Raw genomic sequence first — 139837 nt, 5'->3', positions numbered from 1 at the left:
ACATTCTGTTTTGGGCTTTGTTTAATGAAGCATTAGAGTAAACGGTGAGGCCTTTCCAACCAACCTGTGGTTTATAAATTTGCACATTTTGATTTGTTGGTTGGAACATTTGACATGCACGCTTTAGCCATTTTATGCCTTTTACATCAGCAAATATCAGATTATACAAAATTCTATGAACAAAAAAAGACTCAGACACATTTGATCTGCATATATGACATGTATGGAATGTATATAGATATATATGGAATGTACTTTAAAAGATACACATACTGAAAAAAATTATGATACAATAGATAATAACTCTGTATTGTTTACTGTATTGTGTGTTGCATTTGGAAGTTTGATTCTGTATGGCCCTTTATGTTTGGATCTTATGTTCGTGAGGCAAAGGTAAAACCATAGGTCGCCCTGTGGAACAGTTGAAGCGGGTGTTGTGTACAGTATGTGTTGGCTCTTACAACTGGACCCTGTCTTCCCTCAACAGGAAATGGGGAAGGCTTTAGTGGGCCGGACAGGAAACACTCGCAAAACTGACATCCTGTTGATCCACTGATGGTCAGTCTGATAGGAATACAGGACATAGCTGTATACAGTGTGAGAGTGTGTGTTGTGCACATACTCACATTTTGAAGGGGAATTTTAACCGATAGAACTTCCCGTTTTTCAAGACAGGAAAGGTAGAGGAAGTAGCACAAAAAGTGTGAAGACAAAAAATATTTCACTCATCATTTCAGTTTCTTTCTCTACTTCTCTTACTCGCTCTATCTCTCTGTTTGTCTTTATCTCTCACTCTTGCTCTCTCTTTCTTTCCAGGAAGATGGTGTATATGGAAAGCTGATCTGTGGATCTGGTAAGAGATCTGATTATGACAGCATCCCATTGACTTACACTCCAGGAATTCATTTTTTGTATCTACATTCAAATTTTTCGCCAACCTGCAACAAACATAGTGTAAAACATAACATTAACACTCATGACAACGGAAACATCCTTAAAAAAGTGCTTGAACACCAAATGTATAAATGCCATTACATAAATCAAGTAAAAAACAACACGTGCACCTTCAAACTGTTCTTCACAAACATGTCGCTGCGTGTCTCTGTATTTCGTGATTTTTATTTTTTCGACATAAATCTTTATTATTAGTAACCCGTTGTGTTTGTCACTGGGTTTTGCAAATATCTAACCAATAAAAAGTATTAAAAAGTGCTTGTCAACTTTGATTTTGGATATCCGAGGTTTTGGAAGGACACCACCGATATGTATATGTTTTAAATTACGACAATCGATAAACTGCACAATTTTGAAGAAGCAGATTTAGAAACATTCTGGTTGTCAAATTTTGTAAAAAAAAAAAAGTGCATTGTGTAACAAAAGCACCAATACCCTCCTGTTATGACATATTGACCACTCAAGCTATAAAAAAAATACATTATCACATGTTTGTCTGTCAGGGCATGTGAACAACAGCTTATTCATCAACTAACAGAAAGTCAAATGCACGGCTTCAATACATTTGTGTGTACATTAATTTACAGTGTGTTCATGTCCAATCCATATTATTATATCTAATTACACTCTTCTTCTCTTATTTTTTGGGGAAGAAACTCTGTTTCCAGGGTGATGAGCTGTGCTCTTTGAAAATACTGAATATTATGGGCTGTGCTTGCTGTAAGCAGAAGAAGGCTGGAAAATCATCCTCATTGTCTAATACCAACTCGTGTGACATAGGCAATGGCACCCAGTCGTCAGACCCAGTCCGTTACATTGCGGACCCCACTAACCCCATTAACTCAGGCCCAGGGCTTATCCCAAACTTTAATGATTTTCAAAACCCAATGTCCTCTGGCTTCTCATCCAACCTCATCCCTTCCCGCCCAACTGCCATCACAGGTGCGCATCAAAATTTGTGTTTTCTGTATACTGTTTCTGTAGCTGTTTCTTAATAACACATATACAGTATGTGACATAGTGTTACTTGCCTTACTGAAACAAACATGTGTGTGTGTGTGTGTGTGCGTGCGTGCGTGTGCAGGAGGAGGTGTAACACTCTTTATAGCTCTCTATGACTATGATGCCCGTACAGAGGATGACCTGAGTTTCCAGAAAGGAGAGAAGTTCCATATTATCAACAATACGTGAGTTTGAAGCCGAGAGATTTAGCCTGGTTATAACACATGTGGGAGCAATGTATTTATTTTAGTGGTAGATTTATAAAATACACAATAATTTGAAATAAAGGGTTTTGTAAAAGAACGTAGAATAATGGAGTGAACTACTCAACGTCATTTTTTCAGCATAATGCAATTTTACACCCGCAGTGACATGCAAACAATCAGCACTTCCTATTTAGTAAATGTAACAGAATAAGATGATTTAACCAGTTTATAATTCAAATTTTGTGGTTTGGCTTTCTATTCTGTGTGGAATACCTATTACCATTTAAATGTTATTTTGATTTAAAAATGAAATATGCAAAGATCAAGTTTATAATTGTTCTCAATGACCCGATTCTATTTTTTACTGTTTTTATTTTATATTTTATTTTAATAATTGCAACCATTATTAAATACAATTTTCAGTGTAACCTTTATTTTCTGAAGCTGTAGCTGCTGTCAGTTTAAAACCACAATGCGAGTCACTCCACAGGGCAGATGTACGTCTTTTTAAACGTTTGGTCATAAAGACTCAACTACCGTACCTTATTTGCCTCAACGTTCTTTGTTTCGTGTCTTTGTTCATTGTCCCCCACCGTCTGATAGTGTATACTTTTTGATCTGTCTTTCTCCATCCACAGTGAGGGTGACTGGTGGGAGGCTCGGTCATTAGACACAGGGAATTCTGGGTACATTCCCAGTAACTATGTGGCCCCTGTGGACTCCATACAAGCTGAAGAGTGAGTTACACATGAACATACCATTTCACATAATTACATTAATATTATACACAGTTTAAAATACCTTGTGTGGATGTGTGTGTATGTAGATGGTATTTTGGGAAGTTGGGTCGGAAGGATGCAGAACGGCAACTGTTAGCCCACAACAATCCTCGAGGGACGTTCTTGATACGAGAGAGTGAGACAACAAAAGGTAAACAGTTTAATTTTAAAAGGTTTGAATTTAAAAAAGCATGTACTGTATGTTCGTTGTTCTTTATCGTTGTGTGTTTCAGTCATGGGTAATATTTTATTGTTAAGGTTCTATGCAACATTAAAACTTGCTATAAAGTTGCTATAATTTATAATAAAACATAATAATTTATTAAAGTAATACAGAAAAATTATTCAAGAGCCCTAAATTACAAAAATGTAATGTATACTTGAAAGAGGTATGAAAACTGAAAAAGGCCTTATTGGTTTGCGTGTTTTGACTTACACCGTGTCAACACTGGACGCGGCGTGATGCGACAAGAGACAATAGAACGCATTAGAACCCATCATAATTTAAAATTTTGTCCATACTGGATGCGGCGCGATGCATGCACTGGATGCGGTCGCTTTGCGCCCAGTAGCGGTGTTAACCACGATGCAAACCACGCAAATGCATAGGGCCCCGCAAGCTTGGGGGCCCCCTAGTGGCCACAAGCGGTTAAATCATTTCATGATTGCTTTTGACACTTTTTTATAAGTGGAATGTGAGTTCACAATAGTCTAGAAAGCAAGCACTGAAATCTTGAGGGTTCTGTAATAAAATTTAATAAAAATTTAATAAAATGTAATTGCTATAAAATTTACTTGATTTGTGTTCATGCTCTTTAGTTTAAATTATTATTATTGATAACTCAAATCATATTTCATTTTAAATGATCAAAATTTGCCCCGCATTTTTTCAGGTAGTGGTGCCCCCCCTGGCACAGATACACAGTCATACGAATATCAAATTTTTGATTCCAAAACAAAGAATGTTTATTCTTATACCAAACTGTTACGCGGTTCAAAGTAAAATAAATCCAGATTATATATGTCTCACTAATTACATGTACTCAATTACTGTTGTGCAATTCAAAGAAAAAAATGTTAGTATGCATGTGTGGGGGGCCCCGGGTCTTGACTTTGCTGAGGGCCCCCAAAATGGTAAACAAGCCCCTGATCACGCCGCGTCCGGTGTAGATACGGTGTTATGAAATTTTATTGTATTATATATTGTTATATACTTTTTACCCTCATCAAGTAGTGAATCTTCATTCTGTCATCATTTACTCACCCTCTTGACATTTTAAACCTCCATGACTGTCTTTCTTCTGCAAAACACAGAAGATATTTTGAAGCATGTTGGTAACCAAAAACCGTTGGTCCCCATTGACTTCTATTGTATGAATACAAAACCAATGCAAGTCAGTGGGTACCAACGGTTTAGTTCAAAATATTTTTTGTGTGTTTTGCAGAAGAAAGAAAGTCAAGAGAGAGTAAATGATGACAGATTTTTCATTTTTGGGTGAACTACTACTTTAATGATTAAGTGTTTAAATATGTACACCATTAGTTTGACGGTGTCTCTCTGTCCCATCTGTAGGAGCCTACTCTTTGTCTATCAGAGACTGGGATGAAACAAAGGGCGATCATGTCAAGCATTATAAAATTAGGAAGCTGGATAATGGAGGATATTACATCACAACTAGGACACAGTTTGACACCGTTCAGCAGCTGGTGCAGCATTACACAGGTCAGTCGAACACTGTACACTTTACACACACCATGAGCATACCGCAATTCCAACACGTATGAAGGCATTAGATTAGAAGGCAAGATTACTGTGTATAGATTTTTATCTATGATTATATTAGAACACAGCGTTATTTATCGACACTGTATGTGATATGTTTTTATTTGCCAGGTAACCAAAAGGTTAGTTTGTCCATCTTTGATCATTTTGATCTTTTATTTCCTCTTTTGTCGCTAAATTGACTTCTGCTTTGACGAAGCGCATCACTTGTATCAGTTTCTCTTAGAGAGCCTCCTACTCAACCTGTTGGTCTGGTGTTACAGTATGAGTCTTCCTGTTTCATTATGTTAGAAGTCAGCAGTCACTCACACTCACACACACACACACACACACACGCACGGCTTTGGTTGACTATCCCCGTGGGGACAGTCCATAGGCGTAATGTTTTTATACTGTACAAACTGTATATTCTATCCCTAACCCTATCCCTAAACCTAAAGATCATAGAACACTTTTTGCATTTTTAGATTTGTAAAAAATATTGTTCTGTACAATTTATTAGCTTTTTTGCCCCTGGGGACCTCAATTTTGGTCCCCATGGTGACACGAGTCCCCATGTGTTGGTGTGTATTCAGGTTTAGGTCCCCACCGGGATATACAAACATGAACGCACACACACACACCACACGCACACACGCACACACACACACACACACACACACACACACACTCTACATTCTCTATTTATATGCATGCATAGGGCTGGGCGATATGGCAAAAAAGTAAACTCGATAGTTTTTTTCTATATTGATCGATAACGATATTTATTTCGATATATATATTCAATTAAAAAACTGTATTTAAAATAATCTATTTTAAATACAGTTTATTAACAAAAGTTAACCTTTAACCAGTTAAAATTCAATTAAATGAAATGCACTGTTGCAACACAGAGGATATAAGGCCATAAACAACATGTACCAGTTCATTCAGTCTCATTTTGACTCAGTTGACTCGTTAAGTAAAGGGAGTGTTCGTTCAGTACATTCAACCAATGAAAGGGCTCCGTTACTGCGTACATTCGAACGCTATTGGCTCAGCACCTGCGCACATACATAACGCTGCAATAATGTCTTGATGGAATAGTGGGATTCATTCAATGCATTCAGTGAACCTTTCAAAAAGACATCTCACATAAACTGTAGTACATTTCTTTAATCATGCAAGCATCTTACATACAAGGTTCAATATTTTAATGTGCACACAAACTCACTTCATTACATCTCTGATCTGTACAGGGCAGCGCTGGTTTGTTTCATAAGCACCAGCTCATGTTAGCACATATGTTAACGATGGATATAAAAACGTTTGTGCTTGAGTTTCGAAGTAACTCGCTTGCAATTGCGCCTCAAGTTTGTTAACCGGCGATTGTGAAAAAAAGTAAGACCCTTGATAAACCGCGTGATGACAACTCGAGGTTAGTTTCACTTTTGTTTCCGCTTCCAGTAATGTTTTCCTCCTCATGTCGAGTTTTCTTTGCCAAGTGCAGTATGAAATGGACTTTGTACTTTGACGCGCATGATAAAAGTTGCACGCTGACTGACTGTTGTTGCGTTTATTTCTGCGTTCTGTTAGACTGTAAGATTAATCCATATCGAGTCAAAATGGCAATAGCTTATCATCGTTTTTGAAATACATTCTTCTATCGCGATTCGATATGATATCGTTTATCGGCACAGCCCTATGCATGCATGAGATAAAACAAGTGGGAAGTTATTAAAAGTTATTAAACGGAATAAAAGAAGATAAACATGTGAGTACACTTGCACTTTATAAACAGACCGTCTCACTGATAAATCATAGAGATGAAGAAAACATGATCACCGCTGTCAGAAAACAGCTCTGTCGCCCTCTGCTGAGACTCAGTTTTCATGCATATGTGTGTATGCGAATGTTTGTGTGTGTTATGTGCATGTGGTTGTGGTCGTGTGCTGGTGAGTGCTTTCATGTCATAAATGTTTGTTTTATATTGCCATCTGTGTCTTTGCATCTCTCCTTGTTTCTATCGATTTCTTTTATTTCGTGCTCTTCAGAGCGTGCAGCAGGACTTTGCTGCCGTTTGATTGGCAGCTGTAGGCGGGGCATGCCTAAGCTGGCTGACCTGTCTGTGAAGACTAAAGATGTTTGGGAGATTCCCAGGGAGTCGCTACAGCTTATTAAGAAACTGGGCAACGGGCAGTTTGGTGAAGTGTGGATGGGTACGACGCACAAAAAGCATGGGAATGTGTTTGAGGAAGGGAACAGACCTTGCACGCCTTATTCACCTTCACTATGTTACAGTGCCTTGTGATAAACAGTCATCACATAAACTAGTTTTTAATCTGTCTGGACGTCAGGGAAACAATGAGTAAGGATGCAATGGTTTTGTTCTCTTTTTCTAATCCATCTAACATTGCATGCCATCCTTTTTTCTCTACCCCCTCCCTTTTTTCTTTTACCATTCTCACAGGTTGTAATGATGGTTTATGTTACTACTTGACTAAAGCCTGTCCAAATGCCACGCCCCAAACGATGGGGTTAGGGCGGGATGCCTGGGAAATCACCCGGGAAACGCTGCAGCTCAACAGGAAGTTGGGTCAGGGTTGTTTTGGCGATGTCTGGATGGGTGAGACGGACACGACATCCGCTGTAAACGTCAGAATTTGCTAATGCCAATTCCACAGCTAGGGGACGGCAACCTCCCCGGGGTCTTAGTGAATCTTTCCATGCACCTTGTCTGTAACATGAGAGGGTACCTCCATCTTCATAACATTAGGATTTTATATCGCGTCATGATGACAGGGTGACATGGAAAGAGGTCCATTTGTGGGCCATTCACAGCGCTGATCATTAAAAATGTATAAAGCACAAATGCTGTGTTTGACCCTGCTTTGCCTAGCATCAGTCTGTGTTCAATCTGTGATTCTGAACTGTCAGCTAAACCTGGCCTGTGTCAATGTTCACTGTAATGTCAAAAATGTAATGGCACATTTGCTAATTGCTGCGAAAAAAAAGAACTTAGAAGAAGGTGCTTTGTTATATTTCCTGTTGTCTGCAGTAATCCCAGCTTCCTATGGCAAATTCCCAGATTTCTCATTTCTGTTTAGGGATGGGCATAAGCACCTTAACAAATTCATGAACGAATCATTTTTGTGAGTCACTAGAGTTTGATTCTTTAGTCTAGTGAACGACAACATACAGCATTTGCGTCTAGCAGCAACCGCTCACTTCAACACTCAAGAAACGATTAGTTGTAAACATTTTCCTTTCTGTCGATGCACAATGAATGTAACTGACAGGATTTTGAGTTAAGCTTTCTAAAACAACTACTGTAAACTCAATCTTTACATTTATGCATTTGGCAGACGCTTTTATCCAAAGCGACTTACATTGCACTGTACTATACATGTGTCCCCCTGGGATCGAACCCATGGCCTTGGCGTTGCTAGCGCCATGCGTTAACCACTGAGCCACAGGAAAGTAACTCAACGATTCTCACACTTAAGGCGAGAGGTGCTAAAAACAACCGCGAGACAAAATGCGACAGCCAAAGCTGCTCGTCTGATGCACATGTGCAAAAAAATAGCGCAGCTGGAAACTCCACCACCACACGCACTAAGTATTTTAAGTATTTAAATAATCGAGTTTATAAAAGGACTACTATGCCCATCTTTACTTTCCAAACCTCTTCTATCATCTCTGACTGTGTTATAGCAATCTGTCCGAATGGTTCTTGCAACTGTCTCTGACATGATATCTCTGTAGGCATGTGGAATGGCACAACTAAAGTTGCAGTAAAGACACTGAAGCCAGGCACCATGTCTCCAGAGGCCTTCCTGGATGAAGCCCAGATTATGAAGAGGCTCCGTCATGATAAACTGGTACAGCTGTATGCTGTGGTGTCTGAGGAGCCCATTTACATTATCACTGAGTTTATGACTCAAGGTACAGACAATTATACAGTACCTCTCAGAAACACATTAAACTGAGTCCCTGAGAGAACACAGCTAAAAATAAAGTTTGTCTTGTTTCTGTGATTTAGGAAGCTTGTTGGACTTTTTAAAAGATGGAGACGGCAGAGCTTTGAAATTGCCTCAACTTGTGGACATGGCAGCTCAGGTAAAGTTTCTTTACTAAACAGACTATTGTTAAAATCTACGGCTAGGATGATCTTCTGGAATTAACTTGGTGATATGCGTTAAAAAGTAAGATTGGGATCACAGTGGATCTTCAGATTCTGGTATTAGCATTCAATAGTCAATACTTTGAACTCTTTAATCAAACTAATATCGATCTCCTAACTATTGTGATGAAAAGCACTTTCTTTCTTGTAGATTGCTGCAGGCATGGCCTATATTGAACGGATGAACTACATCCACAGAGATTTGCGAGCTGCCAATATCCTAGTTGGAGAAGGTCTGGTCTGTAAGATTGCAGACTTTGGGTTGGCTAGACTCATTGAGGACAATGAATACACAGCTAGACAAGGTCATTTCAATTCTGTCCTGAACTTGATTCTAATCTATTGTACATTCTACTGTTTTTTCTCAGCGCTTCCAAAGTTTCCATTTTTATTTCAATACAATGAAATTAAATGTATCACTTCTTGTGTAAGTTTAGTTTAATTCCAGCTCCTGTTATTGTAATATTCATTTTACTGCACTGCAGTTTTCCTCATTCATTAATCTATTTTAGGCTGCTGTATCTCTGAAGACTTTGTTCAATTTTTCATCTGTTATATTCGTAAATTGTTAATAATTGTTCTGAATTCATTGGTCCTTGTATTATAGGAGCAAAGTTTCCGATTAAATGGACCGCCCCAGAGGCTGCTCTTTATGGCAAATTTACCATCAAATCGGATGTGTGGTCTTTTGGTATCTTATTGACTGAACTCATCACCAAGGGCAGAGTGCCTTATCCAGGTGCGTCCTGAACCTGTGTTTGTTGAGACACTACGGCCATTCATTCACACTCTCTTTTGTTGCTTTATTACTTCCTTTTGATTTACAAAACAATGTTATTCAACATAAAATTAAGGTATAATATAATATAATTGCAAGACAATAATATTTTATTTTTTAACATTACTAAATGCATTAGCAAACATAAACTAACAAGGAACAAAATCGTTTTTTAAAGATTTATTAATCTTTCATTCTAGTTAATAGCAGTACAATTGTTTGTGTTAGTTCACTGTGCATTAAATGTTAACAGTTACAGCTTTTGATTTTAAAATGTAATATATTAAATGCTATAGATTTTATTTCTATATAAAATATAGTACATGCTGAAATGAACATAGACTAAGATTAATAAATGCTGAATAAATATTGTTTATTGTTAGTTCATGGTAACTAATGCAGTTTTGTTAATAACCTTTTTGAAGTGTTACCAATATAATAAAATATTATAATATAAAAATAATTTTAAGGTTAGGCACGCTCCTATTTAAAGGAGTTTTCAGTAAGTAATATATATTGGATATACAGTATACTTTTTTAGAATTTATTATGTTTTACACTTAACACTTTTTTATGTTTCATTGGTTTATCCATGTATTTAAAGTGCCACTTGTGGATCACTTATTTTGTTTATGTGTCCATCTGTAGGAATGAACAACAGAGAGGTTCTGGAGCAGGTGGAGCGTGGTTACCGGATGCCGTGTCCGCAGGGCTGCCCAGGGTCTCTGCATGAGTTGATGCTGCAGTGCTGGAGGAAGGACCCTGACGAAAGACACACCTTTGAGTACCTGCAGAGCTTCCTGGAGGATTACTTTACTGCTACTGAACCCCAGTACCAGCCTGGAGAGAACCTGTGATATACTCATATTATATCATGTCTGAATTGCCTTTACGTATTATTGCAACACCTCTATAAACTGATCTTATTTCAAGGCTCCATTTATAGGCCCCCACTGAACACATTAGAGTGCAGTTTCTTCGTGGGGTTTAGTTTGAGAGCTTTAATTTGAAATCCTTTTCTTTATACAGCTTGATTGGGCCACACCTCTCACGTATGAGGTAATAAAATGGAAAATGTTATTGGTGCGGTTCTTCAGCATCAATGACAGCACATGTCGATGACATCACTCGATCTTTTTAATTAAGCAACAGCAATTAGTTAGGGATTCAATCAACATATTTGTTTTGTTGTTTATCTGTACTTTGTTTATTTTGCCAGCCTTATATTCCTTTATTTTGGTTTATTTTTTAAGCTTCGAGTGCTTTACAGGGATTTCCTGTAAAGCACTGATGTACCATAATAGACTTTATTGTGGCATGAGGCTGATTTTAAGACAGTATTGATACTAGCTTAAAAAAAACAGGACCAGCATTTTTCACTTTAGAGCTTTCCTTTGAAATGAGAAGGTAAAAACTACTGTTTTTAATTGTTTTCTTGAATTTTTTCTGTATTTTACGTATAATCATATCTCACGATTTGGTTATAATTTAAATAGATGTCAAACCTGTGCCTTTATTCTGGGTGGGTGGATATTCTGCAGGGATGGACTGGAAACCCTGAATGGAAGTGCGTGTATTACAGTTAGATAATGTTTATGTGCCATTTAATTATACCGAGCTTACTGAACTGAACCCATGTGTCTAACATATATTTTCTGTACTCAGTGTACACATAAACACATACATAAATACACAAATATGTATCAAAGATTGTTCACATCTGCGTTTAAATGGTCCACAACGCAGTTCATTGCGTGCTTTACTAAAGATGTCCACAAGATGGCAGAAGAGGCACGAGACTGGCAGTAATGCAGGCTCTTTGGTATGCTGTCTTGGTTTATTAATTATCCTGGCGGGGTTTGTAGTCATGGTGGTACATTCCGTACCTGCACTGATCTGGCACTTTGTTCTTGCTGCAGATTTGAGTTTAATGTTTATAAATGAATCAAGCAGACTGTTGCACCTACATTGTGCTGCAGGAGGGATAGTGTGTTTCTCTGCAGCCTTTGTGGATGTGTGTGCTCAGGATTCATTTTTAGAATATCTGACCACTCGTCTCTGTTTATTAAGATCAGATCTTGCAAGATGCAACCAAACACCGTGAGGGATGCAGGTAGTGGAGAAGGTGTCTAGCAGCTGTCTAGCTCCAGATACGCGTTATTGTGGCTTCTTTTTGCAGTTTATTCACACAACCCTATCTAAGATTTTAGACCTTAAGTGTCTTCGCCTTAATATATATATATATATATTTAAAACAGAGTTATCTTGATTAAAAATATAAGAATAAACATTTAACAAAATTGCTTATAATTAAATACAGTATGTGAGATTTTTCTCTTTGTGTTAATTCTAGACCATTTATCCAAAGGTGCCTTAGACTTTCACCCCATGTTGCGGCAAAGTACTAAAATGAGTATTTAGCCAACAAAATTCTAACATTCTGGCAAGCGCTCATTCCACTAACCTGTGTAGCCTACCAAAATAACAGCATACAAGCAAACATAATACCATCAGAACAACAAAGGAGCTCTTCCCCGGCCTCCAGGGTGCTGTGGGAAAATTACAAATGAATACGTCAATGCAATCAAATAAAACTGCAATTAGTCATAGTGCAGTGTTAGCAACATTGCTTTAAGAAAGCCAGAGAATATGGATATTTGTCTACGTTTTTTAAATAGCACAGGTAATGTTGAATTGAATGTCATTAAGAGAACACAGGTCTGAACACATTTACAGTTCCCTTCTAGGACATTAATACCACCACATTGGGTCATTTTAAAGCATTATTCAATTCGAACACTCACATATCTCTTAAATATTTATAAAAAAAAGCATCTATGATGTTAACATCATAGAAGAGCATTTCCTATGCATTCTTTTATGTCAAAACTTCTTGTCAGATGGACTTTGCGTTATGAGAACTCACTTTGATGCACATTTATTGGCTTGTTATGCATATATAAAATATTTTTTAGGGATCACTGCACCTCTATTTTGTGCATCCCAGATGTTATATGAAGCCGTTACGTATGGGTCGAACGTCTGAGACAGGTTTTATGCAACCCATATGCACGGAGAGAGGGAGGGTAAATTAAGTCATACTTGTAAGCAAAACTTCAGTACCCAGAGTCCTTCAGAGGAGTGAAAAAATCCAGACATAAGAATCTACGGAGGCCCGGATGCCCCTGTCGACAAGGCACGTCTCAGCCTTCTCTGACTAGATAACTACGAGTTGGTTTGCAGAGGGCGAGAAACGGCGCAGAACGGCGCTCATTCCAATTACTCGCGCTCGCTCCACTCCCGGGGCGCTCCGGTGTTCAAACTGCGGTATCCTTGCTGCAGTTTGAGTTTTTATCAGAGGCGGTGACAACAACTCGCAATTTTTCCTTTTTTCTATCTGCATAGCTTTTTCTTTTTTTCTTTTCTTTTTTTTAAAGCCAGATGCTGAACAGCCTGTTTGGCGTCGCGAGACAGAAGAGGATCGGGATGACTAAAACCTCCAACCAACATACATAAATAGTATTTTAGAGACTTTCTGCGTATAGGATGCTGCATGTCAAGAGTGGTATTATTACCGAATGTTCTGCGATCCAGCCGCGACAAGCCTGATGAGCGCGTGAGAAGCGCAGCACCACAGCTGCAGCAGCGCGGAGCTCGGCGCCTCCCGGTGAGTGCGCGGCGTCTGGCTTCGCAGCCAACATTTGCATAGTCTTTCCTTGCGCCGCGCCGCATTTCACGAGGGTTTGTGTTTTCTATTGAAGGAATTTTTATTAACCTCATCGCTGCCATTCATTGAGCTCGCGATAGGTCACTCATTCACACACGCGGGCGCGCGCGCACACATCATACATAGATTAGCCTACACTCACCTACATTCCAAACGTTTTTGTATGAGTCATGTTATACATTGTAAATATATAATGTTTTCTGCGCGTAAATTATTCATTGTCATTTAAACAACAATATACATGTTTTGTTATATGAAAGCTTTGTAATAATTGAGATTACTTAACTCGTTTTTTTAATGAAAATATGCACCGTTTCAATTGACTCATACATATAGTGTGAAATACGTATGCGTCGGTAAAACACAGCAAGCATAAATGTGCCCATCAATTATGAAATATTGATGGGTGATCATAAGTGGCTGCTGACTGACGGCATGTATGAGCGTCTGATACGTTTGCTGATAATTATGGGGAGACGACAACAGCCTCGCGCTTCTGCCTGGAGCTCGCCAATGACTCCACTTTTGATTAGTCTGGCTAATTATTCAGCTCTCTCTCTCCCTCTCTCTCTTTTATGCAGCATTGTCATCACAAGGCAATTAAAGTTAGTTTTTTTTACTGATGTCCTCTGCTGCTTGACAGTGGGCAATGATGAGCAATGCAGTGGCGCGTTGGCGCAAGTCTTTCGACTCTAGCTGTGCGCGCGACGGCGGTGCGTAATGTGGAGATGTTTATGTTGTGACAGTCGCGATTATTCACAGCACACGCCAAGAACGTAAAAAAACATGCGCGCTGCTCTGCCCCAAACACGCACATAGTGGCATTACGCAAACGCGGATGTTTCTGGGGATAAGTAAATGTTCTGTTCTTCTGTATCCATATGCCGTGTTGTCATGGAGACTGACAGATAACCATATAGTGACCCGCGAGGAGGCTATCATTTGATATAATGCGCATTTAAATGTTATTTAGTCTATATAATATTTAGGATGAACTGTATGGGTTTGTGACTTTATACGTCTATATGGAATCATCAGGTTATGTTGAAAGGGTTGGGGAAAAGGGGGTAGGCTAGTCTGTGTATGTGTTACCGTGTCCACCTGTCACAAAGTGTTGGCCAACCTTATAGCTCTGGTCTCCATGGCAACCTTTATTCTGTGAAGTAAGCTTGGTTTCCCACAACAGCTGGAAACCTCTGATTGGCAGAGCGGAGACATAGCATAAAGTAAAACTGACCTTGGCCACTGCTTTCAGATCTATATCCTATAGCCGTTCTAAAGAAAACACTAAAGAAACATACAAAAAATATCCCTGCAGATATATTCATGTTGATATTTAGATTTATCCCTTTGCAGATTTTTTTATAGGATTTATCCAATTTTCTGGAGCTTGGCACCCAAAAAAACACTGAGTGAATCTAATGTCTCACACAACACATACTTATCGAACAAGCCTTATACGCAGAACTTCTCTCTTTCCTGCACTTTTTTATTCCCTCTGTGACTGGCTGTAGCTTGTTTTTGGAGAAATTTGCACCTCTGACCCTAAGATCCTCGGGCAGGGAGAAAGGGAGAGGCATTATGTTGCAGGCTGCTAAGTTTATCCACATCAGTGTGTGTGTGTGTGTGTGTGTGTGTGTGTGTGTGTGTGTGTGTGTGTGTGTGTGTGTGTGTGTGCGTGGCGTGTGTGTGTGTGTGAACACAAGACACAGAGAACTTGTGCATAAGGAACATGGAGTTGGAGAGAGAGAAGGCGAGAGAGAGTATCCAGGGGTTCTGTATACCTGGCTGGATTCTGTGTCTCTCAGTAACGAGCCAACTCTAACAAGAGACAGAAGCAGCTCAATTATTAAAGAGTGAGAGAAAAAGAGAGGAGAAAAAAACAAGCTAGAGACGAGAAGCAGCAGTGAAGCGATATATCACATAAACAATATCTCAAGCATGCTGTGAGATACACACCACAACATACAGTATATGTAACAAATGCTCACACCATCCGTCTTTATACTTCATCTTACACTAGCAATTTATGAAGTTCTGTGTTCATGCTGTTGATAGAGTAGACTTTAATTGTAGAGATCAGTTGCATGGTAATGATATGTACCTGGCAGTCAATCGGAGCACCGTATTAGGAGTTCAAAGGTTGTGTGTTTTATTTCCAGGGAACATACATACGGATAACAAACATTTAATTTGAATCCACTGTAAGTTAGGATAAAAGTGTCTGTCAAATGCTTAAATGTAAATGTTACATATTTGTCAATGCTAACTTGATTTCTCTCTCTCTCTCTCTCTCTCTCTCTCTCTCTCTCTCTCTCTCTCTCTCTCGTCTCTCTTTTTCAGGTAACAAACTGCCTGGCTGAAGATTGCCATGGAAACATGCAGTTTGAGAGTGAGATGAGAAATGATTGAGAGAATCAATGTCTAAGGTAAGCGTGAGTTTTTGTTCCATACATCCGTTTAGGTATTCGGGACAGCCTGTTCCAATTTACTCATTGTTGTCAATGATCTACTTTAAGTGTTTTCCTACTAAATGAAAGATTTTAATATTACCAGGGTTTAAGTTTAAATGTTTATACATTTAAAAAATACAGGATGAAGTATATTTGAGACATTTACGTTATTTTGTTTGTTTGACATATTAAAAGACTAGACAATTTTCTCAATAACGAATTTAAACACCAGAAACGTTTAGATTCACTGTGGTTTTGATTCATGAATTTAATACAAAGGTCATTAATTTATTTTAAACCAATAAATAGTTCAAATAATAACAATAATAATAGAACAGAACAGAATGAGGAGCAGGAAAGGAAAGTTGCATTTTCTACAGAAATTGTATTATTTGGTTTTTTTAAAGGGCCATCATTTTATTTTATTTATTATTATTATTATTATTGTTATTATTATTATTAACTACAGAATACAGTAATAGCAGAGAGCAACCATTTAACTGAAACGTAATCTCAGTTATTTTGTAAATATTGCTGAAGTATAGTCCTTCAAATTTATAACTTAATTCAATATTTTCTTGATTCACAAATGTTTATGACTTTTATGAAGTCATTATGTTTGTAAAGAAGCTACAGTCGAACAAAATATTATTTAGACACCTTCAACATTTCTTACATTATCACAGTTTATTCGCTATAGAAAATGGTAATAAAATATGACAAGAACTCTGAGTTAAACTGTGTCAGAACAAATTCATCTTTTTTATGTCAGATAACTTTGATAGAAAGGTACATGTAATGGATTAGGTTGAATAGCTGTCAGCTGTTACATTTAAAGGGATAGTTCATCCAAAAATTACAAATCTGTCATCAGATATTTGGAAGAATGTTAGTAATTTTCAGTTCCGGGACATTATTGACTACCATAGTAGGAAGAATTAAATGGTAGTCAAAGGTGCCTGAGAACTCTTTGTTTTCCTAAATTCTTCAAAATATCTCATTATGTGTTCAACAGAACAAAAAATACAATATTTTTCCTACTATGATAATGGATGATGTCCCAGAACTGAAAATTGCTAACATTCTTCCAAATATCTTTCTCTGTGTTCATTGGAACAAAGAAATTTATGCAGGTTTGAAACAATTTGAGGGTGAGTAAATGATGACATTTTTGGATGAACTATCCCTTTAAGTACACAATTACATAATACTAATTTAGGGCAGCCAAATACCAAGCAATGCTTAGTTTTGTTCAGTCTGTGGTGTAAAAAGGTCGCATCAGTAATTATAGAAAAAACACTTAAGAAAAACTTGGTCAGGTCTGAATAATTTGGCCCCAAATCTTTATCAATTTTACTGGCACTCAACCTTATGAAGAATATTTGGGCATAATTTGTCTCAATTTACTCTATTTTCCTATCCTCACTTAAATAAATGAACTACAATGTGCTGCACCCACTAGTAAAAAGTATATATCTGGTGTCTGAATAATTCTTGGTTTATCACTGATGATAGGTTGCAAATAAAATTGTTGTAGTTTTGTCATTAATGTACTCTTGTTCATAGTATAAACTGTCTGAAACATAATGGAACAATGTAAACAATGCTTTAAAGTTACAGCACATATGTTCTGTTCCTGTAGCTCAAATCATGGGTTTGATTCTTAGGATACATAGCAGTAGGCAATGGGTTCTCATCTAACATTCTCCACGAGGTCGTAATCGATTTGGCGGTCAATTTGGTTCCTTCCTAACAGTACTGTATTCTTTCAGAATAATATGGTGTTAAGGCATGCTGCTCTGTTAATGAAACCAAGATCAAATTGGTCCCAGAGCTGAATTCACATGTGACCTCAGCTTTCCCACACATGACTGTGGGTGTTGGTGTGTCAGGCAGCAAGCTCAAAACACCTGTTTACCCTCCAGGCTACTCTTGTACAACTCGTGACTTGTGTGGTGCTGTTGATTCTAATTGAATTATACATAGGAAAATAATAATAATTCACTAAATTGAAGTACAAATTGTAGTATTAATTAGGAATGACGTTTTTATTAATTGTGATAATTGAACCTCAAAAAGGTGCAATAAAAGTAGTAGCTGCGTAGAGAGGAAAAAACAGCGAGCAGTCTCAAGCTTAATTTTTTAAAAGTTGTATTACTTTCAATATAACACTATCTTATCTATCTATCTATCTATCTATCTATCTATCTATCTATCTATCTATCTATCTATCTATCTATCTATCTATCTATCTATCTATCTATCTATCTATCTATCTATCTATCTATCTTCCATCCATCCATCCATCCATCCATCCATCCATCCATCCATCCATCCATCCATCCATCCATCCATCCATCCATCCATCCATCTCCTTTCTTTTCCTCACCTTCAGACTCTGTTGCAGACTGTCTCACCCTCCCCGTTTCTCTCTTTCCTGTTCTCCCTCTCTCTTGCACTCTCTCTCCCTCTCATACTCTCTCTCTCTGTCTGCTGGAAGTTAATGAGCCCAGCTCCCCCTGGGGAACACACACTTCCTCTGCCAGAGACAGGGAGAGAGAGACAGAGAAGAGAGCGAGTGAGATTACACAGTGCTGAGAGAGTGAGCGAGCGAGAGACATAGCAGAAAGTGAGAGATTGTGGGTAAGAGGAGGGGTTCTGTGGGGAGATAAGGGAGGAAGAGCGAGCGAGCAAGAGAGAGAGAGAAACACAGAAGAAAGTGAGAGAGTGGGGGAAGAGCTGAGGTACTGAGGGCCGATAAGGGAGGAGAGAGAGAGAGAGAGAGAGAGAGAGTAGGAGGGAGTGGAATTTTCTGGTCATGATGATAGAGGGATTGTACAACAGAAAGATGGATGAGTGCACTATACACTCCCATCCTGAACGAGAAGGCGAGAGAGTTAGTCCATGGAAACAGAGAACGTGAGAGAGGGATTCAGAACAAGAGAATTAAGGCTGTGCGGTTTAAAGAGAAACAGATGCGTTTGAATAAAGCCCAGCACATTTGCCGTGTGAGAGAGAACAGGAGAAAAAGTCTTGGGAACATCTGCAGTATGTGCATACTTGTGCCGACAAACAGAAAGAAGGAGCGTATGTGTGTATTCTGAAGCAGGTCTTAACATGCTGTCAGTGTCTAGAGTTGGAATGTGCACAAGGCAGCCATTGTTGTTTAAACAGCCAGCCAGCAGCTCTTCTCCTTGGCAACCGGCTCTGCAGCAGCGTCTCCCACGGCAACAGTGGAACAGGGGTGCTGGGGGGGAGTCAGGAAGTCAGGGCCGCAGTGGAGAGGCCCCTCTACAAAACACTGGCCTCAAGGTCTAACACAATATGTGCGAGAGTGTGCGTCTGCCATAGCTTTGGTACTGTTGTGTGTAGGATGTGCGCTGAACATCCATATGTCTGCATGTATAGGGTGTGTGAAAGAGCTGGCGGGTGAGAGAACGCCTATGCTTTAGACGCAATCCAGTGATGGATAGGAGTGGAGGAGAGGTGTGTGAAAGATGCCAGCTTGATGTGCGGAGAGAGAAATCAAAGTTTAGGCTGATTGGTTGATGAGCAAAAGGAGGGGAATAGGGTTTGAATAAACAAAAACGTAAGAGGCAGATAAATATTATAGGTTGCAGAGAAAGAGGGGAAGGTGTGGATGGAATGAGTGAGTTTCACTCACCTCTCTCACACACTTTTGTTGGATGGCTGTTTCCAGCTGGTGCTGCGGTCATATGACCCAAGAGAGGGGTGGGAGGTCAGATCGGTGTAGTCTTTGCTCCTCTCAAAATAACCTTACCCTAGTGCAAAAACAGGGAACTAAATAGGGTTTGAAGCTATTAAAATATTAATTGTTTTCCATTTTTAACAAATAGTGTGTGAAAGGAAGTGCTTAACCTTCACAAAATCCTGATAGTCAATCTCGGGGTCAAATGAAATATTCTATTATTTGTTTCATTTTTTATGAATTTTCACAAGGTTTTCTATTCTTGAAACCCAGCAACCAAACTATTGTCCACTGTAAAAAGACATGGTTGGTTCAACTTAAAAAAATAAGTCACCTGGTTGCCTTCAAATGTTGGGTTACAAATATTAGTCAACACAACGAGTTTGCATCAAATTCATTGCGTTAACTAATATGTTTAAGTTGAATTAACTCAAAACTTTAGGGCAATCAGGTATCCTGTTTTTGTTTGTTGGAACAACAAAAACAACAATTTGTACAGTGTTGTCTATAAAAATACAGTCTAACTATGAACATCAACACAAAAAAGGTGAAATAATGCTGACATGGCGAAATAAAATCAGAAATTATTCGGTAGAATATATTATGCTTTTGGTCATAAGCTTTACTGTAAAAAAATCCATAAATAATTGTAATATTCTGGCAGCTGGGGCGTCAGAAAAAAATAGTAAAATGACATGTTTTTCATGTTGTTTTACACCCCACCTATCTACCTAACTTTTGCAGTCAATATTCTGTAATTTGCCTTTTTTTAACTGTAACATAAAACCATATATTCAGTGTTCAGTTGAGCAGATTTTGTCAAAATTGTGATATTAATATATATTTTAATATTTATACGATATTATGACATATAATATGATATGTTCAAATGTGGCTATCGTTCATAAAAAGTACATTTTATGTTTTAAAATAGTTTATAACTATGAGTAACATAGCATAATTAGAACTTATCAAAAACTCACGTGATTTGTGCTTTTAAATATTTATAAATGCAGTGCAACAGTGTCCCATGCAATTTGTCAGTAACGGGAAAAGACAAGCAATAGAGGTAATATACGTAGGTGTCTGTGTGTCTTTATGGCTTGGCCAAGTGCAAAAGTCTCTTGTGATGAAGATTATTAGGAAATTCCTCCAGCTGGGGACAAGAGTGTTCAAGTAATAGAAAGTGAAAGAGAAAAAAGTAGTAGGACAGAGAAAGTGGCAGGACAGAGAGAGAGAGAATTTTAAGAGTCCTTTATTACAATAAAACACACCTTATCCACACCGTAGACTTCTACACACTACAGCTGTTCACAAACCAACAAAAATACAACAAAAGTGTGAAAAAGTAATTTTCTTTAACAACTCTACACAAGACTCCGTTTCTGCACCAAGTAGAGAGACAGCAAGAGAGAGGCTGAGGAGAAGTGACTGAGAGGTTACAGAGAGGAAAAGGAAGAGATTGCATGAGATATTGAGAATGCAGATGAGGAGGAGGAACAGAGTTTGAGGAAAGGAGAGCTTAAGAATGATTGAGGCAGAGTGAAAAGCAGAGAAGGGAAACCAGAGAAAAGACAAAGTGTGTGTGTGTGTGTGTGTGTGTGTGTGTGTGTGTGTGTGTGTGTGTGTGTGTGTGTGTGTGTGTGTGTGTGTGTGTGTGTGTGTGTGTGTGCGTGTGTGATGACAGCTGTGTTTCTGCAGAGTGTCACTGTGTGTCTCAGTGGATCTTATGACCCACTTCTACCTCTCTCTCGCTCTACTTCCCCAACACTCTCTCCCCATTTTCTCTCTCACCCTGTCTTGCTCTTACTCTGTTCTCTCTCTCTCTCTTTCTTTCTCTCTCTCTGTCACTCGCCCTCACACTGTCAGGGCTGCTGCCTGTATCTTAGCAACAACTGCACTCTCATTTGAACTGAGTGAGTGCTTTTCCCTAACACACCCACTGACACACAAACACACACTTGTGTAAACACACACAAGCACTTCTTTGCACTTGTGTAAACAGGCAAACATCCCTTCACAAACACTTGTGCAAACATACTTACATATATATGCACTCAAAAAAAGTTGGAAAAGAGATACAGACCGGACCATGCATTTCTGTTTGTGTATGTTGCTCTGCGTCTGAAAATGTGTTAGTCCTTAAAGTTTTGTTCTATCTGGCATAAATTAAGTTTTAAACAGTTGTGGGAGGAGTCTAATGTCCTGTCAATCATTTTCCAAGCATATTTAAGCAACCGCCTTCCAGCTGCCCACCTGTCTTCTGACAGCTCTTCCGGCATCCTCCCTTGAGCAAAACTGATTTAATTTGATTAAATTCAGTAATTTGAGTCTCTGGGCCGAGCTCCTCCTAAAACAGCAAGCCAGATTAGTTTAACAATGTCATTTATGTGTGCTTACTGTAAGCACCTCTCTACACCTGACGTGATTGGCTACGATTTTTGTGAGATTAAAACAAAATTCCATTCTGAGCATGCTCAGATTTCTTATTGCTTGTTTTGTGCTGTGATGATTGTTTACAGCATGGTTTATTATGGCGATGGACGGGTGGCCATCAGTGTAGCCTGTGATTGGACTGTGAATCTAGATGCAGCTATCTGATTGGTTAGCCGTTACCAGCTGTTTGGATCCTCTGGGGAGCATTGCCGCAGTTAAAAGAGAGAATGACAGAACGTGTAAAGGGCTGAATAAGAAGAAAAGAGGCAAAGAGGGGAATCTGCAGTAAGAAGTCTAATACAGACATTAAGGGATCGATTAGGGGCAGAGTCTGAGGAAGAGAGGGAGCTAGTGCCTAAATTAATGATAATGAGAGTATAACAGGGAGAATATAAATATAATATGTAAAATATCACAAAATAAATGAAATTGTACTTAACACTCACCATTTACATCAAGCTTTAGGGTTTGCTCAAACAGGTGGAATTTCCCAACTTGGGTATTATTTAACTAGTCTACCATATGCCGTTGAAATGAAATACACAATTATTTATCACACAAAGCAGACCACTATTAGCTTTACTCATTTCTACTTCACACACACTTTGACTTAATCCAGCTCACTAGTCTGTCCTGGCAGGCAGATATGTGATGGTGCCAGAACTGTGAGAGAAGAGTAGGAGAAGCTCCAGACATCGAATCTCTCTCAAACGCTGAGGAGGAGGAATGTTTGTGAATATCTGTTTGAACGATTCTGTCTGTGTGTGAGAGAGAGCGTTTGTGCGTGTGTGACTGTAATTAAAGTACTGTACTGCAGTTGCGCTCATTCCTGTCTTGTGAGACTGATGCTTAATTAATGAGTGGTATTAATTAGAGTAAGAGAAAGAGACAGAGAAAGGAGACAGAATACAACTTTATAAAAATTACAGAGACAGAATATGAAAGATCTAAATAGTAGATTTGTTTATGTGCATCTGTCTTATGACAGCGTTGATATGAATCTAATACAAAACTGGCTTAGAACAAAAAATGATGCAAGTATACTAGAACCACTAAGATTCACAGCTGTTCCGATATAGGCCTAATCACAGGATTTAGCTGTCAAATATCTTTAAATAATCTGTGACAGTTGTCAATGGCAACGCTTTAAAATTGACCTGTCATCTGGGCAATTTATTTCATTCATGCAGAGGTACTTTTTTTGTATAACAATTGCGCGTTCTCGCTTCAAGTAAACGTCACTTTAAGAATGACTTTAGAAGTCAGGTTTAGAATGATTGGAATTATTGATTTAATATAGATGTGTAATAACTGGGATGATGCATCATTAGGTCATATTCAACAAGTAAAGCCTTTCAGAACAAAGACAAGATCCATATTTTTTGTGTCCCCTTCGGGCCCATCAAGGTTTATTTTGCAAAATTAACCTGGTGATTGTACACTGATGAACTATCTTATATAGAGCATTTGAAAGATTATGGCATATTTATGTCATATTTCACTTCCACTATCCTGTATGGAATAGAGCTTGTTTGGTTGTGACGTTTCCATGATAAAGATTTGTAGAATTTAATGTTGTATGCTCTGTCAGTTCATGATGTCACGTCATCAATAAATGGCAGTTTGTTGATATAAATACTTTCCCACATTTCCCAGAACTATGGTAGACGTAGAAAAACCTAGCAATATATAAAAAATAGAACCTACTTTTTTTTAGAAATGTAAAAAAGAAAAACTTAAAACATAGTTTAAGCTTAGTAAACAAAATGTCTTAGTTTGAAGTAATTCAAATGATTTCAAGCAATCAATGCTAACTTCTTTACCTGAATTAATCTAATATCTGTTGCAGATACGCGATATAAAATACAATGCAATTCAGTCAGACTGACTTGCGGAAAGGATTATGTCTCCTGTTATGTATTTCTGTGCAACCCAGTCTTAAGGCAGTTCGTGGCGTAGGCACAAAATTTGAGACGTTAAACCGAGGTTCTGACACCCTGTGGTCATTAAAGATCCCATAGGGGTGTAACCCCGGTGTCCTGGCCAGATTCCCTCCACTGGCCCTTGTCAAACATGGCCAATGAATTGGCTCTATCTCTCTCTCCACATATAGCTGGTGTGTGGTGAGCGCACTTGCGCCATTGTACTGTGGCTGTCGTTGTATCATCCAGGTGGATGCTGCACACTGGTGGTGGTTGAGGAGAGACCCCCTCATATGATTGTAAAGGTTGTACAGCAATACACATTAAAGCGCTATATAAATGCCTCATTCATTCATTCAAATCAAAACAAAACAAAACAAAACACACGAATGAGATCGTATGGAAATAGGAATTCACACAAATGAACCACCTTGTAAAATAGGTATGAATACCCATCAGATTGCGTTGATATATATTTATACTTATGAAAGATATCCCGTATTAAAATGCTTTAGATTGAAAGTCGTGCTGGGTGACACGAATTAATAGATTACAGTTTGTGACAATATCACAAATTCCCTTGAGACTGTGTTGTTCTGTGAGGTGTATAATCAGCATGTACAAAGACAAGAAAACCCGAGAACTGACTCAGGAGGTCAGATAAACAATAAATGCCAGGCTTGTTTTTACCACTTATAGTGGTGTCAGGAAGACTATGACTAGTGCTGTAGTCAGCATCACAGGATGTGGCCATAGAAGAGGATTTGAGAAACACTTTAAACAGAAGAGAAGAACACCTTCAACTTACACATAGTTTCCAGACCTTTAAATTCAAACAGGAACTCGCAGCTTTCACCAAAATCCTTACGTTCTTTTGCCAACCCATTGAAAGACCTATGCAAGGACCCCCCTGCTTAGTCAGACATAAGAAAGTTGCAGTTTAACACACATTAACAACAAAATCTAATGACAAAGAAAACCTTTCTTGTAAAGCACATAGATTCTATGTGTATCATATAATGTAGAGAAGTTCATTGATGAGACACAAGAAGTTCATTGATTTTTAGTGTTGTTTTGTTGCTATTGGCACTGGTGCTTTAAACATGTGGATGGTTTTAAGCGAAGACAGAAGCATTTGGTGTGCAGTTTCTGGGGAAGTATCAGAAACCTGGCTGTTGAGTGAAGGTCACGAGCCTTCCAGAACACAACAAATGAATTGTTCTGAAGAATAAACAGACAGCAGTGCATTTAGACCTACAAAAAAATCTCTGAGAACCTGTGAGGAGAGATCAAAACAGGGAGCAGGCACTGTTAAAATCTGAGAGAATTAAAGTATTTTGTGTGAGAAAGTGTGGGCCCAACTGGCAATATAGGCTCCAGAAGGCACTTGATTGTAACTATTTTGTATAGGGCATTATTTTGTTTTATATATTGACGAAATGATCAAATTGAGTGGAAAAGTGAAGTTTCAGCATTACTAACAGTGAAATGAAGGATTGTGGAGACCACCCATACAGAAATCTGATATATATGACCATCTAGAATTTACAATATAATGTAAAATACATAATGTGTGATATGATGTAACATGACACGTATGTGACCTTTTTATATCTGTGAAATGTGTGCGTTCAGGAGTATGTTTTACACATTTCCCTATATACATTTAGGTTCACTGTTTTTTAGCAAAAAATCAGTTTTTACATCTGTAGATGTTGAATGTCTGTTTGTCTCTCTAAAAGTGTCTTCAAAAAAGCAAGTGTGGCAGCTTGTTTGGCAATATGTACTGTAGCACATGTTTCTGGTTCGCTCACTCGCTTTCTCTCTTTCTGCACTTTTCTTATCGTTGCCAGTTAGTAATACAAACCATGTGGGACAGACTCAGAAATGGATAGAACTGTATTGTGCATGTGTGTGTCCAGTCCCTGGACTTACTTAAATCACTACAATGTTTATCTCAAGTAAAGCGGAATTCTTAAGTGAATAGTTCACCCAAAAATTAAAATGCTGTCACCTATTAACCCTTATACTCTTTTAGTCCTGTAGTCCCAATTTTCCTTTATCTGTGAAACAAAACATATAAAGTTAGGCAGAATGTCCGAGCTGTTATCTTCTATGCAAAAAGCGGATTTTGTCTTGCTCCAAAAAGGTACTTAAAAAGTATCATAGTCCATATGTTATTCATATGCTACAGTTCAAGCCTTTCTTTGTTCTTCACTTAAAGCTTTTTTAGGACTTCATAACAATTGCAATGTAGAATATGTATAGTTGTCCTGTTTTGATCTTTTTGTAATTCTTGTTCATCTACCTGTAAGGAAAACAAAAAAGTCATTTTTCAGCAAGATCTTGATCATTATATTTTAATACATTGTTCCATTTTACCCATAATTGTCCTATTTTAGCTGTTCTTCAGACCACTTAAAGATCTATTATCCATCTATCATATTCTGCAGGAACTTTCCAGCCTTTAATACCCCTCCTTTTGTCCCTCTGCTGCCCCCTGCTGCCATATCCTAACTCTAAATTGTTTAGGGATTCTTTCTTCTGCAGTGTCTTAATTTGTGTTTAGCTGATGGTGTGTTTGGAGTTGTTATGTGTAAACATAATTTGTAAGCTTGAATGATAAACTCTTCAAACCTCTCTTTAAACCTTTTTACCTTTGTTATTGGATATTTTATAATTTTATTTTATTTTTCAAATGTAATCAAAGGTTTATCTGCCAACCAAATTAGTTACAATGTAGACATTTTTTGGAACCTTCAAAGCCGTTTCCTCCATATTAAATGTTTAAATTTCTGTCATTTCATGTTTTGCACATTTAATAATTAAATAATGTATCACATAATGTGCACATCAACATGGCCTAATGACACATGCCACATGTAATGGAACAGAAAAAATTATGTTTCTGATTTTCATTCCTAAATCAATAGAGATTGAGATACTTGAGTATTGAGGGGGATCACAGACAACAAACAAACTGTGCTAGAGTTTGGTAAATACATTTCTAGGATTGCACTGCAGTGCTTTTTAAAATGCTTTTAATTGCTAAATCAGTTGCATATCCACTGAGACATATGTTGTATTGCCATAGTGAGGCCTGCAATCCATTGGATTGGAAAGGAAAACTACGTAACCATGGTTACCGTTCCACTCATATTCTATTGCCATGGTTACAACTTTTCTCTAACTGTATCGCCATAGTGACAAATGTCCTTTCGCCCACAGGGATAACACAAAGCATGGCCACAGCAGCAGACATGGTAAGAACAACTGCAGTTATTTCAACAGCATTTCAGCTGTGTTGTTGTACAGTATGTTTGCATTCCTCATCTCTTTTGTTTTTTTCCCTTTATCTTCAAAATACTACTGGACAATATTTGCCTCTGGACTGCATTCCTGAAAACTGGGGACCCCAAGACTGTGTGAAGCCTGGAGGTCCAATTTATTCTGGCCAAGAACAACATAATGAGAGGGAAGAGTGTACTCAAACAGCCTTCCTGCTAAACAAGACCCTGTCCACATTTAGAATTCACAAGAAACCTTCATATAAACATAAACACAAAGATCCTGATCTGCAACTTCGGGGGTAATGAGCCGACTTTCAGGTCGCCTGCGCTCTGGAGGTGTTCGTTTGGCTTGTGAGGCACTGGCTGACAAAGAATGCAGTGATGCTGAGGGTCCCTCTCCATGGGACGGCAATGAAGAGCTTGAGGGCATATCTGTAGGACCCTCTGGCTCTGATCCAGCTAGCTCACTACATTACAGTTTTTTTTCAACACCCTCTTTGGCTAATGGCCTGCAGAACCACGAAGACCAGTTTCGACGTAGGGCAAGGAGACGCAGGCATACAGAATGTGAGGGGCAAATACACACACATGAACAAATGCACATGCAGCAAAACACACAACCACAAATTCACACACCCCAACAATCACATTCACTCACACAAACAAGCACACACCTGCAGCCTCACACACACATTCCAATGGATAACCACATGTGGATGGACACAAACACACTAAAACACAGGCCTACACAAAAGGGCATGTGCTCTCTTACAGACACTGGCTCCTCACTTGTGGAGCAGGACCCCTCTCTTATCCCAGAAGACTTGTCTTTACCTCCCAAGACTGAAACACACAAACTTCATGTTCAGTCAGCCCCTCTGTTGAACACCACCCTTTCCCCAAACAATCAGACACCTTCTCAATACAACCCTTCCTCTTTAGCAAAGGATGAGACAGAGCACAACTCAAAATGTCAGAAGCCAGAAATGGATCATACAACCAACCTTGATCACATTCGTATAACAGACCAAAGCACTGTTATGACCTCCATGGAGGCTGAGAGGAAGTACACCCTACGGAGCTCTGGTCGACCGCGTTTCCCCTGCCATCTTCGGAAATCATCCCGTTTACGTAGAGCTGCTGAGGATACTATGTTTAAAAGGGAACATGACCAAAAGGATGAAGAAGAGGAGGAGAATAGGATCTGGAAAACAGAGAATATTATGCCATTAGAGGAGCATCCTCCAGAGGTGGGTGTGGTTGCCTCAGCCTTTGAGGATTTATCACTGCCTGCCATTTCAACAGAAGTTACACAAAATCATAGCATGACAACAGAAGGACAGGGTATTGTTACTCAGCACATAGTTAGAGGAAAGCGACAGGGACGTTTTTTGGGTATGAGAAGGATTGTGGTGAAAGTAGCCAGAATACCTGTTCACATGAGCCGACGACAAAAAAGCTACAAGATATCATCTCTGGAGCCAGTGTGTTCGGGACCCCGTGGCGAAGGGGTCATAACAGGAGAGGGGGCCGAAGGGGGTGTAGGAGGTGATCCAGGAGCTAATATTCCCAGAGAGCCCACTGCTCTTCTCCGCATGAAAAACAATGGAAAAAGTGTGATGGTTATGTTTCCACCTGGAGAGCTGCCTGTTATTTTAAAGCGGCGCAGGGGGCGTCCCCCTAAACAGGCATTACCAGGGCAACCTGACATGCGTGAGACCAGAGTGGGAGCAGCCTGTGCTGCAGAGCCCAAAAAAATACGGAGGAAACGGACAGTAAAGCTACCATCCCCACAGCCATCCTATGTTAATGATACTAATGATGTTAAGGTAGAATATGCAGATGTTCTCTCCAAACTGGCCTTTTTGAACAGGCAACCTCCCAGCACAGGCCGCTGCTCACCTCCACGATGCTGGACCCCAACAGAACCTGAGACTTTCCACATACCACCAGAAAACCCATCTCTTTCCACTCTTTTGCACCGCCTCACGCGGTTCCGCAGGAGAGGAGGCCGTGCAGGCTGTATGGGTGGTAGGGGAGGGGGGGCTGCTGGAAATTCTGAATCCTTTAAGAGATCATTTAGTGACTTTTTTGAAACAATAGGCAAAAAGCGGAAAATTCCCACATCTGAATCAGGAACTCCCCGAAAAAGAGGTAAGGGGGTTGCTGGAGGAATCACTAGGGCAGCCTTAGCTGAGTCTTCACAAGGGGACAAGGTTAAAAAACGTCGGGCACGAAAGAATGGGGCATTAAAAAATGGTGCAACAGATCAAGACCAAGACTGGCAAAATGGTAACAGTGACTGGATAGGGAAAGATGACAGGGATATTTCTGAGAAAGCAAGTAGTTACCAGAGTTCTTGTTCCCCCCGCGGAGCTTTTCAAACCAGTGGGACTGGTAAGGGGGGAATGTATCACAGCCCTGGCATGAGAGGAGTGGGGAGAGGAGAGGAGTCTCAGGGAATGTTTGCAGGATACTTTCGTTCTCTACTTGATTCTGATGACTCCTCTGACTTGCTAGACATTTCTATGTCTAGTCCTGCTGGGCGCCAAGAAGGCAGTAAATTCACTCCAGGTTATGAGGGTGGAAGCCCGGGTACAGCCCATCGTTGGTCTCCTGCCTTTCCTAAAAAAAGTCCAAAAGGAAAGGCCTGTCTTGGGGAAGGGGCACCTTTACCATCACCTCAAACTCTGAGGAGCTCAACAACTAAGCCTTCATATTCATACAGTGTCTCACAAACTTCTCCCACCCCATCCTTCCCCAAATCCCCTGCACTCTTACTTTCCCGTTCGCCAAGTTCTCCTCATTTATCTGGAGGTTTTCCTCAATATCCACCTACTTATAGTGCTGGGGTCCCTCAAGGGGGAAGCATTTACCCCCTCCCTCAACAGCAGCAACAACAGCAAAGACCAAGTGACTGTACCTATGGCACAAAAAACACCACTCTTCCCTCTGCACAGTGTCAGATGGGTTATTCTAACTACCAGGGTTTGGTCAAGCGGAACTATAGTGGATATTCAGGCCAAACTCATTCAACCATACAGCGAGGAGACTCTGGCCCATCATCACCAGGAGGAAGTTATATGTCAATGTCAAAATCTAGCCCCTACTCCTTATCATCTTCTCCCCCTGAGGGTTGCAGACAATACACCTCCACAGGTCAGTGGGGATACAGACATGGAGGAAATAACTGGGGTGGTGATGCATATGGTACTAATCGGTTTCATGGTTACTCTGACTATGTGGTAGCTGGAGCAGGATCAGAATCCAAAGACATTCTTGACATCTCAAACTATACCCCCCAAAAAGCTAAACAGCGTCCATGCCCTGATACACTCTCTGAATCCTCCTCAGACTCATCTCATACTGGTGGGGGGGGTATGGGTGTTATGGGGGGAGCATTTCGCTCAAGGGATGTTCCTATGCCTGAGGGGCAGTCTAGCCTTTCAAGCCTGGAAAAGCTTATGCTTGACTGGAATGAGAATTCAGCAGGCCCTTCTTACAACTGGAGTCAGAATGTACTATTCCAAGGAGGGACAAAACCAGGTCGTGGTCGAAGAAAAAAGTCTGACACACACAATGAGAGGGAAGCATGTTCTTTAACCCCAGGATCACCTGCCAGCCCACCTATGCAAGGAGGGGGGCCAAAACGTAGTACTACAGGCAGTAGACAGCCTAGGGGAAGTAGAGGCAGGGGTGGATTTTCTCCTTGCCAAAGAGAGCGTCCCCCACCACCAAAAACAAAATCTCAAAAGCCTTCAGCACCATCAGGGACAGGGCAAATAGGTTCAGGGGGTGTATACCAGGAAGCATTGGATTACTACAGTGGAGATAGTAGCAGCATGTCACCCCTCAGCCATGCCCCGGAGTCCTGTGAATACCCCTCCCCATATTCTGCCCACACTTCTACTCCCTCCTCAGATGAGCGGTTTGCTCACGTCTATCCTCCTGATTCTGCCTGTGTTTCTCCCAGTTTATCAAATCAGTCAGATGTCTTAAAACAGTACCCTAAAGTTGGTCCCTCCTCACAGACTTATGGGCATGCTGCCAGAACTTTTAGCCCAACTGTCTCCCCAACCCCTCGCCTCTTACCACAGTGTGGTTCTGCCATGAGTCCACACCGTGTCTCAAAAGACCAGTTCTCCCAATATGATTCCCCCAGTTACAGTGGCTCTCCATGCTGGTATGGGCAAGGAGGAAGTGTTACTGACAGCCCTCAAAGCTATGAAGAACAGCGGCCACCAGCAGTCTCTTTGCCGTCTCACAAACGAGACATGTCATTGATGGCGTCTGGGATGAGAGTTCCATCCCATTCATCATATCCCTCCCCTTTACACAGAGGACCTACCATGTCAACTTCATGTATGAGTGGAACTATGGACTCTTCCCCTCAGCATGAAGAGATGGGTTACCATGGTAACTTGGACAGCTATGCACCCATTGGACAACGTTATGCACCGCAAACAGCTCGGGGAGGAGTTCTCTGCCAGCTTCTTGACCAGCCCAGTGATGAAGGTTTTACCGTCACTAGCCTGTAGTTGGAATTATCATGTCCCTAAACATTATCGTGTCCCTAAACAGGTGAGAGAAGATTTTATGGGGCAGATATTTAAATGTTTCACAATCATTTTTAAATAATAAATATGATATTAAATTAATTTAATATCTTAAAATATTATTGTTTTTGCATTAATAAACTGCTGGAGTTGCTGTAATTATTTTATAATGAGAAATGTTTTCAGAAAATATTTAGGTTAGCATTATCACATTCTATGTTGTGCTAACTTTTAAAATACACTTTTATGTATTAAGATTAACCCACATTTGACCATTGTTTTTATCTTTTTCCCTGACAGATGAATGGACGATACCCTTTTCATATTTTTAATCTTTTTTAAAGGATAACCTTTGGAAGGTACTTCCTGAGCTAGACTGAAGAGTTTCAGAGCTAAGGACTAAATAAAGACTTCTTCAGCAGTGACAATCAAGATCCAAATTTACACAGACAGACACAAAACATGCACTCACACACAAATAAACATACTTTTTTCCACAATGCATTCACATGTACTTTTGTGTAAACTTTCACATGCTGAATTCATCTGCAACTGCAAATGCACGTGCAAATAGACATCATTTCACAAACTAACATTGCTGCAGTTTGGGCTAGAGACTTTTCTACGGAAAGAATGGACACTGCTAGTACAATGAAGAAACCAATTTGCTGAAAAGCAGGGAACAGCATCCCTACAGAATGCTGCACATCTAAACCAATGTGAGAGAACACACAAAAGGTTTTGACAACATCCTGATCCCTTTTTCTCTGTATGTTTAGTTTCCAGGCCTCCTCTGATTGTCACTGAGGAGATAAATTACTTAATCCCTAAAAAGATTTGCTTCTTTCAACATATATAAATGGTGACTTCGCAAACTCTGCCCTTTTCTCAGTTTTGTTTTGTTTTTTTAGTTTTGTTTTTTAAAACAGCATTTGTACATAAGCTTCTCGAACCGTTCCACCACTTGAGGAGGTCCTGCTGAAGGAGACATGTTAAAGCAGCAATTTCACAAGTGTTTTAAAAAATGCTGCTAAACCACATAAGGGGGATATCAGTTTTTTGTGGCTTTAAATAATTCAGCTTGGGTTTGTGCAAGTACAGTTTAAGTAATCTTTTTTATCAGTGACTTGGTCTGGTTCCACAGGAATACAGGTGCTGGTCATATAATTAGAATATCATCAAAAAGTTGATTTATTTCACTAATTCCATTCAAAAAGTGAAACTTGTATATTATATTCATTCATTACACAGACTGATATATTTCAAATGTTTATTTCTTTTAATTTGATGATTATAACTGACAACTAATGAAAATCCCAAATTCAGTATTTCAGAAAATTAGAATATTTCTTAAGACCAATACAAAGAAAGGATTTTTAGAAATCTTGGCCAACTGAAAAGTATGAACATGAAAAGTATGAGCATGTACAGCACTCAATACTTAGTTGGGGCTCCTTTTGCCTGAATTACTGCAGCAATGCGGCGTGGCATGGAGTCGATCAGTCTGTGGCACTGCTCAGGTGTTATGAGAGGCCAGGTTGCTCTGATAGTGGCCTTCAGCTCTTCTGCATTGTTGGGTCTGGCATATCGCATCTTCCTCTTCACAATACCCCATAGATTTTCTATGGGGTTAAGGTCAGGCGAGTTTGCTGGCCAATTAAGAACAGGGATACCATGGTCCTTAAACCAGGTACTGGTAGCTTTGGCACTGTGTGCAGGTGCCAAGTCCTGTTGGAAAATGAAATCTGCATCTCCATAAAGTTGGTCAGCAGCAGGAAGCATCAGAAGCGTCTCGCCTGGGCTAAAGACAAAAAGGACTGGACTGCTGCTGAGTGGTCCAAAGTTATGTTCTCTGATGAAAGTAAATTTTGCATTTCCTTTGGAAATCAGGGTCCCAGAGTCTGGAGGAAGAGAGGAGAGGCACAGAATCCACGTTGCTTGAGGTCCAGTGTAAAGTTTCCACAGTCAGTGATGGTTTGGGGTGCCATGTCATCTGCTGGTGTTGGTCCACTGTGTTTTCTGAGGTCCAAGGTCAACGCAGCCGTATACCAGGAAGTTTTAGAGCACTTCATGCTTCCTGCTGCTGACCAACTTTATGGAGATGCAGATTTCATTTTCCAACAGGACTTGGCACCTGCACACAGTGCCAAAGCTACCAGTACCTGGTTTAAGGACCATGGTATCCCTGTTCTTAATTGGCCAGCAAACTCGCCTGACCTTAACCCCATAGAAAATCTATGGGGTATTGTGAAGAGGAAGATGCGATATGCCAGACCCAACAATGCAGAAGAGCTGAAGGCCACTATCAGAGCAACCTGGCCTCTCATAACACCTGAGCAGTGCCACAGACTGATCGACTCCATGCCACGCCGCATTGCTGCAGTAATTCAGGCAAAAGGAGCCCCAACTAAGTATTGAGTGCTGTACATGCTCATACTTTTCATGTTCATACTTTTCAGTTGGCCAAGATTTCTAAAAATCCTTTCTTTGTATTGGTCTTAAGTAATATTCTAATTTTATGAGATACTGAATTTGGGATTTTCATTAGTTGTCAGTTATAATCATCAAATTAAAAGAAATAAACATTTGAAATATATCAGTCTGTGTGTAATGAATGAATATAATATACAAGTTTCACTTTTTGAATGGAATTAGTGAAATAAATCAACTTTTTGATGATATTCTAATTATATGACCAGCACCTGTATGTCTAAATTTGATCCCCCTCAACCGTCGCTCTGGACCTGCAGCATGGTCACCTTGTGCCCAACATCCCACTCATTTGTGTGTTTTTATTATCACGGGAGGACAGAAACCCATGCACTGCCCAAGATGCTTGTTAGGATGTTGAGAGGCCAGGGCACTTTTCACCATTGATATGATGGCCTGGAACTCAGGGTGTGGACAATGCATATTCTCCTCCTGCTTTTCTTTTAACCCTCTGTTTGTATTTCTTGTGGTCCGCTGTGTCGTACAGTGATTTTTGTGATGAAATATTGTATCTGTCTGTTCCATATTCTGTATCTGAGGTGAAAATATTTAAATACACATTCTGTTCTGATTATTGTTTAATTTTGTCCTGCATCTGCTCTGTAGCCAAATTTGGAAAAATATCGGAAATGTTAAAAACCAAGAAAATTTAAACCCAGTGGATATTGACCTAAAATAGACATTTAACATCAAAGAACTCAGGTTTTAGTTTATAGATTATATATTTTAAATGATACTTTTCGGATGGTCTGAAGAGTTATGGACTAAATAATATGTAAACAAAACTGCATGGTTTTAGAAGTGAAAATGTTCGTTTAACGTTTTATTTAGTTCTAAATGTTCTTATGTTTGTGAAGTGTAAAAAACAGGAAGTTTTTCTGGACAGGTGTTGTTTACGTCTTGCAAAATAGCTACAGATTATATTAGCATGATACTGCATAAAATTGTGTTCTCTGGTTTGACACATAAGGCCTTCTGAACGAAAAATATACAAACAGAGAAATGAAAGCTGTGTCCCAAATCGATTTACATAATGTGCACTACGCACTTAAATTATGCACTATGCACTCAACCATGTAGTTTATGAATTTTAGAAGGGTAGTATCGTCCCAAATGGAATACTAAACGGTTTTATACTAACCGGAAGTACATCGGTTTCCCAGACGAGCGCAAATGACGTCAATCGCACGGCACAATGCGTGTGAACAAAAATCAACTTGTACATTGTCCAATTAATGTAGTTTTCATAATTATTTGCCCGGCATTACTTGCGTTATCATCAGATTGAAGCGTTATAACTCTGCAGGAGAGTTTTGCTCGAGCAGTGTCTGATAGCCCCGCCTCCCTTCCGCTACGTAGGCGAAATTGCGACCGTTGAGTGCGTGAAGTGTCCACACACAGTTCCACATTTCATATTTTCGGCTGGAAAAGTGCATAATCAGGGTAATTAAAGTGCACTTCTTTTTTGAGGATTTTCAATGTTAACTCACTACCCACACTATTTAGGCCTATACTACAAAAAAAGCATAGAATAGTGCGCTATATTTGGGACGCACCTATAGCTTTAAACCACAACAATACTTACAGCAACAGTTTTTTGAGTGCGGGTACGGTGTTTTGATTGGTATTCCGTTCTGTGCAGCATTTGGATCAAGGCGATTGAGCTTTTGGCGTCAAACATTCAGCAGCTCGAGGTTCACACGAGGACACGATTGCAATTGTGAAAGACTGAGGGAAAAGGGAATTATGGAAAACGGAGTTATTTGATTGAAGATTGAACGAACAGTTACATTCAAATCGGATATGTTTATGTTTGTTTCGTTATCACGTTTTAGTTACTTTGTATTGGCTGATTCATTTGCACGTATGGCCTTCGAGATTGTGGGGGGGGGCGTATAAACTTGAATTTCTCATCCTCGTGCTGCCCCGCTGCGTTGAGAAAGTGAACATATTGGACAATTGGCCTACGTCACATATGTCTGCGCCATATCTTTAGGGGAGATTTTAATCTTGATTAGATTTACACGCTTGACAGAGCATCTAGTAAATCGGACATAAAGGAAAGAGACCCAAGCTGCTACTCCTCTCCGTTCACGCCGTTGTTACGGCTGCGAATGTGTTCGTGTATTATTTGTTTATTGCGTTAGAAAATGCATAAAATTAATTTAATTCCACAGGTACGTATAACAAATGTGTACCTTACTATTTGTCTATTTGAAATAGATACCAATTTACAGTTAAAAAAATACAAGATACAAAACCATTTCATGTGGGCTGGCATTACAGCTTTCTAAAATCGTGTCATCTTGCACAGAAACGCATTGCCATTACTGTTAGATATGCATTTACTTTTAAATAGCCTATGTAACTATTATGTTCATTTCATGCATCATATCTTTAATTCTTTTCTAATCTTACTTACATGATCCATTACAACACTTAAATGTTGAAATGGGTGCGCGCATGAGTGTCCAGATGTGATCTGGTAATCCCAATGCCCTCAAGCCAGAGAGTCACGGGTGGCGCCGACTTTTCCTCTTTGGTCTCTGCGCTTCTATGGGTCAGTCCGTGCATGCAAGAGGGCAGGTATGGCTGCCAGTAATTTTAGCGGGCTGAGAGGCATCTTCCAACATATATTTATTATAGTTTTGCCGTTTCTGCTGCTTGTCCAATTCTTGGTAAGTTTAACGGTACCACGCGCATATAACAGCAAAACAGGGGACGAGCCTGCTTTTCTCGTCATAAACATAGAGAAGAGCGGCGGATCGCTGTCTTCGGAGGACAGCGTCGGTAAAAACGAGAGGGATTTCGAAAGCCGAAGACTGGGTCGCACGCCTGAAGAAGATTCACGACTAGCGGGATACGACGACGATAACGAGTTTGACGGACCTCAGGTGAGCAGTGGCGGTTTTAGGCACGGGCGAACCGGGCAGGTGCACGGGGCGGCATTTTTTCATGACACGTGGGGGGAGGCACAAGCACTTGAAAAAGAAAAAATAATCTGCGCTGCTAAGCGGTTTTCTATTAACTATCATATAACTGTCTGTGTGGGGAATTGGCAAATTGGCGCCCCTGCTTGCTGAGAAGCGCAGAAGCTGTGTGGAAAGGGGAGGGGCCGCGCCCGCGGTGGACAGTTCACCTCTCTCAAATGGAGCGGACAAGGAGGGGGATCCACTTAGTGGGCTAAAGTCAGTCACACCTTGACTTTCTTTCAAATAACGCACATTTCATTCATAATATTAAAACACAGGCCTATTTGCACGTTTTGTTTTTTTCTGAATTGTGTGAAATGGCTAATAAAAATAGGTAATACAAAACGATTATGTGGAGGTGAATTGGTTTAGTCTTGACTTCTGATCGTGAGTGACAGTGTTGGGGGATGGGAAATCTGTTGATTGTCGAGTGCCAGACATTGTTGTCAACTTAGCGACTTTTCAAACCCCTTTAGCGACTTATTTTTCAAAAAGCGACTAGCGACAAATCTAGCTATTTTCTGAATAAGCCTTGGCGACTTAGCTAAACATTCTGCTTCACTTCTACTGCCCTGCGAGAGCGAGTTTTTGCCTCGGCAGGAAGAAGCAGCACATTCAGTTCAGACCACCCTGAAGCGTGAATGAGATACGCATGTACAAACAGCGTTTCCAAGAACTAATCACTTATTGACATTGTTTGAGCATATATGATTTAAAATGTGATAACTGTATGGACGCATAAACATGAGCACAGACGGATTTTAGCTTCTCAACGAAAGTGACTGCTGGTGTGTAGTTTTAAGTGGTCGAGTTCACTGCCAACAGAAAAATAAGTAATTAAGAACCTATTTATTGTGTATTGTTTAATACAATACTGTATACGACAGCTCAGAGAGTAGAGATGCGAAGCAGACCTGAAGCGCTTAGCTTGCCTGATACTACATGATGACGTCACTGATATGCAAATTAGCACGTGACGTCATCTGGCGACAAATTTTAGCGACTTTTCGGGCAGGCTTTAGCTACTTTCCATTGAAAATAGTTGGCAACACTAGTGCCAGATAAACACAGTGACAGCGATGGAGAGAAAAAGGTTAAAGCTGTCAGGTGCCCAATTTAGGAAAAAAAGAAAAGAAGAAGAGGAAAAAAGAGCAAAAGATAAAGGTATGCAACTACGTTCTCTCTGTATGATTACGGTAACGTTATCCATGTCATCAATGAAGGGCTAATGTTAATTGGTGGTATAACGTTAACTCTTACGTTTGTTAGCCTTCTTGCTATGATGCTTGCTAAAGTTCACTAAAGTTGATCAGGTCGTACCTGAGGTCAACCATGTCTCAGGAACGGCTCACTGGCCTTGCTATCATCAGTATCAATCACTCAATAGGGGAGCAGATTTCAAATGATGACATTATTGATGATTTTGCATCAAGGAAGGCCAGAAAGGTCAGGTTTTAGTTTTAGTTTGTGTTTTCTGTACTTGGTGCAATAGTGTAATAATTAGATTTGCTTTAGTGTGATTTGTGCTATTTAGAATATTTATTCTATATTTTTCTTAATATTTTTATATTATTGTTGTTCTCTGCTCATGTTACATCATGATTGTACATATTTTGCCACTTTTATGTTTATAGAGTATATTTATTTAAGTTCTGATAACTTGTACTGTTTTGTGCAGAATTGTGTTTTTCAAATGTTCTGTTGAAGGATTTGTGCAATTGAGAAATATAAGCTTGTCTTACACTTATATTGTTATAGTAAAACATGGCTGTTTGTGCAAAATTTTGTGTGTTTTTTTCTCGGATGGGTGGGGTGGTGCCCAGAGGGGGTCTCGCCCGGAGAGTAATTCAATGTAGAACCGCCACTGCAGGTGAGCACACCTGGAAGAGGTAGCAATCGATGTATCTCGCTGGATGATCTGTTTCTTATGTGAAACAAGGGGGAGAAAAAAACACAAATTGCCCTGGTAGTCAAATGAATTGAATTTATATTGGAATACATTACCCTGTTAATTTATAAGTCTTTCATGGATTAGTTTAGTCTGCAAAACATATGGGCGACCTGGCAGAACAAAAGGGGATCCTTCCTAATCACATTGAAAGTGTTCTAAAAAATGAAATCTCTCGCTTTCTTTCTCTCTTTTCTCTGTTTGTTTCTCTGTCCGCCCCCACCTTCCCCACAACAGTGAGTTCCTCAGTGAGTCATATCCCCTCTTCCTAGTCTAGTGTCTCCATGGTTACTAAACAGGGTTGTTCTATGTTTTGGGAGGGTCACAGCCTTGGTTTTATTCTTTTCCTCTCTGAATTCTCTTTGTTCCTTTTTGTTCGTGCATGTATAACCTCTGGTTTCCAAAAGGCACATTCTGTGACCTCCAGACATGCCACAACTTTTCTGGCCTGAAGCACGGTATAGAATCACTTTTTGTAGAGGCATGCCAGAGCTTTCTTCAGCAAACCCTTTGCAATCCTGCTAGTTTTCCATTTGTTTGTGAAATTTAGCAAATGACTGGAGTTTTTGTTTATCCACTTACAGGCTGTGTTTGGAGGACTTACGCTGCAGCCATGGGCATCAGAACAACCATCATTTGATAGTGAGCTGCAGCGTCTTGTTCAGTTTATAACCAAAACAGAGGTATACACAATAAATGCTCATCTCTTGCTTTTGTCTTTAGATGTCTTACATAGCAGTGTTTTCAGAATTGCATATTATACATAATGCAAAGTTCCAAATGAATGCTGATATACAGTACATATATGAACTCTCCAAATTATGAAGGTAAACTGCTCTATGGTCCAGAATGCTAAGGAAAATCACTCAGATGTGTTGTGCATTAACCACTGGGAACGAAAAAGTGGTTGTGTTGCCTATTCTTTCAGGTACCAGCATGTCACCAGCATGTCAATATTGAAACTTTAGTTGAAACTTACCAACTAAAAATAAATATGAGTCATTCCTTTATAAAACCAATAGTATTTTTTGTTAAACAACGCTTTCTTTGTAACCATGTTTTAAAATTGCAGAACGACCAGGCTTGTAGATAGTTTGTTTGTTTGGTAGACAGGAATAGTGAGAATTATTACATATTATCTATGAAAACAAAAGCTGAGGGTTGTCCTAGATTCTGTGTCTCTTTATTTGACATGTCATGACTTCTTATGATGCTTCCGGCTGTTCCAAATGAGTGGAATCTTTTGTCTTTTTATAGTCTAGATGGGAGGGATGCTGTGTTTTTAGACACAATGTTGCATGTAGGTTGTGAGGTTCACCGGTTTGACCCTAGCAGCAGAGGGAGATCCGGGCATTCAGGGCGTGCATCTATCAAGAACCACCGGGCGTGGTTAGACTGGCGGCATCCACGCAGTCGCTTACATGTAGGCCTCATGGGTAATGTGCAACATAGACTGGTTGACATTATGGACTCCCTGGGCCACCCCATGGTATTTACACTCCTATTTATTTATTTCTCTTATACACACCAACAAACAACGTTTTTTCATCCGCGAACCTATAATTATTGAATATTCATTTATTGAATCATTCTGAAGCTCTACTTTTATGTGTTTGAGTCTAGACACAAACTGGTTTCATAGCAACAGTGCATCACGAAAAGATGTGCTGCACTTTAGGGAATGTGTCTCTTTTTTTTTAATTCATTGACAATAGAGTATGCACGATCGCTTCCGCGTTTTGTCTCAGTCTGGTCAGTCACTTCCGGCGCACGTAGCTTCCATAGGGAACAATGACGTTTTCACTTGAGATGCACATAGGATTACGGTCAACAACGTAAGTCAAATTATCCAAACACTACATCATACATCGACAACCATAAAGTGGAAAGGCTTCAGGCTATCGGTTTCAAGCTACATCCACAAATATGATAAAAAATTCAGTAAACTTTTGCACTTACTTGGGGCTTGATCACAGAGGCACTCAACAACGCTAAGCTGTAGTGCTGTAGGTTCATTGATATTGAAAGTTTTTTAGTAAACATAGCCTTATCACTTGGTGACAAATTACCTCAGCCCTATGAGAGCAGAAGTGGCTTAGCCGGCTGAGATTTTAGCAGATGTACGTCATCATCACCCTGCGTGCATAGAGTCTATTGTATAGTTGCTAAATTGTCTGTAGTAAAAAAATTGAATTGTTTTATCGTGTGGGGAAATGATAAATTAATGCTAACATTACTATGTGTGTATGTAGGTGGATGTCCTGCGTATGGATTTGGAGAGCGCTGAGTGGCGCATGTTAGAAAGCTGGATCAAGGATGGAACTCTCAAAAGGATCAATCAGCTCATATTGACCATTCATCTGCAGTGGGCGGGGTTTGAGGTGGGTGGAGCTGAAGAGGAGGTAGTGCTTTTCTGGTACAGTGTACTGAGAGCCCTCCACATTTCAGGACTCCATCTCGTGCATTTAACACACGGCCTAGGACGCATGGTGCTGGGACACAAACTTGACAACTTGCACAGTTCATACACACTCAGCTGGATAAGGACATGAGAGCATCCCAGCAAAACTCTTAGACAGAGAAGCATGACTTTATAAAAATAATTTTAAGATCTGATTTTATTAGAAGGATGACAGAAGTGTCTTATAATCCTAAAACAGCATTGTTGAAAGACACATAACATACACATCAAAGCAGGAAAGAGTAAAATTACCTTACATAGGTGTATTACTATGTTTTTGTGCACAATCAACTGTGAGAGATGACACCATGACTACACAGACTAAAGTTTGGCTTGCTTAGTAATGCCGTCTAGGGGTTGTAAATGGTACTGCAATGATTCATCATCGCATTATGCGCACAATTAAAACCTTTACGCTACGACAAATCCTTCAAAATCCACAATATATATTATACAATATATATGTCAATTTGATAAATGAAAACTGTGATCTTTTTATACAAATGTGCAAAAAAGGGGTATGTGCAATATTTATAAATGCATTTTCTGAATATGAAATAAACCAATAAAACGAATTCTTAGTGGTTTTTTCAATAATCATTCTGGCCTCCATTCTCTTTCATTCACAACAAAAATGATAAAAGGTCAGTTATCTCACAGACATTCCTTGATATGTTGTCATTTGTTGTGGTGTTCTTCACAGAATTTCGTCATGTTTCGGATTTGTTCGGACTGGCCCGTCGTACAGGAATGTTGATTCACCCTCCCCCGTGTAAAAACTGCGAACAGATGTTTTCAAGCCGCTAGGGTGGAGTTGCGCTTTCAAGTTGCAGTTTCCACACCCGCCCCACTTTCTATAACTGAAGGACGAATCAGCCAATAGCATCTTTGGATTCACGCCATCCATCCAATGAAAAGTTAGCAAACGCGAGACCGAACTGTCGCTGCCGTACAAGGCAGCTCTTGTTACAGTTCTTGTAGACATTTTGTCGGCTCTGGAAATTATGGACGGTTTTAAACTCAGGGAATGGTACTGCTGAGGTAGTCGAAAAGCCAAACAACGTCGGCAGTCGAAACCAAGCTCATATATATTCGGGTAAGACTGAAAAGTTGTTTATATGTTTAAAATATTTAAAGAGTTGATGCTGTGTTGGCGAGTTGACAGTGTGTATGCAGCTAACGCTAATCACTTCCTGCTCTGCACGGACACCGAGTTTAGGCCTCCGTTGAGTTCTAGAAACATTTGAAACAGTCGTGACAAATAACTCAATGTAATATTATGTCTCTGTAGCTTTTACTTTTGAACTAAAAATCAGTTTAATAAGAAGAGCTTTTTCTTTGATTTGACGTTATCGTCTTACGAAGTTAAAGCTAGTGCTTTGTGAACTTGAACGTCCACTCCCTCAGTGTAGGAAGTAATGTGTGAACATTGTCTTTATGTACAAACACTCGACTATGAACACGTTATTCTTCTCGTTAGATTTATATGATATAACGTTACATTAACAAAATGATTTGCCAAAGTTTTAATTTTCCGAAGAGAAATCGTAACGTTTTTGCTGTGTTTAGTGAGGTTTGTCTGTAAAGATCTCTATTCAGCAAAGCAAGCAGCGATCAGGTTTCTTCTTTTATATTGCTGGACAACAGGTTTTAGAAACTGGGCTGTGAGTATCGCAAACTCTTTTTGTTCCAACACACTACACCAGAAATACTCACATTCGACTTAAATCTTTGGCCTGGAATGGTATACTGAAGTGAAGGGATTGTTTATCAAACAAAAAATAACTATACATTCATCGAAATACGTTTAACCATGCACAATCAAATGGTCTGCTTGAAAGGGTTGCTAGCTGGTGTTGAACTGTAGAAATTAGGCTGTAGGTTGCGCCTTGGCAGAAAAAAACACAGCAGCAGTTTTGGTTCTGCTTCTGGAACAGGCGCTGCTATGATGTGTTGTGTCGGGTATGAGTGATGGTAATGGAAAAGCAGCAGTAGTTATGAGGGACAGTCCAACTAAGTTAATGACAGAATTTGTAACATATTATGCATGTGATTTGTGCACCTGTTTTCTGTTTTAGGGAGGAGAGAGACTGCCGAGTTGCCATCATGCCTTTGGTGACGCGAAACATCGAACCGCGAAACCTTTGTCGCCAGACACTGCCGAATACAGTCAAGAGTGAACTGGAGTGTGTGACCAACATCACACTTGCCAACATCATTCGCCAGCTCGGCTCACTTAGTATGTGAATGTGTAATGGGGTGTACACTGTTGATAATCCAGTTTGTGTGTGGCTGGCTCTAACATTGGATTTAATCGCAGGCAAGTATGCGGAGGATGTGTTTGGAGAACTGTTTGTTCAGGCTAGCGCGTTTGCAGAACGGGTAAACACGCTGGGAGATAGAGTGGATAAGCTGCAGGTGAAAGTCACTCAACTGGACCCAAAAGAAGAGGAAGGTATGAGACAGATACGGTTATGCTGAAGATATTATGTGAATGGGAAGGGCCCATTGTCTTTAGAAAATCCTGTTTTGACCTCAGTTGTTGCAGGAAGATTGTTGTCTAATTCAAGTTCAATACTCAGTTTTATCACATTGCTTTAAAATTGGTTGTTGAGTAATGGTGCACCTTCTGTATTTTTCTGTTTTACTCATTTTTTGTTCCCCTCTCCCTCCCCGTTTCTTCCAATTTTCCAGTTTCTCTTCAGGCGATCACCTCCCGCAAAGCATTCCACTCTAATGTTTCCCAGGATCAGCAGCTCTTTACTAGAAGATCACTACCACAGCCTATCCAAGAGACTTATCAGACCTGCAACCAGCCACCCCCCCTCAACAACCTCAGCATTTACCGGTATGCACATCAACACACACACCAAAACTAACAACAATTCACCATCCGATAATCAAATAAAATGGTGATATAGTGGTGTTTTCCTGCAGAATATGGTTATTTTTACAGTGTAAGGTTGCTAAAGTGTGTTCTCATTTGTTTTCAGGGATGATGGCAAGGAGGCTCTCAAATTCTACACTGATCCGTCATATTTCTTTGACCTTTGGAAAGAGAAAATGCTTCAAGATACCAAGGATATTATGAAAGAGAAACGCAAGCACAAGGTGAGAGACAGTACCAGCTTAAAAATGCCCTCCACAATACTTGCGTGTCAGTGTTTGATTTAATTACTTTGTTTATTGCGAGCAGAAGAAGAAAGATGACAACCTTAACCGAAGAAACTTAAACCCCCGAAAGATCAAAACCCGTAAAGATGAATGGGAACGCCTAAAAATGGGGCAGGAGTTTGTCGTCCCCAAAAATGATGCTACAGGGTAATGAATACCCATTGCATAATTACTGTGTAACTAAAGTCATTGGTGTCTGAATGTAGTTGTTTAATATTATTGTTTGTGTGTGAATATATCTCTAACAGCTCTTCAGAAGTATTGAATGGCAGCATTTGCTCTGGTGAGGACATGGGTTATTCTGATGGGTACTTGGACCAAAGCACTGGCTCCTACAGTTATGATGCTGGCTCTCCTTTGCCACCACCGATGCAAGAAGACTTCCCACCCCCGCCACCTCCAGACATGCCGTGTGTATCCATTTTTGATCTCACAATAAGTGTATAATATCGCTGTTGTTAGGTATTTATTTTGGAGTGGAATCTCTTGCAGGTATCTTGATGGACAGTCTGGTGCTCCGCCCCAGTCGCGCAACAGTCTTTTAAGCCCCGCTCACCCTCCTCCAGCTCCACCAACGATGGCAACTTCTCCGCCAGGTCGTCCGACTGTGGCCCCTCCAATGGCACCACCTCCACCCCCGCCACCTGGTGGGATGATTCCACCTCCACCACCTCTAGGATTTGATTTAACCCCATCTCCTCCTCCTCCGTTCTTCAGCAATGCTGCTCCCATTCCACCACCACCACCCATGGAAGCCTCTATTGCAGCTCCTCCTCCACCACCCATGGCAGGTGCACCACCTCCTCCTCCACCTCCTCCTCCTCCACCAGGCCCACCTCCTCCCTCTGCAGCACCGCCTCCCTCAGGAGGGCTACCTGCCTCTGCACCCAAGGCCCAGCCTGCTCCTGCTCCTGCAGGTGATGGTCGCAGTGATCTTCTTGCAGCTATTCGTCAAGGTAAGATGAGCCTAAATGCACATACATGGCACACTTTTGTAGTTATCTTTCTGTTAGAAGAACATAGAATCATTTCAAGACATCAAGGCACGGTTTTGGAGCACGGTAGAAGCATTTGTGAGATTGGTTTATTAGCATTAGGTTTTTCGTAATCTTGTTTTTTTATAGACAACTATCACTCGTTACATGTTTTGTTTTGATTTGTCTGCTACTACTGGTCACTAGCATCACCCATGTCATTAATAACAGATAACATTTAAGTAACTTCAAAATTGCATTTATAACAGAGAACCTTCAGAATGTAGAGAACATTTTGAGAACCTTCAGAATGTACAGTACGTTGACCATATCAAAATTAAATCTTGTAGAATGTCAAATTCTTGGCTCGCTAAAGTTCTATGTATGATTGTGTTTGTTTAGGATTTAACCTTCGTAAAGTGGAGGAACAGAGAGAGCAGGAGAAGAGAGATCACGTGGGCAATGATGTCTCAGCCATCCTGTCCCGCCGCATTGCTGTGGAGTGCAGCGACTCGGAGGATGATTCATCTGAGTTTGACGATGATGAGTGGTCTGACTAAAGCTATCATCCCGCCCCTTTGTCACCTCTGTTATGACATCAAGATCATTCCCTTTTAGACCTCACACTTCTCATGTTAGCTGTTTAAACTTCAGTAAGACCAAATGCAGAGTTGCCGAGGGCCACAGATTGTCTGTGTGTGTGACTGTGTCCAGAGGGTTGAGTCAGTTCTAATCGAGAGTGTGAATTATTTAGTTGATAAGCCTTCTCTTGTTTCAGAGGGCCTGTACGTTTTGTATTATGTCTCCAAAGTAAGGTAAACTGAAACTGTGCATGCGTGCTTGTGCTTCCACATTTCTCCTGTTTATACATCAGTATCATATGTAAACAAATCATAATGTTTCACAGTATCTTTTTAAACTAATCACATAAACCTTACTTACAAGGCAAGGCAAATTGATAATTTTGCAATAAAAAAACTAAGATACTCTTGGTTCACATATACTTTCTACTCTTCTTGTTGGATAAAGTAGACTGTTGTCCTGGCAGTATTTTCCTTTTCATTGCAATTAAAGAAGCACAAACACTCCACACCAAAAGTCTTTAAATGGCTTCTGGTTGTCTTCATCGCCTTGTGCTTGTCACTGTTAACGCCACAATTTGCGGCCCTCAGGTCTGACTGAATGATGTTTGTGTTGGCAAATTGCTATTTAGTAGTATTTCTTTGTTAATCTCATTCTCCAAAGTGCCTGCTTTTTCGTAATACAAGTGCCTGTTGATTTAATGCCAAAGTTTTAGAAATTATGCAAGATTTTGAAATCAAAGAAAAGTGAGATTTTGTTTTATTTGATGTTTGTGGGTAATAATTCCAAGAATTTTCTATCAGCAGTTTATTAAAATAAAGATCTTAAGTATATGTTTGTGTTTTTTTGTCATTTGCTTTTCGTGAGCGTGCTGCATGCATAGTTGGACAGGATTTGTCATGTTTCGTACATGTTTGAGCTTGAATGTGTAAGGGCTTTTAGAGTAAAGTTGCATGCCAATAAAGATGTTAAGGTCGAGGTAAAGAGTGAACGGTAAAGAATTACTTAATTTCCATGTCACCCCCAAGATCTGATGTTGGCCTAATTTGCTCCAAAAATATAGGTATGAGTATATAGTTATGTATTCTTTCATCAGTTTAAGTTCTAATAACATTTCTTATTGTAGGGTGCAATGTTATACAGATAATTAGCTGATGCACAATATAAATAAAGATATAGAATAGTTCACCCAAAAATTTAAATACTTAAATCATTTACACACCTTCATGTCATTCCAAATGCATATGACTTCTACAAAACACAAAAGAAGATATGTTGAAGAATGTTGATAACCAAACAACATTGGTCCCCATTGACTTCCATTGTATGAACACAAAACCACTGAGACATTTCTCTAAATAACTTTTGTGTTTTACAGAAAAGTCAGACACGTTTTAAATGACACAAGGGTAAATAAATGATGAGAGAATATTTTTGAGTGACTGTCCCTTTAAGTTGATTCAACGCTACCACAATATCCTCCAGTTGTAGATATTTTTGGCCCATGTATATAACTATTTAACTTCAATATGAATTAAGTCTAAGTCTAATTTGTTTTATTAAAAATTTTGTTAAAGACGATAGAAAATTTACAAACGTTACAATTTTATTCATTATAAACATCTTCCATAAAACTCATCTCAACATGAATACATCCACTCATACATTTGTACATTTTGTGCAACATTGATACATGATATGTGCAAACAAGACAACTATGACGTATAAAAAAACATAATTTTGTCAGAACAATAAATGGAAGATAATTTGATCATTAAATAAGTACAAGCAAAACCGAAAACATTTCATCAAGTCCAGTTGCTGTAAAGTGCAAATGATTTTAATTCCATCAGTAAACTCTGAATTTCAGAGGACATAAAGTCATGAGGCACAAATTGAGACGGTTAGAGCAAAGAGGGGATTCTGCTTTCCCCCTTTAGTTGGCAAGTACCTAAAAGGATCTGTAAAATGAAAGAGTCCGGAAAGTGGCAGTCTCCGTTGTTCTCAGTGTAAAAATGCATTGCAGTTTAAATAAACCCGTTTTTTTAAAAGAATACAATGATGAAGAGATCAAGAACCCCTGTCAGATAAGAGGTATGGCAACTGGCACAGTGATTAATCTGTGTGTTTGACAGACAACAAATATAAAAAATGTATGACAATGCAAATATGGCACCATGGCATCTCCCAAATGGTTCTGATATGGTCTTCATTGAGCTTAAAGAAGACTCGCTCAGACATCACTGGGTGTGTGTGTGTTTTTGTTAGGTGTGTTGGGTAGGCAGCAGCAGCAGCAGCAGCAGGCCTGTCGCAGCACTCTCTGTATGTGTTTGTTTCTGTAGGCATAGATCAGAGGGTTAAGCATAGAGTTCCCTGTCACTGGAACCAGAGTGGCATATGTGTAAAGAACTGGGGAGGACCCGTCGCCGAGAAGACCGTAAAGAGCAAAGGGCATCCAGCAGCTGGCAAATGTTGCCAGAATTAGAGCGAGGGTGTGCACCCGACGACGCGTATGTGTGCGTGCGGATGGTAGCGTGTGTCTCTGAAGGGCGATTTGGTGTGAATGACGAAGGACGACTCGGCAGATTCGAGTGTTCAGCTGCAGCATCAGAGCCAGGGTTAGCAGAAAGCCACCGCAGAGAGTCGCCAGGTGCACCCGGGTCAAAGGGCGGAGCACGCTGCAAGACTGTCCATCCTTCAAGCAATTCCATCCCAGGGCGGGTAGCGCACCCTGAAGACCAGCAAGAGTCCAGCCGACAGCCAGTGCACATCGTGTTTGTGTGTGTGCACGCCTTGATCCATAAGTCAGAGCTCGATGTAGAGACAGGAAGCGGTCCAACGTAATGCCCAGCAGAGAGAACACAGACGCGCTGAGCGCACTCACCAACAGACCCACGCTGCCCAGCTCCAACGCTTCTGAGTACACACACCGGCGAGACAGGAAGTGCAATAGGAGCCCCACCCCTGCTAGGAAGTCCGCCCAGGCCAAGCTGCCAATTAGCAAGAACATTGGAGCACGTAGAGATGATGAAGAGAAGATGGTGGCCACAACGATGGCATTTTCACAGCAGATCAGGGCACCTGAGATGCACAGGACTACATCCCATGGTGTCATTACTGTGGCCTCCAGTGGTTTAGGAGTCATATGGGAAGGGGGGAGTTCCAACAGTTGGTCCATTGCTAGGATTACTTCTAAGCCCACCTCAGAGTTGTTCAGAGCCATTTCTGTGGGATAGGAAAAATTATTATGCTATACAATGCAGACATATTCTGTTCACTACTAGCTGACTTGACAATGATACACAGAGTAAGATTAAATAACACTTGATCAGCACTTCAACATCTTATTCAACCTGACATCTATGCTCTGCCCGTTACAAATGCTCTTGGCAAAGATGCTGGAAAGCCCACAAGCCAATAAAAGCGTGATGATATTCATATATTGCATTTAAATCATGTGTAAATGACTTGTTGTTGCTCATATTAATGAGAAATAAAATCGAAATAATAATAACTGATTATAACTATTTATAGCATTTTAGGGTTGCCAGGTCTGACATGTGAACTCGCTGCGGACTCTTCGCGCGCTTTACGTAAGAGCTCGGAGTCTGCGCAGAACATTTCGCGACACTCTTCATTTGAACCTAAATTTATATAAGATAAAAATAACATTAGCTAGGCACAGGTTTTAGTCTACACTACCACAAAGTCTCTCGATCAGCTCAAGACTAACGATCGTTGATCTTTATACAGTTCAGTTATTCAGTATTGTATGATCTCTTAGTTGCAGGTAATATCAAAAATCTGCAGATGAAGATACAAAAAGGAAACTTACAGAAGCAGTATATGATTGTAGAGAGAAAATTCTTCAAGGGACCATCCAACCGAAGTCCTCTTTGAGTGCTCGCTTAAATCTGAGCTCGATTTGCCAATGAATAACAATTACAGTCTCGCGAAGGTACGTTCAATTCCTCCAAGAAAAATAATAAAAATATGCTCTAATAGTAAAAACAATAATAATTTGTCGTCTTGCAAAGCGAAGTTCCTTCGCGGCTCCGCTGTATTCTGTTGGTCGTCCTCGCGATCGCTTCAGTATAACACTCAGCTCTGGTGGGCTGCGAGCTGTACCTTCAATGATTCCCCTATGACGTCAGTTACGATGATGAGGGGCGATTCTGCCCTGGCCAACCAATCGGGAGACTCACAGGAACACCATCCACTGTCGTAATTTCATTCACAAAAATACCGCATTCTTTCACCCCGCCCACTGCGACGGCGGGAGAGAGGACAAAGTAAAATCAATCGGCCTTGTTAAAGGCAGCCTTTGCGTGGACCAAACTTCGACTTACATTACGTTTGGTCACTCTGGTTGAATAAATCACTGATTAATAATGATTTTTGCAGGCCTAAACCATCCTTATGATACAAATGCAAGCCAATTTTTTGTGTGTGCACGTTGCTGTGCGTATGAGTGCGATTGAAAGGCAAAGTGAGAGTGAGTCACTGCTGTCCATGGTGCTGAAAACGCGCGCTAATGAGACTTGCTTCGTTGATGGTGACGTCAGTTCTGCCGCACTGATGGGTACGTGGCACAACTGTACGATTATTACTCCCCCCTCCACCATAATGTCCCCAATGCGTTTATCTGTAACCTTGCATATGTGTCATTCTCGCGCCATACAATTCGTGCGCGCACCTCTGCCTAATTTGCAACTTGTTGAAATATTATAATTGAAACGGTTAATGATAGAGGTTATAAGAATGACACCATTTCCCGCAGATGATCGCGCTTCCCAGCAGAGACTCCGCGTAGGCGTCGCAGTGCTAGCGTGGTTCTGCATTTTAATGAAGCAGGTGGGCGAGCCACATGCACACTAGATAGGGGAACTCTCCTGTTCTCTATAAAAGGACATGCGCTTCCGGTGGTCACCAGCTGGGGGAAATGTATAACGAATATCCATTATCTTGGACAGGTCGAGTACGTGTTTGTGGAGTGTTTACGGTAATTGACACTGAATCATTTATTGACAAGTTATTATTAATAAAATATTTCAGGACGTACTATTATTGACTGTCTTTTCATTGTTGCAATGTTTATTTAACCAATACCTCCTTAAATCTTAGATCCTTCCTTGATATATTTCCTAGAATAGGTTTGTTTTCATTGTTTAAGTTTTACGAGGGTTTGGATCAAATTAAAAGGAAATTATTTCACGACGAAGATTAGCCTATAGAAGTTAATTTATTAAGGTTTAATGTCTATTAATACGAGTGTGTGAATCGGTTGAAAAAAAGGACAGACGACTTTTAACATTCCGGTCGTATCTCCACGTGCTTCTTTTTGAAGGGAAGTCTGTGTGCGTGTTTTGGGGGGCGGAGGGGAGGGGGTGCTGAGTGGTACTGCGGAATTTCTCCTCGTTACCTAATATCGCAAGCTCTACAGAGCGCATGCGCGCCTTTACCTCTCTGCACCTCATAATCCACGGAGAACGCCCACTCTTTACTCACGCTGTTTGGCATTACCTATTGATCTTTGCTTATCGTGACACGTTAAGAACAATGTAAGCAGTGACTTTGTGTGGCTAAGTAGGTTTTGAATGATTGGTGGGTAGGCACTAAATTGTCATTGCATAATCAAATTTGACCTGATTTCATATGGATTTGCAAGACTCCCAGATATGAGAAATTACATGATAATGATAGTGGTGACTACCCTTCCTCCTACAGAAGTATTTCCTAGAGCACCCACACATTACACATTCCTTACATCATCACCTCATCCGACTAGTTTTTATCTATAGTGACTTTTTAGTTAAAAGTTTAATGTTTAAAAAGTCAAAAGTTTAAGTGTATTGTTAAAAAGATGGAATTTTAAAGATGAAGTATCTTGGGTGACATTGAGGATGCAGAAGGCTAAGGGGATAAAGGAGAATGTGTTACATAACTGCTTCTCCACACAGTCATTTCTGGGCATCCACACAGCATTGTGTCCCCACAATGCCCTAGGTTTTATCCCAAAACTGACAGGGTGCAAGAGACAATCCAAAAGGAGTCAAAAAAACAAAGATGAACCAGATGCGTATAACTATTAAGTTCAGTTGCCATGTCAACAGACTTTTTACTGCATGTTATGACCTGGAGACTGTCAATCATGATGCGAATATTTGTACATGTGTTGAAAGCAAGGTGTTTCAAACTTTTGACGTCTGGACGTGAAAAGGCAAAACATCTACAGTGGTGTAGATGTCAAGACATGGTCATTTGCCATTTGGTTGCCAGGTTACCTGTCTCATGTTACACACCTTCCAGTCTCAAAGAATCAGAGAGCATGACGTCAACACGCACACATAAGCACATGTTCCTCACAGGTCATGATGCCCTTTTGTCTGGAGGACACAGCTTAGACATTTGGGACTGCAAAGACTTAGCATTGAGGACTTAGCTTGACAGGTTTATGATTGCTGCTTTTTACGTTTTTAGTTAAGACTTTCAGAGGTGAATTTGATTTGTGTGTCAAATTGTAGCAGTGACATCAAATGTTCCATTTAAAGTGTAACATTGCACTTATATTAAGACATAAAGCATTAACAGGTTAAATTTAGGAACTTTGTGAATTGTGCTCACAGTGTGTGTTGGTTATAGGTGGGTTTTTGTCAGTTGTTGAGAATGAGGTGTGCGTGGGCTGCACTTTGTGGGATTGTGCTAATCACTGAAGTTATTCTAATCAATTCACAAGCCTCAGGTAAGTGTCAGTTTGACAATGCATTTGTTCATATGTATTCAAGTCTTTAACCAAGTTTTTGTTTCCATTTATTTATGTACTCAGTGCATCCTTCAACCCTTGTTTTGAAGAAGAAATTCCTTTGATATTTTGGTTTTGTCCTGATATTGCTAAGCGATTAACTTCTCAATTAACTTTTCTGTGCTTCGGATTTAGTTCATAAGGAAAACAGGTCACAAGAATATAACATTTTAAAACTTTAAAACAAATTATATCGCTATGCAGTCTTATCTGTGGAGTTTGAAAAATAGAGGACTTACAATTTGTAAATACATTTGATTTTTGGTTTTATTTGAATTACATTGAATTGATTTTTGAAAGAGTACAGTATAAACTAGAGGAGGAGGTTTTTTTGGTAAAGTCTGTTTGATTCCTTGACATTTGATAGGAAGTTCTACTTTAACTGACTCCTGAATTTATTAATAGATGATTCTATGCAAATTGCCTATATAATTTATAACATTTCTTTTTCCTTCATTTTTTATTCATTTTCGATTAATAACATCTCTACATTTTTTCTTGGGTAAATGGGACATGGGTTTACTTCTTGTTTGTTGGATTGACAGATGATTCAGCCATTGCAGACTGTTCCCAGTTCGACTCATGTGATAGCTGCATCAGCGGAGACCCAGCCCTCAATCTAACACGATGTGTCTGGCAAAGCTGTAATAACGGTAAACGAACACGTACCTTATGAGTTTAAATGTATTATCTTGTACTGTATCTTTTTTGTTTATTCACACACACACACGCACACATACAGAGGATACCTCTGATAGACATGTGATCCTGGCCTCAGAGAGTGATCTCAGGAACAACCTAGTGAATAATTCAAACGTAGGCACACGCACAGTTACAGCTGCCGTCCAAACAGATATCAGTCCTTGTAAATAATTCAACACCATTATCTACCGTCCTGAAAATATGTATGTGGAAGACAGAGCGAGAGAGCAAGCGAGAGAGAGTGGTGTCTAAACAAAATACATCTTTCAGTCTACTCTGTTGCCAAGGCAACCAACCCTCTGTCCCTCTGTTTCTCTATCTTAGCTCCATTCATCTAAACTAATTCAAGGTTTATATGCATACAGTCTCTATTGCCACCACACATACAGGATTGCACAAGGTACCACGACTGCAATTGTGTCTCTCTTTGAATTCCAGGAAACGACACGAGATGCATGTCTGATACTGGATATTTTGGAGACTGCGCTGTCTTCAATGAGACCGGCATGTGTCAAAGTGAGCAAAACAAAGTTAAAGACACATCACATGACAGATCTGTGTGAATTTACATATGCATGTGTGTGTTCATTTATTATCTGTATTGTTGTTTGTTTTAGCAGACTCTGATGATGGTAGCAAAAGTAAGAATTTATTTTCACCATAGAAATGCACCCATATGATTTTTAGGTGTATCAATTATTTGTAAAGGCTCATTTACATTTTGTTTCATAACACTCATAAAATCGCAGACAACACAACTGCTGGATCAACCCCTGAGTTCTCTCAAGCATCATTTGACCTGTCCAGCTTTATCGGGGGGATCATCCTGGTGTTGGTGTTGCAAGCGGGGGCTTTTTTTGCCATGCGATTCCTCAAAACCAAAGACAGCACATATGAAACTATGTAAGTAATATTCAAACAAGAGAACATTTATCAAGCCTACTGTATGCCAGCGGATGTGTTTATGAGTTTTTCCTTTAATTTTTTATTTATTGCATAGAACCTGATTAATAGAGAAATTAACTGTAATGCCAAAAAAACAGAACATGAACATGGACACATTCTGATGACTATTTTTTCTTCTTTTACAGTGACCAAACACAGTGAGAAATTGAAAAATCACAGAACAAACAAGAACTAGAGGAGTATCAATTTTGCATTATAAGGGGGTGCAATGTTTTATTTCTTTGCTGGCCTATGGATAAATTAGAAATAAATTACATTCCCTCATTTCCTGAATAACAAAATATATATTTGTTTGTGTACATTATGGACAATAAAAGAAAAGGCAATGACATAGAAAAATTATGACAAGACAAATTTGAGTGTGTGTTTATGGTTTTATATTTCCTTGTGTTCTCATCTGTCTTAGATTATTTACCTCAATCTTTAATGTGTCTGTTAATTAATTTAATTATTTTATCGTTTTATTTCATAATTTAAATAATAGCATGTGCTTTTATTTATGAGATTTTATTTTATGTTTATTAGATTACCTGGACGTATGTAGCATTGAGTTTGTTTGTCCCTTTTCTGTTTATAAACAACAAAGTGATCAACTCTGGGATACGTTTCCTTTAAATGTGTATATGCATCTTTAAACCTGCAGGTGTCAGCAGAGTTTAGTTTCCTACTAAAAGTTTAATGTACTATTGATGTACTGATGTACTATTATGAAGAACTTGTAATTTATTCAAGTACTATTAAAACGGAATAAATCCTACTTCAATGTAGTTTTTTCTCAAGAAAGAAAAAGAATAGAGTGAATGTGACCAGGTGGTAAATATTTCAGAAAAGGGATTAAGGCTACAGTATACAGAGATGTTCAGGTGGGTTCAAGCCCAAGCACAAGCTGGGCCACTCAAGGACATTGACAGAGTTGTCCTTAAGCCACTCTTGCATTGTTTTAGCTTGTTAATTAGCTAGTGTGCTTAGGATCATTGTCATGTTGGAGAATGAACCTTCTGCCCTGTCCGAGGTTCTGAATGTTCTGGGCTAGGTTTTCATAATCATTATCTCTGTATTTTGTGTCGTTGAGCTTTTCTTCTACTCTGACAAATGCCCCAGTCCCTGCAGCTGAAAAACACCCCCACATCATGATGCTGTTTCCACCACACTTTGTTGAGACGGTTTTGTACAGGTGGTTTTTTCCAGACATGATGCATGAAACTGAGATTCATCAGACCAGAGAATCTAGTTTCTGACAGTTTGAAAGGTACGTTTTTGCATATTTCAAGTTTTCATGTGTCTTAACTGAGTAAAGGCTTGAGTCTGGCCACTCTGCAATAAAGCCCAGATTGGTGGAGTGTTGCAGTGATGTTTGTCCTTCTGTAAGTTTCTCCCATCTCCATATATGATCATGGAGCTCAACCAGAGTGATCATCAGCTTCTTGGTCACCGCTCTAACCAAGACCCTTCTCCATCGATGGCTCAGTTTGGACAGGAGGTCAGCTCAAGTAAGAGATCTGGTGGTTCCAAACCTCATTCATTAAGGATTAATGGAGGCTACATGCTTCTGTGAACCTTCAATACATCAGATTTTTTTTCAGAAGTCTTCCCCAGATCTGTGTCTTGATACAGTCCTGTCTCAAAGCTCTACTGGCAGTTCTTTTGACCTCATGTCTTGGTTTTTAATTTGATATGCATTTTCAGCTGTTGCATCTTTCATTGAGAGGTATGTGCTCCAAATCATACTTATTCAATTGAATTTGCCACAGGTTAACTCCACTCGAAGTGTAGAAACATCAACAAGCAAAACTAATGCTTCTGAGCTAAATTTCAAGTGTCCCAGAAAAGGGTATGAATACTTATGCAATGTATATATTTCAGTTTTAAATTTTTTATACATTTGCAAAGTTGTCACAAATCTTTTTTTTTGTTTTGTCATTATTGTGCATGGAGTGTAGATTAATGTATTTTTTTATTTAAAGTAGTTTAAGATAAGGCAGCAACATAACAAAATGTGAATAAAATGAAGGGGGATGAATACTTTTGCAAGGCACTGTAACTATTAGTTGACTCTGACTACTGTTCTTTTCCAGTGATCCCTAACCTTGAAAACAGAATGGCTGCAACAGCAGAAATACAAAATAGCTTTTGAATTAGCGTTTAATTAAACTTTTGCTGCACTCCTTTTTTAGAATGTTTTCCAAAATCTTCAACTTATCCATACATGACAGTTGAAGTTGACCTTGAAGTTTGAAGGTTTGTCTATGTTTTTCACAAACAAAATGCTTCTCTCATTCTGTTCGGATCCACTAACACACACATATTTTATATAGTACACCCCTCCTCAGATAAACCCACCTTATCTTTTTGCAATTGTGGTGGCATTTTATTTTAGAGGTTAAGAGTTTAAAAAAAGGGAATCATACAATCACGTACAAATAACCTTGATTATTTCAACATTTTCTCTTTGATTATAAACGGTATTTCTTTATGATTAAAACTAACATTCTCTACTCAGGTCATTGTTGACCTGTTAATCTGATCTCTAACAAGTTCCTCTATTACAAATATAGCAGAAAAAGATGTACCAACACTCATGCATGGAATTTGGAAATAAATAACAATGATGGTTCTAATGTTTGTGTCTAGGATAACAATCACGAGTTGCTGAAAATCACATGACTAACATTATGCTGAAATTTGAAATAATCAAATATTTGCTCTAACCAAGGATGGGGAAGCTATGATAAACCAATCATATTAAAGAATGATGTCTTATGTTCTATCATATCATACATATACTGATGTTATAAAATCTGTTGTATTCTCTGAATTGGAAGGGGAGTCTTGAGACTCTGCCCTCCCGGCCGGAAGGCATCTTCTGGAGTCTGTCTGTTATTTGTTGCGCAGCAGGTTAGTGTAGGGCACTGAAGATCTTATTATTTTTAAAATATTTAAGTGATAGTGTTCTTGAAAAGGGGGTAAGACGTTGTCCAACTCAGCAGAAGACTAAAACTCTGTCCACGTCGAGTGGTGACTTCTAGGAGGTCACCCGTGAGGTGTTGAGTGGTTACCTCAGGTGAGGTCACTCCGCTAGGTAAGGTCACCTGGAAAATTTCTCTAACACATTTCAGCTGTCTCTTTGCTGTCCAGATTTAGGATTTTCTTACTTTTTTAAAAGCTGGGGGTGTAAAACCAGTTGTTGATTTCATTTTATAGATTTTCTGCAGGAAAGTGCTAAATAGAATAAATACAACAATGTGTAATTGTTGTAAAAGGAGTAACAGAAATGGAAAATCTGTAAATTGATTCATTAGTAAAATTTGTAATATTGGTATATATTATAATTTGTAAGTCTGTGGTTCTGAGAAAGTCACAACTGAACAGTTTCACCAACACGGAATCACTCTTGTCTAGTTCCATTGTACAGTACATCATCTTACTCAGATAGTACTGAAGGACGCAGAGAAAATTAAAAAAGAAATAGTTTCAATCTACACATGATTTCTTTTTTATAATTCTATTTTTATTTTAAACACGGAGTTCATTTGAATTAACATTAATCATGTTCAACCCAGTTTCACAGGCTGGTCAAGCATCGCTGGGCATTTCTTTAAGACTTCACATGCCTCTTATAACTTCAAACAATCCACATCATTAGACAGAACAAACATAGCCTCCTTCAGGGTTGAATGTCATCAGGACCTAACAGGAATGCAAACCTCAACCAGCTGCAAGGTACTGAATCAAACCAGGGTGATATAACTTTCACACACAAAAGAGCATATCTTCTGTAAATATTCACACCTAACATAAATCAACTAAGCGCTTTAAGTTATCCAAAAGAATGTATTCTGCATGTGGAGTGTTATTGCCCTATAGGCATAATTTATTGAAGCCCAAGGCCTTTTTGCCCTGTATTAATTTATGATTTAGAGATTCTGTGGGAACTGTCAACTTGTAACCAATCCAAGTATTTTTGAAGGCCAGTTGTGCCTGTGCCACAGTAAAAAGCAGATAAGGAAATATAATGGTGGCTGGCAAGCTAAAGAAGTTGAGAAACTCCCAAAATGGGAGTGCTGGTTGAGAAACCGCCAAAGAAAAGTGTAAAGTGTATAGATAACATGTGAGATCATTGAAATGGAAGCACAGAAAAGAATGCTTAGATGTCCAGCAGACTCAGTTTAGTTGTTGGCTGGCGGGCAGATGGCACTGGGGACGGGTGGGACATGACCCCCTCAGATTACGATCAGTCCCCCTCACTCTCCCTACGAAAGTCGACAAAAATCGGTAAATCTGAGGAATAATCCGGGTTTCCGCTATGTACATTAGCCTCTTAATTATTTTGCCGTCGCAGCTTCAGAATCGGGTCAGGGCTGACGCTCAATATAATAATCTACCGGTCACCATTACTTTGTTCCCACATTCTCAATACACGCTGTTCTGTTGTCAATAAACAGGATTTTAAGGATTTAAGGATAGAACGAATGTATTTTGGCCATCCCGAGATTCATTGCGTGCCTGTAATGGCTTGAAATTTTTTAATAATCATTCAAAACTTAAATAAAAGTATGTAATTCACAAAAACGGTCCATTTCAGTGTTTTAATATTATATATGAAGTTGTTCATTAACATTATTGGTGCATTATTGTGTTTTAAATTTCTATGGTTGGTTAATTTAATATAATGTTGGGCTGTTTTAATCTACATAAACGTGTCATATTCTCTCAAATAAAATATATTTTTTCTGGCTCCGTATTTGTTTAAAAAAGTCAGAAACGTCACTGCTGTGTCCTGCTGCTGTCGCCACGCAACAGGAGCAGCATGTGACGCAATTAGGAAATGCTCCGCGAGGCTAGTTCGTAACATTTCAGTTCGGTTCTTGAACTTTTGAGGCTGTGTGCTTTGAAGACAAAGTCCTAGTTTTTAAATCTGCGACCTTATAAGGTTGCAGCCCCCAAATTGGGACACAGATTAGCTGTGTCCCAATTCAGGGGCTGCAACCTTTAAAGCGGCAGTCCGTAGGATTGGCCTCTTTGTCGCCATCTCAGTTTGTAATTGCTACTGCAGGTGATGTGCGGAGATATTTCTTTGCGTGAGTTGTGATTCGGCACTGCTCAACTGCGCGGATGAGTCTGATGTTTTGAGTCGTGGCCTGTGACAGTGCAGCGGTGAGAATCTTCACTGTATATCAGTAGTTGCGCATAATAAACGCAGATAACATGGCAGATGATATAACACGAAACAAATAAGAACATAAACAGACACAAATAGCGCAAATGGAAGCTGTGTTGAAGTGTTTTGATATTATTTCGGGTGCTGGGTCATTTTGTTATTTCTCATGGAACCTCCCGTAACGCGAACCGGACAGAAGATCCCCGAACGCGGGTCTCAAATGCTGACAGGCACGGTCATAAATCATTGTACATCATGCTATATACTATATGCAAAGCCTTGCCATCATATCCGGGATATAAGTCCGTAAATTTGAGTAAAATCACAGGCTTCACTTGTCCGTGCTGTTTCTTTGTAAACCGTCTTCAGTTCGTTCTTTCTTGTTTTTTTACAAATGATGAATCCCCAGATGTCAACACTGCTTGGCGTTTAAAAGTAAAAGTACTAAACGCCGCCATAAATAATACTAAACGTTGTATGAAATCCTACCCAGCAGTTGTGAGTACACGTTTCAAATCGCCTGTCACTCGCAGCATCCACGCGCTGGCTAGCAGCCGGATCCTCTTCGTTCTGTGTACGAATGTGACGAAATGACGCACAGACGAAAGACACCATATAAGGATCTCCGGAAAAGTCGACCCGACAGGGCAAATTACAAACCATTATTACAAGCTTTTCGTGGTGAATCCAGCAAGGGTAGTGACACAGTTTCAAACACCGTTCTTTCATGTACTTGCTCAACAAATTGGTTTTAGCTAATTTTTACTCCAAAAAACTCGCGGACTGCCGCTTTAAGGTCGCGGACTTAAAAACGAAGACTTGGTTTTCAAAGCACGCAGCCTCAAAAGTTCAAAAAGCGAACTGAAATGAGACGGTCTAGCCTCGCGAGGATTTCCTAATTGCGTGATTTGCGTCACCTGCTGCTCCTGTTGCGTGGTTCCAGCAGGACACAGCAGAGACGTTTCTGACTTTTTTAAACAAATACGGATCCAGAAAAATGATATTTTATTTTCGAGAATATGTAGATTAAAACAGGCCAACATTATATTAATTTAACCAACCTTACAAATTCAAAAAAACACAATAATGCACCAATAATGTTAATTAACAACATCATATATAACATTAAAACACTGAAATTGACCGTTTTTGTGAATTACATACTTTTATTTAACTAAAATTTTGATAGATTATTAAAAAAGTTCAAGCCGTTACAGGCGCGCAATGAATCTCGGGACAGCCAAAGCTGTGAAGGATACATTTGTTGTATCCCTAAAAACCTGCGGAAATAAGGTCGCATTTTGTGGCTGTATTTGAAGCAACCTTTGAATCGGGACAGCCTCACCAGCCTTCAGTCGCGCTGCTGTGACGCAATCGGTCTTAAAATGCAGTCTTCAAAGCACGCAGCCCCCGAATTGGGACACAACCTTTGTGTGTGCTGCTTGTCGACACTGCTACTAGCCTGCTACGACTCCTGATCCCGCCCCCGGGGTCTTATGACTAGCTATTAGCTGCCTCAATTGTGCCTGTAGTGTCTATGACTGAAATAACTGTGAACTGAAATAAATGGACTGCATAACTGCCACACAAGGCAACGAAGAGACAAAAAACAATCACCTCATTTAAAAAAAAAAAAACCAAACAATTTAAGTATCCTATGCCTGTTGACTTTTCCCAGATGTGGCAGATCATTTTTGTTATTTATAGTCTTGCACTTAGAAAACACAGCAAAACGTGGAGAGCATGACTATTAGGTGAGAGGACAGAGGCAAATAGCGAATTAACACAGTTAGTTTTAGTGCAAACCATTAGCCCAAATGACGCAAAGTAACTACTTGAGCACTAGTTAAAGCCCAAATTATGCAAAATAACTAACTGCGATAAAATCATTTGCTTGGTCTCCCCAGCCCAGTTAAAAAATCCCATCTGCGCCCCTGGTTGTTGGCACCTGGAATCCTTGTTTGAGAGAGCAGAGCTTTCCACAACAATTGCTTTTGTGCTCATAAATTTTATGAGTATAAAAATCTGGGTATGGGTATAAAATCTATAGATGAAAGCAAAACAAGAAAATACATAATAATTTTAGAGCAAACGGAGAAAGACAGTAAACACTCAAAAGTAAGCTTTTTTGTGGCTCTATTGTGCTGTAAGATTAAGTGTTCATCCTGTCCGCAGTTGTATTTTCTGATACATAGAGGACATGGTGTATCTTGGCAACAAAAGACGTGTATGTTCCTAAAGGTATGAAAACCACAAGAGCTTGTGTGCTCCAAACCGCTGTGCATGACTTAGTAGCTATGCAGCTGTGCATTACACACACACGCACACACGGGTATTTTATGTGTTTTTGCATTTGCATTTATGCTTCTATAACTTTGTGCATTTGTGTATGTGCTCTTTATGTGTTTGTGAAAAACATTTCACACAAGTGAGAAAATCCTCAAATTCAACACATAAAGTTTCATTTCTTTCCATATTATGAATATTCACCACGCCGTGATGACGTATTGATGAATACTGAATATTCATTCCCCACGCTTGTCTCTAAAACCTCACAGAGGCACGCTTGCGTTGCACCCACACCACACTAGAGAAAAATAAACAGGTAGGCAAAGAGATTCATATTTTAAACGCTTAACAACCTGCTTCTTTAAACTTGTTTTTTCCGTCGAGTTTCTGAATTTCACTTTTCATACTACGTAATCGATAAACTAATGACTCGTGCTTGGACGGGATGGCGTCTGATCAATCTTTTATTGGCAGTTTCAGAATCAAACAAAAACGGTCACATTGCAAGTTAATGGTGTATTTTATCGTCTGTCGACGTACACGATTCTTTCTCGACTGTTTGCTGCCATATTGTGTTTATGTTTTCTCCCAATGTCTGATATATTGATCACCTAATTAAAGTTTAATATAACGTTAACTAATAGGCTAAAACTTTTCATTTGCGATTCATAGCATGAACTAGTTTAGTAATTTAATTATTAATAGTTTTAATATGCCTTTAAGTTACGATTCAGATAATCATAAACTAGTGGTAATACTTTAATAATTTAATTATTGGTAGTTTCGTATGCGGTTTTATGTTTGTATTGCTGACAAAGTACTATAAAAATGAAAGTGGTTAACAGTACCTGTTTGTTGCAGGTTTTTCTTACCTCAGTTCATTGAAAAGAAATAAAAGTTACTGACACTGCACATTTCTTGGAAACTAAACTCCCCCCACGTGTTTAAATCAGTCATGGAAATAGTTTAGACCAGATAAGACTCTCTTGGTATTTCTTTCTCTCTTTCGCCCTCTAGTTGTACGTCGAGCTCTTCTGTTTTTGTTTCAGTGGCTCCATCATGTGCTCTGCCAGCAGTCATGCAGGTTTGCATTGTTCAAAGCACGCTCACTCTCTTATGCAATTGTTCTGTATCATTGTAAGCTTGTTGGTAATTGGTATTTATTATTATTTTTATGTAAATTATGTTCCAGGGCGTAACAGCCACCTCTATAATGCCATAAGTTCATATCTGCACAACGTAAACAGAGCACAGCCCATTATTGGTGAGAAAGATTGCAATATCTTAAATAATTTAGTACATTAAATTAATTTTACACATAACATTATTATGCGTGTATGTGTATAAACCTGTTTGATGTTTCAGGTCTTAACAGCATAATGGAGATGTGGACCTTCAACCAGCCTGCTGTGTACTTTTGTGATGTCTGCTTTCTCAGAATTGTGAAGACAGACATCAGAAACCATATCATGGGCAGCCTTCACAGATATAACTACATTGTAGGTTAATGTTTTTAAGAAATGCCTATGTTTTATTTTATATTACTGCTTGCCGGTAAATGTTGTTGATAGTCTCAGATAGTTCTCAAGTAATAGCGTGGGAGTTTTTTTTTTTTTTGTCTAATTTCCATAACAGAAGTCTCGTCATGCACATGGGTGGAGGTCTTATACCGATCTGTCTCTTTTGGCTCGCCCTCTCATGGATCTTGCAACAATTGTAGAGAAGAAAGAGGGAACGGGTGATGTACAGGTAAAACTGGGAAAATATATTAAAAGTTCTGCCTTATGGAGGCAGCATGTGTGCATTTCATTTGAAACTGAGCAAAAGCCAAAATAATGGTTTGATTCTCAGGAAATGCTTACTGATATTTGTATATGTTAAATCCCTTCAATCTTATGTTTTCTCTGATAAGGTTCTATGTGTGGATGAAATCATATACAAAGAGTTGACATCATGGCCTGTCCCTGCTGGTTTGTCTTTTATGTTAATCCTGTTGCATCCTATTGTTTAACATTTGTGGGAAATAGCACAACATAAAGATCTTGAATTATTTTTACAGTACAGTACAGTACACTGAATACCCTAAGTTTTTTTTTTTTTCGTAAAATAAGAGAGCAAGTACTTGAGGATGTACAAAATATGTCTACTTTTATTTTACATTCTATTTTACATTTATTTTATTATTTAAAACCCTTTACCCAAAGCCTAGGATTTCATTTGTATGTGAGCTTTTAATTTGTACTGTATTTTTATGGACGTCTCTTGAAATATAATTAGAACAAGAGTGATGTCTTAAGATTTAAAGAGGCATTTTAATGTAAACCATATCGCACTCTTCTTTTCTACTGTTTAGCTTTTAGTAAACTGAACAAGATTAAGAATCCTCAAGATCCTAATCAACTTCAGTCAATCATTCATGACACCCTGGTTACAGGTTTGCATGTAGCCATATTCTGTTATTTTTTCCAAAATATATATCATACTCTGGATGATGAAATATGTTTTAACGTGTTTTTGTGAAAGGTGTTCAGGGGCTGCAAGAGTTTGAAAACAGAGACGACATAACCACAGAAAGTACAGCCCCAACACAGCATGTATCTACTTCACCAGTGATGTCAAAGTGTTCGGTTATAAGTGAGCCTCGCTCTCAGCTGTCACATCCAAGACAAACCCCATTACACCCTAGAACCTCAAGTCCCGTCACACCTTTATTTCAGTACCAAGACACTGTTCATCATGTCGCCAGACCACCAGGACACTGGGGTCCCATCCCATGGCAGAATGAAGCTGGGGGAACTGGATTCAGCCACCCATTTGGAGTTGGCTATTCAGTACACACGGCCCAAACTGCTTATGCATACGAAGCCCAGCTGCAAACTTCATCTTTTAATGTGAGCCACATGGTACCAGAGAAAACACAGAATGTAACCAACAGGCAAGAATTTTTCAACTATGAAGGTTTAATCGCTACTCCTGAGCCTGTCAGCTTTATTGAGCCCATCATAACCCAAAGGCGGGCATTCGAGTCACCTTTTTTATTTGATTTAACTCAATTGTATGATGAGGTTGAGTCTCAGGAACCAGTCAGCACAGACTTTGATGCACATGGTAGTGTACTTTGTACCCTCGTTGTTTGTAATATAAAATATAAAAAACATTGCACATACACTTAACAAATCATTAGTTTGTATAATTCTTGTAATTTTCCACCAACAGTGGAGACTCAGTCACATACCTCCGTGGAAAAGAAAATTCCTCTGCCATCACGAAACTCAGCCACTCAGACTCGAAACCTTTCTGATCAAATTCAGTCCATTGAGGACTCTCCAGAAACGTACAATGGGAAAAAGCCTCTTATCGGTGAGTAGATCCATCTATGAACCCTTTCTCTTAGCTTAAGATTTCTTTCTATTCCTTAATAAAAGTTGCTCTCAGCATCTTTGTAAATAAGAGAAAACTCCTAACCAAAAACCTACTGCTATTTAGGGGAACTCTTAGTGGTAAGATACAATGTTTTGTGTATGTAGGACCTAATGTATAAATGTAAGTTAATTCAACACAATAATCACAATACAGAAAGATGCATTCTTTCAGATTCACTGTGTAAAACGTTGCGTGAGCGTGTTTGTCGCAGGTCTGCAGGCTGTTATTAAGTGCCAGAGTGTGGATGGAAATCCACCTCCGTGCTGTTACCTGTGTCAGCTGTGTTCTTTGAAGCTGAAGAAGAAAACGATTCTCAGTCACTTGACTGGCTGTCAGCATCAGCGTAACTACATAGTAAGTGATTACAGTGTTTTCCTTTGACGTCTGAAACTTACTGTATGCCCGCAACCGTACATTCTCCTTGTACGGTATGTGTTAGAATTAGCTTCATAAACTGCAAAAATAATAAAGAAATGTTGGGACCAAGGACGATGACTATTATTATGAAGATAGTTTAAAAAAAAATTACATTTAAAAGAATAGCAGGTTCAGGTTTCTTTCCATAAAATTTGCTGTCATTTCATTAGAAAGTGAAGTATTGGTGATTATTGTGTACAGGCTGTAAGTTAGCAATATGTGTAATTTTGTAATCAGCTTTCGTGTTTAGTTGACAGCTGTTGCATGTTGTAAACATTTGCATGTATGTTTTAAACGTACTCATGCAAACAAACATTCATGTTGGCAGAAAGTTCTCCATCCACAGCTCTTTTCCAAAATAAAGCATCAACGCTGCAACATCAATGAGATGCTTGAGGACGTTGCTATGCAACTAGAACGAGAAGATGGGAGGGGCCAAATAAAGGTACTGCCAATGGAGTTTGACATCCGAAGTAAAATAAGTCAAATGTATGATGTAATTTGATTTTCCAGTTCTCTGGGAGTTTGATGCGACTGTTTGCAAAACATGAAAGTGCAGAGCTGTGTTTTAACTTCATATTGTTCTGTAGGTGATGAGGTTGTCTTCATGTCTCATTAGTGAGGTACTGCACAGGGATTATCAATGGTGTAAGTACAGCAGCTGAAAGCAACAAAGAGGAGAACTGAGTCTTTGTTCGTATTTTTTATGCCTTGTAAGTAATAGGCGTGTAAATCGAGAAGAAATAAATCATTGGTATTCATACTTAAAGTGATAGTTCACCCAAAAATGAACATTCTGTCATCATTTACTCACCCTCTTGTCATTTCAAACCGCATGACTTTCTTTTTTCAGCATTTTTATTTGAAAAATCTTGCATTGGTTTTGTGTCTGTACAATAGAAGTGAATGGGTACTGCTAATATACGGTTACCAACATTGTTCAAAATATCTTCTTTAGTGTTTTGCCAAACAGAGAAAGTCATACCGGTTTGATATGACAACAGGGTGAATAAATGACAGAATTTTCATTTTTGGGTGAACTATCCCTTTAAGGGGATAGTTCACTCAGAAATGTTAATTCTGTTATCATTGATCTTTCATTGTGTGAATAGTGCATTTCTGAATTTCACTTTTTGTGTTCACTAGAAGAAAGTTGTTGGAAGAACAGCAATGTAAAACAGGATTTGTGTCCCCTTTAAAGTATAACTATTTGATATCATGCTACTTGTACTCTTTATTTCACATCTTTTTTTTTTACCAAAAAGGTATGAAGGTGTTGAACTGTGGAGCCAGTTTGGAGCTGTTCAACAAAATGACAAACAAAACCACAGGTTAGCTTACATACAGCTCCTGCCCTTCTGAAACCTCGTATCCATATTTTGTGATTTTTATTTTTTTGTCATAAATCATTATTATTAGTCACCCTATATTTTTGCCACCGGGTTTTGGAAATATCTAACCAATAAAAAGTATTAAAAAGTGCTTGTCAACTTGGACTACACAGTATTTAATCATTTAAAAAGTACAGTGTTTTTCCATTTCCTGAAAAACAGCAAATTTGGACATACAGGTTTCAGAAGGACAGCGACTATATGTTAAAGAGTAAATATTACAATGTCCTTAAAATTACATTTCATGCAGTGTGTAATGTTGCTGTGTGTGAATGTCAGCAGTCTGCCAAGTTGTAAAGCCGAAAGTGAACGAATAACAAAGTTATTGGCTTGAGAAAAAAGGAGTCGACTCTGAATCACACGAACGGATCGGATTTGCGTCACTCGGTGTAATAATAATAATAATTCATTACATTTATATAGCGCTTTTCTGGGTACTCAAAGCTCTTTACATCAAAGGGGGAATCTCCTCAACCACCACCAATCCATTCCTACATTCCATTTGCTCCGCTGTACGCGGTAGACCAATCACAGCATACTACATTTACATTTAGTCATTTAGCAGACGGTTTTATCCAAAGCGACTTACAAATGAGGTGAACAATGGAAGCAATTGGAACAACATAAGGACAACAAAAAGCATAAGTGCAATAAAACTGGTCTCACGAAGCCTACCACAGTATACAGAGCTAAGTTCTTTTTTTATAGAAAGAGTAGAAAAGAGATAGAAGTCAGAACTGATCTAGACCATCTGACCAATCAGATCAGAGTAGGCTGACGGTAAGGAGGGGATTAGACAGATGAGTCGCCGAACAAGTAAGGTAATAATAACTGCCTATTATTAGAAAATGAAAGTGTTTTTTCTTCACCTTGTATGTACGTAAACTTGTTGTTGGACACTCCATAAACCAAATAGGACCTTAAAAATCACAAAATATTTACTCTTTAAACATGTTTGTTGTGAATGACAGTTATTGACACATACTCCTGTTTCTAAAGGTCACAGTCAAGATCTTAAACGGCCAGCAGAGTCTATACAGTCCCCTTTAAATGAAGACAGAGCTCCACTCTCAACCCATCAGATGTCCAAAAAAATGAAGAATGTTCATCCGGCAAATGTCACATGTACTAAAAGTGTCAAGAACCCTGTGTTTAAGGTAAGCCTGTCACTACAGGAGGGGCCTGTTGTCATTGAGAGAGACCCGCTGAGGGTTACAGCTACAGTGGCACCTGAGATTGAGGACCAAAGTCATAACGCCACATACACAGACAATAATGCGATGACTTTAGAGATCAACAGACAGTCTGAAGTTCAAACATGCATTCATGGGTGCCCACTGACAGTGTTCAACCCAGCAGAAATCTGGAATACACCGTGGTTTTCTGATGGAAATGTGTTCACAGAGGCAAACATCCCGTCACTCACCTATACACACACAGAGGTCTCTCGCGTAGATGGACGTATGTTTGAGGATCAGGCCATGAGCCCCATGAGCCCTGCTCCGTATGCATATGAAGAGCAATTTGACCATTCTCAAGCTATTCAAGTGGTCGAGCCTTCTCTCAGACGTGAAGACTGTGGTTCACTCGAGAATATGGTCTCCGTCACATATGAGGATTGGCCAGTGCAGGATTTCAATGACAATGACTGGATCTTGCAAAGGCAAATCGCTGGGGCCGGTGCAAGTGATCTTCATGAGTATACAAGGTACATGTGGGACTGATAAGAATGAGTCGTCCAGTGCTTTACCAACGAAAGCAAAAATGGGTCTCAAAAGATCCGCAGAGTATCCTATGCTCCGATTCATAACTTTCTGAACTGAATATGATTTAGTCGACAGATACAGAATTTACAGCTTTGTAGCATCAGCAACACATAACAACTATCACTGAATTAGTTAGAAACGTCTATCTAGTTATATTAAAATGGTTTACACTCAGAACACAGACAGCGCATCTGTTTTGTATTTATCCTAAATGTAAAGTCATTGAAATGTTGAAAACAACTGCTTTCATTTTTATTCTTTTGGTTAAAAACTAGTTGTCATTGGTTTATTGATTCTTTATTTTGTTTGTTTGGGATAACTGGAAACCTGTGTCAATAGTAATGAATCTGTTATTTTGACATGATTACTGTATGTAATGATTCAGAATCAACATTACTCTACGGGACTTAACAGGTAAATATGCTCCCTGTGTTGCAGGTTTTGTGTAACCAGTGAATATATATATATATATACACCTGGTTTTGCTCCTGTTCAGTAACATTGACTTTGAATTAGTATTAAACTTAGATCTTTTGTTTCTGGTTCTACAATCTCTTATGTCACAAGTTAAAATAAGTTAGAAACAAACAATGCAGTTTTCCATGAACAAATATGTCAGGGATTTGGTTTGGAATCCTGAAAGTAGTATTATTTAGGGGGGCAACAGAAGTGTTCTTTGTAAATGTTCGGATCTCTGTTTTTATTTGTCCAACATTAAAGTCCGTGATCCCACCAGAGAAGCACAACATTATAATGGTTTTGTTTGTGCAATTTCTTTTGCTTTATAATGCAGAATTCAGAATTATTGTTATACCAAGGGAAGTTATTTGATTCTTTTATTGGAAATAAGTTGAATTAGTTTGGTCAATTTCTTTAATAAAATGTTTGTTCTAATAACCAATGGTTGCAGTGCCGTGTTTTACCAGATGATGGCGACAAAGTTGCAGTTTCTAACCATACAGGTTTACTGAAGTGATATTTTCACCTGTAATTGTTACAGCTGCATAAAATAATTTAATTCACATAGCTAAAACGTAATAATTTATTGAATGTATAACATGACTCATCAAAACTGCAGAAAACCATTGGGTTATGAGTTATTAATAACCTCTTACTTTTTTACTGGTTTTGTGTATCAGGAGAGCATCTAACCGGTTAAGCGTGAGGTTTCAAACCAGCGCGAGGAAGATCTTGACCGACCGACCTCTTACCGGACCCGATAAAACGTTTTTATCGACTTTATTTGTTTATTATATTTCTTGGTATTTATATCCGAACTGGTGCAAAAATGAGTGCGATACTTGGTGGGTTTAAAAAATGAGTATTTTATGCTTTTTGTTGACTAAATTTAGTAATTTAGCAGACGCTTTTATCCAGTTAACTTAGTCAGCTAATTTACGTTAGCAGTTAAGAATTTCACATTTTGTCGCAGTTTGCTAATACTGTTTTTACAGGGTCATCGTTCAACTTTGGGGACATTTTGAAAACACCAAAAATCTCAGGTATGACTTGACATTACTATTGACAAGATAATTGTATTCATTATTTTTGTCACATTTTATTAAAGATAATCAGGGTTTTCATTGATGAGTTTATTTACTTAACTTCAAAGTAAATAACTACAACCATATTTTTAATCTCTGTCCTGTCAATGGGATTGAAGAAAACGAGTTGCATTCTTTGATGCATTTAATGTCCCTCTTTTCTTTCTCTCCTTATAGTCAGGCGAGAAGAACTGAAACCAGATGACCTGTTCATCAAACTCAGGACATTGCAGCAAGGTCAGTTAGACCTTTGAATAGATGCCCTGAGTTACCCTGCATAATTTTTCCTCTTTACAAATTTCACATAGTGTAGATGAATCTGTATGAATCAAAACTAAACCTCTGCATATTAATTTTAGCCAAAAACGACCTTGAATATGAGGTGAAGGAAACCATGCTCCTCAGAAGTGCTATGAAGGAGGAGGATGATGCCTGTGTGTAGTAGGCTATATCAACCTAACCATGAATTAGTGAATGAGTATGAATTATCATTCTTGCTTTTACAAGACTAAAACAAGACCAATGTGCACTGTTATAGTAACTACTGAAGCTCTACAATTGGAAGGAACATTAAATGAAAAGGAAGGTGAGCTACTACAATCTGACCAAACACTTGATCTTTGTATAACCTCATACAATAATTGCATTTGTCAGTATTCCAATGAACTGGTCATCACCACGTTTGAATTTACCCATAAGATAATATTTATAATGATCTATTTTTAAAATGTTAACACGCTTACTCTTGTCATAGAGTTAAGTAGATCTCTGCAGCTGAAATGTGAAGACCTCCAGCAAGAGACCCAAAGGTAAGCATACTTAAAAGTAAGCAAATAGGATGTCACGTGAAAGTGGCTGCCATCCTAAACAGGACTGAGTATGGATGTTCTGGGACTTTACATAAGACATTAAACAAGGACATATTTATGGATAAGCATTAAAAGTCCAACTTTTAACCTTTAGGCAGCTTGAGCAGAACCATCAGAAAGACGAACTGGTGAAGCAGTACTACTTTCAGATCCAGGAAACCAAACTTAAACACAGAAAACTTCGGTATGACTTATTTTTAACAGTTTAAATAACTATTGGTGTCTTATAGTAATTCTAACAATGATATTTTTGCATGTATCACCACAGCATTTGTTCTTACCTATCATTTCAATTGAGACACTTAAATGCAAATCTTACAGCACAAGTTGTTATTGGTGTTGTAAGCAGTGTTTGGCATGTCATACAATACGTTTAAAATGTCGCAAGAGGTCACAATATTGCTATAAAAACTGCTTGTTAAATCGAGGTGTCCAGACAACATCTTAAGTCCAGACAACTCTTTTTAGGATGAAGTTAGAGAATCGGCTCCAGCAGTTGATGGAGCAGCACAAAAACCTGTCCACTGTCTTTGTAAGTGCTTCCAAATAAAAAACAACATTATCTAGTAAATGTAATTCATATAGTAGATAATGTACGCCTTATGCTTCTATTGTGTTTGATACGCAGAAAAAATATTTTTCTCCTTTTACTCTGTTTTCTCTTGTTTCAGACTCCTCAGAGACTTCCAGCAGAGATACAGTCTGCAGAGTACACAACTGAGCAGTTGCTGAAGGCTGGTATGTTTTTTTTCAGTTAATTTTTCCAGTATTGCTAGTGTGCTCATCCATGTTTAGTGGAACACACTCTGTATCTTCTAGCTCAGTGGTCACCAACCCTGCTCCTGGAGATCGGTGGTCCTGAAGATTTCAGCTCTAACCCCAATCAAACACACCTGAACTATCTAATCAAGGTGTTCAGGTTTGCTTGATAATTACAGACAGGTGTGTTGAAGCAGGGTTGGAGCTGCAGTCTGCAGGACGGTCGATCTCCAGGAGCAGGGTTGGTGACCACTGTTCTAGCTGTATTAAGACATTTAAAGCGTTTTACCAAATTCCCTGTCTGGAGCTGATATCTCAACTTTTATACTGACAGACCTTAAACGTGCACCCACAACATCCTCACAATAACCTGATATTTTTACTTTGTGTGTTTGTATGTATACCCCTATAGAGCAGCAGAAGCTGGAGCAGCTAGCCGAGCTGGACAGGATAAGCCTACCTCAGACTTCAATGTTGCAAATGGATACTCGTGACCAAGCATAGATTATATATTTTGCATTCTTATGTGAGCATCATTTATCAGTTCTTCCCTGATCCGTTCCGTTCTCCATAACCCACTGTGTTGTTTTTTCATTTCGACAACATAAAAATTAATGGTCAATCAAATCACATCCATAGCTACAATATAAAAGTTTATCAACCATTTATTCAGAATTTATGACAATTAAAAAAAATTGTAAACATGTCTAGATTACCCAAATTTGTATTTATACACATTCATCATTGCAATGACTTTCATGTCTCAGCTCTGCAGTTGACTAGAAAGACTATAAATACCAAATTCCATCAAACACTTCAATAACCCTCATTAGACCAGTTTCCAGTCTGCATTGATCAGTCCTATGACACATTTTACTAGGGTGCTCTAGGAATTATTTGGTTTTCAGTAATACCGTTCTTTTGCATTGACAAAATACAGGCTAAAGCCCCGTCCTGAGAACACCTTTATCAACGTCATATTTTACAATTCCTCCTGAAAACACCGTTATGTAGAAATGTACATTTCTAGTAGGTTTCAAATCAATACACTGCAAGTTCTGATTTCTTGTTCCTTGTAATAAAACTCTTGCGTTTGCAGCCCAGCCCTTGGTGTGACTATATCATTGAATCCACTTCCCTGACAGCCATCTATTAATAGAGAAAATGAAAACTGGAGGAACACCTCGCCTTTCATTCATGTTACTTTTTACACATCCCTTGCAGTCTTTCTTGTTATCTCATTTGACAGTTTTGTGTGTTGCTTTCAAATGTAGAAACATTGTCTACAATGTTGTTTTCGTTTATGTATGAAATCCATTGGCACAGAGTCATTTTCAATGTGACATGTCCTGGAGGTGTTTGTGCAGTGTACGCTTGTGAAACTGTGTTTGGTCCCTTCTGCGTGGCATATCTCAGCTTCTGCCCAGGCATGTTAGTTTCCTTACCAGAGTTAGAATCCGCACATCATGATGACATAAACGTTCCAGTAAAAAAGAAAAGTTTGAGAAAAGTCTCTGGAAGTTCAAACTTTCCTTTGGCCTGATTTCTTTTTCTGTTTAGCAGTAATGGTGTGTGAGTACTGTTATGAGGTATGCCCGATGCCATATAAGGGCAATTTAAATTGTCTTTGGGCTCAGATTGGCACAGAGTGAGGAATATTCCTCCTGCTGCAGCGAGACTCCTCATATTTGAGGTTGTGCTATTTTCGTGGTCTGTTTATATGAGATCCATGGACCATTTTTGTTACTCGTCGTTTAGCAGATGCTTTTATCTGAAGCGACTTACTTGCTTTTCTGTGTCTTTTCATAGCAATATCGGGCACGTTTTGTACTGATGGGACAACTTATTAGTAAGGTTTCTGTACATTTCTTTTCGGAAACATTGGTCTCTTCCTCCATATTTTGTTATCCCAGGTTATTGCCCATCTGTTGAGAGGTAGAGTGACAGACATGTGAGTCAAATATGATCACACCAACCCATCCCCATAAACAGTAAAGAGATTCTTCATTTATTACCATCATACATTAACTGAAATTTCAATGAAAAATAAAGCTTTAAGCAGAAACTACGGGGTCAAGCCTCATAGGGAAATACAAAAAAGGGAAATATAAGTGGACATTTCTAATGATGAGTTTTTAAAAGCAAATTTAAAGACAGGTAAATGAATTAAGAACACATTAGACATTAGGTTGGAAACTGATAGCCCAGAATATCCAGATATTTAATATAAAAATAATTTATAAGTAGTTTGGTCAACAAACCACAAAAATAGTCAGGAAAAATAATAAATAAAACCGGTATGGGAAATATAAATATGACCGTAAATATAATTGAGCATTTTCAGCTACATGAAATGCTTTCCCTACAGTTAATTTATTTCTTTAGTCCCATACTCAAATTTACTGCAAATTTTCTATGAGGATATTGTTTGTATCTCGTGTGATTGTATCTCATGTGATTGTCTGTATCTCATCTGCCTTCTCTAAAAATGTCTTGCCCCCAGCAACACCCTTTTTGGTCATGTTAAAGTACCTCGAAGCGACTGTAGACTTTCTTCTCTTTGCGCATGCTCTCTATTCTCTTCAGCAGATTGTCCCTCTCCTGCGGGTTGACCGGAGTGCGTCCGAACCGTTTCTGGCTTTGATACTGAAAGGACGAGTTGGAAACGTCATCTTTCTTGTCTCCTTCGGCTTTCCCAGACTCTTCAGCCTGCTTTGCCAATTCCTGTCTATTCTTCTGGCTATTTGCAGAAATTTGCTCAAGAATTACCTTGGTATCGTCCCTGAGGTTGCTGCTGAATATCACATTAGAGGTAGAGGACTGATACCGTGATTGTGTTGATTTAGTACTGGGTTTGTTGTTTTCGGATTCTGAAGGTTTCTCTTTGTCTGAGGGCTCCTCTTGAACCTCATGAACTGTTTTCATCGTCTTGTCCTCTGGAGAGCCTGAATGCTTCTTTTCTCCTTTTGGCCCAAGGAGACCTTTTAATCTTTGTGTTTGTTTCTTCAGGAAGTCAAGGGCCTTTGTATCTTTGCCATCAGAACCCACAAGGTTTATGGAGGCATTGGATCCCTGACGGGTTAGGCTTTCTTTGGACTCCGTGCGCGTTATGCCCGAAGAACTGAAACTGCGAGATTTCTTTAGTTCGCTCTTTTCAGAATCGGTTGCGTCTGTGAGAAGCTCCTCACCGCATGATATCCGACGAGCTTGGGGGGCTTTGAACGGTTTTAAGAACTTGGGTGAGGGGAAAGGCTTATTTGTCTTGGTGGGTTCCTTAGCTGGCTCTTTCTTTGACGCATCAGCCTTGTTTTCTGTCAGAGGTTTACTGTTTGTGTATTTCTTGTCAAAACTGAGTTCAAAAGGTTTGGGTTTCGGTGGGATGTCTGGGTGCTTTGCAGTGGGTTCTGGTTGCATTACTACAGGGTCTTGTCTTATTACAATGGACTCCTGTGAAGTAGTAATGGACACATTTGGAAATTTGGTTGTTGTTACACTTGGTGATGTATCAGAGATGTCCGACTTTGGTCCGACAGCTGGTTCTCGACTTGTACCTAAATCTATTTCTAATTTTGGGGCTTTTCTCTTTGCTGCCAGGTCTTTAAAGTACTGAAGTCGGCTTGCTGGATCATTCATGTTTAGATAAGAAGGTGTTGGCTGAGTTTTTAAAGGCTCTGTCGGCTGTGTGACTTTGTTTTGGTCCTCAGTTACCGGGTAGTCAGGCTTCTCCTTTTCTTTGACGGGCTCCTCTTTGACGTTGCTGGTATCTTTGAGTGTCGTTAAATCTCCAGTCGATGAATTTTTGCTATCTTTCTCATCTGTTCTTTTATGCTTACTCCAATCAAAAGGTTCTCTTGAAAGTGATCTTCTCTTCTCCAGAATCTCTGCCACAATGGATGAGTACCGGACAGGCTCGTTCTCCTCTTTCTCCTCTTGTAACTCCCCACCAGACTTAATCTGAGAGGAGCTGTGTTGCTCCAATTTAGAGGAACTAAAGATTAAAGATGAGCGTAATCTTGAGCTTCTCTGCAGCATTGGGTTTATTCGAGTTCGAAACGACTCATGCTTTGTAATGCTGATCTCTCTAGGTTCTCGAACCTCCATCTCTTTGTCATTGTCTGTCGATGACGCTAGTGACGTCGCTGAAATTGCTGGCTTCAATAAACTTTCAGTACCTGTAGGACCCAGATCATAGTTAATATCTTTAACTAGATTCCTGTCTGGTATGATGGGTTTTCCAAAGCGTGGCTTGAAATAAGAGGCTGGTGCCTCTGAATAATATGGTTTGCTGTCAGGTTGTTGCTGTGGCTCATCAAAAGCATCTGGACCCATCGGCTGATTCAGGCCCTCCTCTCCAGCATCTTCATAGGTGTTGAGAAAAGAGTTGATTCTCCAGCTCCGTAATCCTTGCTTCACACTCGGGTCCTGTGTCTGTCGTCCCTGCTCTCCGGTGGAGAACATTTGCATGTGGTCCGGAGGATGTGGTTGAGTTGGCGAACTCTGACAAGCATAAGCGTGGCCCGCAGCAGGCCTCTTGTGACTTTGCGGGTCGTAGCGCCCTCCTGCATTGTATTGTTTTCCAGAATCACTATGGAGGTCATCGGAGGATAAAACATTAAGATTTCCTGGTGCTTCAAGTTCAGGGGGATATGCAGAATCAGAGTATCGATCCGTCTGGTGCATTCCATAGGCAATGCGGTCATAGCGCCCATGCTCGAAATCAGGTCCTACACCCTCACCCTGTCCCTGATAGTAATGCTGCTCTCTCTGGTAATGTGATTCACTCTCCTCTAAGTTGTTCATTACACGATGTTTCATGTACTGTCGGGAGGCGGCGTAGGTCTCCCGGGTGCCCTCGGCATAGCTGTGCCTCTTGAAGGCGTTCGCTTCCAGTTGCCTGGAAGCGAACATCGACCGTCCTTGATCCAAGAATGACTGCTGCATCTTTAACTGCTGTGATGCTTGTTTTGTGACCTGCATAGCACCTGCGCCTGGCTCAAGCGTGTGGCGGAACGGGTCATCCCTCCGAAAAGGCAGTACAGAGTCAACACGATCCCCAAAAGGGTAAGCAGAAAGTTCTATTTGTCGTTGAAATCCTCTGGGGTTCCTCAGTGACTGAGTCCTTTTTAAACCAAACTGGTTTCCAAAGTAATTGCTTGTGTTGTCCTGTGGCATTGGTACAAGGGCATTTTCAACAACGAGAGGCTGAGACTGAGCAAACAAGATGCGGAACTCCTCGTCAAAAGCAGCAACTAGTTCTCCAAGGAACAAATGGGCAATGCATCGATGGATCTTCTCAAAAGACCACATGAAGCTAAAAAAAGAGAAAAAAAATTGCAGTGTCATTTAAAAATGAGCAAACATTTTATTAAAAAACAAAACATTTTGTTTTACTTCAAATCATGTCAATGAGCTCACCTATAGTTTCCACTGAGCACCGCTCTGCAGTCTGTCAGAAGAAACCGGTCCATCACCTGGCCTTTAAATGACTTTCCTGTGCGGCAGAAATAAGTGATCCCCGCCACTGTCCGTACCCGTATCATCTGTAACCATTGACATCACAGTAAGCAGCAATAAAGCAATTTTTTATAATATACATAATTTAAGAGATTCAAATTATTACACTATACATTATTGTGACACTTCTATAAAATGCTTTACATTAAAGGCAGATTCAACTATCTGTTAAGACATTTTGCTTTGATGCAAGTTGATCTTACATGGATCATCTCCAGGTTAACTTTGCAGCTCGTCACCATAGCAACGAAATGATGGGCATTGTGTTCATCCAGCAGAATATAGATGGGCACATGACGTGCTGCAGCATCCAGAAGATCAGCAAATATATCAACATCTGTGAAAATATCCATCACCACTGCAATAACCTGATGGAAAGAGAAAGTAATCATCAATATGGAACTAAGGAATCACCTCTAGCTGTGCATCAGGGTAAGTTGCAAGTCATAACAGTCTCTCAAACAACCAGCTCAGTGTGTCTCACGTATGAGAGCGGCATATGCAGTTATGGCAGTTATTAAACTTTACGTGAGCCTTGGTTTTTTTGTTGCAAGGTGCAACTCCAATATTTATGTCTTTTGAAGCGAGTTTATATGTTTTTGAGAAGGACATGTTTAATATTTTGAGCTTATATAACCCACTGGAATATTTTGGATTACTTTTATGGTGAATGTATGTTTTTTTAACAGTTTTGCAATCTTACCCCCATATAGACACACACGCATGACCCGAATATAACAATTTATTCTGTATTTAATTTATATTCATATTTTATTGTATATTGATTGTATTAAATTAAATAAAATCTACTCAAGAGTTATTGAATCTTTGCGGAGGTCTACTGGAAATTAAGGGTCACATAACATAACATTGGGCCACATAACATTTGTTAATGTTGTTGCTAGGGCTGTCACAATTATTAAATAATCGTCTCATCGCAATTATTTGACATCATCGCAGTTATTTCGGATAACTGCAATTATTGTGAAATCTCAGAAAACAAGGGTGATCTGCAGTATCTGCTGCATTTTACATCCATTTGCTTTGTAATTTTTTGTTGTTGTTGATGATGATTTGTTTAGTTTCCAGACTTGCTGCATCTACACAGCAAGAGCCTCATATTTTAGTGCTCAAGACTCGAGTCTTCTCTGTTAAGGTCACTCTACAGTGAAAAAATAAGTTATTTACAAACATTTCTAAAGTATTGAATAAATGCCATAATCGCTATTTTTTTAATAGACAATTAATCGTCAGCCAAATTTCACAATCATGACAGCCCTAGTTGTTGCCACTGAAACAGTTTATAAAAATATAAGACGACTAAAAATATTTATTTATAAATATTTTATATGTAATATTTTATTTTAAAATATTTTATATGTATATTATAAATGTATATTTTATTTTAAAATATTTTATATGTATATTATAAATGTATATTTTATTTTAAAATATTTTATATGTAATATAAAAATATTTGTTTGAATTCAACTGAAGAAACAGTATCTTACATCTGAAATGACGTGAGGGTGAGTAAATTATATAAGAACTGTTCCTTTAATATGTCCGCCCCATGAGATGACAGCTTTTCTCAGACCAACCATATGACTCAAGACTTCCTTTCAGGTGAGTGTACATTTAAAAAAAAAAAATTTAAGTACCGTCTTTGTGTAAAACATGAAATTAGGGGGAAAAAAAACCAGTGTGCCTATAACACCGTGTCTACACCGGACGCGCGGCACGATGCGACAAAAGACAATAGAACGCATTAGAACCCATTATAATTTTACATTTTGTCCACACTGGATGCGGCGCGACGTGACAATCCCATTAGAACAAGCCGTGTGTCCTGTCGCGTCCGGTGTAGACACGGGTGTAAGTCTGTTATGTGCAAAACTTTGTTCTTGACTCCAGCCTGACTTTATTTACAGTAAACATTTCAAAGCACTAACCTGATGAGCATTTTTGATGAGTTTCCGGGCCTGTTCCTTAATGCTGGGCATTTCAGGATCCGAGGGGTTTACCAACGTTGTGACCTCTGTGGGACCCATAAAGCTGTGTTGCTGCAGAGGCCAGCCAAGATCCAGTCCTGGTGCATCCAAGTCAGAATGCATCGGCCAGTAGGTGTCAGAAGACCCATCCTCATCTATTTCCCCATACGGCAATTCTGGTACATTTCCAGCGCTTTGTGGTGTCTGTACAGTACTTTTAATATATTCAATCTCAGGCCTTGATAAGAAGTCAGATACATTAGCGTTTTGTAAGAAGTTGTAATAGCCCTCAATGTCTTCCTCCACCAGTGCATCGATGGCCATGCGATACTCTTCCCGGTAATGCGGACGCAGGTAGTTTGGATCCAGTGGATTGTCCCCCACTGAAGAACTCTGGGAGAGACGGGCCATGGTGGAACAGGTAAACACCCTGAGAAATGGAACATTTTGAATAAGTGTAAGAGCATCTGGAATAGTTTAACTTTTTTAGTTTTAGTGCTGTGTAAAATATATTATTAAAAAGTCTGCCATGTAATTTAAATTCAGATTAGCAGCAATATAAAGCAATGTTTTTAAAATATGTGAACAGGAAGACAAAACTAATCTAAAACGTTTCTCACATTTGCATAGTATCTCCACAAACAATTCATTCTGTTAAGTGAGAAAAAGAGACAGGTTTCACGGATGTCAAAGTCTGCTTTGTTGATAATCAAAAAGCATACAGCAAATAATAACTATACCGTGTGCATTTCAAAACCTTAACCTCTTGTGGTTTATCTTGTTGTGGTTTTGACCGATAAAAGTTTTGACTCTGTTTACATAGAGCTCTTGTTTCTCTGTGATCTAGACAATGACCCCTAAGCAAGGTTAGGGCACATTTTGACATGTGAAGGTTGTAGGCACTTGTGTGTGTGTACATTTGTTTGTATTTTAGACATCGCCATAGAAACAGTGTCAGCCAGTTGGCGAGTGACTCACTGCGGGCAAGAGGGGAAGCGAAGAGACGAGAAAGGGAAAATTGAAGAAACATGTGACCGAATGAAAGAGGGGAGTGTTTTGCTGTTGTTCTTGTGAAAGAGACTCGCCGAGTTAACTATGCAAGTTAGAAATGAGACTTTGAGCAGATCGTAAATTAAAGTCACGGCTGATTCATGGTATGTTGATTGTTCATAGCTGATTCATGGTACATTGTGATCGTAAACTCGCCAGCTGTACAGGAGAACGATCACGATTCTGAAAGTTTTCTAAAACGATAACTAGGGATGCACCGAAACGAAAATTCTTCGCCGAAGCCGAACATGATGTGAAACACTTGGCCCGAAGGCCGAATAATACCGAACACCGAACATGGTTTTTTGCATTTCTTCTATTTATTAAGCCATTTTTTTCACTATTGCACAAACTAAATAGTCAAAATGTGCTTTTTATAATTTGTCTTGTTTTTCAATAAAATACAATACAACTTAATATAAAATTGAGCAAAACAAAGTAAATTCAAACAAAAAATTGAGCCTGTGAATAGCCTATATTAATTAGGCCTATAACTGACTGCTAAAAGAATGTAATGTAAGTTACTCTGTACCCCTACAACAAAACAGTTCTTTAAAAACTGTCATTCCACATTAGGCCTATAAGATAAAAATACGAATAAACTAAAACTGTTGGATTATTATAGGCTACATTCCAAAATGATTTGAGAAAAAAAAACATCCAATGCAAGCAATTCTGACGGATGCTGACTGACAACCATTTCAGTTCACGTCTCTCCTCCAAACTCCGCCCACAAAAGCTGACCTTTCTCTCAGAAGGTGCACAGAACATACTTTGACAAGTTTTTTAGTACAGGGAACTGTGTGCACGCGACGACTGTATGATGTCAAAGGATGTCGCAAGCGGCGGGGCTACTGTCAGACAGCCCGCTTCCGTCGGAAATAAAGTTACCGACCGGTAAAGACGCTTTCATTCGGAAATTTACTTCCGTGCGGCAAGTCCCGTGCTGTGTCTTTCTCTGACACTTTAAAATGCTCCACACGCACACACACACTGCCAAAATGTTTGCGGCAGTAATAAAGCGCACGCGTTTTTCTCTCTCTCTCTCTCTCTCTCTCTGCGCTGGTTGCTGCTTGATCGTATCACGAGTCATGTTCGGTAAAATTTATTCCGCCACTTCACATATTCGGCGTTTTTTGCTATATTCGGCCGAACATTTTCGGTGGCCGAACATTCGGTGCATCCCTAACGATAAACTTTTTTAATTGGGTCAAAAATGCAATATTATATCCATGCTGTTGTTCTTGTGAAAAGTCTTGATTAGTATCAGAACTCAGTTTTCCCAACTAATCAGCAAATAAAGCTGTCAGCGTGTTGCTTTATGTGGGTTGACACCCAGACTAGGGCTGTGCCGATAAACGATATCATATCGAATCGCGATAGAATGTATTTCAAAAACGATGATAAGCTATTGGCATTTTGACTCGATATGGATTAATCTTACAGTCTAACAGAACGCAGAAATAAACACAACAACAGTCAGTCAGAGTGCAGCTTTTAGCGTCAATGTACAAAGTCCATTTCATACTGCACTTGCCAAAGAAAACTCAACATGAGGAGGAAAAAATTACCGAAAGCGGAAACAAAGGTGAAACTAACCTCGAGTTGTCATCACGCGGTTTATCAAGTGTCTTATTTTTTTCGCAATCGCCGGTTAAACAAAACAAACTTGAGGCGCAATTACAAGCGAGTTACTTAAAAACTCAAGCACAAACGTTTTTATATCCATCGTAAACATATCTGCTAACATGAGCTGGTGCTTATGAAACAAACCAGCGCCGCCCTGTACAGATCAGAGATGTAATGAAGTGAGTTTGTGCGCATTAAAATATTGAACCTTGTATGTAAGATGCTTGCATGATTAAAGAAATGTACTACAGTTTATGTGAGATGTCTTTAAGGTTCACTGAATACATTGAATGAATCACACTACTCGAGCAAGACATTATTGAAGCGTTATGTATGTGCGCAGGTGCTGAGCCAATAGCGTTCGAATGTACACAGTAACGGAGCCCTTTCATTGGTTGAATGTACTGAATGAACACTCCCTTTACTTAACGAGTCAATGGAGTCAAAATGAGACTGAATGAACTGGTACATGTTGTTTATGGCCTAATATCCTCTGTGTTGCAACAGTGCATTCATTTAATTGAATTTTAACTGGTTAAAGGTTAACTTTTGTTAATAAACTGTATTTAAAATAGATTCTTTTAAAATGACTCGGGAGTAACGAGTGTCTCAGCGAGTGATTCGTTCATTTTGTGTTGACCGCGCATGTGCAACATTGTACCAGAAACAGTAACTAAATATATATCGAAATAAATATCGTTATCGATCAATATAGAAAAAAACTATCGAGTTTACTTTTTTGCCATATCGCCCAGCCCTAACCCAGACCAGTAAATCATGTTGGAGCAGATTCAACCAAGTTTACCAGACATTGCTTTGCTTTACATGTCTACATGTTGATTAAGACTGAACTCATGGTTAGTAAAATCTGAGATGCTTAAAGTAAATCAGAAGCACTTTTACATGCTAATTAATAGAGGTGTGTGCAAACGATCGACTAGTTGTGTTCTCGCTCTGCATCAACTACATGACTAGTAAAATATTCCTATTCAAACCTTTACCAACTAATTTACATCGTATGCCATAGACATCTGTAATAGCAATGTATCAGGTGATACATTGAATACTAGACATTGAGGTGCTGAGAGATGCAATGTCTTCAAGTCTTATTCTTACATTTTGGTTCTTATTTGAGTCACGCATCCTACCAAAAAATATAAAGCTCTACGTGACGCGAGTTCACCAATCATACGCGTATTTGTGTGTTCCTGTGACGGAAGAGCATGTTTTCTCCCTAGCAGGCACTGCTAATAGTCATCTCAAGACATGTCAAAGTCATTCTTTTGTGATTTGATTTTTACAAACATACTTAAATGCCTATTCTTTGCTAGTAAATGTTATAAAACTTATGTTATTTTCCATTAATTCTAGACACTTTAGTCATATGTAAATGCTTCATAGCTGAGGGCCTGCACTGACTGTACTCGTAGTTACACAGGTAATGATACACATTGCAGTTATGTGTTTACACGCATACTCGTGCAGACAAGCTCTCATGTACAACATCATTACACTCGAGACAGTTGGAAATTACCTAGGTTGAAGATACTTTGCATTCTTGGGATATCACAAAAAATGGGTGGTGATTTGTGTGACAGGTATGTTTCAGTGTGGTTAGATTGCAATTCCTAAATGTGTTAAGTATTTTCATACTTGTTTTATGTTTTTTTTGGATGAGCAATACTCATAATGATTATTTGCAGTAATCAGAATGCAAATGGTCATGATTAGACCTTTGTCTTTTATATTGCATGAACTGTGATCTTTTATGTTTAAGTTTATCAAATGTGGTAATATTAACTGCATTAGTGGAACAGATTGTAAGATATTCACAAGCTGAATGACGGCTATATACTTTTACAAAGTACCTCATTTTGAAAGGTTGGTTGGTTATGTTATATGTATTATAGATCTGTCCTTTGAGGCTTTGACAGTAACTATTTTATACTTGGGTATAAAAAAGTAGGTATAAAACATTTCCTTAACGAGTCTGACATCGGCACAGTGTAATATCTGAACGTTTCAGTGGTACCTAGTGTGATTTTCTCAAGTCGTGTCCACATGAATTGGCTCCTGTCTCTTTTTCAAATGTCCACCTAAAGCCCATTGGCACATTTCAGTGATTTTCATCTCAGGCCTACATGGAGGCAATTTTAGACATATTTCCCAAATAATTTCTAACGTAAACATCTCCAAGAATTATTTTGAGTTCATTTGTATTCAGTGTCTGCAATAGCAAACACAAGGCATTGTGAATAACATATTCGGTAACTTCTGAAAATAATTTTCCAAAGGATCAAAACACAACTTGTTTTAGTTAATAGCAGGATATAGTCCGTCACCAAGCATAATAACACATTTTAGTAATGTCTGTAAAAAGTCGTATGACTGTATTTATTATGGAACACAAAAGAAGATATTTTGAGAAACGTCATAGTTATGTGTCCACACAATGGGGTCAATGTTGTTTGAAGATCTTCAAAATATATTTTGTGTTCTGCAGCAAAATAAAGTCATACAGGTTTGGAATGACACGAGGGTAAGTATAGTATATGATGAAAGACTTGTTATTTTGGGGCAGAAAATGATGAAAGAAAGTTTATAGCATCCAGTTCAGTCCACAGCATAGTTACCTGGACCTCACCCAACAAGGATCAGTGCAAGCAAGTACAAAAAACTGACTGCTGCTAATTTAATATCGTGCAATGTTGCAATTGGTCTTAAGGCATTGCATAAGTTGTGCAATGCCTTAAGACCAATGGACTAGTCACTCACAGAAGTCTGAAAACACTATAATGAACGGATATCAATATCCCGAACCAATCCCTAACCAAAGTCCTAGCTGATAAAGGAACACCATCACTTTTCAAAGATCAAACGAAACCTTATACTAACAATAAGTATAACAAAAAATACATGAATACATTGAACTGTGCATAAGTTCTTAATAAACACATTCACATTGTACAATCACACTTTGTAAACCAGTTGTCAAAGCTACTGTACGTCACATCCTCCCCAAAGTACTGTTCAATTAAAATGTCTTATAGCACTTTATGTAAATCTAAAATGCATGAGTTACTTCAGAGATTGGGTTGACTTTACCGTTTCAAATCGTTATAAAATGACGTTGAACAATCATAAAAAAAAGTTCAAAGTGATAAAATGTAGCTCGTGGAGAAACAGTAACGTTAGCCTACTGTTAGCGAGTTTCTACAGGTCTGCGCTGTCAACCATCAACTTTTTCGTGCGCTTGTTTGTGTAAAGGAAGTGAAGACTTTTGGTGTCTGTGGCTCTTCTTACCTTCACTGTGGAAACAACGGTGGGGTTACTAGCAGTCGTCGGTGAAGAAACTTTATTCCGTCCTTAAAAAGTAGACTGCATTCACCCCCTGTTCAGCTAACGCATCCGCGGTGCATTCCTGGTGTCGGTGGAAACCCCACCCAAACGCTATTCAGCTTCAAGGCGAAAACCAGCCCTGGCGAAACCTGTTCGCGTTCAGCCGAGTCCTGCCCGCCCGAGCGTCTAGCGCCGTTACGATTATCGCTCGGTTAGTAGTGAACGGCACAACCCTTTGAATTTCTGTCGTGTAACTCCTCCCAATCATCGCTGGCGTCACTGCTCACCTTCATGAATCCTTTCTATAAAACAATTCGAAACTATAAAGTTATAATGCCGACTATGAGGTGGAAAAGCAGCAACAGGCGTTAACAGCATGCTTTGTTGCGGGAGTTTGGCATTTGCATAACCGACACACCGCGGCGCGTACAAATGAATTCTGTGGAGCTTCAGAAAAGCACTCCATATCCCATATCTCCCTTCTCTTCCTCTTTCCAAAGCGAAGAGACAGATGGTGGACTGTTTAGTCAAACGACAAAGACACACCCAGGTCGTTGGGTTTTTGTATATTATGTGCTACAGATGGCAAAAGCGACGAAAAATATACATTGCATATGCATTTATCTTTAATATTTTATTGAGAGAAAATAACGTGACTATGAGGGCCACATAAAAACATGTTGCCAGTGCACATACCTAAAACTATTTTATTTATAAAAATATATGTGTAAGTATTTAGCTTTCTTAACATATAATTAAAATATTTTAATTACAAATTTATTTTTCAATAATTAAAACAAGTTTGGTGGTTGTGCAAGTCCTGTTTTATTAAAGCAAACCAAAAGTTGCCCATTTGTATGAAGATGTGTGTAGATGTCGATGTCATTTTATAATTTATTTTCTTATTTTTATGTCTATAAATAGGTGCACAAAAGCACATACATGGTGCATATGCATGTAAGGTGGAGTAATTCTGTAGACATTTGCCCCACCCTCAAAAGGAAAACTCACAAGCTGCCAGACTTTCACCCTTTACCAGCATGGAAAACTTTTTTTCAGATCACTACTTTTCCACTCTAAAATAGCAGATTTGTAAGAGAGGTCTTCGGTTTTTACTTGATGCTTTTGTGTGTTTCATTCTAAATATTTGTAGGCCTATGTATGATAGCGTGTGCATATATTCACTATTTTTGACTTATCTTCGCAATCACCCAGGTAAGGGCGGGTGTGAGAATGGGTGCGGCCTTGTAAAGAATGTGCCAGCACAACTGAGAGACACTAACCACACCCATGACACACTCATTCCTCGTACGCACATACACGCCAGCATTCCTACCTTTTCTGCTGTGTACACAGGCTCAAGACTGCACACATGAGGTCACTCAAATCGCATAACGAAAATCATTACCTTCTAATATAAAGCAAATATACACTTGGCAGATGCTTTTATCCAAAGCGACTTGCATTGCATTATACTATACATTTTTGGTTTCTGAGTGTGTGCAATCCCTGCGATCGAAACCATGACCTTGGCGTTGCTAGCGCCCTGCTCTAACCACCGAGCTACACATGCATTGTCCCTTATTTACACATGACCACTTTCATTTAAATTTATTCACTCGTATCAGCACTCTTTTTTTACTTTCAGGTGTCTATAGTACACACTGCTTCTCGTGTTTGTAAACATGGGCCTATAAATAATTCGATCAACAATTTTCTACGTGCTATATTTATTTACAATAAAATTTGTTTTTGTGTAAAAAGAGCCTAAATGTATTTTTTAGCAGTCATAGTTGTGGGTTTTTTTCAGCTGAGGGGCATTGTACTATAAGACAAAGTTCTGTCTCACAACATATTGCCTCCCAGCTAAAAGTTTTCATTGTGAGTGCGCAAGCTGAAATGTTATGAAATAACTTGAGATCCCTTTTCTACAAACCCTTCTTTGTTTTAGAACTAACAAGTCATAGCACGTTAAAGTCACCTGTATATGTATGCACTCTTTGAAGAGTGAACTTTAAGACAGCACCCTGTTCTTCGTAACAGGGCGTCCTTTTCGCTGTTTGGCAGGCTCCTCTGCGTGGTCCCACCCACAATTCTCCTCTCCTGCTGTAATATCACACCTGCGTATCATGTGACACTGGGGTTGATCTTTCCTCCCTTCCATTTAAAAACATACAGATACATACTACCAAGCTTCCTTTGTCTTCAAGGTAGTTACACGTAGTGTGCATGCTTTCACTATAGGTCATCTTTAGGTTTTTAGTTGCTTGTAAGTGCTTGTGCTGCGATGGCCAAAACCGATGTTATGATCACGTTGCATTTGACGTAATTTACATAATTTGTCAGCTTGGAAATACACTCACTTTTATCTTGGTCATGGCCGTTTATATTAAAGGGGTCATATGGCGCGAATACGTGTTTTTCTGTGTCTTTGGTGTGTTATAAGTTGCCCATGCATGTATTAGACACGTAAAATTGCAAATATTAAAGTGTCGGAACAAAATATGCATTCTATCTAAAAGCAAATGCTCACCCAGACCTGCCTGAAACGCCTCGTGTAACCACACCCCCACAAATCTACGTCAATTCGTGGTATGATTTGACTAAGACCGCCCAAATGTATACGCAAGTAAGGTGGGCGTACCTGTCAGGACAATTGCTTTGGAACCTGATGTTCCAAATATGGTAAGAGGCGTTACATTTCCGTCACACACTTGCAGTATTTGACCAATCACTACGCACTGGTTAACTGGCCAATCGTAGCACACCTCGCTTTTCAGAGCGATGAGCTTTGTAAAAAATCTGTGCGTTTCAGAGAGGCGGGGCAAAGAGGAGATACAAACATGCACGGTATGTGGAAAATACAGCGTTTTTGAACCTTAAATCGTGTATACACATTGCATTGTTTTAGCCGTGTCATATGACCCTTTTAAGTCATTTTTTTCCATCCATGTGTCATGCATTTGTAGTGTTCGTTCATTGTCTGTGTGTGATGACACATTTATGTTACACCACTAATAAATTATGTGATGCGAGATATTTTCTGCTGCTGATACTTGAAAAGTTGCATATTTTTACATTAAATGTCAATTCCCTATGCATCAACTCCGTAATGAATGATGTAAAGCTCATATTTCATTTCTTACCTGAAAATCGGTACATGTTCACCACCCAACCCATGCACAAAGAAAAATGACACCAATCTGTAATCCAGAGTCATATAGTCATTCAATTCTAGCGCATAATGACACTGTTTAGCTGGTGCAGGATTTACTGTGATGTAATTATGTATCTGAATAAATAGTGTTTACAAGTCTTAGAATTCATCATGTATGATGTCACTGCTTTATACATCTGATGTGTTTTCACACAACAGATATGGAAATTTTTATTTTTTTCACACATTGATAACACATAAAATGTTCCCTAGACAACTTGTGCATAGACTAATATTTTGTCTGGACTTTATCATCAGGGGTTTAGTTAAATATAAACAGATAGTTCAATATATTGGTAATAAACAAGTTTTGACTAAAAATGTCACATCCATAACATTGGAAATGCCCATATTTGGATTTGTGCTACTAAGGACAGTGTGATTTATGATTTATAAAAATGAACTAATGCTTTAGGTATCACAGGTGTCATACACAGACAATATAATGTACAGAATTTGAGTGACTTGGAAATACCTATTTTCTATTTTAGGTTTTAACAGTTACAGACAGTGGTATTACAATTCACTGTATGGCTCGCAACTTGTCAGGAGCTAAATCTAAAAAAGCTAAATCCAGTGTAGAACCCTACACAATGCAAATAATTTTTTTTGTTTAAAGATTTAGACGAAGAATAGTGGTGACAGGTTAACTCTTTCAGTGTAGTCATGAGGAGCGCATTAGCACATGCCCAATTTGACTCCTAACACTTTTGACTTGTCAGTATATCTAATTGTATAACTAAACAAAACTTTTACCTTGATGACGCTCTTGATTTCTCTGAACTCCATAATCTCACTGTTTTATAAATTAACTACATCATTGTGTATGTTATATAAAGTTTCTGTCAGTGTAGTGATAAACCAATGAGCTTGGGTCAAACAGTGGACTAAAGCACGTTTGACTGGTTATTAAAGGTGCTGTAACATGTATTTTAATGCACACATTAAATGCTACCTGACAGATGAGTCACACCTCTTGCTGACATCCCTATGTGTCAAACATTATTTAACCAATCAGATGTGACCATAGAAAAACCTAGTGTAGTGTAGTGTTTGATCTAAGATCATTGTTTTAATAAGTTTCATTGCTCAGACACACTGTCCTGCTACTGGACGAAGTTGTTAATCTCCAAATCTGTTCCTTTAAAACTATGTAAACATGCTCGTCCCACTATAACAACTGACCACGGGCATTTCTCACAGCACTCAGCTGCGTGGCCAGTGTGACAGCGTTTAGGTTGTAAGTGGTACAACAGATCAATTCACTTGAGAAACCTGAACTGTGGAATACACCGATGGCTCAAGAGCTGTTTTGATGTTAGATAAACTGAGATTGCTGTAGGTCTAAAAGCAAGTCCTGATCTGACCCCTGACCTTGATGATGTTTTATCATTCATTCAAAGGGTCTAGATACCAAAAAAGTGTAAATCCTCTGAAGAAGCCAAAGTGTGACCGTGCTTATCGACAGTTATGACATCAGTGATATCCTTCACCAGTCCCCACCACATCTCATTTAAGTTCTGCCCCAGATGTTTCCCCAGGACATGCAGCATTCTGTTAGCTTCCTGTCTATACTTCCAGGATGTGAGTGTGTCTTAAAGGAATTATTACATACATTCAAAATGTTTGGACATAAATTAATATTTAAACATTTTAAAATAATGTAACGATACAGATGGAAGTATGAGAATTTTGTATTGGTCCACAAATTTGTTACACATTTTTAGTAGTCACCCTTTGCCTAGATTAAAGCTTGGCAAACTTTAGCATTCCCCAAACAAGTCTTGTTATGTATCCACCTGGGATACACAATGACCCATGCTTTCTTAACAACTATTTATTTTTATTTTCCACGTATTTACAAAAATAAGACATTGATAAGTAGGCCTTGATTAACATGTAAAGTAAAATAAAAAAAATTCCAGTGATAGATTACAATGTTACATATCTGCTAAGCATCCTCCATACTGTACAAAATGTACATTCTATAAATAGGACATAGACTTTGCTTCCGTCTTGTGTTGTGTTTGAAGTGAGACTGATTAGAACGATAAGATTAAAACACAGGGAATTGGAAAACAGCGTCATCTAGTGTTTAATATGATTTTTGTACCAAAAATGTATTCCCATTCTAAACAATGCAAATTAAATTGACATGTCTCTCGCATTTTACATTTGAGGCATTTATTAGCGTGCATATACAGTAGGCTATATAGCATGCAAGAGGGTTCCCTTTAAAGTCATTGTTATTTATTGTAAAAAAATGAACAAAATTAAAAATATCACAGCTCACAGATGAATCCTATGCAGATAAACAAAAAACTTTAATCTAAATATTTTACTTACCCGTCATTTTAACCGTAAAATTAAACGCGGATGTGACGTTTCATGGCGATCCGCCATCTTTGTGCGTGGCATCTATATCGCTTAATAATTTGCATTTTGGATAATATTAATATATCGCGGTAAATGCTCTAATATGTTAAGTATTTTCTAAATTGTGTGGATTTTTTATTTTCGTGCTGTAGGTCTAGGCTTTAAAAAATGAGGACTTGTATTTGCGGGGCGGAAATGAAATGCATCGCATTGGTCTGTTTCCGTGTGAAGGTGTATGGTGTAATTGCTGGAGATTACCGAGACCGACTCAGATCTAGATGAAAACGGCTTCTACTGTAAGGCTGTAATGTCATTTTGCGCTGCTGTAATCTGACTGACACTGGGCAGGTGAGTGACATTGTGTTGTCCTCCGCTGTCTATGAGTGCAAGGTATTGTTTAATACAGAGCGAGGTCGCGTGATGTTCTGTCATTCGTAAATTATTTCATATCCAGTTGTTGTAGCCAATACAGGAACAGCTGTTAGCAACCTGTCCCCTGATTCTCCTTCGTTAAATGCCAGAAACGTCTCTTATACCCGCGAGCTTCTAACTAACGTGTTTAAAAAAACCGACATAATAAAGACTGTCGACTAAACGTGACATCTTCATCTTTTTTTTGTGACGGTGCACTAGCGCGTGATGTGATGTGCGCGTTGAGTCGTGTATTAAATAGTGCGTTTTTCGTGAATGGCAACAGGGACATGGACAATTTAAGCGCAATATAATATTCAAACACCTAAGATTTTTAATATAATTGTTGAATGTTTAATTGTATTATTATGTGGACTGCATTTTAAGATGCTATCCTTTTCATGTTTTTCGACAAAGAAATGTATTTTTGTGACAGTTAAAGTTTGTCATTCCTAACCAAACATACGCTTGCGTTGACCGTCTGCCCTGCAGGATTTAGTACTATTTAACCAGTTTGTTATACCGTGTTTGAGCTGGCCAGCGGTGACAGTTTGCAAGATTGGATCAATATCACCTGCGTGTTTCTTGACTTTTTCTCATGCCAGCTCCGTGTGTCCTGTTTCAAATGCTCTGCGTCACCTTCAGCTGTCATAAACCATTTACGTGCCTGGTGCGTTGAGCGGCATCTGATAACCCCTGAATAATTTGTTTGACAGTCTTGCCTGTCTATCATGACATCAAGGCCAGTGTGCTTCTAACAACTCTGTTAGTATTTTTTAAAGACCGAAATGCATAAAATGTGTAAAATGTGAGTGATCTTTAGTGGTAAATGGTTATTCTCATACACCCAAATGGAAATAGTTTAAAATAGAAAATTGAGTTTTTTTTTTTTCATTTGTGTGAAACATAATCTTTTTTATCTTTAGATGACAACCATGTAGCCAAAATCCCTCATGGTAACTGTATATCAGTTGTGCACTTTTACTTTGATCAAAACTCATATAAACAGTTTCACTTCTTCTCAATCAACAGCTGCTGAAGAATGAGGTTTCATTTTGTTTGCTTTGTGTCTGACTTCCTTTAACAAAGATTTTCTCTAAAATGCAGCATTGTTTGAAGGTCATGACTTCGGTTTATTGTAAACATGATTACACATATTTCACGTCTATATATAGATAGTTTCAAAGCAACATCATAAACACACGTTTCTGCGCATGCACGCTTCTGATCACATTGTTGGGGCTTATTTCTGCGGTAACAACCGGCTGCCTGTACATTATCCCTTACATAAAATATTAATAAATACTAACAGTAATATAAATTAGTTATATTATTAGCCACTACCCAGACAAAAACAGACCGGAGGTTAACTTTGGGCCAGGCATGTGCGTCAGATGAAACCGCCTATGTTTGCTAAATATGTAAGCAGCCATGTAAAGCTCATTGCAGGTTTATCTTATGATAGTGACTGGCTGACTTTGCACTCCCTTCCTTAACTGTGGACAGCTGAGATGACTGTAAATTAAATGGTTATATAATGGTAGTCAATGTCTATACACACAGATACAGATGAGAATATTTTAGAAGTTTGGCAGTTGATGATGTTGTCAAATATGAAGGCTACAGCTTTTTCTTCAATAAGATCAGAATCATGACCCCTGTGTTTCCTGCAGTGTTGTGGTGCCATGTGTCTTCTGGAGGTGTTTGGTTGGACGTCTTTTTATTTATCTGCTTGCATCCCGAGTCTTTCACCTCTGTCTATTACTGTGAATTCTGTACCCAGTCTGGGCAAAGGTACATTCAGACATTCATTGACATTACCCATTTGTAGGTTTGTGTTCCTTTGGGGCAGATACATGGACTGTTTTTGTCTTATTCCAGGTTCTTGCTCATAGTTAAAAGATGCCCAGTGCAGAGCTTCGGATGCACAGGTGGAATTCTTCTCTTTGGAAATGGCCGGTTCAGTGTCCCTCCCTGTTCCTGGGCAGTCTGTATTTTCTCTGCTCTGCCTCTGGTAAGTATTAGTATATACAGTATATAGCTAAAGAGATCACTTTTTACTTGACATCTGTGACCTTTGTATGAAATAACTCATAATCAATGCCATGAAAGTGAATAAATGTGTGGCTAAATAAAGTTAAACGCCTCTCCACACTGTTGCTGAAAAAGGACTATCTTTAACTTTTGGATATGTTATTTGTTGTTTGCATGCTTGTTAAGTTCAGGTGTGATGGCACTGATTTGTGGGCATTGTTAAACACATAATGGGCACTCTGTGTTCAATGTCACAAAGGCTGACAATCACAAAACAGGCCTATAGTGTGTCCCACCCTCAAAAAGAAAATCCGCACGGTTGGGGCTTCCAACTGTGTCTTGCAGTTTAAGTTTCACTGCCATGCCATAATAAGCTACTATATGTTGCCATGGTAACAGTCTGCGGAGACAAAACAGTGTCTATGAAGGGATCGGGAAAGGGGGTGGATTACTCTGCACTCTGACATCCTGTTTTCCTAACGGGTAATTGTACACAAGTCAGTGTTGGCGACCTGTATCATAAACAGCCTAGTGTTGGGGTGGCATGGGAAAACATTGAGGACAAATGCATGGGATTTACATACATGTTGTTCTCCCAGGGGATGTTTTAATAAATGTTAATACATTTTCTCTGATATCTCATTGCATACAGTCGAACAAGGTTGGTACCCATTTACTTCTATCGAGCAGACACAAAACCAGTGCAAGTCAATGGGTACCAATGTGTTTGGTTACAAACATTCTTCAAAATATCTTCTTTTGTGTTCTGCAAAAGAAAGAAAGCTATGCATGTTTAAAATGACAAGAGGGTGAGTAAATGATGACAGAATTTTCATTTTTGGGTGAACTATCCCTTTAATGCCATAGATTTGTACTATGTATAATACTCATATGTCCATGGCTTTGTGTAATATACCACTGTGCATAGCATGCCAATGTACACTCACCTAAAGGATTATTAGGAACACCTGTTCAATTTCTCATTAATGCAATTATCTAATCAACCAATCACATGGCAGTTGCTTCAATGCATTTAGGGGTGTGGTCCTGGTCAAGACAATCTCCTGAACTCCAAACTGAATGTCAGAATGGGAAAGAAAGGTGATTTAAGCAATTTTGAGCGTGGCATGGTTGTTGGTGCCAGACGGGCCGGTCTGAGTATTTCACAATCTGCTCAGATACTGGGATTTTCACGCACAACCATTTCTAGGGTTTACAAAGAATGGTGTGAAAAGGGAAAAACATCCAGTATGCAGCAGTCCTGTGGGCGAAAATGCCTTGTTGATGCTAGAGGTCAGAGGAGAATGGGCCGACTGATTCAAGCTGATAGAAGAGCAACTTTGACTGAAATAACCACTCGTTACAACCGAGGTATGCAGCAAAGCATTTGTGAAGCCACAACACGCACAACCTTGATGCTGATGGGCTACAACAGCAGAAGACCCCACCGGGTACCACTCATCTCCACTACAAATAGGAAAAAGAGGCTACAATTTGCACGAGCTCACCAAAATTGGACAGTTGAAGACTGGAAAAATGTTGCCTGGTCTGATGAGTCTCGATTTCTGTTGAGACATTCAAATGGTAGAGTCAGAATTTGGCGTAAACAGAATGAGAACATGGATCCATCATGCCTTGTTACCACTGTGCAGGCTGGTGGTGGTGGTGTAATGGTGTGGGGGATGTTTTCTTGGCACACTTTAGGCCCCTTAGTGCCAATTGGGCATCGTTTAAATGCCACGGCCTACCTGAGCATTGTTTCTGACCATGTCCATCCCTTTATGACCACCATGTACCCATCCTCTAATGGCTACTTCCAGCAGGATAATGCACCATGTCACAAAGCTCGAATCATTTCAAATTGGTTTCTTGAACATGACAATGAGTTCACTGTACTAGAATGGCCCCCACAGTCACCAGATCTCAACCCGATAGAACATCTTTGGGATGTGGTGGAACGGGAGCTTCGTGCCCTGGATGTGCATCCCACAAATCTCCATCAACTGCAAGATGCTATCCTATCAATATGGGCCAACATTTCTAAAGAATGCTTTCAGCACCTTGTTGAATCAATGCCACGTAGAATTAAGGCAGTTCTGAAGGCGAAAGGGGGTCAAACACCGTATTAGTATGGTGTTCCTAATAATCCTTTAGGTGAGTGTATATCCACTCATCCCCTTTTATTCACTGCTCTTTTTCCCTTGTGTGTATCTCTAAGGGGTATCGTCCAGCATATGCACAGTAACGGGAGGCGTGTTGGGTATCCACTGGAGCAGCGTCATCGGGCTGGGTTGGCAGGCACTAGCGGTGGATCAGGGGGGACCTCGATGCTGGGAATCCTGCTGTATGAAGCCCACCTGCGGTGCTGTGTGGAGCCTCGGCGGACGCTGCGTGTTACTGTCCTGTACTAGGACGGACGGCTGCTCCATTATGTCTCTCCCTCAGCCAAATATAGAATCTCTGGGACTTTTACAGCAGCTTAACAAGAGGATGCGCAGGAGGAGGAAAGTTCGCCACGTTCAGAATGTCAGGGAGATCAGGGAGACAGATCAGGTAAGATGCATGGACAAGTCATATTTTAGCTCTGTTCCAGCAACCAGCGCTTCTTTAGAGACAACTTACTAGGTTTTGATTTCTAAACCATATGCATTGCACAATGTATTTTTATGTTTATAGTTTTGATCCTTACGTGCTTAACTCATGCCTATATAGGACATTTTAAATCAGTCTCTTATTAGTGATGTTTAGGATGTTAGCTAAGTAGACAGTAGACAGAAAATTTTGTATAGTGCTGTACACTGATATTATCACCCTTACAGGACCGGTCTCCTAGACCCACAGCATCACTGACCACAGCCAATGGTCCGGCCCCTCTACATACAGAAAGTCAAACCTCCCATCTGTCCACCGCTGGCAGGGAAGAACAGACAGCTCTCTCGGCCTCCGAGCACAATTCAACAGCGGACCCTGTGGATCATTCAGCATCCAACAACAGCAATCAGTCACCAGAATCCCCGTCTGACACCCATTCAGTGACCACACCAACAGCACCAGCTGGTACAATATGTTTCCATCCATTATTACATGTCAGGCACTGTTTGTGTTAACCACCATTCTCCTGAGTTTGCCGACTAAGTAAACATTTGGTGTTACAAAATCCACTAGCAAAATGTTATATTCTAATCAACGGTCTGTTTCACAAAGCAGGTTTGTCTGTGAAACCTTTGTTTAGTGCTGTATGTTTTATGTAACAGTGAGGGAACTGGTCGTGTCTGCCGGTCAGAATGTGGAGGTCACTCTGCCGCGCAGCGAGGTGGAGCTGAACGCTTTTGTGGTGCCAGCATCCCCTTCAGGTAGTGCATAAAACTGCACCCAGTCCTTTGAGAACACAAAGTAAACTAATTAAAGATAAATGTAACATAACATTTAATGTATTTCTTTAAAAAACACATTTAGTATGAATTGCAATAATATTGGCATCGTGAATCTTTTGGCCACGTTTACTGTGTAGTAAAATTTGGACAACCATAATTGATTATATTAGGAACAGTTCACCCAAAAATAAAACTTCTGTCATCATTTACTCACCCTCAAGTTGTTTCAAATCTGTATAAATTTCTTTGTTCTGATGAACACAGAGAAAGATGTTTGGAAAAATGCTTGTAACCAAACAGTTCTTGGCCACCATTGACTACCATGGTGTCAAAAGTGCCCCGGATCTTTTGTGTTCAACAGAACAAAGAAATGTATAAAGGTAATTTTTCTGAATCATGTTTTGTGATTTGTTTTGTGTACTCTTTGTTTCTTTAGGTACCAACTACGTCTTTGACTGGCGTTTGAGGACACATCCAAAAGACTACAGTGGAGAGATGGAGGGTAAACACAGTAAAACCCTCAAGCTCAGTAAGGTAATTATATAACCTAGTAACGCGTATTATACTAAAAGTTCCTAATATTTGAAATTTTATTTGTTAAATGTTTCCCTTTAGCTCACAGTAGGTCTGTATGAGTTTGAGGTAGTGGTGGATGGTGATGGTGCTCATGGGGAAGGATACGTCAACGTTACTGTCAAACCAGGTAACTGACTGCAATATTAAATGTTGTGTTCTAACTATCACAAAAAAAAGTGAGCAAAACCTGAATTTCCTGTTTCTACAGAGCCACGAGTGAACAAGCCACCTGTTGCCGTGGTTTCTCCGAAGTACCAGGAGATCTCCTTACCAACAAGCTCCACTGTGATTGATGGCAGTCGTGCGTAACGGAATTCTTGTCCTTTATTAATCCATTTTTTTATGGTTGCAATAATAGCATTTTATTATATTTATAGTATAAAGCTAAAAAATACTAAAATCAATACTAAATGATGACTGTGCAATGATGAATCTCTAGTTTTTTTTTGAGATATCTATTCATAAATATAGAAATGATCTGTGTATTTCACATCAGAGAGTACAGATGATGATAAAGTGGTGTTGTGGCATTGGGAGGAGGTGAAGGGACCACTACGAGAAGAAAAGGCCTCGGGTGATACAGATTTTCTCACTCTCACAGGCCTGGTTCCTGGTAACTACACCTTTAGGTACAGTATATCTTCTCCCATCTTCCAACTCAACATCACTGACGTTTCTCTTTTACTTTAGGCTCTGCCTTCAGATAATCATTGGATATGTATTGCAGAACCTGGCAAACCAGTCTTTCTTCAGCAAACTTTACACTTGCGTTATTTGGACAACATTCAATGTTTTTACCTGACATACTGTCTGTGCACCGTTTACAGACAGGAAAAAAATAAACAACACGTGAGCCCTAGTGTGTTTTGCAGCACTAACACCTCCAAATGAAATTCTCAAACAGTCAGTCACCAATCTGCCATTGGTCAGGCAAATGGAAAAACCCACCCAAAGTGTATTTTAGCATTTAAAAAATACACAGTACAACTTTATTTTTACTTTAATTAAGATTTGTTATACTGTTCCCTTTTTGTTCTCTATACAGTCTCACAGTGACTGACTCAGATGGAGCTCAGAATTCAACTCAAGCCATGTTGTTAGTCAACAAGGCCACAGACTACCGGCCTACGGCTAATCCTGGACCCAACCAGGTCATCACACTGCCACGCAACTATATCACACTCTACGGCAACCAGAGCACTGATGACCATGATAATCTGTCCTATGAGTGGTCGCTCAGTCCTGAAATTACAGGCAAGGTGGTGGAGATGCAGGTATAGAAACGCAGCAATGGCATTTTAAGTGATTCAATATATCAGCCATGTGATTTAAAGGGGTTGTCACAGAAAAACGTGTGTGGGACCTTTGACTCCTTTATATCATGACAAGCACATTGTGACTGTTTCTGTTTTGATTGTGAGTTTGTCAGTGAGTGGATTAGTGAGTTACTTTTGTTTTGTTCTTTTTAGGGTGTGAGGACGCCCATCCTGCAGCTTTCAGCCATGCAAGAAGGTGACTACACCTTTCAGCTAACCGTCACTGACTCGTCGGGGCAGCAAGACACAGCTCAGGTCACTGTCATTGTCCAGCCAGGTATTTGCAGACCATGGTGCTTTATGAGTAACTCTCTGCCCATGTGAAACTGCTGTTTGTGCTTGAGCATATTCTGATTCATTTTTCTTCCAGAGAATAACAAGCCCCCTGTAGCAGATGCAGGCCCTGATAAGGAACTGACACTGCCCGTCGATCGCACCACGCTGGATGGAAGTAAAAGCAGCGACGACCAAAAAATTTCAACATACCACTGGACAAAAACAATGTTAGTTGCTCATGTGTATAAATGAATTAGGTCATATTATAAAAAGCTTTTCATTTTGTTGTTTAGATGTGTAATGTCTGGGTAATGTCATCAATTTAGATCAAGACTTTATATAAAGTTTTAAATGATGACACAGGGGCCCAGAAGGGGTGAAAATTGAAAATGCAGACACTGCAGTTGCCACGGTGATTGGACTGCAAGAGGGCGAGTACATTTTCATGCTGACGGTGACGGATGAAAGGAAGCTGGAGAATTTCGACACCGTGTCAGTCATTGTCAGAGAAGGTTTGTAGGTTTAAATGCTATAAAGATTTGTGTATGTGAGAGAGAAAGTGAGAGCGCATTTGCATGTGCATGTCTTCTGGTATAAATTTTCTAATTATTAAAAAACTTCCTAATGCAACTCCAGATTTAAAACGACAGGTCACCCAAAAATAAAAATTCTGTCATCATTTACTCACCCTCTAGTTGTTCCAAATCTGTATAAATGTCTTTGTTATGATGAACTCAGAGAAAAGATATTTGGAAGAATGCTTGTAACCAAACAATTCTTGGACACCATTGACATAGCAGGAAAATTATAGTGGTAGTCAAATGTGCCCCAGAACTCTTTGCTTTCCTACATTCTTCAAAATATCTTCTTTTGTGTTTAACGGAACAAATATAAAGCAATTTCCCCCACTATGTTAGTCAATGGTGGCCAAGAACTGTTTGGTTACAAACACTTTCCCTAATATATTTTTCTGTGTTCATCAGAACAAAGATATTTATACAGATTTGGAACAACTTGAGGATGAGGAAATGAAGACAGAATTTTCATTTTTGGGTGTACTGTTCCTTTAAATCAAGCTTTCATCTGCGACACTGCATCATTGCTGTTTTGCATTTCTTAATTCAGAGGATGACCAGCCGCCAATCGCCAAAGTGCTGTCCAGTCCTCCCATCTCTCTGCCCATCCGCACAGCAGTTCTTGATGGTTCACGGTCATCTGACGATAAGGGTGGGATCAGTTACCTCTGGACACGTGTGGACAGCAGTCCAGCTGCGGGGGTCAGTTCTCTTTGACTGAGCTTAAAGTGGAAATGAACCATCCAGTCAAGTTAACATTATTTATTAAATAGGATCCCCCTTTATACAAAAATGATATAGTAAACCAGATTAGTGTGACCATTTAAAAGAAAAAGGGATGCCTTTGTATGGATTTTGTAGCAAGGGCGCCGCCATCTTGCAGTACTGCTGACGTCATCGGGTTGGTTGGATTCCCCGAGTTCATCAGACACAATGGGAGAGAAACTGTTAAAAGTGGAGGACATATAGGGAAAGATAACAGTTGAGACCGTGAAACATGGAAACTGTAAAGCCACGGGATTATCAGAGGAAATATTTACAGTTAGAAAATGAGAAATTAATAAAAATTGAAAAGTGTTATTGTCTTTCATAGAAGTTTACCAACCTAGACATATTTGAATAAAAATATTAAATTACACATTTAAATGCATTACTACTATTTAGCAAGTGAAATACTGAATACTAAGTTATAACCTTCATTCACGCGTTCTCTGTTTAAGCAGACGCACACGGACTAGAGCACTATGTTGCTCCTGTAAAAATGAGTTTCACCGTGTTAATGCAAAGGACAGCGGCACTGAAAGAGCCCTCGGATAGGCACTGAGCAGCAGAGCATGTGTGAAGGAAGCGAAATACTGAGTTATATCGCTTCATTCACGTGTGCTTGATCCGTTTAAGCACTAGTGATGGGAAGTTCGGATCATTTTACTGACTCGGACCTTTGAGTCTCATTCAGCAAAATGAACAAATCTTTTTTCGAGTCATATCGTTCATTTCGTTCATTTTAGCAAAATATAATTAAAATGTTACATGTTACTTTCCTAACACATCTACTACTTATGCAAACGTTGATCACATTACAAACAATACAAAACTATAATGCTATAAGAAACAGAAAAGATTAATTCATTGTTTACCTGGGTCTTTAGTCTATGATTAGCTCACCACACCTCTTATCTGACAAGTCCTCGAGTTTGACTCGTTCGTTCACGACATGACAGCTTCGTAAGCTAAACCAATGCAGTCAGAGCCGGAAAGAGAATTGATTAGTTCACCTCTCGAGTCTTCGGGTTTGAGTCGTTCGTTCATCACGTGACAGCCCCCTACGCTTTACCAATGCAGTCAGAGCCGGAAAGAGAATTGATTAGTTCACCTCTCGAGTCTTCGGGTTCGAGTCGTTCATTCTTTTGTCACAGGACCCATAGAATGTTGCGCGACTGGACGAATCACTCCCCGAGACGACTCGTTCTTCCCGAGACACATTAAAGATTCTTTCAAAATGAACGAATCGTTCAAGAACAACCCATCACTCTTAAGCACACGGACAAAGTGAACTGCCAGCTTATTGCTCCGCTACTGTTCAGGCTCATGAGTAAAAGCAAGATCGTTTAAATACCAACATTAACCGTTTCATATATTTACCCGCTTCACTTCATAACATTTGCGCCACGTTTTTTGTTAAAGCGTCCGTCCACGTGTATTGTGTATGTGTGATCATCAGCACTGGATAAGCGCACATCCACACACTCATACTTAACTTACATGTGTTTATTCATGTGTCCCCTCCACCGCAACAGCTTCAAGTGATAGCGCGTCGATTTTATTCCATTACACGAAGGTCTGAACCGTAAATAACGCAGTCTACTAATAAACACATCAACACTACGCCAAACTGTTTCTTGCACGTTGAATTGTGTATACAGTATAGTGTTATCAGTGCTCAGATGCTGCATCAGACCGCTATTCTGGCGAAATACACAACAGGATTTTAATCAAAACTCCTGGATGATAGGGTTAAATGTATTTAAAGTATATCTGTTATACATCAAGTAGAGTAATGCATTTAAATGTGAAATTTAATGCATTTATTCAAATATGTATATGTTGGTAAACTTCTATAAAAGACACACCCCTTTTCAATTTTTATTAATTAATAATTAATATTTCCTCTGATAATCCCGTGGCTTTACAGTGCCCATGTTCCACGGTCTCAACTGTTATCTTTCCCTAAATGTCCTCCACTGTCCTGTATTTAACAGTTTCTCTCCCATTGTGTCTGATGAACTCGGGGAAGCCAACCAACCCGGTGACGTCAGCGGTACTGCAAGATGGCGGCGCCCTTGCTACAAAACCGATAAAAGGCATCATTTTTTCTTTTAAATGGTCACATTAATCTGGTTTACTATATCATTTTTGATTGAAGTGGAAACCTATTTAATAAATAATGTTAACTTGACTGGATGGTTCATTTCCACTTTAATTCATATTGGTTATGCTTCATGCATTCAGATTACATTCATAGTGATTAAATAAGTGGGGCTGCTTATTATAGCAGTTTTCTTATATATATATAAAACTATTATATTGTCTAAAGATAACTCCACCTTCATGAAGATCTTTCATTGGGATTAAATTAAATGTGGCTTTGTTCCCCATTTGTTTCCCTTGCAGGATGTTCTAAATAACTCTGACCACCAGGCAGTGCTGTTTCTTGGGAATCTGGTTGCAGGGAAGTACACCTTCACATTGACAGTTACAGACAGCAAAGGGAAGACGAGAACTGACAGAGGCACTGTAGAAGTTCGACCAGGTCTGTGTTAAAAAAATAGAAATGTTAAAAAAAAAACACGTTTCATGTGTGCCATAAATTGTAAAAAAAATGGCTTTTTTATCTCCTTGTGTTCTTTGTCAGATGTTTATGAGCGAGATTTTGTGGAACTGATCCTAGAGGCTAGTGTGGCACAGGTGTCTCTCAGACAGAAGGACATGTTGATCAGACAGGTCGGCGTCCTGCTGGGCGTCCTGGACAGTGACATCACTGTGCGAGAGATTAGCGCCTTCAATGAGCACAGGTCAGTTTAGATTAGCTCAAGCACTGGAATTTATTTTAAGCACTGCAGTGTGAAACTTAATGCTCATTTTACACTGGTTTGATTCACCTTAACTTTTGCAATATCACACTGCATTTTCAGCACCCGCTTGGTTTTTCTGGTGTCTGGAGGCCCTGGACGTCCCCCGTTGTCTGGCCACAGTGTTGCTATGGAACTTCGCAACAAACTTCGCAAGCAAAAAAATGACTTCCTAATCTTTAAGGCCCGGCGGGTGGACACAGTTGGTGTGTATTAAAGTTTTCATTAAATGCCCCATTTACTGCTGTTTTTATTGTCCAAGCTCTGGTCTCTTGTTGACTTTGTGCCTTTGCCCCAGTCTGCCAGCTGAACTGCTCCAGTCACGGGGAATGTGACACTTTTACCAGACGTTGTGTTTGCCATCCGTTCTGGATGGAGAATTTGATCAGAACTTATTTTGGGGATGCCGAGAGCAACTGCGGTAAGCAAAACAGCCATCGTGGAAGAAAGCTATTAAAAGCACCTTATTGACCTTTTGCTGATTAGTTTGTTTTTTGGATGTGTTTTTTTAGAATGGAGTGTATTGTATGTGACAATAGCATCATTCATGATCGTGGTTGCTATAGCTACTGTCATCTGGGGTGTGGTGTGCTGCTGTAGAAGGTAGGAGTTGGAATGCTGATAAATTGTTGTGAGTTTATTTATATTATGTGATTGTCACATTTATTCAAAAGGTTTACTCTGTGCAGACGAAAAGGCAAAGTGAGACGAAAGAGCCGCTATAGAATGCTGGATGAAGATGAACAAGAGACTCTGGAGTTACAGTTACCTAAAACTGGTAATAAATCTATTATCCATTCGAAAATATTTCAAGTATTAGAGATTTACACCAACATTCTGCTCTTCTTCAGTTGTATTATCATGCTTTTAATAGAAAATACTCTTCCATTTATTGGAATATTGTTGAATGTATGTGGGTTCTTCAAAAGAAAAGTTCACCTCAAAATCAAAATTGTGTTTTTTTTTACTCACCCACATGACGTTCAACATGTTTTAAGACCTCCCGGCATCTTCGGAACACAAATAAAGATATTTTAGGGACATCCGAGAGATTTCAAGGCCTCCTCATAGACTTCATGGTTATAATTGTTCTCAAGGTCCAGAAAAGTACTAAAGACATCGTTAAATTGGTCCATCCACGTGTAGTGGCTCAATTGATTTTTTTTTGAAGAGGAGAATATATTGATTTAACTCGTTATTTTGGTCTTAAAACATTGAACGTCATGTGGGTGAGTAAAAAATAACACAATTTTGATTTTTAGGTAAACTTTTCCTTTATAGCAGTGCTTCCCAAACTGTGGGCTGCTGCCTCCCATTGGACTTCAGCGGTATTGCAGGGGGGCCGTGGTTTAGGCTAAATCCACTTTTCAAAATATCTATCTATAATCTAAAATATAATTATGAATTTTACTACAAAAAGATTTGTGAACTGACTATGTTGCTCCTGATACACACTTTGATGTCATTTGTAAAAAAGTATGCAGTGTCACAGATTACAAATGCAATATATATTGTATCATCTTTAACCAGAATTTGATTAGCACATTTTGTGGTAACCCACATGAAACAATACTGCAGTATACTATAGTATTTCATGTCTAAACTGTAGTAAATTGAGTATGCTGTAGTGGACTATAGTAGTTACACTATACTGTAGTATACTTTTTATATACAGAAATGTAGTATAAGCCTTAATAAATGTATATACTGTAGTACACTTTTTTACTATTGTAAGGTACAAACACTATAGTACCTAGTTTGAGAGCACTGCTTTAAAGTAAACATGAGTAAAGAATAAATAATGTTTCATTATTTTGATAAACAAAACAAAATTTGCAGAATATAAGTATATGTATGTATATGTAACTTTTCAATAAACTAAATAAGAATTAAATCAATTGTTATAGTTAAGACTGGATGAAAAAGTCTCCCATAACAACAGTACATCAACCTGTCTTTTTCATGCTTATCCAGGTCGCATGAAGCCGCTCTCAGTTCCAACATCTGCGCTCATGCGCTCAGATTCCGATCTGGAAAGTGATGACGGCCAGGCGGGCATCCCCTGGTCCGACCGAGAGCGAGGAAAACTCCTGCCACCACAAAACGGATCTCTTCGTAACGGCCAAGGTCCTCATAAACCTAAAAAGCAAAGGGAGGAGCTTCTTTAGCATACAAACCAAACCTCTCGTTATTGCACCAACCGCACTGTTCACCCCTCATCCACGTCCAACTTTAGTTTTATTTCATGAGGGACTTGCAGGACTTCAGGATGACCTCTGAAACTGCACCTTCGGGTTGAATCCCAGCCCACTATGAGCCAAAATAAAAATGTGTGCACACACAAATGGTGGGAGGAGACAGAAATTGTCATAGTAACAGGGACATTTTTCCTTGGATTCTGTCATTCTGCCACATCTGTATTGATGTGCACCTCAGAAGACAATGAGAATGTATCTGCATAACTGCAGAGAAAGACACTATATATACAGGTCATAACTGGAAAGGGTTGAGCACTGCAGTGTAGCTCTCGAAGAAAAGTGATGCTCAGGTGGAAAAAACATCACACTGAGGATAGCTGAGCCTGCTTCACTGTTCCTCACACAAGGCTTCCAAACACTGCCTGGCACTTCTATTCATTTGTTTTTGTTTTTTAACTCCTAACAATAATGCAGAGATCAGAGAGTGGTACCCACAATGGCACATTGACTGCATGAGAAAAATGTGGTTACTTTTTTATAGTTTGCATGTATTGAATTGTGCGTATGCTACTTTGTGTTTCTGCAACCTAGTGGCCATATGTATGTTAGAGGTGGATTTCTGCCACTTTAAGCACCAGCAGATGATCTGAGCTGTGAATTCTGCAGCATAATAGGAAATGCTGCAGGATCTTATCCTGCACTGAAGTTTGCATTGGATGTTACACTGGAACCAATCATGTTGTTGCTGGTTTTGTGAATGGGTAAGAGAATGAGGTCTGGTTTGCTCCTTATCTCAACCCTCATGTCAGTTTTTAATCTCTCTTAAGCAGTAAATCTTAAACACATGTTCTGTTACACCTGGCTTGAATTGTTACTGTTTGTTTTGTTCATCCTTTTGAGCTGAGGCATCCTTTTGAGATGTTTTTTTTTTTTGTGAAAGGGCTGAATGTTAACTAGGGGTGTCCCTGTCCCACTCATCTTGCACATTCTTGTGAATGCACGAGTATTTAAGTTCCCTTCTATGCCACAGACTGTAAAAATGAAGTGATTTAGTTTTTTCATTTTTATTAATATTTTTTTGTTGATTGTTTTTAGAAAAGCATTGTCTGTTTCGTGTGACTTGTTCTAAAACAACTGGAGTAAATAAAATATATTTACAGCTGTCTTATTATTATTATTATTATTACACTCTTTTTCTGACCTTAATGTTTTTGGTTTTTAGGAAGACCTCTATTAAGAATGCACACAATTATGTAAACTTTACCTTATAGGGAAGTGAGTGGCTGAGGCCACCAATTTCCACCAATAGAAATGCAAGAACCAAACCTCAAGTTTACTGTCTTTAGTGGAGTTTTGAACTTGCAACAGTCCATTAGCTCTTTTTATTATGACCTGTTAGATTAGGTTCAGATTAGAGGTGCGAAAATCTTAAAACTTTTTGTTTCTTTTTTTGATGGTAGAGAACAATATATGTACAATAATAATAGAAGTTTAAAGTATCATGTTTCCGGTTTGTTGGGAACCTCGGGCTTCATTGACAAAAACCTTTGGGAAACACTGTAATTACTGTAAACAACTGTAATTAAACTCAATTTGTCAAGAGTATTAAATAATCCAGTGATGTCCTTTAAAACATACTGATAAACTCGTGTCCCTTTATTACTGGTTGCATAATTGTGATGACATGCATTGTAGGGATTTAAACCGGATGTCAGATTTGTGGCTCTGCTTATAAATATTGCCTTCAAAGCCAATGCAGAAAAAGAGCAATAACAAAATGTACTGAATAACTGTCGTCAGCCATTTATGTCGCATTTCATACATGGTAGCTTCAATAACAAATTCTAGTCACAACAGTTTACCGAGATGATCTAATAAAGACAGTCTTCATTCCACTTCAGTCTTCCTGCTTTGCTTTCTTTCTCTCTCTCTTTTGTCCTTATAAGGAAGTGGAGCGGTCGGTGGAGTTTGGGCGGAAACGGCGCGCGGTGACAGCTGGGAACTTCAACACACTCATACAGGAAGACAACGCAGAAGGGGAGCCCATAACACACCCATTCACATCAAAGACTACCTTGGACAATTATAACATTTTTCAGACGTTGACGGTAAGGAGAAAACGCTCCCGGTTTCCAAATGCTTGGCTTATGTTAATAGATATCTGTGTTGCAGGACTCGCCGGTGGAAATCTTTGACACAGTGCGGCTCAGCGTCAGCTTGCAAAATCATGACAGCTGAAACGAGCACTGGTCGCTCATATGTCTGTCATAAACGATATTGTGTTTTATGAGCAAAGTGTGATTTATTTTGCATTTGCATGCAGGCAGGTTGTATAACGTTAGCGGGCGACGGGGTAATACGTCGGTTGGTAAAGTTCCTGATCTTGCAGAGCTCAGCGCAGATGATGAACACAGTGTAGGAAATCTTACGCAAGCGCGTTACATTATTTCCGTCCGTATATTGTTTTGTGTATGCCTTCGCTGAATATGTTCTCTGACTGGAACCGTGTTGTCCCGACTTGTAGATTATTCAAAAATCACTGCATCACATCAAATGTGTTGGCCTCTTGTATTATATGCTACTGCAATCCTATTAACGATGTGACTTGATAGCAATAATAGAAACTCAGTGGACTCTTTGTTTTATGTTTAATTAATGTGGCACATCTCACAGTGCGCTATGCCGAGAATGGATGTCATATGGCCTAGTTTTGCTAGTCTTGAAGCGCAAATGACCTGTTTTTATGTCCAGAAACGTACCAGACATGCACCCCTATGCATGACGTTTCAGCCTTGCTTTCATTTTACCCCCATATGATCTTTTATTGAATCTACCTTTGCTTTTTTAATATCATCTGTTATTGTTTATGTTATTTAGTATTTAAAGCAGGTAGCAGTGGGTGATACTGTAGCACAGAAACTAATGCTCTTAGTCTGTGTTGTTTTGTATTATAAGAGGTTTGTTGAATTTCTCTGAAATTCTTTGTGGATTTGCAGAAATGTTGTATTTACTTACTCCACAGGCTCGGCTAGAGGTTTTTGCATCACACAAACATCACTCACTTACCAAATAGTGTATAATTGAGCCTCCAAGTAAAGCAAACTTAACTCAGTTTGATGAAATTTATTCCTGAGATTTGTCCAGATTTGCTGTGTCCACGTTCCCACAAAAATAATATCTTGTCGGGATTTCTGGAGAGACAAAACTAGGAGTTAGGTGATTTTTTTGTAGAGTAGTCAAATGACTGTTTTGTAGAGTAGTCAAATGACTCCAATTTGAATACAATTGTTTTTCTTACTATTTGTAGGAAGGGAGAGCAGAGAAAGAAATTTGACTTGGATCTTAATTATTATCTAAATAATCTTCATTTTAAATTCTGCCCCAATTGTTTTTGTTCCCTAAACCTGTTTTATATTACTCCTATGTGCCTATACAAGAAAAAAACATTTTGTTCCTTCTACTTGCCCGAGCATTTAAGCAAAACAACAGCTGCTTGCGATGAATCACAGAGGAATCTGTTTATTAATATTATTTTTTTCATGGCTGTGACAGTTTAGGTGTTGACTAGGTTGTCTTTCACCTTGTCTTCTCAATGCTGCTATTTAATGCATCAAACCTGTTCTCTTTTAATAGATTAGTGCTGCGCTTATTATGCCGTCTTGGGAAATTTGTGATTCCGAAAGGAGTTGCAAATAAGTTTTCCTTGAGGAATTGCGGTTAGCTCTGTGATTTTGCTAGAGGAGTCATTCAGGTGAAAGGAGGAATGAGTCAGTCAGCCAGATTCACATATCAGGTTTCTCTTATGCAATTTTACCTGTTTGCTGTGTGTACACACAGGCAGTAAAAATGAAGATAATGGACTCGCCCCTCCGCAGCTGCCCAGCACATGCAAATAGGGCCTACTTTGTTTTTTCTTCTTTTTTGTATGTTGAATACATTTGTTTATTGTAAAGAATTATCTTAATAGTTGTATCTGGTGGAAGACACTGTATGTTGCACAGGCTGTGGACAGAAGGGTCGGGTAACTTGTGTTCCTGTATCTTAGTGGAACTTGGCAGTTTTCGCTTGCACACTTTAACAACATGTTCCAACACATCCTGTTGTTGAACTATTTATGTTAGCATTCCCTCCTGGGCCTTAGTGTATGTTTGAACAGAACTTACAACTAATAATGTTAAACGTGCTTTTAAACACCAGACATTCTTGTTTGGGATTTATTTAACTTTAGAGTTTGCTTGCATTTTTGTGATTATGCTAAAATTGTGAAATTGTCATAAATTAGGCACTAACTCTGTCTAGTCTCTATCTGATCAGGCATGGCAGAGTTGGCGGGTCTAGTACAGCGTCTAGAGGTGGCCGTAGGCCGTCTGGAGGCCATGTCCTCCTCTGGGGCTGGAGGAGGCCCTGCTGCTGGATCTGGAGGTAATGAAAACCTTATATAATCGGTCTTTATTCTGTCTTCAGTTCCACGATGAAGTCCATTTGGGCCAGTATCAAGCCAAGCTATGATGCAGACAAAGAAGTACAATAAATCATTAAAGGAATAGTTCACTTTATAAATGAAAATTCTGATATTATTTACATGCCCTCTTGTCATTTCAAATCTGTATGACTTCCTTTCTTATGCAGAACACAAAAGAAGATATAAAAAAAAAGTTGGTAACAGAAATCCGTTGATCCCCATTGACTTGCATTGGTTTTGTGTCCATACAATAGAAGTCAATGGGGACCACCGGTTTTTCAAAATATCTTCTTTTGTGTTTAGCAAAAGAAAATCACACAGGTTTAAAATGACAACATGGTGAGTAAATGATGACAGAATTTTAATTTTGAACGTGAACTAATCCTTTAATAAGAAAATGAATAAGTTGTGCACTCTTGTTATAAAAAAGAAGGAAATTATAACGTTCAAACCATTTTGGGTGATGCGCTTTAGGTTTTGTTTTGCATTCAGCTGTCCTGACCAACCACAGGCTGCTCCCTGCAAAACCACATTGGAATGTTTTAGGGAAATCAAGTGTGTTTCTTTGTGTGGTTAATTTAAGTATAATGACATAACTATGTTCAATTTACTGTTTTTGTTAAAACATTTCAAAACCATCAAATTTAAATATGTTTATATTAAGTGTATTTTGTTCATTTACAGCGGTGGCAGTGTATGTTGAAGCCTTTGACAACTTGATCTCCGGCCCTGTGGCTCAGTACGCTGCCCTCAGTCAGAAGATAGGGGGCGACGTCCAGAAACATGTACGTAACAGTTATTTTACTTCCTGAACTCTGGTGTACGTTGATAAAGATGTGATGCATTTTTATGTTCTGCGGTCTTACAGGCGCAGATGATGAAGCAAGCCTTCTCCTGTCAAAGACAGCTGATGGTCACTGCGTCGTCCTCTCAAAAACCTTCTGATGTAAGTGTCCCTTCACCGTATGTCAGTGGAATTTTTTTTCAGAAATAATAACATCTATTAACCTCTATAATATACATGTATTGATGTATAATAATATGTTTGACAACAACCATATTTGACATCGTTTCTCAATTTCTCTTCATCCCCCATATAGCCAGTCTTGACCTCTCTGCTGGCCCCTGTATCTAAAGTAATCCAGGAAGTGCAGGCGTTCCGAGAGAAGAACCGCTCCTCACCTTTGTTCAACCACCTCTCTGCAGTCAGCGAGAGTGTCGCCGCCCTCGGCTGGGTTGCCATGGTGAGAGGGCGGAGTCTTAGCTTAGTGCATTAGTTGTTATTGTTGTTTGTCCTGTTAATTGAAACCCTTGTGAGAATGTTCTGCCACGTCTAGGTTAAGATGACGTAATTTTCACTAGAAAAAATAAAATACATTTTTTATGAAATGCACTTTTCACAGGCACCAAAACCAGGCCCCTACGTGAAGGAGATGCAGGACGCTGCCATGTTTTACACGAACCGTGTGCTCAAGGATTACAAGGAAAAGTATGTATCAGCTGTGTTAATAACTCGTCTATACTCTAGCAAAAAAGCATATAGGTCATTTCATTCATTGTGATGTTTTATTTTGCAGAGATAAAACTCATGTGGAGTGGGTACACGCCTATGTGTCCATTTGGAATGAGCTGCAGGCCTACATCAAGCAGCACCACACCACCGGACTAAGCTGGAGCAAGACCGTAAGTCACATTATCTGTCTAGAAGCCTTTGGACAGAAACTTTGCAGGTTACCTTATTAAGATCTGTCTTTTGGTTTCACAGGGTCCAGTTGCTTCCGCCTCTGGTGCGGCCCCCAAAGGAGGAGCTCCAGCCCCACCTCCTCCAGGCCCTCCTCCTCCCCCCATGGACTTCGACAAGGGATCAGGTGGAGACTCTGGGCCAGTCAGTCACAATGCTCTCTTTGCCTCCATCAACAAAGGAGCTGATATTACCAAAGGTACAACATACTTAATAAAGAACTAAACATGGAGCCTAAAAACTGAACCACTCAATGCACAAAACATCCACTGGCACTTTTATTGCCTTTTCAATTATGAAAGGCTTATTGCTGAAACATTAAATGGTCCCTTGGGCTGATTGAAAATGATGCTGGTGTTTCCACATGATGTGCAGTATGGGAGCATCAGTTTCTTTTAAAAGGTCAATGCAGCCTTCATTGCACAAAGGGAACAATTAGATTAGGAAGCGAAACTGCTGAGAACTGAAAAATGTCTATAGTACTCTGCCATGAAGTACTAAATAACTCATCTGCATTGATTTGTTTATTTTAGGATGCTTTTTTTATACAAATGGGAATTTAAAGCACATGTTAGCTCTTGCTGCGTTCCTTGGGAATTAAGCCCATGACTTCTGATGAGTTTTAGGAACAGTTATTGAAACCCTCCATGTCTCTAACCCTTTTAAAGGACTGAAGCATGTGTCTGATAACCAGAAGACTCATAAGAATCCTGCACTAAAATCCCAGGGAGGTCCAGTGCCATCTGGACCCAAACCTTTCACTGCTCGCCCCACAGCATCTGCCAGCCCGGCCCGCACTCTGCCCCCCGTGCTGGAGCTAGACGGCAAGAAGTGGAAAGTGGTAAGCGAGTCTGCATGCCCGTTTTTGTCTGTAAATGCAAATAAAATTATTTCTGGAACCACCAGTATTTTCCATTTGAGCAATTCTTCTCAGTGTTGTCTTTTGCCTTCTTTTCCTTACAGGAAAACCAGGAAGGGGCTCATGGCCTTGTGATCAGTGACACAGAACTGAAACAGGTTGTTTATGCCTTCAAGTGCAACAACAGCACTTTAAATGTAAAGGGAAAGATCAACTCCATTACTCTAGGTATGTACACACCACAGATTTCAAGTGTCCTGACAGCATATGGTGTAATGGGTTTGGTGAAAGAAACTAGATTCTAATCGTTTTTCCATTTTAACTTCTACTAAATTAGACATTTCAGACTACAAACTGCAGACTATTTTTAATGTCTAATGTATGTTAAAATGTTTTTCTTTTTGAAATGTCTTGCAGATAACTGTAAGAAACTGGGTCTTGTCTTTGATGATGTTGTGGGTATCATTGAGGTGATCAACTGTAAAGATGTAAAGGTCCAGGTATGTATGTGCTTTCCGTTTCTCCAAACATAATGCTTTGTGTCCTCCGTATGGATTTATTTGCACATCTTGTTTTACTCACTTGATTTCTGTTCTCCATCCAGGTGATGGGTAAGGTGCCAACAATCTCCATCAACAAGACTGATGGCTGCCATGTTTACCTGAGCAAAGACTCACTGTCGTGTGAAATCGTGAGCGCTAAGAGCTCAGAGATGAACGTGCTGGTGCCCAACAAATATGGAGAATTTGTAAGTGAAGAGCTGACCGTGAGCATCAAGATTTTGTGTTCAAGTTTTAATGCAATTGTTTTTCCTTCCAGACTGAGATCCCGGTCCCTGAACAATTCAAGACTGTATGGGATGGTAGCAAGCTGGTTACCACGGCAACTGAGATTGCTGGATAGACCATCAGCCTGCATGAGACCACCCCCATTGCAGTGTCCTACCTGACTGACCAAGAGCTTAAACTACAAAGTAGAATGGAATGCCAACCAGATCCACATTCCTTTTGGCCAATCACAGCGGCAATCTTTCTTCAGCTATTTAAATGACTGCTTGTACACCAGAAGCACTTGCTCAGCCAATGGCAGGCCTCGATTCTGTTCCATTCCATTTGATAAACCAAGCATTTGAAATTGATTGCCAACATTTTTTTTTTCAGATGGTCATGCTTAAGAAAGTGTACACATAAAAAGCCAACATGAGGAATCATTTTATCAATTTTGGTGTATTTGTCTTATTTCCAATTTTTTCTGTTATCATTTTGCAGTCAGGGGGCAGGTGGTTGGGGAGGTCAGTGATTTCAGTGTGACATATGCAATTCAGACCTGAAGCACACAGGTGCCCCTCGTCAGATGACCACTTATTCAGACATTTACTGTATCTTTATTCATTTTCTAGGAGTTACTATACTAAAGATTTGTGTCAAATCTTGGAGAACTAATTGGCAAAAGCAACGAGTTACATGCAGGATCATAGATATTTCCAATCATGATGCCGATACAATATATTGATTAGAAAATTAGATGCTATAGAAAGTCTTTTTTCCTTCTTCGTTTCATATCGTATTCCAGAGCACATGGCACATTCCTTTTAGTGTGAATAATTGAACATTCCATAGTTCATGATGGAGGGGTGTGGAAAATGTAATGTCTTGTGTGTTTTGGCACAAACTGGAGAACAGGCAGAGAAGTATACAGATAAAGCATAATGTTGTGAAGCTTGCGGTACTGTCAATGTTGAATTAAGGGCTGTCTCGTCTGATAATGATGACTATCTGCTGTAATAACTTGTACAGATAATGGCTTTACACAAAGATTTGTGTCCACCTCTCGCTCTCATTACACGCTTTAACTTCAATTTACTTCCATAATATTAAGGCCATAGCCCTTTGAAATTTCTTTTGTACAATTTGTCTTTCTTTTATTTGGCCAAGTTAAATTTTTCATTAGTACTGGAAAACAAACATAATTAAAGTTGTTGCAATAAATAACACCTGAGTCTTTGCTTCTTTGGATAAATTGGCAGACCATTGGTCATCTTGTTTTTCAAAATTTGTTACATTAACAAAGATTTTAATGTGTTTACACGTAGTATTGTATAATGGTTTTACAAAGAAAAAACAAACTTGTGCTTATAGTGAGCATAGTTTTAAAGGTCCAGTGTCTCGCATTGGAGGATCTATTGACAGCAATGCAATATAATATATTCAGACTACATACTGCACATCGCAGGTGCCCTTACATGGAATTCTCCATGTTGTTTCTACAGTAGCCCTAAACGGATAAACTGCTCTACAGAGTGCGTTTCATAAATACATCATCTCCTTCGGCATAGAAGCGAAAACGTGACCTTCAGCAACCGTAGTGGGTCGAAAGGAAGGGGGAGGGGTGGAGTAAGAAATTCAGGTGGTTGCAATTCGCAACCTCGCTGCTAGATGCCGCTAAATTTCATACACTGGAACTTTAAAGACATGGTGAGGTGTCCTCCACTGTTAGCCAATCAAAGCACTGCTCTAATTAACCAGCTTCCTCTAGCTATACCAATGCCACAAGTTTGCAAATAAAATTCTGAAAATAAATGTTCAACCAAAGTATAAATTAACAGTGATCTGAAGCGATAAAAATAAGTAAATAAATAACAGTTCAGGATTTCTGTTTTATTGTTTTAATTGCAAAAGTAAACTAAAAGGACAGCCAAATTATGATGTATATTTATTCATTAACTCATTTGAATAGCACATTAATAAGGAATTTTATTTATTCTGATTAAATTGTAAAATAAGATCAGTGCAATAAAACAAGCAGAACCTGCTTCATTTGTGTATAAGACATAGGATTCAAAAACAGTATCATGCTACAGTCAGCAGATGTGTGTGTGTGAGAGCACAAGTTCTCATTGGACACTGTGTCACCGTGTTAGCGAAGATAAGGAAGTAACTTTTCGTTAAACCATTCTCGCGTGAACTGCAGGTGATCTCCATCAGTGGAAAGAAACGCAAGTTTTCCTGCTTTATCCATCTCTGCCAATCCCAGACGATCCTGAGCAAAGTTATAACAAGTGATAATACTTATCAAGCTTCAGTTAAATCTTTTATAACATGATTGTAACTATACTAGACGTACAGTGATATTATATTAGTTTTTACACAAATAAGCAGTGTTTTTAGTCTGTGGGTTGTATGTAGGCCCAAATGACATGATCAGACATTGTTAGACAAAAGTGAACGTCCTGCAATGTTATTGGTAGCTGAAGACATCATCAAATAAGCTAGAATATCCAATAAAAGAAGAGCCAAGGAGCTAAACATTTGTGAACTTTCTGTCGAATTCTTTACCTCTTTAAATATGGCACTTTCCTGCAGCGTTTCCAGCTCTTTAGCTTGACCGGGTTTATAGAAGCCAAACCACTAACAAAAAAATGTAATTAATACAAGTTTCATTTTCTGCTAGTTCAGTAAAGTGAAGATTTAATAAACACTATTTAACACGTACCTCAGAATCCACAGGATCTACCATAGTGTCCTGCAGAAACTTAACCATGACAAACGTCTTCAGAGACATGAGATTCTTCTTGTAGGTCTCATTCACCCCCTAACAGAATAAATATTCATTCACAACAGAGAAACAAATACATAGACTTTAGAACAATTTTTTCCTTTCACTTACCCGTTCCTGATTAATGTCAGCAAGGAACAGACTGTATTTCTTATACAAGTCATCATTGAGGGGATCATGCCAGTATTGTGCCTGCACCAAACTAAAAGAAAAATATATATTTAATTAAAACTAATTTAAACTGGTGACTCACATCAGTATTAAGTGATTGTGAGTGAATCATGAAAGTATGAACCACAGAAGTAATAAATGACCAGACACGCACTGTTTCTGAACTGCATCTGTGTAGGCCCCTGAGTTTAGTTCCTTGCGAATCCAGTCACAGATACGAGAACTTTCACCAGGGCATCGGGGAAGACCATATACCCCTGTGATGGTAAAAAAGAGGAACAGAAAACCAAGTTTCTGTAAATGGTCAGTTTCTGTATGTCTTACGAAGCCTGAGGTTGTGACTCCAAATGCTACAACATTACATTTAAAGCAACTTACACTGTTTTTGTATGAAACTTAAAGAGATAGTTCACCCAAAAATAAAAATGTTCTCATCATTTATACACCCTGGTGTTATTCTAAACTTATAAGACTTTTTCTTCTTCTCCAGAGCACAAAAGATATTTTGAAGAATGTCAGTAACCAAACAACACTGACCCCATTGACGTCCATTCTATGGACACAAATCCACTTCGACATTTCTCAAAATATCTTCATTTGTGTTCCACAGAACAACAACTCATATACAGGTTTTGAACGACATGAGAGAATAAATGATGACAGAATTTTTATTTATTCAGCAGTGTCATTACCTTGATGCTGCCCACCAACAGAGATTAGGGTCTTCATTGGGGGATATGGACAGCGCTGTGCAACAGCTCGCCTTATAAAAGATTACATGGTTAAAATATAGTAAGACACAATGAAATGAACAATCAGTTTTATTATTACTACTCACAGAAACTGTGACCCCTGTGAAAAGCCCATTGCATTGTAGCCTTCCTTCAGTCTTGGGTTCTGGTCTAACTGATTACATACAAATGACACCTGCGCATTGACATCCATTAAGAAGCCATTTTCAGTGTCCTGTAAAAGGAACAAAATAAAATCATTAAACTCAGTCATGACAACAACAAACAATACTAGCCATTTTTTAAATGTTTGGTATGCTGTACCTGTAGGACTGAGTTGCCGATCATAAGAGACAGCACATATATTCCTGGCACTTCTTCTTCCACCATCTTCTTTATTGAACCCATGCTCAGTGGATTGCAGCAACTGTCTCCTTCAGAAAAAAAACAATGAATGTCAATGTTCTTTAATTATGTTATAATACGACGAGAATGATTCCTCTGTAAATTCCAGTAGTTTCCCTTACATATAAACCATCCACCACTATAAACCATCAGCTGTTCACCATTAAGACCATTACACAATTATTTTATGTATAGTGTATTTTGTCCTTATTCCAGTAGGATTTAATGGTGCTCTATTGGTTCCCATCTGGATAACATTCCAACCCACCACATTACCAGTACAGACCCACATAGACCATTATGATTTTTATTAAAACCAATAAAGTTTCATTAGAACCATTATGGTTTCCATTAAAAGCAATGCAATTCCCTTTATAACCTTTAAACACATTATAAATTTAATTCAATAGCAGCAAATCGTGCATTTAAAAGTATCTCACCCATGCCATGCCATATAACCAGAGGGACGGTGTCATTAGATGCCCATGAGGACCCAAACAGCAACATCAAGCATCCTGACACAAGGGTAAGCCGTCTCGCCGTTGATAAGCCCATAGTTGCCCTGAATCACGAATGCACAATTTACATCCTTATCATCAAAACATGCACGAGACACGGACATATTGAGGAAGTGAATAAGTGAAGTGCGTAACCGCAATATTTTGCGTGGCCTTTATGCGCCCCACGCATTAAAATCATATGCAATTCCTTTCGACACACAATTAGATCGACAGTCGCTAAACTGACGTGATCTATCGTCAAGAAAAGCGTTCATTGTAGTTACGCAGCGCTCAATGCGTCAACTAAATCGCCGGCCTTCGACTTAAACAATTACGATTATACAACGACATGCCTTGGTTTCTCTTAGCAAAGAATAGCTAACCTATATTCATGTATGAAATACATAATAAATGACAAGTATTGAGCACTTACTGTGATAACTTTCTGGTTATTGGATCACATGACATAGACGGAAAAATCCCTCACGGCAAATGATGCAGTTTATATATCAGAGCATCATGAACACTTGCCGTAGAAAGCAATAGAGTCAGTCGATCCAGAGCGTTTAGAGGATGATGGTTTTCATATGAGGAAGTCATGTGATCGCTTTTACCAAAACAGGGTGGACTTTAGGATATTTTTGACTAACATCTGCATAAATCGTTCTAGTGTCAGTGTTTCCCGGTGTACAAACTTATTGAGAAACAGAAAACTGTTGTTGAGATGATGTGTCCGGAGCCGTAAAATCCTCACCTCATTGGATGCTCTGGAACCTCATTTGTTTGGGACGGTTTGGATGTTCTCCTGATGTAAAAATAAGTAACTTGCTGACGTTTTCATAGTTACTGGATCCATAGACTGTTTTGATCATCAAACAAACATGTCACGATGATGCTGGCTGTTGTGGTAGATGTTTAAAGCTGATGTCAGGTGATCCGTCACATAAGTTTTTCTAACTGTCAGTAGAAATATTCTGCTTTCTGCTCTAGAGATAATGGACATTTGAAACCGGATTTGTTATTTTGCTGTCACCATAATGCTCATAATGTATCTTTGGCGATGTTTTTGCTGTCTACCTTTGTGAGTATTTCTAATTCGTTACAGATCATTTCAATAAAAATGCTTTCTTGACCGTACAAATCCTTTGATATGCTTAAATGCCTAAAAAAAACTGCAGACAAAAAATAAAGAATGCAAAAACATTAGATTGTTTACAAAGCTAAAAATGTACTTGAAGTTGATGACTTTGGCTGAATAATGAAGAACCCAGAATAGACGTAAAGGTTAACTGCACAGCTAAAGTATAGTTTTAGTCATCCTTCCAGTTTATTATCCCGCTTATTACACGGCTAACGTTACTTGCCACATGAGAAATAACTGGACATGAAATGTGAATTTGAAACGTTTTATCAGCTCCTTCCGCGAGGAAAAGCCGTTTATTTTGGGTTTTAAGGTAAGAAACGACGTTCAAATGTTACGAACAGGCAATTTGGTTTAATCGTTTGTAAATGTAATGACATATATATTATTAAAAGACATTTATATTTAATTTGTCAAAAAAAACTGTCAAAATGAGTTGTGTTATTAGTTTTGAGAGGTTGTTATCTGGGAATAACGAACCTGCTGCAAATGTCAAGACACGGCCAATCAAAATCAAGCATTCCAACAGCCGTGTAATAAATTGTGTTATTCCTTAGTTATTATTCTAACTAAAAATATATTATTTATTATTATTATTTATGATATTGTAAATTATATACACTACTGTTAAAACTTGTAAACAACAGTGTGAAATAAATATATAGTTAATATATAATTAAACATATGTCTAACAAGAACTAGTAAAAAATGTATGGATTAGAGTTTTATGGATTTTTTAAAACAACAAATCAATTTTGTGGTTTGGATAGATTTGCATTATCTGAAATGCCTGTCTTGTTTGTGTGTCAGGATTTGTGGATGATACACTTCAGTTAAATACAAAACTTCACCCTTTGTCATCATGGCTCAAACCGGCTACTCCATTAATTCCACAGCAGATGACCAATACAGCGACACAACACCACTTTTGAAAAAAGAAGTGGAAATAATCCCAGGACCAGGTTAGTCTGTGATGTCACCCTTTTCTGTGCTTTATGAGAGATTTTTACTTAAGCTGTCACACATTCCATCTTTTTTACTAATTAGTTTGACATTAAAGAATGTTTTTGTATGTGCGACAGTGCCTCCCAAATGTTGCTCTGTACGATGCAATCTGGCTGCTATGATGTTCTTTGGCTTTGCCGTGGTCTATGGCCTGCGTGTAAATCTCAGTGTTGCCATGGTTGCCATGGTTAATGGAACCAGTAACCAGTCATCTCCCAGTAGCAATTTTTCAAATGAGTGTCCAGTACCCCGCCATACACTTGACAACAGCAGCCAAAGTTCAGAACAGCCAGATGGGGTAAGAAATATAAATGGCATGCATTCTTTCCCGAACCGAATCTAGTACATCCGTCTTCCAAACAATATCTGTCTCTCATAACATTTCTCTTTTAATTTTCCGCCTTCCAGGTTCCAAAATACGCATGGACTCCCGAGACACAGGGATGGGTGCTGAGTGCTTTCTTTTTTGGATATCTGTTTACTCAGATCCCGGGAGGCTACCTGTCCGGACGCTTCGGCGGAAAGATCTTTCTTGGTGGAGGTGTACTTGGAACAGCAGCCCTTACTCTTCTGACACCACTGTCAGCACAGTTTGGAGCCAAATGGCTTTTTGCCTTACGTGCTTTGGAAGGCTTTGGGGAGGTCAGAGACATTTTTAACAGCCAAAAATGTCCAGATTCTTATGTTGTTAAAAATACTACTATGTGGCCAAAATAAAGACTCCAAAAGAGTTTTATGTCTGTGCTTCTGTAGGGCGTGACATTCCCTGCCATGATGGCTATGTGGGCCCGCTGGGCTCCGCCATTGGAGAGAGCTCGTCTCATGACATTCTCTAGTGCTGGATCTAGCTTTGGTGCCTTTGTGGCTCTTCCTCTCACTGGTTTCATCTGCCAAAGACTGGGATGGCCAGCAGTCTTCTACTCATGTGGTGGGCTTCTAAACACTCCATACAAAGACCATTGCATGTTTTCAGTGGAAAATGTTTAAATGATGCTATATCTTTATAAAACTGCATTAAAAGTACAGCAAGATAGAAAAACATCTCTTGTGCTTATATTGTTGTTGTTTACCAACAGGTGCTGTCGGTTGCCTTTGGGCTTTGTTTTGGTTTTTGCTGGTGTCAGATGAACCCAGAGCTCATCCACGAATTAGTGACCAAGAGAAAGATTACATTATAAACTCAGTAGGAGCACAGGTATAAACACATTTATGTTCTAAGTTAATGTTCAAATTAGGGGTCACAATATACTGATATTGAGAATAACCATGATATTAAAACCATAATTATCCAAACTGTGTTAATATTACAAATATTATAATACTGTAAATTATTCATCACCCATTTTGCCTTAAGAGCCACAAAGGGTTCATACTCTCTCTGTCCCACTACTCTTATTTTGAATGTGATTTATCAGCCAAAATACAGAGACAAACCAAATTAAAGAAACATTTCACTAAAATCTCCACATTACTCCTTTAAATTAAGCATTACAGGACGTGTGACCAAACTCTTCTTTATTGACTTTATTTTTTTTAGGGAACAGCACATGGTTGGTCAGTTCCTGTAGGATCTATGGCCGTCTCGCTGCCCCTTTGGTCCATTATCATGTCTCAGATGTGTTCCAACTGGTCGTATTACACTCTGCTCACCTCCCTTCCTATTTACATGGACACCATTCTCCACTTTGATTTACAGCAGGTGAGCCAAATTCTGTGCAAATCAGAGACTTTTAATCCTGACTTCTGCACTGTTTCCACAGCTACATGTGTGCAAATCCGAGGTAATGTCCAAACTTAGAACAAGGAAGTGAACTCTGTTTTATTCTGTGTGCTATTTAGAACTCGTTGCTCTCTGCTCTGCCCTATCTGGGTGGCTGGCTCTTCGCAGTGGGGTCAGGTGTGCTGGCAGACAACCTTCTGGAGAGGGAGCTCCTGAGTGTCACAGCTGTCCGAAAGATCTTCACTTTCATTGGTATGTGAATGCCTTTCTAAGGCATTATAAAAATACAATCTAAAAGAAATCCGACAAACCCGACATGGATTTTTTTGACCAATTTTTAATCTAAATCGATACATTGAGGATAGTTAAACTATAATGCAGATTACCAGTGGTTTTATAACTTGGCTTTGTCTTGTGTCTGGAGGTCTGTTTTTGCCCGCACTTTTCCTGGTTGCTGTGGGTTTCTCTGGCTGCAGTGGTGCTCTTGCAGTGATGTTTCTCACTACGTCCAGCACACTCGGGGGTGTCAGTGCTGCTGGTGTCTACATTAACCAGATTGATATTGCTCCACGGTATATTGCGCCAATGCTGTTTGGCTTGTTTGTTTGTATACACACCTTTTCTCATACTGATATTCATTCATCATAGCTCAAATCTAGCCATACAGCAATCTTCACAGGCCTGTATAACCCTCTATTACAGTTAAATGACTGTTATCTGTTTCTCTTTTGTCAGATATGCAGGTATGCTTCTAGGGATCACAAACACGTTTGGGACCATCCCTGGTGTTCTTGCACCAATCGTAGTGGGGTACTTGACCAAAGATGTAAGCTGTACATATACTTTTCAACACCACAGATCTATCATCACTCATCACAGAATTTATGCTACGTTTACCCTTTGTTTCCTTCTTCTGTCTGGAGCAGCACTCGGTTACGGGGTGGAGACATGTGTTCTGGTTGTCTGGAGCAGTGAGTGCTTTCGGAGCCATCTTCTATGTGATCTTTGGTACTGGAAAGATTCAGAGCTGGGCGAGGATAGATCAGGAATCAGAGACACATATACACAGTTAAATGTTAGACATTCAAGATTCAATAAGGAATCTGCCTTATTTGATAAACATATTTAATTATATTCCACGCACTTTTCAAGTATTCAGGTATTCTGTTTAACTCAGGGCTTTTAAGGAAGGGATTTTAGGTGCTTTACACAGAGAGTTGTTTACTACTGTGGTAGTATTCTACTCATTGCTAAACAACTCAGAGTTGGTCACATAATAATACAATGGAATTGACAAATTCCAGTTTCTTAATTGTTCTCATATCTTGTTCTACAAGGTATACTTTTGTTTTGAAGCTATCTTTTAAACAGCTTAAATATATATAATCACGATTAACAGAAATGTATCACAAATGTGCAATTTTAACAGATTTGTGAGTTTCAAACATATTTTACTACATTGGGAAATAGTTGGATGTCAGTTCTGCAATAACAGTGTGTTTTTTATTGGTGCCTACTGTATGTAAGGGATAATGTACAGGCAGGCAGCCGGTTGTTATCATAGAAATAAGCCCCGACAGTGTGATCAGGCTGCTTGTACATTACTAATTTTTACCGAATGCAGACCTGCGAGGAAAAGCCGTTTACCTTCGGTTTATGGTAAAAAACTAAGTTTAAATGTCATGAACAGGCAATTTGGTTTAATTATTTGTAAATAAAATGTCATATATGTTATTAAAATACATATTTATATTTAATTTGTCAAAAAAAATTGAAAAGGCATAAATGTACTGTATTAATTGTGTTGGTTCATGCAGCAATGAGTACATTTCATTCTTTTGAAAACCACAGTCTGTTATTGATTTACTAAAATCTGGTAAATACTTACTGGAGTTTTTTGCACATTGATTTTTCTTTTTTTTTAAGAGTCTGTTAGAAAGGGAACCGTAATATGTTTTAAATGCTTATTTCTTTATAAAGGTTTTATTGAATTTTAATCAAAATTAATCTGGTTTTAATATTGAAAATTGAATTTTCCTTGATGTATAAATTATTGCCTCATTTGGCCAGCACTTTTTAAACTAATAACATAAATATATCAAAATGCTTTAAATGCACATTATTTTTTATAAATCACATATTTTTTAATCACGTTCAATAAATGTGTGGTAACTGTTGATTGTAAACAGTGTCATTTTGCTAATAAATGCTCGCCTTTGTCACTCATTTTATTTACTGTTTCATCCAGTCATCTTTGAGCACCGTGTGAACTGACCATTAGTTTAATTTTATAAAGTAACGTAAATAACGATGACTAACTACAAAATAAACTTTAAAAGGCTGAGACTGTATATGTGCGACCAGCAGATGGCGCCTTGCGTTTTATTTGTCAATGGCTGATTTGTAAACCTTACAGCAGTGAGTTGCGTGTTCTACGTGCAAAGAGCTTAATTATAAAACATTAAAATATAGACAACAAAACTGCCAATGTCAGATAAACTCCAGTATTTGTCTAGCTTACCTAAGCAGTTTGGTGGAGAAAATGACCCGGATGTAAATTGTTGCATGCGGCATGTACTCACGTGCTTTTTTCATGTGAAACAAGTGAGGCGAATGGAAACTCTTACGTCGTGTTTATGTTCTCGATGGCGGTTCTCTTTTTAAGCGGAATAGATTTTATTTTATCTACTTGACCTTTGAATTGTTATGTATTTTAGGTTTTGTATTTGTCGTTTTGAACAGAGCAAGGGCGTAACATCTCTCTGAAGGTTTAATGTGTAAATACATAAGCAGGCCATTAGGTCTGCCAGATCTGAATGACAAAAATAGTACAGGTCGAGTAGTTAGGTAACCTTTCTTAGGTTACAGTTTTACTAACCTATCTCCCCACGTCACATACCATGTGTTGTGCTATATTGTGTGATGAATCAGTAGATGAGTCATGTTTCATCTGTTTCAAAGGCGTAGTCAAGGAAAATGTTAAGCTTACATCAAGATTAAATATTTTCAAACAGGGCAATATAAAATGAATACCTGAGCGGTTGAAAAATGAGCTAACATTTGAAACAACTGAATCTTGGGCATTTGCATTGTCACCAAACACCAATCAGACCCATGGGGTGCTGGCACACATGCAGATGTTTGTTGCCCTGACCAACACCCGTTACATTAAACCTTAGAAATGTGGCATTAGCAAGTGTAAGTTCTTTGTCACCTTACAGGAGGTGGGGGAATTTTAAATGGGCATTTTCTGAGCTTGTTGGGAGCCCTAGGGGTGTCCTGAATGGTTTTGATATTTTGAAGCATTTTTTGCATTCGTGTTTTAAAAGACTATCTAAAATATTTACTTATGCAGTATAATAATGCAGACAATAATACTTTGTAAAGTAGTCTAAAGGGACTTTTTGGAGTGCAGCACACGTTTTTGTAAATTATATGTTACCTTGCAAATCAAATATATTTCAGATCTGATGTACCTTAAAACAAAAAAGTTTTAGATCAATAATCCCTTACAAAAGACACGTATACAAAGTGACTTACAAATGAGAAAGTGAGCCAACCGAATGATCAGTACCAATACCACATTACAAGAGTAGATCAAAGTAGTCCATTTTTTTACATTTTACAATGAAGCCTGTTTTCATTTGTGTTTAGCCTTGAGAGAGAAAGTTTAGGCCTTTCCCCCTTTATTGCATGACTCAACACCGATCTTATGCCAAGCACTGACGTTGATTCGTGGCACACATTCCCTGTGCCCTCCCCCACACTTGCTGAGTCCCAGAGACCAAATGGCAGTTTATCTGGTTAAATAGATATTCAGCCTGTTAGCTTTTGGCATTATCATGAACCTGGCAGACTGGATAGACCTGACCAAGCCTGGGATACAATAAGAACAAATGTAACCTGTTCTTTGATGAAAGGGAGGGCAGGATATGCTGAGATATGTTATTGTGTGTTGGGGTGGGACTCTAGACAGCTGTGGTGAGAATGGTAATCATCTTCAGTTTGTCGTGTGTGTGTGTGTGTGTGTGTGTTCATGTTTGTATATCCCGGTGGGGACCTAAACCTGAATGCACACCAACACATGGGGACTCGTGTCACCGTGGGGACCAAAATTGAGGTCCCCATGGGCAAAAAAGCTAATAAATTGTACAGAACAGTATTTTTTAAATCTAAAAATGCAAAAAGTGTTCTATGATCTTTAGGTTTAGGGGTTGGGTTAGGGATAGGGGATAAAATATACAGTTTGTACAGTATAAAAAACATTACGCCTATGGACTGTCCCCATGGAGATAGTAAACCAGACATATGTGTGTGTGTGTGTGTGTGTGTGTGTGTTCATGTTTGTATATCCCGGTGGGGACCTAAACCTGAATGCACACCAACTCAATGGGGACTCGTGTCACCGTGGGGACCAAAATTGAGGTCCTCATGGGCAAAAAAGCTTATAAATTGTACATTTTTTTAAATAAAAAATGCAAAAAGTGTTCTATGATCTTTAGGTTTAGGGGTAGGGTTAGGGGATAGAATATACAGTTTGTACAGTATAAAAACATTACGCCTATGGACTGTCCCCACGGAGATAATAAACCAGACGTTTGTTTGTTGTTGTTTGGAATCAAGATTCAAAGAAGCTTTATTGGCATGATAAAACACATTTTTTACATTGCCAAAGCACAGAAAAATGTAATATAAACATGCACAAATACAGATTAAGATAAAATAAAAGTATATAAGTATCTATATATACATAAACAGAAAAAGAGCAAAGTATTGGTGAAAGTTCTCAGTGAGGGTGACAGGATCCTGTCATAGTGTCAGTTTGTGTGTGTTGTGTCAGTGTTTTGTTGTGTTGTGCTGGTTGTTCTTTTGTCGTGGCAGGACTTGACATATCTTGCAGCTAGGTTTGAGCTTCTTGAGTTTTCTCCCAGTATGTATGAAATCTTGTCCTTTTGTTGAAACTGGTTAAAGTCTTTGTGGAAGTTTGTAAACTGGGGGAAGAGTGTTTCTCTGATGTGTGTATAGTTTGGACATGAGATTAAAAAGTGCAGCTCTGTTTCCACTTGATTTTGTGTGCAGTGTGGACACAGTCGCTCTTCTCTTGGTGTCCATGTCTATCTGTGTCTCTACAGTGAGCTAGTGATCACTGAGTCTGTACATGGTCAAGACTTTTCTTAATTTAGGGTCTGATACAGTTGTGAGGTATTCTGCCAGTTTATATTCTCTGTTTAATGACAGATATCATTCCAATTTACTTTGCCGAGTTGTTGCTTCTGTCCAGTGTTTGAGATATTTCGCTTTTTGTGTTTTTATCATTTGGTTTAGTCTGGCTGGGGTTTGGGGTTGGCTTGGGCATGTTTTGGGTTGTAGAGTTAGTTCTGAGATCAGTTGGATGAAGGGGCTTCTCTCTGGGTTCAGCTCTTGAGCTCTCTGGGAACCACAATTCACAATCATGATACAAATATATAATCGTGATAATAATTCAAGCAGTATTTCTTTATATGTTCACCAGAGGAGAATTTTGTTGCTCAGAGGTTGGTCTTTCATAGGTCTGAAGATATGATATAGTGTTATCTGTTGTGTTTCATTTAAGTACCATTTAAGTTTATTTCAAATATAAAATGGCTAAGAAATACACTCTGCACTCTATGAGGATATAAAACACATGAACTTCATCTCCAGAGTCGCTCTGAGAGTTTATTTTAAAGTCCCCATGAACCGGAAGTTGCGATCGTTTTTACTTCCGTATTCTGACACATTCTTCTTCTTCTCCTTGTAACGTTTATTGGCGGTGGGCAAGCCAACTTTTGGTGCATTACCATTCTGACACATTTCCGAGTAGCTTGCGATTTTCACTGCGAATTATTGGATGTGTAAAACAGCTGTTGCATTGATTTTGAAATTAAACTGGCAGCAGACTGACATTTCTGTGCATTCACGACACCGCCGCCGTCGAGAGCGTTAAAAATCGCTCTGGCCACCCTACAAACAACGCTGTAGAAAGATTCGTGGACGCTCTGGCGCTCTGACATAGAGTATCTAGGAATTTTAGTTTATTATAGTAAATAACACATTAGTATGCTACAGTAATTTATGTGTACAAATATACCGCTATTGTATAGTAAAAAAACGAAATACACAGAACATAGAAAAAATGAAACAAATTTAGGTAAACTAAAAATTATATGGCCCTAATTTATCCACATGTATGTAACATTAATGTCATTTGTAAGTTATCTGTTAACTGTTTGGCCTCTGTACCAGTGCTATGTGCAAAAAAAAGTTAACACTAACACTAAAAATAATTACTGCTTGCCTTTGATATAGAAATCATTGAGAGTATTAACAAATTTAGGTGGCCGCAGTGGACATTAGGTAAAAACGCTTATAAGCAAACTTGACCAATCAGGATCCGAAACAATTATATTGACACTTCAAATTAAATATATATTTTTTATCTTCGGACAAGTAATATTTGTACTAGGACAAGCGAACGACAAATTTACTCGTTCGAAGGACAATCACATGACAATGCTTAATGTCAAGCTCTGCTTAAACAAACGTTTAAACTTGGCTCTTCATTTAGTCTCATACAGTAGATGTTGAGGAAAATATTTGAGATATTACAAAGATCTCATTTGCTTTTGGGCACTTGTTAAACCATCATAGTTCCTTAAAATAAGGTTTGTTAAATTGATTGTGAATTTGAGTAATGGTGCAATATATATATATATATTTTATAATATATAAGGAAAAAAATATATGTACTAATGGACTAATATATGGGCTGCTATTTTAGTCTGACTAGTTGATTTTAGTGAATATAAATAACTTAATGTAGTGTCCTCTTGAGTCTGAACAGAATAAAATTTCCACTCAATTAGGCTATACATAGGGCATTCAGAAAAAAACAGTTTAACAGTGTTGCACCCAAATTGTCACATGTGTTGGTAAAATATTTATCTATCATCCAATTCAATGATGATTAAAAAATTGTTGTTTATTGATGAATAATGATAATAATCACACAAACAGCGTTCAGACTAAGCGGCAACCTTCCGATCTCTCTCGTGAAGCCAACACGGAAGTGACTTGAGCCCCATGTTAAAATGGGCAACTTTATAGCAGAAAAAAACACACAGCCTGGTACAAAAACATATTTTGGTCTATATAGCTAGTCTTACCCTTCATGACAACTGTGTGGGGGATGAATTTTTTTATAACTCACCCATTTAACTTATGATAACTTAAGCCTTAAAATTCTGCAAATTAGGTGGGTGGCCACTTGAGTGCCACTTTGCCCATTTTCGATTATCCGTGAGTGACGCGCTGCTAAGATGGCGACGGCCGGCTCCGCCCACTTTAAGCTTCAAATCAGCGCCACAGAAACCTACTGGTGACGTCATGGACACTACGTCCATATTTTATAGTCTATGGTTCAGACTGCATTCTCTCTTGACAAAGAAAAATCAGTGCTTGTACAAAGGTAACAGTACCATCCTATTATCTCTGTATGATCTATGTCTATTAAAGTGCACAAAGGAGTCCAAATTCTAAAACCACAAGTGAAGATGCTTATTTTTCACACTGTTATCTAATTTAATACATCTACCTAATTTATCTTATTTAATTCTAATTTATTACAAATCATACTTGACTTTCAGTATGCTGCTCTGACTGTCACTGAATACAGTATGTGAATCTGTGTGTGCTCTTGACTGAAAATAGCAGCTGTTGACCAAGCATCTGTTAAAGAGGAGAGTTGAGATGCGTGACTCTTTGAAAGCTTAAGATGCCCTTTACTCTAAAACCTTAATCAATGAAGCACTTTGACTGAATCCCTGAAGAATGCATAAACTGACACAAATGACAAAAGTTTCACTCACCTCCCATTGGGCATCTGTTTTAAAACAGGTTAGCTGTCCCACTGTTCTGCAAATAGACCTACCTATCTTTGCTTTTGAATCTGAATAGATGATCTACCTGGTGGAGATGCATCTGAAACAATAGACCTGAGTACCCTTATCAACTTTGTGTTCTGTTGTAAATTGCTGACTGGTTTACATACAAGGCTGGGTTGATTACACTGTCTCCAAAGCAGAACATCTTGCTGTCTCATCAAAATAAATGAATAAATAAAAACAGAAAAAGTAAATCAGTTAAGGAATTTACCGTTTATCACTGCACTTGATTTCATCACATTCTTTGACTAGCATGTTTTCATATAAACCCAAGCATAACCACATTTTATAGTGACAAATAGTAAATAAAAAATAGAGATAATTAACACTGTTTTCAGGCAATATGTAGTTTATACACTAGTTTTGTGTAAGAGTTGTAAAGAGTTGTAAATAAATAAACAGGTAATTTAATTGGAAACCAAACTGAATCAGTGATGCATTGCAATCAATTAACGTTACCATAAAACACTCATATTTAGTGTTAGCCGTCTTAATCTGCCAAATGAATAAATGTAAATGTAATCTAATTTTAAAATGTAAATACATAATGTAAAGTCAAAATTGAGATACATAGGCCTACACGTATTTACACTTTGGTGCATCGTTTAACTACCGAAGGTTACGTGACGATAATGTAATATAAAAATAAATGAAATATCTTCAAATTAAGTTTAAATCACAATATATTTGAAATAAATTGTATATGTTGTTAAATCCTATTTCAGCAATTCAACGAGATGATCTCCGTAACGAAGTGGTGACGTATTTTGACTAGGCGGGGAGAATTTCACTCAAATGTGTGTGATTTGCGGGTCGCTCAGGGAGGAGGAGAGGAAACGGGGAGTTGTGACACAGTTGGTCCTCCTCCCGCGTATATATTCTCCAACCAATGCATTTTCTTCCTCTTTCTGTTACCTGGCGAAGGGGAGCAGCAGCTGAGACGAGATCTCTCAATCTTGGTAAGTGCTCGGTTTTCTTGGTTAGGCCTTGCTTGTTATTGTATTTAATTCATGGATTTGTAGGTGTATTTGAATGTTGTCCTGGTATGTTCTCCTGGTATGTTCACGTTCTTTAAGAATATTTTGCGTTTTATGGTTACCAGTTGTGCTCTCACATGTTTGTATGAGGCTGAAGTTTAAGCTTTCTTTATATGAAACACGATTTAAATCTAGATTCATGTTTAGAGTACACTTTAGAGCGGAAATGAGCTGTTTTTGTTACCTACTTTTTCCCCCAAACCGTGTCCGTTTATCAATTTGGAAACCGGGAAAGAACAAAGGGTATAACTTGCTTCTAGTCACGGGCCTGTTGAAAACCTCTCTCCTATTCTCGCATCCAACTGTTAATGGTGTTAAGAGCGCCAGATGTCTGGATCATTTTGGCTTCGATTCAGACATTTTGAATTTCGTAACTTAATACCGCGTTACGATAAAGTAACACGTGTCTCCGTTGCCTTATGGTGAGCTAGGCCGGTTCAAACTCTAGGCCATATTACTCTATTCAAAATCCCCGTTTGAATGTTACTTTCATTAAAACTTGTATTAAATGCCACCTTTTTATTTTTGAAACAGAAACTAATCAATCATGGGAAAGGAAAAGACCCACATTAACATCGTGGTCATTGGCCACGTCGACTCCGGAAAGTCAACCACAACCGGCCATCTCATCTACAAATGCGGTGGAATCGACAAGAGAACCATCGAGAAGTTCGAGAAAGAAGCTGCTGAGGTGAGTGCTTGGTTAACTTTAATGCGTTTATTCGAAAATGCACGTTCAACCTTTTGCGGTACAACCATGTAACTACCCAAAATGGCGGCGATAGCACGCGTTCCTGAGCTCAAGCCGGCTGGGTGTGGAATGGGTGGAGTTTGAGCGGTACCTCACGATGACGTTGCATTTTCTGTAATGGCGGCCTGCTAGGCCTCTTTTTATTGCATGAAATGAACACATAATACACGAATGACATAAAACAAAAATAATATAAAAACAACAATGGGGCCAAAATCAAACAAGCAGTATAAATTCCAAGTTTAGCCTGCTAGGCCTTCCAACGTGTGCTGATCTAGTTCAACATTAAGCAGTTTTGTTTTATGCCCCTATAACCTAACAAACACTTACTTTTGTATTTTTACATCTAATAACATTTGTGTTTGTTACCATACGTGTATGCAATGGAACTTAGTCTAACCTTTTTTTTAACTACAGATGGGCAAAGGCTCTTTCAAGTATGCTTGGGTGCTGGACAAATTGAAGGCAGAGCGTGAGCGTGGTATCACCATTGACATCGCTCTCTGGAAATTCGAGACCGCAAAATACTATGTCACCATCATTGATGCCCCTGGACACAGAGATTTCATCAAGAACATGATCACTGGTACATCCCAGGTATGAAAATTCCCCACCTACCCACATTGGAAGTGTACATCTTTGCTGTCCTTTCAAACCCCTCATCATAATCTGTCTTCTGTTTTCAGGCTGACTGTGCCGTGCTCATTGTTGCTGGTGGTGTTGGTGAGTTTGAGGCTGGTATCTCAAAGAACGGACAGACCCGTGAGCATGCCCTCCTGGCTTTCACCCTGGGTGTGAAACAGCTTGTTGTTGGCGTTAACAAGATGGACTCCACCGAGCCTCCTTACAGCCAGGCTCGTTTTGAGGAAATCACCAAGGAAGTCAGCGCATACATCAAAAAGATCGGCTACAACCCTGCCAGTGTTGCCTTCGTCCCAATTTCTGGATGGCATGGTGACAACATGTTGGAGCCCAGCTCAAATGTAAAACTGCCAATTGTTAATTGACACGTTTTAATGCATGCTTAATGCACGAGTGTTTGCTTATTCTCCCCTATTTTTCTCTTACAGATGGGCTGGTTCAAGGGATGGAAGGTTGAGCGTAAGGAGGGTAATGGTAGTGGTGTTACTCTTCTTGATGCCCTGGATGCCATTTTGCCACCCAGCCGCCCCACTAACAAGCCCCTCCGTCTGCCACTTCAGGATGTCTACAAAATTGGAGGTTTGTTTAGTTAATTTCTGTACAATTTTGTAATGCTCATGGTTTGCTTTACAATTCTTCAACTAAGGTTCTTAACCAGTTTTAATTTCTTTCTAGGTATTGGAACAGTGCCCGTGGGTCGTGTGGAGACTGGTGTCCTCAAGCCTGGTATGGTTGTGACCTTTGCTCCTGCTAATGTGACCACTGAGGTTAAGTCTGTTGAGATGCACCACGAGTCCCTTGCTGAGGCTACACCTGGTGACAATGTTGGCTTCAACGTTAAGAACGTGTCCGTTAAGGATATCCGTCGTGGTAATGTGGCTGGAGACAGCAAGAACGACCCCCCTATGGAGGCTGGCAGCTTTACAGCTCAGGTTGGTTTCTGGGATGTATTCCCCCTACAGATTTGTTCACAAGCCCTTATGGAAAATGTGCTAACTGGTATGTTTCTTTTGTCAAAGGTCATCATCTTGAACCACCCTGGTCAGATCTCTCAGGGTTATGCCCCTGTGCTGGATTGCCACACTGCTCACATCGCCTGCAAGTTTGCTGAGCTCAAGGAGAAGATCGACCGTCGTTCTGGTAAGAAGCTTGAGGACAACCCCAAGGCCCTTAAATCTGGAGATGCTGCCATCGTTGAGATGGTCCCTGGCAAGCCCATGTGTGTGGAGAGCTTCTCCACCTATCCTCCTCTTGGTAGGTTCCCTTTCATACTTTGCTTTGACCTTTTACAATACAGTTTCTTCTACACATTTTGACAGGTCTTTGAGCTAATTATTTTCTTCCCACAGGTCGCTTTGCTGTGCGTGATATGAGGCAGACGGTTGCTGTTGGTGTTATCAAGAGTGTTGAGAAGAAATCTGCTAGTGCTGGCAAGGTCACAAAGTCTGCGCAGAAGGCTGCCAAGACCAAGTGAATATACCTCCATGCCATTCTAAAGGTTGTGGCACGTTCATCCCAGCCTCCTGGAATTTCTCTAAACCTGGGCACTCTACTTAAGGACTGGCTAATGCTTATTAAAACCCATCGGAAAAATTTTCGCAGGAAAGGAAACCATCTTGGATTAATGGTGGCTCACATTGACTGACAGTGCCTCTTTCAGTTGTTAAATTTATGTTGAAATGGTTTAGAACTGCACCTGTTGCCACAGTAAAATTGGGAAGGAAGCTGCTGTTCAAGTAACTAATAAAGGTATTACAAATTGAAATGTGCTCCTGTATTGTCTTTAATTGTGGGAATGGGTGGGATTCAGGATGAGCGACCCGTATTCTGACTTGTCATGGTCCTTGCAGCTGTTTTAACACGTGATGTACCCCCTCCTGCAGCTGGGTTCTACACACTCATGCCCCCTTTACTGATGTCGTCTCAGCCAATCAAAAAATAGCATGTGCACAATATAGCTACCAATGATGCCCTCTTATAAACTGTATCGATGTGGTTTAAGTGTTCCTTGATATCCCACCCCTGTCTGAACCAGTATAAATTTAGACGGGTGGTGAGACTCGTTCCTTTCTCTCCGGTCTGCTTGGGGTTGTCTGCAGTGCTTTAGTTCGGTAAGTTGCACTTTCATCCTCTTGCTAGCGTTATGTAGCTACGCAGTATGCTAGAACGACTGTATGGCGTAAGAATAAAAACGTGATTTTACTCCGCTGGATTCGAGTTAACTACGTAAATATTGTACAGCCCTGGCGGAAGTGATTTGTATCATTTTGTGGTAAACGACGGATTTTTTCCCCCTCCCGTTAAACTAGCTTTGCTATGACACGCAACGAGCGCAAACTTATTGGCAAAGCTGGGAGAACATGGCTGGTGCTGTCATTCCAGTCCTTCAACATGGAGGACATTAAATGAATAGGACTGCGTATCTGACGGACTGTGCGCTTTCACGCGGCGCTCTGAGACGTGCCCACTGTTTCACTGCATTTCACTTTTGACCCTTTAACAGTTTATATACTTTCGAAATTATCCCGGTGTTTTTTTGCAATTCATGAATACAAATATCAAGTATTGTTTTAATATCTAAGTATGTGCATACTTAAAATAAATCCATGGCTTTCCACAGTAAATTTGCAATATGGGTAAAGAAAAGATTCATATTAACATCGTTGTTATTGGCCACGTCGACTCTGGCAAGTCCACCACCACGGGACATCTCATCTACAAATGTGGAGGCATCGATAAAAGAACCATCGAGAAGTTTGAGAAGGAAGCCGCTGAGGTAAGTCAGACGTGTCGATTTATTCCTGGCTGCTTGCGAGATGAGTAATGCATCACTGTGAGAAGTGCTGGGAGTGTCTTTAATAAACAAACACCATGTGCTGTGAGCGACATCTACTGTTTACTCTTGCTTTAGATTAGTCTTTGCAAATTGTTTCTTGGATATAAAGGCCAACAACATTCAAAAGATCCCTACTTTATTACTACCCAGTAAAATATAGAGTTTGACTAGGAAGTTGTATATGCAGTGGTGGACTGGGAGTAAAAAGTGGCCCTGGACTTCAGTAGGAGCGGCCCACAAAACCCAGCTTGCAACATAACACAACAATGCACTGATGCACAAACCATTCTATAGCACTATAATTCATAAATGTAAATGTTTTTAAGACCTTTCATGCCACCTTGCAGTGCAAAGTCAATAAAACATTAAACAGTAATGGCCAGTACAGTCTTAACACCGTGTCTACACCGGCCGCGATGCGACGCGACACATGGCTTGTTCTAATGGGATTGTCGCGCCACGTCCGGTGTGGACAAATTTTTTAATTATAATGGGTTCTATTGTCTCTTGTAGCGCCGCACCGCATCTGGTGTAGACACGGTGTAAGCAACAAACAGAAATCAAAATGACATAAAAGCCTGCCTAAACATGTAAATTCAATATAAAGTATTTAATGTAATATAAGGTAACGTATTTAAACTGACCATAACATGGTGTGACTAGACTTTGCTAACAAATATGGTTTTACATCAGCTATAAAATCCAAAATCAACATTATACAAGTCTTAAAAAGTGAGTGTTTAGGATTTATAAATTGAGAAGAGAGGATAGAAAAAATTCACTCTTTGGACATAAAGGGGTCATATGGTGTGAATACGTGTTTTTCTGTGTCTTTGGTGTGCTATAAGTTGCCCATGCATGTATGCGACACGTAAAATTGCAAAAATTAAAGCGTCGGAACAGAAGATGCATTCTATCTAAAAGCGAATGCTCACCCAGACCTGCCTGAAATGCCTCGTGTAACCACACCCCCACAAATCTACGTCAGTTCGTGGTATTATTTGACTAAGACCGCCCAAATGTATACGCAAGTAAGGTGGGAGTACCTGTCAGGACAATTGCTTTGGAACCTGATGTTCCAAATATGGTAAGAAGCGTTACATTTCCGTCACACGCTTGCATTATTCGACCAATCACTATGAGAGCGATGAACTTTGGAAAAAATATGTCAGAGAGGCGGGGCAAAGAGGAGATACAAACATGCACGGTATGTGGAAAATACAGCGTTTTTGAACCTTAAGTCATGCATACGCATTGCATTACATTAAAAAAAAAATTTGTTTCAGCCGTGTCATATGACCCCTTTAATAAGTAAGTAGCTTACTTATAAGCTTAATAAAAAGAGTTTAATAAACTCTTTAAAACTATACATTGAATACAAATTTGGCAAAAAAATTCAAAGTCATTTCATTACCTGTTCTGCAGTCTATTGAATTCTGCTAATAAAATGCACTATATACACACAGTAATATCTAATGCCTCATATGCTATACTATTATCTGTTTCAGTGTGTTTTTAGACATGTTAACTCGAACACACATCTTAAATTATGTGACAAACCAATTTTCGAAGTTTTCAACAGCAAAACTCAAAAACATTTTTATTGTAAAACCGTTGGCCTTGTTATGTTTGCCTTCTTACATCTCACTACACGGTAATCATTAAAACCGAATTCCCGCATTGGAGTCCGCGCGTGTAAAGCGCCTGCCTACCGATAGTAAGTCTTCTTTAGTTTGATTGGCTATATTCTGCGTGGTCTCTGTAAGTGGATTGGCTGGAATTCTGTGAACCCGGTCTTTATTTAATTTGATTGGTCAATCTTTTGACATTGACGAGCACGTGTTACCGCAGCTGCATTAAACCATTGGGACACAGAAATCACAACAGCCAGGGAGGGGGAGGGCAGTATGGGATTACTTTTGTGTCAATAAAAATGAACGCAAACTTTAAAAAAACGAACAAAAATATACGAGAGAGAAAAAAAAAACACTTTGATAATGAAAACAATAAACTCAATTGCAAGAATGTGACATGATTTTCAAATAAACTGCTATTTTTCTTAACAATTTTCTAAGTTTAGTTTTTTCAAATAATAGTTTTGAATTCGCTGCTAGATTTTTCATTTGCGCTTTCCGAGTTTTCGTTTACGCTTCTCAAGTTTTCTTTCGCCTTTCTGGCACAAATCTCACGTGTAGGCTGGACTTATTCAAATTCATGAAGAGAGGAAGTAAATAAATGCAGGTGCATGCATACAAAAATACACACGCACTTTCATACGATTATAGTAAATCTGTAGCTGAGAAACCCATGAGGGCGTGGCCTGTGTCGCGAATTTTCAAACCTTTTTTAATCAAAAGTCACGTGGGTGTGTGTGAAACGAAGCTTCGGACGTCATTGGTCAACGTGGTTTTGATAGAACGAATCAAGCATCGATACTAAGCTTCACTGAAAATCGCTTCATTTTTTTGTCACAAGCATCGGAGCTTTGGTGTCACAGCTAACATCACTAGTATTTAGTCTTGTCTAGTTTAGTGTAGTTAGTCTATGTTCCTGTTACCTCTTGTTAATTCCCTTGCTGTTTTGTTGTTTACCCCCTCGTGGGTTTTTGTTTCATGTTTGTATTTTTTTAATTAAAGTCTTTTGTTAACCCCTTACCCGCTTGTCTGCACTTGGGTCCTCTGTCCATGTCTCACCCCGTGTCATGACACTTATCCATCTGCATAGAAAAGATATGTAATATTATGGCTTCTGACTTTTTGTACTGAGTGAGCCGGCCCACATTTGCCAGCGGCCCACCGGGAAAACTACCGGTGCTCAAGATGGCCAGTCCGGTTATAAAAATAACCAAAGACCAAAAATGTTTTTTAAATTCTTGACTCTTGGTTGAGAAACTGGTCTAAATCAGGAGCATTATTAGAATAATATCATGAAATGTAGAAAACTACAAGCAATAAAGCAATCATTTTAATTAATCATTTATGAAAAATAGATGTTAATAAAAATCTAATACATGGCAATATACAATTTTATGACTGTCTGTTCATTAGTTTTACAAATAATAATAAACTTTAAAAACACGCAAACTTATATTATTCAATAATATTAAAATATTGGAATATTGCAATACAATATACACTACCAGTCAAAAGTTTGGAAACACTTATTCTTTCTTTATTTACATTTGTTTCCACATTAAAAGTAAACTTATCAAAACTAAAGTAGTAACTGTGGAAAATATCTTGCAAATAAAAGCATTTAAAATAAATCAAAACTATGTTATATGTTGGCATCTTCAAAGAAGCCACCCTTTTTATTTTTTTATATAAAATGTTTGTTTACTATTTAAAGAAATTCATGTGTTGGCACAATTATATTTTGTCTACATACAGTAAGCAACTTAAACATTATTAGAAACATTTCACTCAAACTTATCCAAACTGTTGACTGGTACTGTATATAGAATATTATAGATATAATGCAAAAGAATAATGTTCTTAATATGTTTCTAAACCAAGATGGGCAAGGGCTCCTTCAAGTATGCTTGGGTGCTGGACAAACTGAAGGCAGAGCGTGAGCGTGGTATCACCATTGATATTTCTCTCTGGAAATTTGAGACCAGCAAGTACTACATCACCATCATTGACGCCCCCGGCCACAGAGACTTCATCAAGAACATGATTACCGGTACCTCTCAGGTAGGGTTGTTTGTATTTCAACATACCACATATCCCAAGTTACCATGCATACATTTCTAATACATTTATTATTGCATAATTTGCTTTTCAACAATAAATTTCATTTTTTATTACGTCTCTTTTCCAGGCTGACTGTGCTGTGCTGATTGTCGCTGCTGGTGTTGGTGAGTTTGAAGCTGGTATCTCCAAAAACGGACAGACCCGTGAGCATGCTTTGCTTGCCTACACCCTGGGTGTAAAACAGCTTATTGTTGGAGTTAACAAGATGGACTCCACCGAGCCTCCTTACAGCCAGGCTCGTTTTGAGGAAATCACCAAGGAAGTCAGCGCCTACATCAAGAAGATCGGCTACAACCCTGCCAGTGTTGGTTTCGTCCCAATTTCTGGATGGCATGGAGACAACATGCTGGAGCCCAGCTCAAATGTCAGAATAATTCACCTCTTTAATATTTTCTTTAAGGTTTTTATTAGTCTTAGTAAGTTCTATTGTTTATGGCTTTTCTACGTTTGTATTTTTTATGGATAACAGATAAGCTGGTTCAAGGGATGGAAAATTGAGAGGAAGGAAGGTTCTGCCAGCGGAGTTACACTCCTTGAGGCTCTGGACTCCATCCTGCCACCCTCTCGCCCCGTTAACAAACCTCTTCGTTTACCTCTACAGGATGTGTACAAAATT

At 39.0% G+C, this 139837-nt stretch overlaps 15 protein-coding genes across 30 annotated transcripts in view; 12 read left to right on the top strand and 3 right to left on the bottom strand.

The window, feature by feature from the left end:
- Positions 1-11943, top strand: part of yrk (Yes-related kinase) — a 17961-nt gene extending 6018 nt beyond the window's left edge. For 2 of the 8 annotated variants that reach the window (XM_057354107.1, XM_057354106.1), the window contains 12 exons: positions 817-853; positions 1623-1896; positions 2039-2141; positions 2801-2899; positions 2989-3092; positions 4515-4664; positions 6758-6922; positions 8469-8648; positions 8746-8822; positions 9038-9191; positions 9494-9625; positions 10313-11943. In XM_057354107.1, coding sequence (XP_057210090.1) covers positions 1659-1896; positions 2039-2141; positions 2801-2899; positions 2989-3092; positions 4515-4664; positions 6758-6922; positions 8469-8648; positions 8746-8822; positions 9038-9191; positions 9494-9625; positions 10313-10521 — 1611 coding nt within the window. In that variant the 5' untranslated portion in view covers positions 817-853; positions 1623-1658 and the 3' untranslated portion in view covers positions 10522-11943. Of the gene's footprint in view, positions 1-520; positions 559-816; positions 854-1607; positions 1897-2038; positions 2142-2800; positions 2900-2988; positions 3093-4514; positions 4665-6757; positions 6923-7173; positions 7330-8468; positions 8649-8745; positions 8823-9037; positions 9192-9493; positions 9626-10312 lie in introns of those variants that run through there. The other 6 variants (XM_057354104.1, XM_057354102.1, XM_057354105.1 and 3 more) reach the window with 5 other exon arrangements.
- A 614-nt stretch (positions 11944-12557) lies between these two features.
- Positions 12558-33448, top strand: ahdc1 (AT hook, DNA binding motif, containing 1). The gene is made up of 5 exons (XM_057354101.1): positions 12558-13331; positions 15735-15820; positions 27140-27174; positions 27332-31782; positions 32058-33448. Exon 4 carries the CDS (start codon positions 27504-27506, stop codon positions 31737-31739), a length of 4236 nt encoding a protein of 1411 aa, XP_057210084.1. The 5' UTR covers positions 12558-13331; positions 15735-15820; positions 27140-27174; positions 27332-27503; the 3' UTR covers positions 31740-31782; positions 32058-33448.
- A 3250-nt stretch (positions 33449-36698) lies between these two features.
- Positions 36699-42444, top strand: LOC130567241 (probable methyltransferase-like protein 24). Of its 2 annotated transcripts, XM_057355209.1 has the most exons (6): positions 36699-37141; positions 39752-39850; positions 39995-40095; positions 40425-40656; positions 41420-41548; positions 42332-42444. In XM_057355209.1, the coding sequence occupies exons 1-6, from the start codon at positions 36836-36838 to the stop codon at positions 42383-42385; spliced, it is 921 nt and encodes a 306-aa protein (XP_057211192.1). In that variant the 5' UTR covers positions 36699-36835; the 3' UTR covers positions 42386-42444. The 2 variants fall into 2 exon arrangements, with proteins under 2 accessions (XP_057211192.1, XP_057211191.1); XM_057355208.1 differs by lacking the exon at positions 42332-42444 and having other exon boundaries at positions 41420-42169.
- A 152-nt stretch (positions 42445-42596) lies between these two features.
- On the top strand, positions 42597-47191 carry wasf2 (WASP family member 2). Its single transcript, XM_057355207.1, has 9 exons — positions 42597-42724; positions 43707-43867; positions 43949-44083; positions 44323-44476; positions 44622-44739; positions 44825-44949; positions 45051-45212; positions 45295-45758; positions 46179-47191. Exons 2-9 carry the CDS (start codon positions 43735-43737, stop codon positions 46334-46336), a joined length of 1449 nt encoding a protein of 482 aa, XP_057211190.1. The 5' UTR covers positions 42597-42724; positions 43707-43734; the 3' UTR covers positions 46337-47191.
- Positions 47192-47946: 755 nt separating this feature from the next.
- On the bottom strand, positions 47947-50455 carry gpr3 (G protein-coupled receptor 3). Its single transcript, XM_057355008.1, has 2 exons — positions 50194-50455; positions 47947-49583 (listed from the first exon to the last, which is right to left on the bottom strand). Exon 2 carries the CDS (start codon positions 49579-49581, stop codon positions 48592-48594), a length of 990 nt encoding a protein of 329 aa, XP_057210991.1. The 5' UTR covers positions 49582-49583; positions 50194-50455; the 3' UTR covers positions 47947-48591.
- Positions 50456-51199: 744 nt separating this feature from the next.
- Positions 51200-55528, top strand: cd164l2 (CD164 sialomucin-like 2). Of its 4 annotated transcripts, none has more exons than XM_057355369.1 (7): positions 51200-51360; positions 53001-53100; positions 53706-53813; positions 54301-54378; positions 54483-54503; positions 54612-54765; positions 54954-55528. In XM_057355369.1, the coding sequence occupies exons 1-7, from the start codon at positions 51301-51303 to the stop codon at positions 54967-54969; spliced, it is 537 nt and encodes a 178-aa protein (XP_057211352.1). In that variant the 5' UTR covers positions 51200-51300; the 3' UTR covers positions 54970-55528. The 4 variants fall into 4 exon arrangements, with proteins under 4 accessions (XP_057211352.1, XP_057211351.1, XP_057211354.1 ...); XM_057355368.1 differs by having other exon boundaries at positions 54480-54503; XM_057355371.1 differs by lacking the exon at positions 51200-51360 and adding an exon at positions 52735-52808 and having other exon boundaries at positions 54480-54503.
- A 5671-nt stretch (positions 55529-61199) lies between these two features.
- On the top strand, positions 61200-70165 carry si:ch211-199g17.2 (uncharacterized). 3 transcript variants are annotated; one of them, XM_057355538.1, is made up of 14 exons: positions 61200-62591; positions 63325-63359; positions 63468-63539; positions 63641-63774; positions 63911-64024; positions 64188-64245; positions 64629-64709; positions 64799-65383; positions 65492-65635; positions 65910-66052; positions 66444-66560; positions 66706-66763; positions 67381-67446; positions 68506-70165. In XM_057355538.1, exons 2-14 carry the CDS (start codon positions 63335-63337, stop codon positions 69228-69230), a joined length of 2322 nt encoding a protein of 773 aa, XP_057211521.1. In that variant the 5' UTR covers positions 61200-62591; positions 63325-63334; the 3' UTR covers positions 69231-70165. The 3 variants fall into 3 exon arrangements, with proteins under 3 accessions (XP_057211521.1, XP_057211523.1, XP_057211520.1); XM_057355540.1 differs by having other exon boundaries at positions 63293-63359; positions 63914-64024; XM_057355537.1 differs by having other exon boundaries at positions 63293-63359.
- Positions 70166-70451: 286 nt separating this feature from the next.
- si:ch211-199g17.9 (uncharacterized protein LOC108180085 homolog) lies at positions 70452-72969 on the top strand. The gene is made up of 10 exons (XM_057355180.1): positions 70452-70576; positions 70727-70774; positions 70994-71053; positions 71176-71250; positions 71355-71402; positions 71571-71625; positions 71780-71869; positions 72154-72217; positions 72357-72423; positions 72857-72969. Exons 1-10 carry the CDS (start codon positions 70561-70563, stop codon positions 72946-72948), a joined length of 615 nt encoding a protein of 204 aa, XP_057211163.1. The 5' UTR covers positions 70452-70560; the 3' UTR covers positions 72949-72969.
- Positions 72970-73093: 124 nt separating this feature from the next.
- Positions 73094-86428, bottom strand: fam83hb (family with sequence similarity 83 member Hb). Its single transcript, XM_057355179.1, has 6 exons — positions 85932-86428; positions 79911-80379; positions 78162-78326; positions 77860-77984; positions 74977-77755; positions 73094-74369 (listed from the first exon to the last, which is right to left on the bottom strand). Exons 2-6 carry the CDS (start codon positions 80358-80360, stop codon positions 74349-74351), a joined length of 3540 nt encoding a protein of 1179 aa, XP_057211162.1. The 5' UTR covers positions 80361-80379; positions 85932-86428; the 3' UTR covers positions 73094-74348.
- Positions 86429-91766: 5338 nt separating this feature from the next.
- On the top strand, positions 91767-107114 carry kiaa0319l (KIAA0319-like ortholog). 2 transcript variants are annotated; one of them, XM_057354325.1, is made up of 22 exons: positions 91767-91908; positions 93645-93765; positions 93853-93985; positions 96224-96558; positions 96825-97062; positions 97260-97358; positions 97816-97913; positions 97995-98082; positions 98164-98256; positions 98452-98584; positions 99001-99229; positions 99425-99548; positions 99642-99774; positions 99911-100059; positions 100673-100824; positions 103294-103432; positions 103535-103694; positions 103815-103957; positions 104050-104172; positions 104264-104354; positions 104426-104529; positions 105726-107114. In XM_057354325.1, exons 3-22 carry the CDS (start codon positions 93874-93876, stop codon positions 105917-105919), a joined length of 2937 nt encoding a protein of 978 aa, XP_057210308.1. In that variant the 5' UTR covers positions 91767-91908; positions 93645-93765; positions 93853-93873; the 3' UTR covers positions 105920-107114. The 2 variants fall into 2 exon arrangements, with proteins under 2 accessions (XP_057210308.1, XP_057210309.1); XM_057354326.1 differs by having other exon boundaries at positions 91769-91908; positions 104441-104529.
- Positions 107115-107924: 810 nt separating this feature from the next.
- On the top strand, positions 107925-115002 carry cap1 (CAP, adenylate cyclase-associated protein 1 (yeast)). Its single transcript, XM_057354327.1, has 13 exons — positions 107925-108057; positions 110264-110371; positions 111096-111196; positions 111280-111357; positions 111512-111655; positions 111815-111900; positions 111989-112094; positions 112177-112351; positions 112821-112993; positions 113116-113239; positions 113429-113511; positions 113616-113759; positions 113831-115002. Exons 2-13 carry the CDS (start codon positions 110266-110268, stop codon positions 113912-113914), a joined length of 1404 nt encoding a protein of 467 aa, XP_057210310.1. The 5' UTR covers positions 107925-108057; positions 110264-110265; the 3' UTR covers positions 113915-115002.
- Positions 115003-115660: 658 nt separating this feature from the next.
- ppt1 (palmitoyl-protein thioesterase 1 (ceroid-lipofuscinosis, neuronal 1, infantile)) lies at positions 115661-118920 on the bottom strand. Its single transcript, XM_057354328.1, has 10 exons — positions 118807-118920; positions 118314-118435; positions 117793-117902; positions 117576-117703; positions 117430-117500; positions 116892-116994; positions 116678-116768; positions 116504-116602; positions 116347-116418; positions 115661-116050 (listed from the first exon to the last, which is right to left on the bottom strand). Exons 1-10 carry the CDS (start codon positions 118839-118841, stop codon positions 115928-115930), a joined length of 954 nt encoding a protein of 317 aa, XP_057210311.1. The 5' UTR covers positions 118842-118920; the 3' UTR covers positions 115661-115927.
- A 74-nt stretch (positions 118921-118994) lies between these two features.
- On the top strand, positions 118995-124454 carry si:ch1073-513e17.1 (sialin). Of its 2 annotated transcripts, none has more exons than XM_057354747.1 (11): positions 118995-119304; positions 120325-120476; positions 120597-120817; positions 120928-121161; positions 121273-121447; positions 121596-121714; positions 122057-122218; positions 122359-122491; positions 122664-122811; positions 122975-123065; positions 123166-124454. In XM_057354747.1, the coding sequence occupies exons 2-11, from the start codon at positions 120377-120379 to the stop codon at positions 123310-123312; spliced, it is 1530 nt and encodes a 509-aa protein (XP_057210730.1). In that variant the 5' UTR covers positions 118995-119304; positions 120325-120376; the 3' UTR covers positions 123313-124454. The 2 variants fall into 2 exon arrangements, with proteins under 2 accessions (XP_057210730.1, XP_057210729.1); XM_057354746.1 differs by having other exon boundaries at positions 118995-119454.
- A 6570-nt stretch (positions 124455-131024) lies between these two features.
- LOC130567052 (elongation factor 1-alpha) lies at positions 131025-134395 on the top strand. Its single transcript, XM_057354944.1, has 8 exons — positions 131025-131159; positions 131772-131928; positions 132406-132585; positions 132675-132971; positions 133059-133209; positions 133306-133562; positions 133650-133884; positions 133980-134395. Exons 2-8 carry the CDS (start codon positions 131785-131787, stop codon positions 134102-134104), a joined length of 1389 nt encoding a protein of 462 aa, XP_057210927.1. The 5' UTR covers positions 131025-131159; positions 131772-131784; the 3' UTR covers positions 134105-134395.
- Positions 134396-134609: 214 nt separating this feature from the next.
- LOC130567053 (elongation factor 1-alpha-like) overlaps positions 134610-139837 on the top strand; it is a 6284-nt gene continuing 1056 nt past the window's right edge. The window contains exons 1-5 of the mRNA XM_057354945.1: positions 134610-134741; positions 135251-135406; positions 138982-139161; positions 139289-139585; positions 139691-139837. The exon at positions 139691-139837 is cut by the window's right edge and continues 4 nt beyond it. Coding sequence (XP_057210928.1) covers positions 135263-135406; positions 138982-139161; positions 139289-139585; positions 139691-139837 — 768 coding nt within the window. The 5' untranslated portion in view covers positions 134610-134741; positions 135251-135262. The remainder of the gene's footprint in view (positions 134742-135250; positions 135407-138981; positions 139162-139288; positions 139586-139690) is intronic.

Source organism: Triplophysa rosa, linkage group LG16, assembly GCF_024868665.1.
Source record: "Triplophysa rosa linkage group LG16, Trosa_1v2, whole genome shotgun sequence".
NCBI lineage: Eukaryota > Metazoa > Chordata > Actinopteri > Cypriniformes > Nemacheilidae > Triplophysa > Triplophysa rosa.
Note: the sequence above shows the minus strand (reverse complement) of the source record. Positions and strands in the feature narration are given on the sequence as shown.

Bases quoted from the DNA above. Each gene is read 5' to 3' on its own strand.
- si:ch1073-513e17.1 (XM_057354747.1), top strand. From the start codon at position 120,377: ATGGCTCAAACCGGCTACTCCATTAATTCCACAGCAGATGACCAATAC. The intron at 122,492-122,663 runs GTATGTGAATGC...TTGTGTCTGGAG, and splicing joins AAAGATCTTCACTTTCATTG to GTCTGTTTTTGCCCGCACTT. The intron at 122,812-122,974 runs GTATATTGCGCC...CTCTTTTGTCAG, and splicing joins CAGATTGATATTGCTCCACG to ATATGCAGGTATGCTTCTAG.
- gpr3 (XM_057355008.1), bottom strand. From the start codon at position 49,581: ATGGCTCTGAACAACTCTGAGGTGGGCTTAGAAGTAATCCTAGCAATG.
- wasf2 (XM_057355207.1), top strand. From the start codon at position 43,735: ATGCCTTTGGTGACGCGAAACATCGAACCGCGAAACCTTTGTCGCCAG. The intron at 44,477-44,621 runs GTATGCACATCA...ATTTGTTTTCAG, and splicing joins AACAACCTCAGCATTTACCG to GGATGATGGCAAGGAGGCTC. The intron at 44,950-45,050 runs GTAATGAATACC...TATCTCTAACAG, and splicing joins CCCAAAAATGATGCTACAGG to CTCTTCAGAAGTATTGAATG.
- LOC130567052 (XM_057354944.1), top strand. From the start codon at position 131,785: ATGGGAAAGGAAAAGACCCACATTAACATCGTGGTCATTGGCCACGTC. The intron at 132,972-133,058 runs GTAAAACTGCCA...TTTCTCTTACAG, and splicing joins TGTTGGAGCCCAGCTCAAAT to ATGGGCTGGTTCAAGGGATG. The intron at 133,563-133,649 runs GTTGGTTTCTGG...CTTTTGTCAAAG, and splicing joins CTGGCAGCTTTACAGCTCAG to GTCATCATCTTGAACCACCC.
- cd164l2 (XM_057355368.1), top strand. From the start codon at position 51,301: ATGTATAACGAATATCCATTATCTTGGACAGGTCGAGTACGTGTTTGT. The intron at 53,814-54,300 runs GTAAACGAACAC...TTTGAATTCCAG, and splicing joins CTGGCAAAGCTGTAATAACG to GAAACGACACGAGATGCATG. The intron at 54,504-54,611 runs GTAAGAATTTAT...ATAAAATCGCAG, and splicing joins CTCTGATGATGGTAGCAAAA to ACAACACAACTGCTGGATCA.
- si:ch211-199g17.2 (XM_057355538.1), top strand. From the start codon at position 63,335: ATGTGCTCTGCCAGCAGTCATGCAG. The intron at 63,775-63,910 runs GTAGGTTAATGT...TTTCCATAACAG, and splicing joins TTCACAGATATAACTACATT to AAGTCTCGTCATGCACATGG. The intron at 66,053-66,443 runs GTAAGTGATTAC...TCATGTTGGCAG, and splicing joins AGCATCAGCGTAACTACATA to AAAGTTCTCCATCCACAGCT.
- fam83hb (XM_057355179.1), bottom strand. From the start codon at position 80,360: ATGGCCCGTCTCTCCCAGAGTTCTTCAGTGGGGGACAATCCACTGGAT. The intron at 78,327-79,910 runs GTTAGTGCTTTG...TCTTTCCATCAG, and splicing joins TCATCAAAAATGCTCATCAG to GTTATTGCAGTGGTGATGGA. The intron at 74,370-74,976 runs GTACTTTAACAT...ACCTCTCAACAG, and splicing joins AAGTCTACAGTCGCTTCGAG to ATGGGCAATAACCTGGGATA.
- si:ch211-199g17.9 (XM_057355180.1), top strand. The intron at 71,403-71,570 runs GTGAGCTACTAC...CTCTTGTCATAG, and splicing joins AACATTAAATGAAAAGGAAG to AGTTAAGTAGATCTCTGCAG. The intron at 72,424-72,856 runs GTATGTTTTTTT...ATACCCCTATAG, and splicing joins TGAGCAGTTGCTGAAGGCTG to AGCAGCAGAAGCTGGAGCAG.
- ahdc1 (XM_057354101.1), top strand. From the start codon at position 27,504: ATGAGCCGACTTTCAGGTCGCCTGCGCTCTGGAGGTGTTCGTTTGGCT.
- kiaa0319l (XM_057354325.1), top strand. From the start codon at position 93,874: ATGCCCAGTGCAGAGCTTCGGATGCACAGGTGGAATTCTTCTCTTTGG. The intron at 93,986-96,223 runs GTAAGTATTAGT...TGTATCTCTAAG, and splicing joins TTTTCTCTGCTCTGCCTCTG to GGGTATCGTCCAGCATATGC. The intron at 100,060-100,672 runs GTTTGTAGGTTT...TTCTTAATTCAG, and splicing joins GTCAGTCATTGTCAGAGAAG to AGGATGACCAGCCGCCAATC.
- LOC130567241 (XM_057355208.1), top strand. From the start codon at position 36,836: ATGGCTGCCAGTAATTTTAGCGGGCTGAGAGGCATCTTCCAACATATA. The intron at 37,142-39,751 runs GTGAGCAGTGGC...ATCCACTTACAG, and splicing joins ACGAGTTTGACGGACCTCAG to GCTGTGTTTGGAGGACTTAC. The intron at 40,096-40,424 runs GTACCAGCATGT...GTCTTTTTATAG, and splicing joins TGTGTTGCCTATTCTTTCAG to TCTAGATGGGAGGGATGCTG.
- cap1 (XM_057354327.1), top strand. From the start codon at position 110,266: ATGGCAGAGTTGGCGGGTCTAGTACAGCGTCTAGAGGTGGCCGTAGGC. The intron at 113,240-113,428 runs GTATGTACACAC...AATGTCTTGCAG, and splicing joins GATCAACTCCATTACTCTAG to ATAACTGTAAGAAACTGGGT. The intron at 113,760-113,830 runs GTAAGTGAAGAG...TTTTCCTTCCAG, and splicing joins CCAACAAATATGGAGAATTT to ACTGAGATCCCGGTCCCTGA.
- ppt1 (XM_057354328.1), bottom strand. From the start codon at position 118,841: ATGTCATGTGATCCAATAACCAGAAAGTTATCACA. The intron at 118,436-118,806 runs GTAAGTGCTCAA...TTCGTGATTCAG, and splicing joins ATAACCAGAAAGTTATCACA to GGCAACTATGGGCTTATCAA. The intron at 116,769-116,891 runs GTGCGTGTCTGG...TTTTTCTTTTAG, and splicing joins ACAGATGCAGTTCAGAAACA to TTTGGTGCAGGCACAATACT.